The sequence below is a fragment of the Trachurus trachurus genome, assembly GCF_905171665.1.
Source record: "Trachurus trachurus genome assembly, chromosome: 24".
NCBI lineage: Eukaryota > Metazoa > Chordata > Actinopteri > Carangiformes > Carangidae > Trachurus > Trachurus trachurus.
This window is the reverse complement of record NC_139910.1, coordinates 13,542,510-13,665,325: the sequence shown is the minus strand read 5'-3', so window position 1 is coordinate 13,665,325 and position 122,816 is coordinate 13,542,510. Positions and strand designations below refer to the sequence as shown.

General features: G+C 41.9%; 11 protein-coding genes across 13 annotated transcripts in view; 5 read left to right on the top strand and 6 right to left on the bottom strand.

Annotated features, from left to right (window-relative positions):
* Positions 1-3,186: 3,186 nt before the first annotated feature.
* Positions 3,187-4,338, top strand: dynlt1b (dynein light chain Tctex-type 1b). The gene is made up of 5 exons (XM_084001097.1): positions 3,187-3,233; positions 3,421-3,462; positions 3,753-3,876; positions 3,965-4,042; positions 4,151-4,338. Exons 1-5 carry the CDS (start codon positions 3,207-3,209, stop codon positions 4,219-4,221), a joined length of 342 nt encoding a protein of 113 aa, XP_083857223.1. The 5' UTR covers positions 3,187-3,206; the 3' UTR covers positions 4,222-4,338.
* Positions 4,339-11,212, bottom strand: tmem181 (transmembrane protein 181). The gene is made up of 17 exons (XM_084001088.1): positions 11,084-11,212; positions 10,703-10,806; positions 9,766-9,833; positions 9,216-9,306; positions 8,994-9,112; positions 8,652-8,768; positions 8,446-8,526; positions 8,183-8,282; positions 7,173-7,303; positions 6,985-7,076; positions 6,840-6,897; positions 6,619-6,721; positions 6,476-6,527; positions 6,289-6,371; positions 6,084-6,173; positions 5,913-5,979; positions 4,339-5,800 (listed from the first exon to the last, which is right to left on the bottom strand). The coding sequence occupies exons 1-17, from the start codon at positions 11,089-11,091 to the stop codon at positions 5,716-5,718; spliced, it is 1,449 nt and encodes a 482-aa protein (XP_083857214.1). The 5' UTR covers positions 11,092-11,212; the 3' UTR covers positions 4,339-5,715.
* Positions 11,213-13,411: 2,199 nt separating this feature from the next.
* Positions 13,412-48,264, bottom strand: tulp4a (TUB like protein 4a). 3 transcript variants are annotated; one of them, XM_084001068.1, is made up of 14 exons: positions 48,215-48,264; positions 45,826-46,847; positions 31,075-31,203; positions 29,444-29,605; positions 28,679-28,859; positions 24,817-24,924; positions 24,519-24,685; positions 23,773-23,997; positions 23,358-23,592; positions 21,523-21,667; positions 20,731-20,875; positions 20,471-20,564; positions 16,627-20,366; positions 13,412-16,543 (listed from the first exon to the last, which is right to left on the bottom strand). In XM_084001068.1, the coding sequence occupies exons 2-14, from the start codon at positions 46,075-46,077 to the stop codon at positions 16,427-16,429; spliced, it is 5,700 nt and encodes a 1,899-aa protein (XP_083857194.1). In that variant the 5' UTR covers positions 46,078-46,847; positions 48,215-48,264; the 3' UTR covers positions 13,412-16,426. The 3 variants fall into 3 exon arrangements, with proteins under 3 accessions (XP_083857194.1, XP_083857196.1, XP_083857195.1); XM_084001070.1 differs by having other exon boundaries at positions 20,471-20,561; XM_084001069.1 differs by having other exon boundaries at positions 45,826-46,844; positions 48,215-48,257.
* Positions 48,265-49,422: 1,158 nt separating this feature from the next.
* Positions 49,423-51,764, top strand: mrps10 (mitochondrial ribosomal protein S10). Its single transcript, XM_084001095.1, has 7 exons — positions 49,423-49,495; positions 49,703-49,746; positions 50,199-50,268; positions 50,384-50,523; positions 50,605-50,713; positions 51,282-51,371; positions 51,475-51,764. Exons 1-7 carry the CDS (start codon positions 49,424-49,426, stop codon positions 51,541-51,543), a joined length of 594 nt encoding a protein of 197 aa, XP_083857221.1. The 5' UTR covers position 49,423; the 3' UTR covers positions 51,544-51,764.
* A 3,704-nt stretch (positions 51,765-55,468) lies between these two features.
* Positions 55,469-60,049, bottom strand: LOC311007773 (uncharacterized protein). Its single transcript, XM_084001093.1, has 6 exons — positions 59,882-60,049; positions 58,684-58,772; positions 58,113-58,298; positions 57,793-57,933; positions 57,128-57,253; positions 55,469-56,530 (listed from the first exon to the last, which is right to left on the bottom strand). The coding sequence occupies exons 2-6, from the start codon at positions 58,770-58,772 to the stop codon at positions 56,443-56,445; spliced, it is 630 nt and encodes a 209-aa protein (XP_083857219.1). The 5' UTR covers positions 59,882-60,049; the 3' UTR covers positions 55,469-56,442.
* Positions 60,050-60,855: 806 nt separating this feature from the next.
* msgn1 (mesogenin 1) lies at positions 60,856-61,311 on the bottom strand (the record flags this gene model as incomplete). The annotated part of the gene is made up of 1 exon (XM_084000255.1): positions 60,856-61,311. The coding sequence occupies one exon, from the start codon at positions 61,309-61,311 to the stop codon at positions 60,856-60,858; it is 456 nt and encodes a 151-aa protein (XP_083856381.1).
* A 1,721-nt stretch (positions 61,312-63,032) lies between these two features.
* Positions 63,033-69,187, bottom strand: gen1 (GEN1 Holliday junction 5' flap endonuclease; the record flags this gene model as incomplete). The annotated part of the gene is made up of 13 exons (XM_084000254.1): positions 63,033-64,372; positions 64,922-65,071; positions 66,029-66,090; positions 66,175-66,305; positions 66,410-66,490; positions 66,592-66,628; positions 67,061-67,211; positions 67,495-67,580; positions 67,675-67,748; positions 67,835-67,945; positions 68,411-68,587; positions 68,678-68,876; positions 69,027-69,187. 13 exons carry the CDS (start codon positions 69,185-69,187, stop codon positions 63,033-63,035), a joined length of 2,760 nt encoding a protein of 919 aa, XP_083856380.1.
* A 463-nt stretch (positions 69,188-69,650) lies between these two features.
* On the top strand, positions 69,651-71,828 carry ppil6 (peptidylprolyl isomerase (cyclophilin)-like 6; the record flags this gene model as incomplete). Its single annotated transcript, XM_084000253.1, has 8 exons — positions 69,651-69,728; positions 69,834-69,929; positions 70,305-70,493; positions 70,678-70,740; positions 70,884-71,031; positions 71,328-71,387; positions 71,494-71,629; positions 71,717-71,828. The coding sequence occupies 8 exons, from the start codon at positions 69,651-69,653 to the stop codon at positions 71,826-71,828; spliced, it is 882 nt and encodes a 293-aa protein (XP_083856379.1).
* A 1,860-nt stretch (positions 71,829-73,688) lies between these two features.
* cd164 (CD164 molecule, sialomucin) lies at positions 73,689-86,249 on the top strand. The gene is made up of 6 exons (XM_084001096.1): positions 73,689-73,985; positions 74,807-74,875; positions 79,921-79,986; positions 80,412-80,537; positions 81,188-81,253; positions 81,841-86,249. Exons 1-6 carry the CDS (start codon positions 73,913-73,915, stop codon positions 82,014-82,016), a joined length of 576 nt encoding a protein of 191 aa, XP_083857222.1. The 5' UTR covers positions 73,689-73,912; the 3' UTR covers positions 82,017-86,249.
* Positions 86,250-89,715: 3,466 nt separating this feature from the next.
* cep57l1 (centrosomal protein 57, like 1) lies at positions 89,716-93,949 on the bottom strand. The gene is made up of 11 exons (XM_084001087.1): positions 93,756-93,949; positions 92,802-92,973; positions 92,507-92,695; positions 92,250-92,371; positions 91,853-91,966; positions 91,689-91,766; positions 91,449-91,538; positions 90,747-90,821; positions 90,395-90,657; positions 90,149-90,293; positions 89,716-89,995 (listed from the first exon to the last, which is right to left on the bottom strand). The coding sequence occupies exons 1-11, from the start codon at positions 93,777-93,779 to the stop codon at positions 89,789-89,791; spliced, it is 1,479 nt and encodes a 492-aa protein (XP_083857213.1). The 5' UTR covers positions 93,780-93,949; the 3' UTR covers positions 89,716-89,788.
* A 2,200-nt stretch (positions 93,950-96,149) lies between these two features.
* Positions 96,150-122,816, top strand: part of sesn1 (sestrin 1) — a 56,957-nt gene continuing 30,290 nt past the window's right edge. Inside the window, exons 1-2 of the mRNA XM_084001081.1 lie at positions 96,150-96,236; positions 97,853-98,172. Of these exons, the coding sequence (XP_083857207.1) occupies positions 97,894-98,172 (279 nt within the window). The 5' untranslated portion in view covers positions 96,150-96,236; positions 97,853-97,893. The remainder of the gene's footprint in view (positions 96,237-97,852; positions 98,173-122,816) is intronic.

The following is a 122,816-nucleotide window of genomic DNA, read 5'->3' as shown; positions in this document are numbered from 1 at the left end:
AAGCTCCACCGGATTAAGCTCCTATGATACTCACAAGAACTTCATTTTTATTTAACAACATGATCAGGGGTCAGCGCGAACGCAGTCCCCCACTACCATAAATTATGCAGTTGAGATTCCCACATTTGGGGAATTCACAAAGGTCAGACAGCCGGAGTGCAATGGCTGGGCCTCACTTTGGGTGAACCACCTTCTTGATCATGGTGTCTCCCCTGCCAGGTAAGTATGAGTTGGAAGAGTTACACGTGGGAGAGTCTTTCAGGGACACGACACACTGACTGATGGTGCCGCCGCAACTCACACTGACAAGACTGTGAAAAGTCAATGTGAAATCTGTGGTGGAAACTGAACACAGACACAATTGTTTTAACAAAATCTGACAGTTTATCAAATTTATATTAAGGAAATTATGTTTATATTCTATATCTAACAACGTATATTTTACACAGCGCTACCTTTTCCCACTTCTTGTTTCCATACTTTGTTTACCAGTGGTGCGCTACTGCCCCCTACTGTCTTGGAGGGTGAACTACGTGCGTTTGTTACTGGCACTGTTCTGTGTTTCTGTTTACCTCAAAACAAGTAGAAATAATTTAGATAATAAAATAAAATTCACACCGTGTTTACACACCTTTTCAATCAGTTAGCAGAAATTACACAATGGACGCGAATGACTTATACTAATGATTACTTCATTTCAAAACCAGTAATAATAAGAAACCTCTATTATCATTGGCACTGGCCACTTCACTTTGCATTAAAAAAAAAAAGCTACATATTTGCGCATTCGTATTAAAGATTAATTCATATCAACATCTGCACAGTAAAAAACAGTGATACCTATTGCACTACCAGGTCATGTGATCAACTGACTCAAAACCAGTGTTGGATCATGTAACTACACTGGCAGCATGAGATACACCTCTTGTTTTTACATTTTGAATCTCTGCATACTTTTTTTAAATTAATTTTTATATGTAAATATTTAGCATTTTAGCTCAATAGCTTCCAGCTTCCAGGTCATGTGATCAATTGACTCAAAATCGGTTTGGGATCATAGTACTCCACTGGCTGCATGAGATACACCTCAGGTTTTTACATTTTACATCATTCTGTTCATAATTTTTATATCTGCATTTTAGCTCCTCAATAGCTTTAGATAGCAACTCTGCTTATAATATCCCACATTTCCCATAATATGTTTACTGTACAGACTGCAATACAGGTGCACTTAATTTGGAATGGCTTGCGAAGATCTTTCGACTGTCCAAGTCATAAGTAACTTCTTACAAGTCTGACTTATTATGTTATTATTTGACATGGTTAGGGGGGTGCACCGTTCCTGGAGGTACTGCAATACCAGGTCGATGCGTGGAGTGGACGGAGCAAGCCCCTATTCCATCTCCCTGTTCCAAAAATCAATTTAATATATGGTCCCCGGGTAGGGGACGTATCAGATATTAAACTGATAAGAACAGATACTACACTTGATCTTAGCCAAAAGGCCGAGAAGCGATAACTCTGTACAGCAACAAGCAGGGGAGTCATTCTCCGTACTGTGACTCTCACTCAGGGTTCAAAATACTTTCACTGAATGCAAACATATAACCATCACAAAGTGTTCAGCAGATAAAGTCCCATCAACCCGTGAAAGATCAGTTCGATATTTACAGGCTATCTATGCAAAAAACACACAAATTTGTAGAAACATTGGACATTTTGGATAGTGAAACCGGGTTATTGATGTCACGTGACCCACAGCTGTCCAATCAGCGAACACAATTTATATAAAACTTTTGTTTCTCCCTGACAAGGGATCAGATAAGTGCGACCACACTTAAAACCACACTTCACATTACACGTAAGTACATATTTAGCTACCATGTTCACTAAATTATCACAATAATGTCCACTTTAGTACAATGAAACCCCCGAAATGTGCAAAGACCCGCAGCATAAAGCTAACAGCGCGAGTGCTTCAACTTCCGGTACTCTCTTTTCAAAATAAAGGTGAACTGTCTGAAACAGTGAATTCGCGAATCCGCTTTAACGCCGAACCATAGACTGTAAAAAAGAACATGAGAATAATGTGACGCGTCACAACGCACAACTGACTGACTTTTATTCAGTGTAACGTGAATATGAAATGCGTCCCTGAATGCACACACCTGCGTTAACCACTTATAATTTAGGCCAGCCTTGGTTAGCCTAGCGTCTCGGGAGCCCGTGCAAGCTAGCGACGTTCATGTGAGCCCGTCAGTTTGACAATTTAGCAAATGTTTACAAAGTTCTTGGACGTGCATTTAAAGCCCAAAGACCCTGTGGTGAAATATGATGAAACACTGTGCAAAGAGAGTTTAATTGTGGCAGTAGCCTACCTGAAATGTCCGATAAAACACAGAGGACTGTGGCAGTAAGAAGTTCGCGTCTCCATCACCTGAAGTTAGGTAATCCTGTTTTCTAAAATCGACCGACAGGGGGCACTGGCTGCCTCTCATGAGCTGTTTATTTGTGTTTTTACAAAGTAAATGAATGTGAAATTGTTGGTAATACTCATAGGTAATACTCCATGGTACAGAGCTCCTGAAACTGCATTTTATCAACTTTGAACATCTTTATTCATTTCTCCCTGTTCATTTCAAACATTGACAGGATGGATTTTCAGGTGTCTTTGTCGTATGGGCTTTGGATAGACCAGTCAGGATAGATTTGTCCCAAAACCTTTCATTGTTGTTGGCTTTTTTTTTCTTCTGTAGGTCAAAGGTGAACTGCCAGCAGTCTCCTATCCCACGATAAAGGGTGTTACTACCACCGTGCCTTGCTGTAGAGATGGTATTTGCCAGGTGAGTGAATAAAGTTGTAGGAGCTCAATTTTTTTTTTTTGAAACAAACAGCACAAGTTTTTGGTTGCACTAGTTTTGCTACTGCTATGTTCAATAGACCGATGAACACTGTTGAAAACAATTTTATGAACAGTCGCTCCTTGTAAGTTAACATTGTTTATTTAATTAACCAGACACATTTTTCTACGGTTAACAGGGACATTTTTGTTGTTTTGTTGTTTTATCATTAACATTTTCTGAGTAAATTATTTTCATTCGTTGTACGTCCAGTAGTTCCTTCCAAGCCCTTATTTTGAAGAGCCGTAACCGGAAGTCCTATTCCCTAGTTTGCTGGTGTTGTTGATTGTTGAGGCACCAGTGATCATGGACGATTACCAAGCAGAAGAGGAGGTGGGTTGGATGCGTTAAAGAACTTACTGCGCATATTGTTATTTGTCTTATTTGCCATTAACTTATGTATTTCAAAATTATTCACAAGATTGTAAGTAACTGATAGCCAGTCTGACAGGAAGTAGACTGTGAACATCCACGTCGCTAACTTGAACTGCAACATTTCATGTTTTTTTTCACCCAACAGGCAGCGTTCTCCGTTGAGGATGTGAACAAAATCATTAAAGAGGTAATGTATGTCACTACCTTTTTGGCTCATCTGTAAAGTTTGAGTTTATCGGGTTATCGCCTTATTGCCCCCGCTAGCTAGCTAACACCAACTTTGCGTCTGTTGCTAAGGAACGCTTTTACGGTTGCTAGGCACCGACCACGTTCTATTTCTTGAGTATGAGTTATTTGATGTGGTTTATGGATTTCTAACATGTATTAGCTAGCCTAGGACAGCTGAAATCTGTGATATTGTGGGTATTGATCAGTTTAAACGGTTTAAACATAGCTTTGTTTACATTGTCTCTGCAGTCAGTGGAAACAGCCATAGGAGGAAATGCCTACCAGCACAGCAGAGTGAACCAGTGGACCACCAGCGTCGTGGAGCAGTGCCTCAGTCAACTTAGCAAGCTGGGAAAGCCTTACAAATACATTGGTATGTATGTGTTGTGTGCTACTACCTCAGAAATAACATATGCTTTGAGGTTGGTATTAATTGCCAGTATTCGTGGTTTCCCCCTCAGTTACCTGTATCATCATGCAGAAAAATGGAGCAGGTTTACAAACAGCCAGTGCCTGCTTCTGGGATAGTGCTACTGATGGTAAGATAACACACCTATGTGTACACATAAGCTTGATAATGCACAAGAAACTTTCAAATGCTTTTACTTTGTATAGTAAATGTAATGGTCACTGATTTTATCCCACAGAAAACTGCACAGTGCGATGGGAAAACAAGTCCATGTACTGCATCGTCAACGTTTTTGGCTTGGCTATCTGAACCTATACTTCAATGTCCCTGAAGTATTTCAAGTGTGCAGGATTTTGTGTATTTTTGAGAACTCGTGTGCTATTTTTCTATATTTAAAGTATTTGATTAAAACAAAACTATGCTGTATACAGTTTGTTTTATTTACACGTGACATGACAGTGCTACAGATACAACTTTTGAATATGCAAAAAAAAAAAAATGGAGAAAAAAAAGAGCTTCCCATATATCAGGAGTGGACTCACAACAACCTCATTTAACCAATGCGAATCAACATAAGCCAGATTCACACCAAAACAATCAAAGATGTACACTTTATGTCAAAAGCATTTACAATTTTGAGACTGCAGCCCATTTTGAAGAGTAAACTGTGATGTAAGGACAAGGCACCATTTGATTAGAAAACATTTTGTGATATTATCTGTAAAACAGATGCGTGTATTTTGACTGTTTTTGTCCATAAGCTCCAGTTACACCAAACAAAGGAAAATCAATAAAGGCAATATTAGGACAGTTACAGAGAAAAAAAAGTTACAAAGTTACTTGAAATGAAATGGTCTACATAAGGCAAAATACATTTGGCCAATGGTACAACTACCATTATGTTCTGGGATACAAAATGTTTAAAATTATACATCAGTAGTTAACATACCGTCATGTAAAATCCATGCATCCAAGTTATCAGATCATACAGCGTCAAAATGTCTTCACTTTTCAGCAAAATAAATAACATTTTTTAAACAAGTGCAAATTACAAAGCTGCTTTCCAAGGAAATAATTAGTAAGAGAAGTGGTAATTGATCAGTGGTAACTGCAGGTCAAGCTCTCCATCTCTTAAATATGTCTGAGGAAAAAGAGGATTTGTCATCAACCAACACTGTTATGGCACTTTAAATTCCCCACTCATGAGTCACATCAGTGATGGCGAGTTGCAATGTAGTGTTCTACCATCAATACAGTGTCACTCAGCTTTGGCCAGATAATATGCATTCTCATTATTCTCAAATGGTCACAGAGACTGGAAAGGAATGGCAAAATAAAAACACAGTAGAAGTATAGAGACAACAGTGTTTCAACACAAAGCATTAAAAATATCATCGATCTCACACACACAAAAAAATCCCAATTAATATTAGCACTTTTCCCGATCATTATGAATTATGAAGAAATGCTGGTCACAAGTGAAAGAAAATCCTAAACTTGTAAAAAAAAAAATTGTATTGTTTTACATCAGTGATTCTGTTGTTTTCAATCAAACTGAAAGCATTGACGATGGAAAAAAAAAAGTAAGGAGTGGCTTCGTGCCTCAACTTTCAGTAAAATTACAGTACATTCAGTAGACATGGAATTTATCTTTTTAAAAATATATTTATGTACACTTACAGTATCATCCCATAGTACCAATCCCAATATCCCTTATGTACACATAGACATGATACTTTGTTTTTAATGCATTCTCATAGTTTCCAACAGGGACACGGGGGAGGGGGCGCAGTCCGAGATCCGTCAGTCACTGTCAGTCTCGTCCTGGTACTTGGTGGCTGCTTTGATGGCACGTCCGTTTTGTAAAGGCATGTCCTCATAATCACTCCTTTACAAACGAAAACAAAGATATATCAATGGGTTTATGCATGTTTACTGAACTACAATAAAATGGCAGATAAATTGTAGAAGCTGTGAGCCCAATGATATACTGTACTTACCCATATATCACTTCATCATCCGAGTCATTTAGCATGGAGAAAGCAGGATTGTCCTTTAACTGAGAGTCTGGGAAATTAAACAAAATCAGGTGCATTAGCATATTAGTTCACTTTCCAGTGTAGAACTGAAATAAGATGTAAAATTAGTAGTGGCTGCATTGTATTACTTACCATAGAGGGCATTTTTGGAGGGGGAATACACAAATGCTAATGTGTACAAGTAAAAGTTAAGTAGGCCGTAGAAGGATAAAAATTCAGCTGGTATGTCTGGAGTTAAAGAATAATGACGTGCTATTTAATACATGTTATGTTACATCTCATGGTATATTGACAGTGAAACTTTGGTGGGTGGAAAAAACTGAAATAGGAAGGATATAGTTTTGGTAATGAGTGGACAATTCAGCCACAAAGTTGTCTTGAAGAGCCTTGGCACCAAACCTCAGGTAGAGAATGACCATGCTGGAGGAAAAAAGAGAAACAGTGTGATCAAATTAAACAAACCTCTTCCAAAATATCAATGCACAAAGAAGGATTTTTTTTTTACTCCTTTCCAATAAACTCACCTAATAACGAGCACCACAAATGTCAGCGCTGTCAGAAACTTCAGCCGAAGATCTAATATTTGAAATAACACAGAAAACCAATGTTATCATAGTAAAGTTTTAAGGTGAATCTAATCCAAAAGGGGTGTGGTGTGGTGTTTTACCTGAGTAAGGCATGTTCTTCAGTTCAGAACAAGCTCTGACAATCAGGAAAATCAAGTAGAGGATGTAGAGAGCAACAACAATCAGGAAGAAGACCTTCATACCCTGGAGAAATAACATAGGAATTAGTTCGTTTGTATATTCTTTATCCTTTAATCCGGTCCAGCTTCATAAGAATGAATTGACACACTGCTTCAAGTGCCGTTTGTTGAAGTAGTCTCACCTGAAAGTTTGCTATATCAACTTTATACTGATAGGTGGGATCCTGGAGTTCATTAACCCTGCAAATTCAGAAGAAAAAGAGTTTATCTTTGTTGTCTTGTTGCAGCTCAGGCTTTAAAGCAGGCAGCCAGAGGAGTCAGACTTACGTTTGCCAGATGCCCAGTGTAACGGCCGAGAGCCACAGGAGACCGACAATGATCATCTTAGGCAGGTAGAACGTCAGGCATTTCCTCTCACCCTGCGGAAAACAAGACAAAACATATGAAATAACCAATAACAAGCTGAATGGGCGGGGGGGGGCAGCATGGGAGGATGGGAATATTACAGGACCCACCTGAACCCTGATGCCATGATAGACACAGAGCCAGAAGAGCAGCAGAGCACACAGGAACAGAGCCTGAAAGAAAGCATCCAACGTCCCTGGAAACCAGCTGTTCACCAGGAACGACAGCGGGAAGAACGGATCTGAACAGCAAAAAAAAAAAAACACAACAAGCAACACACCTGAATGTCATGTCGTAGTTATTTTAAATTGCACAGGACACACTGACAGATCAGACCAACTCTTCTTTCTATGTCAGTCTACGTCTTTTGTATCACGCCTTAAAACCCACTTTTACAGATTTGCTTTTATGTGATATCATAACCTTCTTATTGTTTTCCTACTGTTTCCTATCCATTTTTATTTTTATTCCCCATTTTAATGTACCCTTAATTTACCTTACTGCCTCATTTTATCCCACAGTTTTACTCAGACGCTCTTAGTTTTACTTTTACTCCCGTCCCATCCCATCTTTTCTTATGTTATCCTATCTCTTTTCATCATGTATAGCCCATTTTCATTTTTTTTTTTTTAAGTATATTTTTTGGGGCTTTTTTGCCTTTATTTGACAGATCAGTAGAGATGGACAGGAAAGGGGGAGGCAGAGAGGGGGGAATGACATGCAGGATAGGTCTGCCCGACGCGGGATCCGAACCAGGGCCACCTGCATTGAGGACTATAGCCTCTACATGGGGCGGCCGCCTTAACCACAGCGCCACGCACCGCCCCCCATTTTCATTTATTTTATCTAATTAACTGCATCATGCATTTTAATTTGAGTCTTCTTGATCTAAATTTGTTGTTGGGGTCTTGTATTGCCTGTGTTGCTGTCATGCTTGGGCGCTCCATCTCCTATGGTTTTATGCCATTTATTCATGACTTGTTTTCTGTGGTCTCTATATGTTGAGTTTGTCGAGCACTTTGTAAACATGTGGAATAGCAAAGTGTACATACAAAAGTTGCTTCATGATCAAATTAAAATATAAAATTTAGCTTTAAGAATGAATGAAACTGAAACTCACCATTGTAGAGTAGAAGCAACGGGAGCAGGATAGACATCCACTTTTGCTCAATGCCCCAGTCCCTCATGGAGAATTTCCTCAGGGAATGAGCAAACAGGCACTGCGACACACAGAGGACGAGATAATTAGTCGTCCTGCATTGTGGATAAGCCAGTTTTTTGCTTTACTTTTGTCATCTGCTCTGCCGTATTTGCTCAAAGATTGGAGGTTATATTGATTTTTTTTAGAAATGAATTTAGACTGGCACCAGTACTCTTTCTTACCGTCACCATGAAGGTCAGCACTACGAAGACGAACCGGAACCAGATTTCCACTTGCGAGAAAGTGGGATTGTACATTTTCCACTGAGGAGGAATTAAAAATAGAGTAAAAAATGTGGTGAGTGACTTGGTAGCTCAAGCAAATAAAATAAAATCCAATTCGCCAATGAAATATTACAGAGTTTGTTTTATGAGACTATGTCACCTACCACAAACTTGACCCTGATTTCATATGTGATGTTTTCAAGGCCCTTGAAGCTGACCACAACCTGGTACTGGGTGTAGTTCAGATAACCCAGATGGAGCACGATGATTTCATCACATTTCTGCAAGAACACAGACAAAAAAAGATGCACCACTGTTGGTTCAGCACAGAATCCAACTGCACGGTAAATCAATGGATTTGAAATAAAAAAAGGACTTTGCTACATGCATTTCACAGACTCGCACACAGCTGCTGAGCTGGTTGCTTCTGTCTGCCTAGATGATTAATGACACCCCAGCATGCCGTGAGAGAGAGAGAGAGAGAGGTGGGTCTGATTGACACTTACAGAGCCGCAGTGTAGCGTTCGTGATTTCTGGTGGACGGGGTTGATGTGCATCACGCTAGCGTCCTGCATCACTCCCTTCAGCTCCACGTTCATATCAAAAGGCTGCTGGAAGTCGCCCACTGACAGGGACAGCAGTGACAACACGTTATTAACCAGCCAAGTGTGTTTACGACACAATAACAGACAAGCTGCAGTCATCTGCAGCTCAGTGTGTGGTCTTACATTTACTGTTTTCAGCCTGCATCACACAGGTGAGCCATAGCTGCTGGTGGTAAGTGGTGAGGGGAGGAGAGACTAGATTGAAGGGCCCAGTCTGAAAAAATGCAATGAATGACATCAGTAATATGTTATTATAAATGATAATTATAGGAATGTAATCCGTCCGTACAACATTACACAATATGTATGACTCAAACCCAAATATCTTCTCTAAACACAAGAATATTCCTTCGATTACAATTACATCAATGAGTTACAAAATTTAGATATTTTGAGTCATTAAACGGAAAAAAAACGCAACATTTCAAACGGGCATAATTTTTTAAAACTATAAATAGACACTATAAACGTTGAAGCACCACATTAAAATCTTACATACACATATGTGCACTTTCTATACGCTACAATATAAAACGCTTCCAGATTCATACTCCTTGAGACTAGTAGTAGTATTTATTTCCAGTAAATCCTCAACATGTCCACACATCTCCCATCATACCAACTCCCAACAATATATGCATGTTGTCAGTCTTCTGCTTCGGAAATGTCTTACCTTCAATGTGGCATTTTTAGCTAGTGACTGATCACCATTGTGTTCTTGCTCAGAAATAATCCTAGGACCTACAGACATGAAGAAAACACACAACAGAAAACAATTTCTTCAATGTGATGTCCAAGAAAAAAGTAAAACCCTCCTTGATTTTACACCAAAAGTTACTAGAAAAATGTAGCGGGACTGAAACATCAATGGATATCTTGAATGATGACTGAAATTAATCTGCATTATATGTAAAAAAAAAAAAAAAAAAAAAACACAACAAAAAAAAAAACACAACAAAAAAAAACTACAGCAAACTTCATCTACGTAATTAAAGCTACTTTCTGTAACAGCAGCTGTATAGTGAAGTCACTACAGTGGTGGTCAAACTCTCTTTTAGAGGCTAATGAATTGCCGCAGGAGACGTGTATGCATAAGGAGAAAAAATAAGAGGCTAAATTGCAGTGCTGAGTTTAAATTAATAATTATTACAAACAATACAACAATGCAAGATACCGTAGATATAATAAAAACTCACTTGTGTTGTGTCTGAAAACTTTGGTGGGGCTGCCAAACATTAACACGTTATTTCTAGAGTAATTACAAGGCTGATATATGTGTCAGGATGAAAGGAAATGTAATGTTTATGTTTGACTTGGGGTAAATTCCATAATATTGCTAATAGGGAGGAAGTATTGATGTTGGTTCTGCCTCTACATGTGTGTATGACAGATAAAAGTTGCACAGTCCAGAAAGGAAAAAGGAGTAGTGGTGGAAGGAGACTGGTGTTTCTTTTCTTATCTAGATCTTGATTACAATAAGTGATGATTAGACACAGTTGAGTCACTCGCCCACTGACTGTTTCTGTCTAAAACCTTTAAGCACTCAGCTCCTGTGTATTTAGCCTAGTGCTGCAGTAATATATATATCTATATTTATATTAGTCATATACCTGCTATACCAATGAAGACAGTGAGGCCGAAGCAGATGAGGAACACCACGAAGACCAAGACAAAATGCCTTTTGGACAGGGTGTAGAGCCGCATGGGGGCCAGCCTGTAACAGGAAGAAACACAAAATGTTAACACACAGTCCAAAACAGGAGATACCCAGTGGGGGTGAAGGCATATTTGCTTTGAGCTTAACTGTGGTCCAGGTGCGGATATTACCGCCAGCCGGTATGTCAACACACTACTGTTAGCTTCCGTGCTACTTCTAACTAGCAGTAACGTTAACAGATGGGGCAGAGCAGCTGCTTTAAACTCGTCTCCTCGCACATTTACGCTTTACTAACTTATCTCGAGTGAGTCCGATGAACGAGCCGCAAACTTACCGCTCCATCTTTTATAGTCGCTCTCAACCGAGTCTCGGCAAGGGACAGGGAAAGAAATACGCTGGTTAAATGTTTTCCCTCTGTGAAGCTACATCCGTGTATTCACATCAGCTGACATCTTTTAGTCTGCGACAACTGGACAGCTACGTCATCGGAAGGGGCGGGGCGGGACACGTGGTGCAGACGGGGAGAGGAGGGAGGGAGTGTCTGCCTCCTCCTCTCTATGTTTGATTAACAATATATCAGTATATTTTATCTATCTATCTATCTATCTATCTATCTATCTGTATTTATTCTAATTGCCTGGCTGCATGTAATTTATGCACTATGATCACTGGTTAAATATATATGTTAAATGGATAAATTGAACATCTGTTTATGATAAGTATGTAGTCAAGGCCAGAAGGTTGTATGTCTTGAAGGTAAATGTGGATTATGAGACAACAGGAACCTGAATATAAAGATACTCTGAGGGTTGTTGATTTTTGCATGTCCTTGTCTCTCTGTTGTCTCTTTTGCTTGTTGTTGTATCTTTCTGGTTGTCTTGCAGCTAGTGGCTGTGTGGTGTTTATTTGCATGGTATGTTGCAGGTGCCCCCCTGCCTGACCCCCGGCTGCCTGTGTCTGGTCGGCCGCTCACTAATCCCTCCATGACTGATAATATACAACAACATACTGTATCTGACGGCTGAATGTTCTTTGGATGAAAGGAAGTTTGGCGCATGCGCAAGCACGAGTATACCGCACATAAATGTCGACTTTTAATTTGCACCAAGCTATCCATGAGATATTTGTCTATTTATTTTATTATTATTTTTAAAGGACATACACTGTATTTCAAGATGAGTCTAATCATCACCATCAAATAGCCTACACAAAATGCACGTCCACAAGACAACACTTGTTGCCTCATAGGCTTTGAGGCCTTTGCCTCATTTTAAACTGAGACTTTATTTTCTAAATAAAATATGAATAGCTACATAATCTGGGGGCGCAGCCATGTATCTATGTATGATTTCCCAATTTTCTTCTTTCCACTTTAATCAATGAAAAGCAGCACAATCATGCAGCACCAAACCAGTATGATTCCCCTTAAAGCTCAGCTCAGTGAACATCTTTGATTGCATCTGCCGTCATAACAATAAAAGGTCATTTTAAAATGCACATTGCTCCATTATAATCCACATAATACAAAACCCTATAGCCTGGACACGTAGACTGCTATACATATATAACGCAGCAGAATAATGCATGATGCTGATGTGACCCACCTGTAAAAGCGATCATCTCGGTAGGGTGTCAGGTCCTCCTTCAGCTCGTTGTAGGCCTCTTGGATCTTCCTACAGAAGTATTTCAACTCGCTGTACAGAGGGTTTTCTAATCCGGACGTGTAGTCGGTGTCCATTATTATTGTCACGCCGAGCCGCGTCTGCTGGCGGCTGAAAATGGCGATGGGAGAAAACAATCCTCGGCCTTTTTTTTCTCCCTCACAACGGGAACACAGCGATGTGTCCGTCCCGTATTGTCACGTCGTTTAATTGAAAGTGCAGCCGAAGCTGTTTTGTTTGTGTCGGTTCAAAGACGGGGGGGAAAAAAAGGTGTTTAAAAAAAAAAGAGAGAGAGAGAAAAGGGGGGAGGTGGAAACACTGAGGAGGGAGGGGTCACGTGATCACAGTTCAGCACCACGGACAGAGGCAGACAGCACAGACACATCACTGCAAACTGCTGCTTCTGCACATAAAGAGCTGTAATTCATCAAAACTGTAAGTGATAAGGAAAAATCTCATTATCATTACCTACATATACTAATTTAAAAGTATGACAAACCTTGACTCGTAATTCAGTTTCTTGGTAATTCAGTTTTTCTTGACTGCTTTTTGATAGGCTAAACCTGACATTTCTCAATATAAATGTGTACATTTTGAGGGGTGGGGAAAAAAACACAAGATGTTTAATCTTGCAAAGTTTTATATTAACATTTAAAAAGTTTTCTTGGGTCATAGTAGAAAAATACATCACTTTATCTGTGCAGGGACTGTTTGATGCATTGTGCTATTTACTGTGGGTGGCAGCTCCAGTGGATGTTGGCTCAATGACACGACTTACAGAAATAAATCTACAGGATAGAGCCATTTATTGTTGAAATTATTAGTTTCCACCTACGCTTTTCCTGCTGCAATTCAAAATCTCTGCCTTTTGAGACTACGAACCCACTGAACTTAAACAATATCATTGGATATATTACACAGAATAGGAGACAAAACTCTTTTTTTTCTGAAACAATGACGTTTTATTCAAAAGATGCGTGACATATACAATTATAAAATAATTTACATGGCATGCCTTACTATCCATTCACTATAAACGTTCAGTCACCAAATCAGACTCAGGTTTTTTTTCCAAGTGTTGTTTTTTTTTCTTTCTTTTTTTTTTCTTTTTAAGTCATTTAACTCTACATCTACAAATACAAAGCACATATCTTTTCTAAAGAAAAGCCAAATCCTACAATATCTACAACAGGTCATCTCGTAAAATCAATTGAATGTGAATCCTTAACCTAAATCCATAGGCAATTTCTGAACATGAACTCAGTGGCTTACACTTGTGAACTTGTGTGAATGATGTGTAAGAAGCCATGACCACCCCGACGCACACACACACACACACACACACACACACATTCACACACACACACACACACACATACGCACATGTTTGAAGATAATAGATTTAACACTGATGGGGATTGGTAGACTGCACATTTGAATACAGACAAACCTTGACTTGACAGTTACACTCTACACAACTAGTCTACCAGCTACACTAAACTGGGCACTGACTCATTCACATCGTTTTCCATCCAATGCAAACTTCACAAAAACACAGATAATTTGCCCCCTTCCCAACCCCTACCCCCCACCCCCACCCCACCCCCACGGTCCAATCTCAAAAATTTGGGCTACACTTTTAACAAACTTTTCAACACAAAGAAATGTTCAGAAAAACTCCACAATATACAGTATGTATAGATACTATATCTCCTTTAGGAAATAATCTCATAAATAAAAAATATACAGACCAGCGACTGAGATGCTGAACTAAAAGGAACGGTATCAAACGGTGGTCAAAAGTGAAGACAAGGATCTTTTTTTTTCAAGAAAAAAGTATTGCACAACTAACACAAAAGGTGGATATTTTCTTTATGCCATGCTCGTGTTCTTCTCTTCTTTTTTTTTTAAGGATCAGTAGAGACCTTTGTTTTGTTTTTTTTTCCAACCTCAATCCCCATCCTCACAACCATCCTCAGACAAACATGCACTTCGTTGCGATTTGAACAAATCACACTAACCAATATAATAATCTCATTGATTCAGAGACCAAAGCAGAGCTGGTCCAAAGTGATACCAAGTATTAAGTTACACTTCCCTCTAGGCCCATTTTTTCCAACTCTAAATTTTAGCAAATGCAGAATTTGGCACAAATGTTTGAGGTTACCCTAATTACACCTTATGTTATTAAGCCTAAATATTACTGCCCTTTTTTTTTTGTTATTTTGGCTCCTATCTTATACAGATAAAACCCACTGCAGATATTTGCAATGTGCCTATTCTTTCCCGCACATCAGCTATCAGCCGGTCCTGCTGTGTGTCCTTAGTTTAACACGAACACAAGCTTCACTGGCTGAAAGAAACAAAATAAAAATAAACCAGCTCTTCAGTGATTTCAGTGTCAGCTTACTAAATGAACAGATTTCAATAGCTTCATCCTTCATTGGAGTTCTGACTTCAAAGATTCAGTGACAATGATTTCAGCTTAACTGTTGATTTTTTGTTGTTGTTGTTTAGTTTTTTTGTGGTTGTAGCTGTTGAGTTGAACAGTACTACTACAGCTTTTTGCTCCACACCTGAAATTACACTTAAAACACAGCGGGGAAACAGGTGGAAACAGACATCTTGTCAAATTCACCCTAGTCTCTTTACAACATTTACATGACTGATATGTATTTACATGACCTGTGGAGAGTATGAAATGGCATAGGTGAAATATACAAAAATATTTCCTGTACCTTGCTTACATGTTTAGTGTGGTCTTTAAGAGCAGGGACAGCACCCCCCAACAAACTACATACTCACTTCACAGAAGTGACGGCTGGTGACTAATCACTTCATGCCACAGGTTAAGTTGTTCCATCAAGGCCATGGCACCTTTTTTTTTTACTCCCCCCCCCCCCCCCCCCCCCCAACCGTGTCACCATATGTAGATATTTCCCTAAGTACAGGATATGTCAGTCAAAGCTGTTCTTTACACCGCTCCCACTTCACTAATCCACAGCATTATTCAAATTCAGTCACCAGTCTCCCAAATAAAGCAGGTTAAGTTGAAATCCACGTCGACAGGGTATGAAGATTGTATATCACAAACAATGGTAATAATGTTAAAATTCATATTTGAATAGATAAAACAACAAAATGTACATATAAATTAATCCGTGTAGCAGAGTAACATTTTCTTCCTCCTTCAAAGTCGAAGGAAACCACGTGGAAAAGACTAACGGTTTCACCTCAGATATATGTACTCCTTGACCTTCCCAGGTTTTCAACAGTGACGCACCTTTTTCACCACATTGAAAAAAGTGTGAACTCTTAGTAGTGCTCCTGAAGGATGCATATATCTAAGCCTCCATTCTGACTGAGCAAAAAGGGAACGGCAGAGAGCTAAAAACAAATAGTCCCTCCTTCCCTCCTCTGTGTTTTTAGTCATTTAATAACATTCTACGTAAAAGCAAAAGCAGTATCATAAAGTGGTAACTGTTTCACTGAAGTTTTGTACAGCAATGGATTTCAGTGCCCAGTAGTACCTGTGCGCTCTGGGGAAAAAAAAACAACAAAAAAAAACTCTTTGATCTCCAGAGTGTGGTTTTCAAGTATTACTGCTGCCTCTTTTTGAAAACTGCACCTCGACTATCCCTCTCTCAGTAAACCGATTGGTTATCATGTCTATAAGCTTCTTCTAGCTAAAGCAGCATTTATTTGCATGACGATTACCAAAGCTCAGCTCTTTGGCCTTACATGCAATTTGCAAGGTGCCGCTGACTTCCTAACAGAGCAAAATCTGAAGGGGGCATCCTTGGCAAATGCAGCCAATGCTGCTTATTGCACCATTTCTAGTGGCAGCATTGTGTAGTGCAGCATGATTGTATCTCTTGTCTGTGACCAGGGCTGATTTGACTCTTCTCTCTCACCGAAATCAAAGTTTATTAATCTCAAATGAAACGACTGTGCCCCTTCGACAGATTTGCATTTAAATCCCAGATATAACTCAGGGTAAGTTGGGATGGGACAAGTCATTTGAGGCGTTGAGTGACGTTGGCTAGAGCAACTGCAAAGGCCTGAACAGCAGAGAAGGGATACTGGAAGTCCAGGATGTAGGCGTTGCCGTCAATCCTGCCAAACTGCATCACCTGTGAAACGACACAAACAAAAAAGTTAGCACAGACTCGTCGGAATATGTGTTTCGAATCGATGCCGACGTAGCTTTTCTTACCTGTCTGCCCTCCAGTTCAATTTGAAAGTTCTTGGCCGACTCCTGTGTGACGCGCCCACCAAAGTCCAGCTGGTAGACCTGCGTGGCCTCGTTCCACAGCGGCTGCTTGTTGGCCATGACGTACACGAACCCCTGGCTGCCCAGCCCTCTGTCCTCCTTCTCGTTGGCTTTTCGACATTTGATCTCGTCCAGTTCGCTGGCGGCCCTCATGTTCCTCTTGCTCTTCCAGCCCTTCTTACCGCTCTGGCACTGATTGAGCAGCTCATCCCCGCTGATGAACAGCTCTGGCTCGCTTTCTGAACTGTCCTGGAACTCGCTGTTGGCGGTGGCCTTACTCAGCTTCTTGGCCTTCAGCTGCTGCTCTTTCTGTCCCTTCAGCTTCTTCTTGTCCCGTCCACCCAGTCGTGGGCTAGAGATGAGCGAGTTAAAATCACCCAGAGCTCTGCCCTCCTTTTTCGACTTGTTCCCTTCGGCCAGCGGCGGCATATTAGCCTCGTCGGCCCGACCGTCTGCGCGCTTGCGGTTCTTTTTACTGAACTTCTCAGACCGCTGTGGCACCGGGCTCTCAGTCAGGGAGAGCACCTCCTGGAAACCTTCTCCAGCCTCTGGCATCGCCTCCTGTAATCCCCCGTGGGTCTGCAGCTCCACTGGTGGCGGTGGAGGCGGCGGAGGCGGCGGGGGAGGAGGGGAGAGGACGTTTTTGTCCACTGCCATGTGGGATGCTTTGGGTGGGAGTGGCACTGCGGGAGTGGGCACAGTGGGGCAAGAGTTATAGGTTCCCCACGGTGTGTGCAGGGCGATGGGAGGAATCGGAAGCCCAGAACAAGAGCTTCCTCCTGGATACATGGGCGGGAGGGGGCAGCAGGCCATGTTAGCCATGTTCGCCAGGTTTGCGGAGTAGCCCGGCGGTAAGACGAGGGTTGCATCCTGCTGGGAGAAGGGCACCGGAGCCACCATCTCCTTTGGCGAGGAGCAGGGGCGCGGCGACCCTGGGATGGGCTGGAGCTGGGCTGCAGAGTAGGCGGTTGCCGGAGGGTACTGGAGAGAGATCTGGTAGCCTGCAGCCGCCGCAGCAGCTTGGAACGACGCGGCGCTGGGGCTGGTGGGCGACTTTGGAGAGAGAACAAAAGGCAGCCTGGACACATCCAGGTGCTGAGCCGGGCTCAGAATGAGTGGGGGGGGTTTGTGGGGTCCGGGGGGGCCGTTGGGGTTCAACGTTGCTGTCCGTTCCTGAGGGACCCACACCTCCTCTGTTGCAGCCGGGTCCCACTGATAAGGAGGCGGCCGTTTGACCACCAGCCCTGATGCATCACTCCCGCCCAGCGCCAGGTGCCTCAGCGTCTGATTCAGTGTTTCGTCCTCAGTAAAAGCTGAATTAACATAATCAGCCCGGTCTCTGTTACTTCCTCCTCCTCCTCCTGCAGACCCAGACCCTTCAAGAGCGCTCAGCAGGTTGTACGAGGACTGGGAGGCCAGAGTAGTGGTGCTGTTGGAGTGAACGATAACTGTGCTGTGTGGCGCCCCGTTCCTCGGAGGGAAATCCTGCCTGATTATGGTTCCTCCTGCGATTCCGTTGGCGCTCCCCGGGGCGGTGCCTCCGACGCCGGATCCACTGCTACACTGGCTGCAGGTGTATAAGGCTGTTGGCACCCTCTGCTGAAACGAGGCTGCTAGTGCACTGTTTTTGGCCTTCGGAGGCAGTGGTCTAGGCGGTTCCAGCATCTGGGAAACTTTGAGAGCGGCCTCGCGGCTGTTCCTCCTGAGAGTGGCGTGGATCAGACTGCTGTCGAGCCTCTGTCCGGGGTTCCTGCTGACGCCGCTGTTCTGGTTGGCCGTGTCGGGGTACGGGGGCGGGTCTCCGCTGGGTATGGAGTAGCGAGGTGCCGTGAGTCTGTTGAGAGTGGCAGAAGCGTAGGGCAGCTGGATCTTTTTGTCTGACGAGGAGGACGATGAAGAGGTGACCCTGAGAGTGGCGGAGCTGCCCGGTCCCTGGAGCGTGTACACATTCTGGTTGCAGACGAGGCGCGTTCGCGGACGACACACTTCCTCCACATTCCCGCTGCTGTCAAACGTTGTTATCCTCTCGTATCCCAGCGGTGTCGGGTACTGCGCCTGCTGCTGCCCCGAAGGATAAAGTTGAAACTCGCCCTTCTTCAAACAGAGTTCCCCAGGAGGAGGAGTCCCACCGGTTCCCCCGCCCGCTCCAGATGCAGCAGCGCTGGCGGCTGCAGCGGAGGCCGACGCTGAGGCGGCAGCAGCTGCTGCAGCGGCGACGGCGGCGGCCACCGTCCCGGGGTAGGGGGGCGGAGGGTTCATCTTGCTGAGCTCCAGAGGGGCGCTGAACACCACCGTGTCACCCTCAGCCAGCTGTGGAGTCGACCGAGTGGTTTTGATTTTCAGCAGGTGCTCGTGTTCGCCCCCCGCCGCTCTCTCCAGCACGAGATCAGCAGGCGGGTGAGGGATCTGGATCTGCAGCGCCCCCGGCTGGAGCTGGTGCACCGCTGCAGCTGAAGGTTGCCCTGATGACAGAGAGGGAACAGGGATTTGAATCTGAAGCTGCTGCTGAAGTTGATGGTGCATTTGCTGCTGCTGCTGCTGCTGTTGTTGTTGTTGTTGTATCTGGTGCTGCTGATGCTGCTGCTGTTGATGGTGCATTTGCTGCTGCTGCTGTTGTTGCATCTGCTGCTGCTGCGCCTGCTGCTGCTGTTGATGATGCATTTGCTGCGCCTGCTGCTGATGCATCTGATGCTGCTGCTGCTGCTGCTGCTGTTGTTGCATCTGATGCTGCTGCGCCTGCTGCTGCTGATGCATTTGCTGCTGCTGCTGTTGTAGCTGCTGCTGAATCTGTTGATGCTGCTGTTGCAGTTGTTGCTGTTGCTGAATGTGCTGCTGGAGCTGCTGCTGATGCTGCTGCTGCTGCTGCATGTGTTGCAGCTGCTGCTGAATGTGCTGTTGCTGAAGCTGCTGCTGTTGCAGGTGTTGTTGGTGCTGAAGCATCTGCTGCTGCTGTTGTTGTTGTTGCAGCTGCTGTTGTTGCTGCTGAAGCTGTTGTTGTTGTTGCTGAAGCTGTTGTTGCTGAAGCTGTTGTTGGTGGTGCTGGATTTGTTGCGGGTGGTGCTGTTGTAGTTGTTGTTGGTGTTGTTGCTGTAGTTGTTGTTGCTGTAGTTGTTGTTGGTGTTGCTGCTGTAGTTGTTGTTGATGTTGCTGCTGCTGCTGCTGTTGTTGTTGTTGTTGATGGTGATTTGTTTGTTGTTGTGATGGATGGTGAGACGGCGGAGGTCCCACCATTAGACGACTCATTTCCAGCCCCCCGAAGATGACCTGACCAGGACTGGAGTACCTGGTGGGGACCGTGTACTGGGCCGTCAGCATGGAGTCCTGACTCTGGTCGGAGCCGCCAGCAGCTGCTCCAGCCGCGGTTGTGGTGGGGTTCGTTAGGACGTCCAGCTGAACGTTTTGATTGGCGAGGAGCGACTGGACCAGCCCGATGCTCTGAGCCGGGGACATGGCCTGGGCGGGACTGTGGATCGGGGCAATAGGGATGTTGACGGTGCAGGGGGGGTTGTTGTCTTCGGCGCCGCCAGCAGGGCCTGTAACCGGCAGGTCGTCTTCATCTTCACTGAAGACGTTGGGGCTGAAGACAGGCAGGTTGATGTAGTCCATGGAGATCTTTCGCACCTCTGGTAGGTAGATGGTCATCTGTCTGGGCTGCAGGTGGAGGAGGCTCGTCTTATAGATCACTAAGGAGACAGGGTCAGGGTTAAATTAGCAAATAGAAAATAAAGGAAAATCACATTCACTTTTAAACTAATTTTTGGACAGACAAAGATGTGGATTTGGTCACCTGCACCCAGATTGGTCGGCAAGAATGTGGCTAACCCCACGATCTTGAACTTTGTTCCCCAAATGTTGGATGTGACCTGAGCAAGGTAGTTCTGCTGCAAGACAGGAAACAAGTGAATCGTATTATTTTCTATGAACACATAGAAAAAAATGTATACAGTATACAGAATGCATTTATTAATGCATGTTTATCATTAAGCAACATTGGCTCCACCCTGGACAAACTGGTCACTTGATCTGGGCCAAAGACTTGACTTTTACCTGAGTGATGTCATCTAGAGGAAATTCCCTCCGTGTTAGACTCGGTGAACCAATTGAAGGTTTCCGTATCGGTAACCGTGGTGACCTGGAGATCTCCTGTGTGGCACGGGACAGTTTGGGCGATTTTCTGGGATCAATGTTGATCCTGTTGGTAAAGGGACAAACTAAGTCTCTACAGAGAAGGTAGCAAATAAAAAAAAGAAAGTTTAGGGCATGCAGTGAGACAAAGACACAACCGAAGATCAGTCCATTAAAACGCATCATTGATGCAAAGGATTAATATAGGAGGGTTAAGGTTTCAATAACAGCTGGGATGCCATGCTCTTTCTAAAATACAGCCCTGAGATACTATGTTGTACCAGAATTATAACTGTATGGGGCAGAAATTTAAATTTAAAAGGACAAAAGGGTAATTTAGTACTCAATAGAAATTTAACATTTATTCTAAGGTTCATTCATAACAGCTGTGTAAAATATCTGCGTTAGTTTATCCCCCCAGAAATATCTATATTCCATAACTTACCTTGAATAACAGACAACACCATAATAAGTGTTAAAATTTACATAAAACATTTTTCTTTTCTTTTTTTGACTTGATGAATTTACTGTGCAACATGTTCAAAAGAGAAAAAAAAACTCCCTTGTCCCAACTTTTTAATACTGGGGAAACTTGCAGACATTGTTCACTGCTGATTGATTGTTGACTGCTATGGGGTCAAAAACACACAAAAACATGAAGTATTAGTTCTGGATGACACGCTTTCAGTGCACACAGGTCAAGTGTCTCGTTACCTGGGCAGTTTGGGGGATTTGCTGCCCCTGGATATCTTTGGAGATTTCTTGCCAATCCAGTCGTCACTCAGCTCGATGTCGCTCGAGTCTGAGCAGTTGCAGCTGTCGATCATGGCAGATATCAGACTGTTGCCGTATATCTCATCTGAGCACAGAAAACAGATCATGGAGAGAATAGAGAGAGTTACTTATTGGTAAATGCAGCTCTTAAAGGTGTACAGAAAAGAAAATTTAATTTAAGCCCACTCTGGGTCATAAAATCAGTGTAATAACTCATCTATCAGATGATGTAGGCCAAACTTTGTGCAAAATTCTATTTTTGAGTAAATCCAGGATGAAAGTGTGTATTTTTTTTTCGCATTGGATAATGCAGGCACATGGATTATACGTCAGCCTGTACACGATTCACCAGCAGCCACTGATATTGGATCCGTCATCCGTCATTCAAACGTCTGAGACACGCACACACACACACATGGAGCTCGGTCTCGCCCCAAGCTTTGAATATGCCGCCCGCTCGATAACGACCAATCAAATTCGTTTTCCTTACTCGGGTAAACTCGTGTTGCAGCTCGTGACAACTCGGCACGACAAACAGGACAAACTGCCATTTCTGTACACCTTTAAGATAAACTTTACTTAAGAGAGCAAATATGTGGCGTTGTTTGTTCTCTCATCTGTCACTGTAAGATGTCTTTGCTGTTTCAAATAGACTAAATCGGCAAGGAAAGACTGGAACAAAAATGAAATGCTCAACAAAACACCAGTCTATTGGAAATCACTACAATAAAGCCGGTATTGTTTCAGTAGTTCTCACTTCCTCTCTGGTCCCTCATTCATATAGAGTTTGTGAACCACTGCTGCTCTAGTTTAGGTCAGGCTAATTTATTTGATGGACATTAAAGTCTGAATGGGCTGGAACCATTTCATGGCTGGCTTCATTTATCACTGTGTGTGTGTGGGAGGGGGTGGCTTGATTTATGAGGAACCCAGGGGCCATCACAGCCCCCATTAAGCAGCTTTTAATTAACATGGGCCCGATCTGCCCTATGTGACTAAAACATACTAACTCACTGAGTGGAAACTCAAGAAACTCAAATGAGTGGAAAAGTACTGGAGCAGGCAAATACTGCATGTCCGGGAGGAATACATTTACAAATGCATTATACATTTTCAGAAATGTGTAGATGAACTTGTATGGATCAATGCACCAAACTATTACTACTGATCAAAGAACAAAATAAAAAAAAAATCAAGTAAACACAAATGACTTAGGTGGTGTGAGATGAGTCCAAATATATTATATTTAAATGCTGAAATGAAGTAGCCTGATGCATCAGCCGCTTATTTCATTACATTTCAAAAAGCGTCTGAACACGAGCCATAGGGATTCGTTTGCTTCCGGGAGGCGGTTGCTTACATTTGCTTCAACTAATCGCTGCTGCTTGGTGGTCACGTGTGCTATACACCGGTTAAGCTCATAGGTTAATCTTGAGCGCTTGAGTTCAACGTCATCGCCTTCACTTACCCGTCTGTTCGCTGATTGGTCCGTCCGCTCTGGCGGACGGAGCAAACCGAAACGCATTGCTAGTGTCCTGACTACATTGTTGAGGCAAATGAAATTTGCCGGAACCAGTAGGCGGCGCTAGCCTGGCTAGAAATGAAGTACCAGCCATACAAAACACTGGACAATAAGTAACTCCTGCATATTGCTCTTAATCGTATTGTGTAAATGGGAGCTCAGTTTTAAAAGTTTATATTTATGATATATCAATTTTTGTTTTTGGTTATTGCATTTAGTCTGGTCGCCAAAATGGAGAGAGACTCAGTTCTACCTGTTTTCCCATCTGTCTTCGGGTCCATAATGACAAACTCTGGACGTAGTTTACTTATTCTTCTGCCCTTGAGGATCGGCACCAGACCTCCCAGGTACTCCAGGTAGAGGGTGTAGCACGGCCCCCCCACCTCCGGGTTATCCTCTGTACGCTTCATGGTGCAGTGCAGACGTTCATTCCCGGATGTTGGGTAGCTCACAAAGTCTCGCATGTTGTTGGGATCCGGGATAGGGGGCTGGAAGAGATATAACAGGTACGAGGTTAAGGGCTTACATTTTTTTATACTACACAAGCTGAAAAGTTAATTAGCGGTGGCTTTTTTTTTTTATAGGGAGGATGCACATCTTAGTCATATCTCAACGTCATTTGTTTTTCATAGCTTTAACAGTTCCACTGCCCTCCTGCCTCGTGTTACCTTGATCGTGGGGATGAAAGCGGCAGTGACGTAAGAGGAGAGGCGGGAAGGCATAGTGAGCTTGGCAACATCTTTTTCCTCCTTCACTGCTGTGGCGATGCCCTGCTGACAGAGTAGCTGCAGGCTGGCGACGCGGTGCTCCACCCGGACAACGTAAAGTGCCGGACCGCACGCCAAAAACAGACGAGAGTCCCGGTGACCCCAGCACAACGTGGTGATTGGGCGCTGCAGGATAATGGGGAAACATACATTAAGAGAGTGCAGCACATTCTTTCACAAGGTTAATGTCAAGCATGAAAGACTGGAAAATGTAATGAGTCCTGACTTTTACAGCTGTGATCAAATTCTCCCTTTAACTTTGAATCTTTACAGGAGCAAATTGCTTTTCAGTGAATTCAGAGAACAGCAAACTTCTTCAACAAGGTGAGTGTAAGTGCGTGTTCGTGTAATAACCTAGTATTTATTTTAATCTTTTTGATGGTTTGACGTAGTGCAACATCCCGAATGTTGGAAAGTACAAAGTGAAAGGTGTCTATGTCTCAAGCAAGTCAAATTATTTCATGTTTCACTGTTTTTCATGTTTACCTTACACACAACTAAATCATTACAATCTTGTTCTCCTAGTACGTATGTCAGCCATTTGGCAGGGTTTATTACTGCTAGTAGACATTTAAGTTTTAATAGAGTAAACCATAAATAAGCAATCTGAATATTGTGGCTCTCTGGTTTGGATTAAAGATGATCACCTGTGCTGGTGTGTCCAGTGTGTAGATGTGTTCACCCTGAACATTGTAAAATTTGACAATGGCATTCCTGGTGGGGGGAGGACAGGACGGGTCGGGGGAGAGGACTGTCCTATCCATCCCTGCCACTGCAAGGAGGTCCCCCTGAGAGCACCATTGGACCACCACATCTGCAGAATCAGATACAGAAGAAAATATTGTTATAAAAATCAAGCTGTGCAGCTGACTTCTTCAACAAAGAAAGAAAAAAAAAAGTTGCTGAAACACTCAGGTATAAATTAATGATAAGTTCCCTACACACCTTTCAGACCGGTGCGAATGAGGGTGGGAGAGAGGTCATCGTAGTTGTTCATCAGGCTGATGTCACCAGAGGTGAAGCTGACTGTCAGCAGTGACTTCTGGCTGTGCACTGAAAGGAGACAAAGGACAACACACGAACATCTTAGAGAGGCAACGTGCCAGAAAACACAGTGAGGTGATAGTTATATGTAAACTAAATGGTATCAACTGCAAACTGTTCATCTATGAACATGAAAGTAAATGTGGCACTGCATCCAGACTAGATGTCAATGAATGTCTATGAAGGGTGGAGACAGAATTACACACACTAGTGCACTCTATTAAGTGCAATAGATTATTCCACAAAAGCGTTATCTAGGGATTTAAATTCATACAGTAAAACATAGAATAACTCAAATTATGGTCAAACAGATTCATGGAATAACTAATGAGGTAAACTAAAAAATATATTTTGACGTGTGATTCACTGATTCTTTTTTCAAGCAACTTCCAGCTTCTCAGTCATGAAAATTTGCTGCTTTTATTTGGTAGTAAACTGGGAGAGTTGGTTGGGCAAACAAGCATTTTGATGGGTTTCCCTTGGGCTTTGGAAAACTCTTTTCCTGACATTTTATAGATGAAATGGGTGATCATAAAAACAATGCGGCAGTTACATTTATAGTGAATGGCACCGTTAGTTGCAGCCATAAAGGAGGCCGCATTCTAGTAACCTACAGAAGATCCGGTGATCAATATACATTTCCAGAGTGGGCCATAAAAACAGACTGGATGCAAGGAAGAGAGTGTGTGTGTGGTCATATATGTGCATGTTTACTGTAGGTCTAATTGAGCACTGTTATAGGACAGTTTCATATCTGTAATAACAACTGTGTTTCATTTTCAGAGACTCTCCGTTGACAGTGACACTCGGCACATCTCACTGTTGTAAAACCAAGTGGCATAAATTACCTTTTCCATCAAAACATCCTCAACTCTGTCCCATTCACACAATCCCAGAATGACCCAAACACCAACACAAATAAAACAACTTAACTGTTTCCTCACAGCGATCAATTTACAATAGGTGTTGGCGTTAAATCATATAAATGACGTTGCTGTAAATGCAGAGCCTTGTGCTGTGCTTTGCAGTGATAATAGGTCATCACCATATATCATGAGAGAGATCCGACAGTCGGAGGAAGAAGCAGCCTGGTGTCTCAGTCAGGTTGTCGACTTGAGAGATAATTTCTATCAGCTCCAATCAATTACTATTGACTGGTTTAATTAGTGAGTTAGAGCATAATCAGTGGTTCAGCTAAGGCAAGCACTTTTCAGCTTTAACACTTGGCCCACGGTGAAGGGAAGGATGACATAAAATAATAGCACAGTGGGATGAGGACAGACCCTCACCAGTTCAACCACAGCAACGGGCAATGACGGTGAAGAGAAAAGGAAAAAACAAAAAGACAGAAACCAATAAAAATGAGTGGTGGTGTACACAGTGAACGCAGCAGGAGGGGTGGGGAAAGTTAGCCTCATGCACCTCTTAAATGCAACTTGACTGTTCTTAAGTTGACAGTACAGAAAGACAAAAAAAAAGCTGAAATGGCATACATTATTAGATGATAATGAAATATCTAAATTACTTGGATGATAATCTATAAATGGAGAATTTGTGTTTTCTTTACAACTATTTTTTCCCATTTTCCTTCTTCAAGTTGTAGCTGTAAAGAGGGCGGCTCGGGGCCAAAACAGGCACAAATGGCTAAAAATAGCACGCGGTCAACTGTACCAGGGCTATATCCTTGACATTGCAGGTAATCTTACTTCATGAGAGTCCTGGGGATTTTGTTAAAGACAGAACAATTGAAAACGCAGTCAGAGGAGATTAACACATGATCGTTTCAACAGAGGGGACTGACGTTACAAATGGCCAGCGATGCACTCACTTGCACTGTGACAGCTGCTGCTGTTATGACAACAGCCTCTGCGCCATAAAGAGCAAACAGGAGTGGCGAGAGCGGCCCAATGGCAGGAGACCTCCCTTCCACTCTGCTCCTCCTTCACCTCCTGCCCTCCATCTTTCACCACAGCCGCCCACCCACCGTCCATTTCACACTTGTTTTAATGCATCTCTCCCCCCCGTCTTCACGACAGGCAGATGATCTTAATGCCTTGGTGAAGGATCCTCTAGTTATACAACCTTCGCAGAATCTTAAATATATGTTACATGTCCACACCTGGGGTACAATAGATACTAATAATATTGTGTAATAATTTGTGTTTCTACCTGGTTCAAGCCTCTAGGTCTAGGAAGTCTTTCCCCTTTTCCCTTTGGACTACGAGTACGCACAAGGATGAATTGATGGAGCAGTAAAATACAGAGGAAAAGAGAGGAAGCTCACAGATGGTCTCACATCTGCTTTCTTGTGCACCGAGCTACCTACGTAAGAAACAGCTGGACAACTCCACCCCTGCACTTTACTACCTATGGGCACATTGCCGGGCTCAGTAAACCTTTCACTGATTGCCTTCCAAATCTGCACCAGATTTTACTCTTACATCATGTTAACACTACACTTATGTCAGTTGCATTATAACAGAGCAGACACATGTCCATAACATTTTAACTGAGACTGGTAAGATCATTTTAGGTTAAGTCTCTACCTCTAAATATACAGCAGAACCGTGGCTGGACTTAAATGGATGTGGCGTAGCTACTGACAGAGAACTGCAGTTGCTGCTAATGCGCTGCTTTCACTGCATGGCTAATGCACACAGTTTTATTGCTGCTTCTGTGTTAACAAGCCAGCCTGCAATGTCTGAACTCCACACAACACTGCAGAAAAGGTTATTACTAAACACAGAAGACAAACAACAAATGAAGCAACATCATCTGGATAAATAAATGCTTTTTAAATAACTTCATGGTAGGGATGCAAATTATCAATTAATTCATTAACTGTTAGTTGATAGACCTTATCGATTGTTTAACAATGAACTGCTAAGCGGCGATTTTCCTGAGAACCTAAATTTAAAGGGAAAATTTAAGATGAACATTCCTTATACAGGGCTCTACACTAGTATTTGTTAGTTTACTTTAAGAGCACAATGAAAATTTTTTAAATAATATGTTATTTAACCTTCAAATAATGTTGAGGGTCCAATGTGACCCATTTTTACATTTGAGAACAGTAAGAACACCTTAAATATTTTTCCTCTGACTCTAAGTTGACTTCTAATTTGACCAAGCATGGGTCATACATTTTTTTAATCAACAGACACAAGCAGTAACTTGTTCTTGACCAACACAATATTTGATTTTGACTCGTTACTCACTGGTCGTCGACGTTTTAGCGGTCGTACACGCCTGAGGCCAGTATAGAACAGCGTTGTTGTCTCTTTTCACTCCCTTGTGTGATCAGTGCGCTGTGCACTCCGCACGCGTTTGAACAGAGATCCCGCTACATTATGTCGGCTTTGTTTGTTTACATTTCACAGAAAAACTTCCATTGAAAAGGATCGATTATCTGCAATTAATTTAATTTAATCGATTAAATTCTTACGGACAACTAACCGATAGTCGATGAATTGTTTACATCCCTACTTCAAGGCTAAAATATCACTCATCAGGATTCGCCGCTAGCTGCAAACTTCATGTTCAATGATAACTGCAGTCAATTTGGGAATGATGCAAAGACACAAGGGTTGTTTTTGTTGTTGTGTTTGTAGCGGAGAGGTAAATAGTGCAGTCAGCAAGAGGTGTGAGACATGTAACAAACCACCAGGAGACTTCTGTAGAGAGACCGGAGGTCATAGTTGAGGGGTTTTGAGCAGGTCACAGTTAAGAGTCTACCATTCAAATCAAACCCTAAGGAGCAAACCTTGAGGTGGGGAGTAGTCGTCAGAGTCCGTGTCGCTCTCACTGCTGTCCTCCACCAGGAAACTGGGGTAGTTCCAGGACATGCTGACAATGCCATCCGACTCATGCAGCAGTATATGTGCCAGCATGCGCCCGTGGCAGTCCATCACTATCACCTGTCCGTCTGCCGTACCAAACAACACCTGAGACAGAAACAGTGAAGCGTCGTTAGGGAGAGGAGCAAAGAGAGACTGAGAAGAAATTAACTTGGACACCGAGACAGGAGAACAAAGATGGAAAAAGAAAAAAAGACACGACAGAGAGAAAAGAAAGAAATGCAAATCGCAAAGGAAAACTTGAAGAAATAAGACATAAATGGGATGAAGGTGATGAACAAAGGCAGAGACATATACACAGACTGAAAGCTTGATGACATCAAACCTGAACTGACAATGTAAGAGCTTGAAAGCAAATACATAGCCTAACAAAACCACAACACATTCAAGACGGAGAATGGTCGCTGTCACTCACAGCCGATCTCCCTCGGGGCCTGTCTCGGCTTTCTGAATGACAAGTCCACAAACTAAACGTGGCAAATGAAAATCTAAAACTCCTGCATCTATTAGCACAGAAAGGCTGGCAAAGTACTTGGGGGGGAAAAAAACAAAAAATCGCTATGCAAATCACATTTCTGTGGGGTGAATGTGTGTGTGTGTGTGTGTGTGTGTGTGTGTGTGTGTGTGTGTGTGTGTGTGTGTGTGTGTGTGTGTGTGTGTGTGTGTGTTACCTGCTGGTCGTCAGGGGTCCAGATACCACAGGTGATCTGGCTTTCCAGGTTGATCTCAGAGGACCAGTGTCTCTGCCCGCTGACCGATCCCACCAGGACGAAGCCGTCGCGGTAGGAGATGAGAGCCTGGGTGCCATCGTGGGACCAGGTGAAGTCACTCACCTACAGAGGACAAAACAAGTGAGTTAAAGCAGATATCAGTGGAATGTTTTTGTTAATATAAGTCCTAAATAGTCCTATTTTCCGTCAGCAATCACTTACATGAAGTATTTCAGCCTAAACACGAGTCTCTCCGTCACTCTGCTCTGCTGTAACCCGAGGAGAAAATTTTCCTTGTGGGATACAAGTGTTATCCAATGAGGAGAGAGAACGGCATGAAGGGCTGTGTGTGCAGCCAAGGGATGCGCGTGAATGTGGTGACGTAGCACGAGGACCAATTGATGCCTGACAAGGGCGGGGGCTGCTAACTCATGGTGCGTTCAAAGAAACTCGTACTTTGTGTTTTTCCTTCCTGTGAAGTCATACCAGTTTGATCTGGTACGAGTTCACGGGTCGGAAGTTACGAGTAGCCGTTATAGGGAACTTTCACAGACAACAGGATGGTAAAAACACGAGCTACGGGTTACCTGGAACGCTACCAAGTCGTAGTTGTGACTTGAAGCTGTAACTTACGGTTTCAAAAACCTGCCTTGAACGCAGCATTAGCCGAAACGGCCGTGAAGCTGATATCTGCTTTAAGAACCAAATGTTGGTAATGACAGATTATTTAATTTAATGAATACAATTTGAGGGATTTGCTGCTTTTCTTCAACTCAGTATTTTTACGGAAATTTGATAAGATGCACCTGTTATTTCGCAAATTAACAAACTAGTCATTATTAATAATGTTCATGTGCCCGAGTGCTCAGAGCTCCATGGATGAAGACGGCTAATTCAGAGGACTTTAAGACGTCAAGAGAACGGCCTCTAGGAGCCACTAGTGAGACATTTACGCTTGTCAGTCCTGTTACTTTGAGATTTATAGTTGTATCCCAGTATTAACAGAGACCAGTGCTGTCAGAAGACCTTAGACATCATGGCCTTCTGCACACTGTTAATAGTGAACGTGTCTGCTTCAACTGAAATGACTCGCATCTGCTCATGTCTGTACAGATTAACACTGTACCTTGGTATGACATAAAACGATACCGTCAGGAGCAGAGGCCATATTTAAAGTGACAGAAGCCGATGTATGAAAAGTTATGTGGTAATTGTTTAGACTGTCATCTACCAAAATTGATCACAAAAGATAAGATGCTGTCAGGAAGTGTCAGACTGAGCTCAGCACATGACATTGATTGATCGATGAGGCCTACGCATCACACGTTTCCTGGGCAGTTTTTTTTTTTTTTTTACTTTTACAAATTAGCACATGACGTTTTCATGGCAAGTTTCCCAGTCAGTCACAATATGGTGAAAATGTGCAAGAACTGAGTGTTATCTTATTCCATTATAGTCATGGATGTATTTGTGTATAAATCACTGCCATTGTTTTACTATATGTTGTTGGTGTTGTGCATTTTGCTCCCTCTTGTAAAAATCTATTCTTTTTTCATTTCAGTGACGTCCTTTTCCTGCATAATGTATCTTACCTGAGCTCCACGGTCGTTGACCAGCTCCACAGACCAGCGTCCCTCGTACTGGATCCAAACAAAGATCCCTCCATCTGTATCACAGGTGGCCAGTTTCTGGAAGGGCTCGTTCCAGCGCACCAACACCACCTTAAAGACACAGAGCAAAAAGAAATAAATGGGACGGAAATTATTCATTATAAAACATAAACAGTTTTGGATTCTCAAAGCAACTCGTGTGTCTGTTCCCGTCGATGTCACCAAGCGAGATAAATTATTTTCAGTCAGATAATGTGGAGTGTGGTTAGGAATTCAGCAGTGACCTTTCTTCCTGTGTGACATGCCTTTGCCTTCTTAACCTACAACAGATAATGTAAGATACTAAACAGCGTAACGCCCTTGGATCAAGACACTGAACTCTTGCCTGCATGTTCAGTGTCAGTTGCGTTAAATGAGAACATCAGCTGAAGGCCTAAAAATGCAGGAAGCAAAAATCCCACATTTCAATGCGCTAAATTTAGCATGAAACCAGATGAAAATATATCACAAAGTGGGTTAACCTCATTTTGAAAAAGTCACACAGGAGCTGCTAATATCCTGAATATTAAAGACAATGAGATTCAATTATTTCATTTCCTGTTCTTCCATTTCCTTCTGTACTTCTTTTTTAGACACGGAAACTCCTGAGTGTCCTCCTGGTTTGGCATTTGATTTGAGCAGGTAGCTGATGGTGTGTATGTTTCTATTTCTCATTTCATGATTCATTTATGTAGTATTTATACATGTATATAAAAACCATGATGAGTTGGAAAGGGGCAGGAATTAAAAAAAAAAAAAAATGTGCATACTTCTTCCTACTCCTTTTTCGAACTTGTGTACATTATGATTTGATGATGTATTTTTTATTTTATATTTTAGACACGTTCAAAATAAAATTCATTCGTTCATATTGAAAGCATTTAATAAAATGAATTTGCAGATGTTTGAATTTAAGGTGAATGTCTAAATTTAAAAAACGAGACGACAGTAATAGAGGAAGAAATGAAAGGAGAAACTGAAGGGAAACTCCGAGAGAACTGATGCATGAACATCCCTACAGAAAATACTACATTGCGGTCTTAACAGTAAACTGCACAACCACTAACAGCAGTGTCTCATAGATGCATGGGTTTCTAAATTTGCCCTGAGGTCAGTGGATAGAAAGATGGATCATCATTACCCTGAGGGATGAGTTGCAGAGGAGGACAGTGCTGAATCTGATCACAAGCAGAGAGCAATATAGATCAAATTGCTCATAACCTCTTTCTTTGTCAGTGTCACCCATCTCAAAAGGCAACCCATTACAAACGCCATTCAGCCCCTCCCTCCCCTCCCCTCCCCTCCCCTTCTCTGTGTCTCTATCTGTCTGGTCTTCTGTAGCGTGACTCAGCCTATTCCCAGAGGAATAATCCTAAACAGGGAGCAGCTCTGCTCTCGCTGAGTGAAGCACGTGGGCTGTACATGCTCACACAACACACAACACAGGACAGGTTTTAGCAGGGCTTACGCTCTCTGAGTTCAAGTCCAACAGATCAGTGGCTGAGTGTTGGATAAGCCAGCCAGTCTTGCTCTTTTCCCCCCCACCAGACAACATCAACATCAACCCCCCTCATCCCGCCATAAAACAAGTTTATTTTCCTCCAAAGTACACAATTGTTCCTTCGGCTGTATACTGTACAACATCCTCTTACACCAAGGCCACCTGATAAGACAGGTTACAGGCTGCAACAACACTTATAAGTATTTAAAAAAATTAGAGGATAATATTTTGTACACTGTTTGAATCTTTTTTTCCTTTATTTTTCTTTGTGTATGCTTGTACATCTCATTTGTGCATGCTTTGATTGACATATACCCACACTCATCTCATGTCTCTGTAATGGATATGCAGCACTGCACATTTGTTAAATTGAGAAAACTTCAATAAAAAAAGATCTTGAATTTTTTTTAAAAGAGGATAAAAAAAACATGTAAAACTGTCCAGCAGCGTTAGAGGTTCTCCACAAGGCTGGAATAAAGAGTGCTTCCCCGGCGTCAGAAAAATGTTTTCCTTTTGAGTAAAATATAATACAAGGCTGATTGCACTTCAGGGACAAAGAGCAGTGGCGCTACATCAAAGGTATAAGGCCACATATGTAACGAGTGAGACCATTGTTTAAATCAACATCTGTAACCACACTGATAACAAGTTAATCTCAGCAAGAGACTGACCAATCACGTCACGATTTTGCTTCACAGTGGGCGGCATGTTGTGTGTACGGAAGTTAGTTTGATAATCTCAGGTGGGTGTATTTGCTGAGGCTACATACGAGGGGGGGATTTTTACAGTACAGTACATGTGATGAGTGTGAAAACATTATTATGATTATATGTAATTACAGAGGCAACATGGAGGTAATCTTATTTATTCACCAGTTTCCCAATAACTCTGTACTTGTGACAGTTCTCCTTTGTGAACATAAAGAGATCTTGTTGTTGTGCAAAAACACGTTCATATGAATACTGTGTGTAGGCTGTGAATGTAATAAGTGAAGAGTTGCATTCACTGATCTCCTGGCTCTGCTCCCTCAGCAGTAAGGTGTCCTGTGAGGCGGACTCACCGTGTTTTCACTCCCACTCCCAGCAGCATAAATCCTAATGTTGTTCTGTCTCAGCTGGCAGACCACAGGGAAGCGGACACAATGGAGACCCGACCTGCTGCAGGACTTCGACCACGGTCTCTATGTCACTCTGACCGAGTTGACTATATGTACAGTCACGGACCGTTAAAAGCACCCTGCCATCTATCATTCAGTCTCCTGATGCAGAAGTGCTCACTGGGCACAAAACCGATCGGCTTCTTGGGCTGTAGTATTGTCAAAGATAACAAATTTCCATGCAGAAGGATTCTCATTGGGGGAATACAAATCTGCGTTGTTACTTCATCCGTGCACTGTCTACAACCTCTGGTGAGCAAAATGGATTTTCCGGATGGTATTATACAACATAATTCAGCTCCAGCCAGTGTAGACATGGGGCTTTAGATTAGGTAGAAGCCTCACTCTGCATAATTCAAACATCATTCATCCACTGTACACGCCTAACAAAGAAGGGACAAAACAGAAATAAAAAAAATACATTGGTTTAGGGAGAACACATGCTGTGTCTTTGCATGTGAGCACACTTATCTACAGCACCATAAAGGTGAGAATAATCTGTGTGTGTGTGTGTGTGTGTGTAAATTTAGCTCACTGTGGAGATTAGTGTGAGCAAGTCAGGCATCCCGCGAGGGGGACAGCTGAGCACCTCACTGTGACGCGGCGATCTGGGAGATCAGACGTCACATGGAGACAGACGGGATAAGAGTGAGAAGCCACAAGACAGCGAGGGGCCGGAGAGATCACGGGCAGAATAGACACATGCACATGCTGCACACATGTAAACACTTAGAGATTACACTAATTGTCATGTGCTGCAAGACCAAAGACAACACAGAACAAGATTAGCACCTACTCAAAGAACCTGCAAAACGATTTAAGTTGTAGGAGGACCACACGTTTTTTCATGCAAGGTTAAGAATTAATCTGGTCTCCATTACATCTGAACCAACACCTATTAAAAGAGTAAGCGAGTACACGTTTCCAATCCCTTTAATTCTGCCCTTTGGCCAGCACATGGCCATTGACAACTTCTGCTTGGGAAGCTGGCACTGTCTTCACTCCTGTGGTGCCATGCTGTTGTCACTGCAGCTCCGGCCTCTTGCTGGGACTTGGAGACTGGGAGCTGAGCTGACCCCAGCAACTTAACTGAGGAGACTAAATCAAATCAAGGGACAGCGTTGGGTTGCAATGGAGTCAGCAGAAGTGAGAGGACAGTGTGACAGAGCAGCGTCATCACGGTGCAGTCGTGAGCTTGTGGGGTCCATCGCAGCACTGGTGTCTTGCACTGAGGAATTTTTTTTTTTTTGCAAGGTTACTAATAAGCAGGCTGTTTTGTTTTTGCTGTCATGCTACAAAGTACATGCACACAACAGACTGACCACGTTGAAAATCAAATTAAAGTAAATCTGAGTTACTTGCATTAAAGAGGAACTATGCAGGATTTGTACCTTAACTATGCTACATTTTTCAATTAAAAAGCTTTGGAGTAATTGTGATGGTTAAATAAATGACTTGTAACTTGTTACAGGGAGAATGGAGGCTCTCTGCCTTCAACGCAGCGTCTCTTGGCCGAAAACCAACCTTGCAAGATCAGAGCCTCCGACCCAGTGCCCTCAATGCAGCGACGCAAACGGGGCCCCGTAACCTGTAATCTCTTGTTTATGACAGATAAGACTACACAAATATACACATCGTTACATCGTATATGATGAATATTGATTGAATTCTCACTGGCTTCGTTGAAAACAAATGCACATGGCCGGGAGGAGGGTTAGCAAAAACAGCGGAAAAGCGACCAGACTTGCAAAGTTCCCCTTTTAAGTAAATGTAGGGTTTAGAAAAAGGCCAGAGAAAGCCGTTAAACAAAAAATTTGTTCAGCTCCTTAATGTCCGGCATGGAAAACCTGAACTGTAACATGGCAACAATAAACACAGCAAAACAAAGTTCCACCAGGGAAACAGTCCGAAGCACATAACAGGACTTATCAAAATAAACTGAAAACGTTGGTCCCATGCAACAAAACTATGACTGAGGAATCACTGGAAAAGTCAAGAGCACCAGACTGACAATAAAATCAGATACAGGGAGTAAAGCAAAGTGAGAAGTAGACTCTCCACTTTCCCTCCACAACCCCCTCACCTCCTAGGATTCTGGGTCTGACATGATATTAAATCAGACGCAAAACTCAATTAAAGAAAAGCACTGTGCTGTGCTGATACAAAGGCAAGGAAGCCAGAATGGACAAAGTGGGGCGGGAGTGATTTGCAGCGTGACAGAAAGAGCAACGGGCCTGGACCTTCAGGGGAGGTAGGATCTGGGATGTTTACAAGTAGAGCAAGCATGTAGTAAAACCTTAATCAATAATAATATCTGATAATAGCATATACATCAGTAAATACTGAGTGTGGTGTCAAGCTTGAATTAAGTGGACACAGAATTGTTTGTGCAGTGAAACGCCTGTAAAAAATAAAAGATTTTTGATAATCTGGTAATTCATTATTTAATGTATGCAAATCATTTGGTTACATTTTCACACATTAACTTCATGTGATCCATAAATGATAAGGTCTGGTGTTTCTAAAGACTTCACTGTATGTTCCTGTACACTGTTCATTTTGTGTTAATGCGAATACATCAGCATGCAGAGACACTGTACACTCACTTAACAATAACACCATGAGGCTGGTAGTGATAGTGAATAGGCGCTCTGTACCAAATATATACAACTGCAATACGTTTCCCCGGGGCTGCCCAACAACTGGTAATGCTGGTAATGCAATATATAGGATATTAGAGAAAAACGTATGGCATGTGATAATAAATCTGTACTGTAGCATCGCAAGATTATAACTTGACTACAGACTCCGTCAAGGTGTATTTTATAGTTGTTTTCCATTTCTTAGATATATTACACTCTGTTAATTAATCAAAATGCCACTGCTACGATGATAAGTAGGGAAAATCTGTAAGTTTGTGCTAAGATAATACTGCACTTCACTGGAACACAATACAATAAAACAATAAAATAAAAAGACAAACATAACAAGAGCAGTCTGGTGCAGGAGTTGAGTTTTTTTTTTTTGCTATGTAGGTTGAAGGAGGAGCTCTTATCTGTAAAAAAGCACAGCTCTGAAACAAAGTGAACCCAGGTGTGCAAAATGTGTCTGTCACATCCATGACTACAAACAATATTTGCAGGGAGGAAAAAAAGAAACTAAACTGCACAAACCACACTGTCCCTCTTGGAAAATATCTTATGATCAGACAAATACACCTGGATATGAGGAAGCAACCGAGCTCGACGAGTGTTATGCAACCATGTCCTCTCCAAGGATGGATTAGCATACTAAAGCCATTTCCACTAAGCACATTTGGTGAGACCATTTTAATGCATCGCAGGGGTCATGTGCTCTTAAATCCTGAGCAGGGCTTGTAATGTCAAGAGATAAGGAGCCAGCAGAAGACGGTAGGCAACAAGCGGGAGAAGTGGAAAGAGAAGGTGGTGACCCCTCGCTGGGGGAGCAGATTGTGATAGGAGGAGGATGGAGAGCATTGGTGCAGAGGAAGGAACTAATTAAACAATATAACAAGGCCAGGGAGCACAGATAGGTGTCTGGATACAGGTAGTGATGGATGTGGAGGTGAGCGACACTGAGGGAAAATTAAAAGCCCATCACTTGACCCAAACTATTGTGTATTTTTTCAGTCTTGCAGTGTCCACTATTGTGTGCCATATACAGTAAGCCCTTCAGAGTCCTTCTCCTCCTGCCTAGTGCCTACCCATTTAAAAAGAGCTGTGCCGGTCGCAAATCAGTGATGGCTCTTGCGCAAGCCCCACTACCAGAGATATAAACTGATTTATTTATGAGGCTTTGCCCGGAAACAACTTTCAATGCACGAAAACGTCACACAGCGCAAAGTGGAAGAAGATGAGAGGAGGAGACATAGTTGTAGGTAGGGTTTTATCTTAGAAAGTGATTCACTTTCCATGACCTACTGGGATCCGTAGCGTCACAGTAGAGGTTCCCACAGACCTCATGAAGTTTAAACTTCAAGCATTTTCAGAAGAGAAAAGCTTGAAAATAGAGGAAGAACAAGTCTTGAATGCTTTTGAGAGAAAGTTTGTACCTGAACATATTCTGAAATGTATAGTTTTAGCCACACTCAAGTGGAATTACATTTAAAAAAAAGTCCATGTTTGATGCCTTATTGCTTTCTCTATTACTATTTATGTATCAAATGAACTAGATCGAAGCATTATCACTGACCTAGTATTAGCGTAAGGAACACAAATCAGTGCTCAGATCAGCATGTAGGCCACAGGAGATGCGCTGTGTGTTCAGCCTACATGGTGAAGTGGTAAACACGAGTTGGTGCCCTGGGGTCACCTCTCTCTGTTGGATTAGGGCTTTAGACGGTTAGTCAGATGTGGCCTCTCAGGGAAACCCAACAGGTGAGAGTGGTGAGGAATCGACCCATCAGACTCGAGGGATCGGTAGCGAGGTGTGTACAGAATAGATGTATGTTTTTTTAACAACCATGTCTGCAGTCACACAAAGCTACTCAACCATCACCATAAAGGGTTGTTCATCACAATAATGAACGCAGTGACATTGTGCTGAGGACTTTATAATGGTGTGTATTTTTAGCAACCAAAGTGAAAATGTCCTCTCTTGGGACTGTCACTTAATGTTCTACTTTCTAGCTGGAGAAGTAAGAGTCTTACTGTGCGCTCTGGCTCGAAGCGACTACTACTAACTGTAGCAAACACAACAAGAGCAAATGATGTTGCAGCAATAGAGTGGCGAAGTCCAGACCTTCTGTTTCTGGTACATGGGTCAAAAATTATCACTGAGATTCAATGGGTGGATAAAGATTATTTTCTGGTCCTGTTTAAATTGTGCCATGCATTTTATTTTGTTTGTGATATTTAAAGATATTTTTCAAGCAAAGAACACTACAATTTAGTGCGAAGAATTTTTTTAACGTTAGGATTTGTGTGAGCCGGCTTTGTGAACTACAGCTCTTCTCTGCTCTCGACGCAAATGATACACGTCACCACCCGCACTTGAACTCTGCAACAGACATGGCGATCGCTCTGCTCCACTTTTTCCAAGGGCAGGATAAGTCGGGGCATGTGGAGAGTTTTACTTGAATCGCTGTGGATGGAGAAGGAAGGGAGGGATGTCACATACGCGACATAACATGTCGTCTTTCTCATTGTGTTTTCTCAACAGCATTTAACTGAACAATGGCACAATAAATGGTAAAACACTTGACATGAAAAAATATCATTTAAGCCTATAAACAACATTTGTATAATCCAAGGCATAACGACTGGGGGACATGGGGTCCAGCGGAAGGGGCCGGACTTCGCCACTCTACAAGAAGGATAACATGGAGAAGTTACTGCATACAAGCTGGAAATAAAATGGTGAAATGCAAAAGTGTATTTATTGTTTTGTCCTTTTTCAACTGTGAGTTATTATTCAAAACAGACAACAACAGATTCAGAGTTTTTCCTTTAAAATGGGGGGGGGGGGGAATAAGTATTGCACCTGGGAGTGGAATGATATTTTCACTGGAAATAAAAATACTCCCCTCACATGATAAAGCATTTATGTATTGTTCTGCCACAAGACAAACAGCACTACAGGATACTGACATTTTTTCCAAACCCTGTGCTGGCAGCCAACACGGTGACAATCATTGTGAAGCCTGTCTTGGATATTCAGCGCTCATGGAGAATGAATGGACTCCTAGTGACTAGCTGCTCGCTCTATTCACCATCTCAACGCAGTGTGATGGGGGGAAAAAAGCACTGGTTTGTCAGAAGAGGCGTTGATCTATTCTGATGCACGTCCCTGAGAGACTATTCTGCAACATCAGAAGTACAGTCACATAAAAGACTCACAACTTGGAGCTTTCATCTATTTTAAATTTGATTTAAGTGTGGTGGAGCAAAATGCACGCCTTCTGCAAAAGGTCAGAAATTCTGTTTAAACAACGACATAAAAATAGTATCAGGACAGGCCAATTTTTTTTACTTGTCTGGTTGATTTATTTTTGGTCCAAAAGAATTGTTACTCGATAAAACAGACTTAAACCTGTGATACTGCCTTGTAATACAAAGCTGCTGCCTATTCTCTTTCATCCTTATCATCAATCCCATCAACCAAATGATTAATCAACTGAAAGACTAGTGCTGAAATAATTAGCTCATTAATAAATTAATAAACAGAAAAATAATCAGCAACTTCTCTGTTATTGGGTTATCGTTACAAGTCCCAGACATTCACTGACTCCAGCTACTGCAATGTGTATATAAGCTGCTTTTGTGGACTGTAAATGAAAGTAACAGCTGCAGCACTGGTTAACGGCAACATTTGTGACTTGTACTTAAACCATACTCCAATTAAAGAGGAACTATGCAAGTCCGGTTGCTTTTCCTGTGTCTTGCTAACCCTCCTCCTAGCCATGTGCATTTGTTTACGACAAAGCCAGCGAGAAATCAATCAATAGAGCGGTATAACTTTATATATCATATAGAATGTTACAATGTATCTGTGTACTCCTATCACGTATCTCCTAGCACGTTTGTGTGTAGACACGAGAGCTGGGACACCGGGGCGGCGGCACTGATCTTGCAATAAGTGACACGCACATGAAAGGCAGAGAGCCAGTTACGCCATTTATTAAACCATCGCAATTTCTCCAAAGCTGTTTAAAGGTGTACAGAAATGGCCGTTTGTCCTGTTTGTCGCGCCGAGTTGTCACGAGCTGCAACACGAGTTTACCCGAGTGAGGAAAACGAATTTGATTGGTCGTTATCGAGCGGGCGGGATATTCAAAGCTTGGGGCGAGACCGAGCTCCGTGTGTGTGTGAGTGTCTCAACGTTTGAATGACGGATTACGGATCCAATATCAGTGGCTGGTGAATTGTGTACAGGCTGACGTATAATCCGTGCGCCTGCATTATCCAATGCGAAAAAAAAAATACACACTTTCATCCCGGATTTACTCAAAAATAGAATTTTGCACAAAGTTTGACCTACATCGTCTGAAAGATGAGTTATTACACTAATTTTATGATCCAGAGTGGGCTCAAATTCAATTTTCTTTTCTGTACACCTTTAATTAAAGTAAAAATGTAGCATTTAGTTAAGCTAAAAATCCTGCATAGTTCATCTTTAAGAAATAAAAATCGAATTGGCTCACACAGCTGTACAAGTAATAATCAAGTTATAGGCACGCCATAATTTAGTTTGCAGATAGCTGGCTATGTTGACATGGATTATGGCAACAAAAATACAATGATTTAACAGTGTAAATAAATATCTGACCATTTCTCCAAACCAACCAAGCTCCATGAAAAACACAGAGAAGAGAATCTAAAGTAGTGTGAGAGCCAGTGTGAAAGGATGACTGTGGGAGAGGAAACAAAAGGAGCAAAGGCACCAAATACATACACCTTGCTCCCTTTGAAGCTGTTACCTTGTAATTATCCTTCACCCTGTCTGACGGGGAATTAAAACACAGGGAGGACAAACCTTCATCAGAGATGTATCACACAGGCCATGAAAAACCATTTAATTATCTGAAGAAGATCATGAGAGCTTTCAGAATAGATGCTGAAGCAGGACAACAGCCGGTCTTTACCACAACATGACATTTTTTTTAATTAAAAGTGCCTTGTAGAAACATGAGTGCCAACTTTCTTTTAATGTGGAGAATTCAAGTGTAAATTTAACTCCTCAACCAGACAGGGGCAGTGCCACACTCTACAAAAACACAGACCTCGACCCGTCTACTCTGTTACAGATGTCTGACAGCTTAAAATCCACCCTTCACTTTACTACATTGCCCGTTTTTTGGGCCAAGTCCAAAAGATACATCCATTCAAACACTTGCTTACATTAGAATGATCATGGGACGCTCGGGTCCATACATCAACAGGAATAATGGCCAAACTTAAGGATGCCAACATGAGTATTGATTTTGGCGTGGAGTGGACTCCTTCAGGATGAGTTAATGTTGCATTTTTGTGTGTGCTCATTCATAACATGACTTCAGCTAATTTACCTGAAAGGACACTCTTCACAACCAACAACAAGTGTTCAATGACAGCGCTGACGTTCAAAGGACACGGGACAAGACTGCCATTACTGCTGAGCAAGGAGCTTTTGAAGACAAGGAGAGGTTACTTAAATGTAATGACATAGATCGTCTCAGCTTGACGAGAGCTTTTGCCTCTTCTAAAACATATTTGAAGAACTGGATGGAGCTGGACACTAAATTCAAAGCTGTTTTTTGTTTTGGTTTTGGTTTATATAGGCAGCTAACAGCCTTCTCTCCTATCCTCATCAAACCTGAGATGGAAAACATTCATGCGAGTGAACAGATCAGTCATGATTTGACAGAATTCATTACGCCGTGTTATTTCCACTACCATCAGAAACCCCAAATTATGCATGGTAGACAGGTGATGGATATTACATTTTCCAAAGCATTTATTTATTGCTTAACATCACATCTAGATGGAAGTAGAGAGGACGTGGTCTGGTCATAATTATTGGCACCCCTTCAATTTAACTGCATAATTTAGAATATCTCCAGAAAATGTACCAATGAACAGATTTTGTATAATCACAATATTTTCAATAACAAATGTCCAAGGTTACTTAAAGCCCCTGTACAGAGCTTTTAACTGGATACGCAAAAGTCTCTGGTTTCTGCTGATCTGTCTCTGTTACCTACAACAGCAAATGAGCCCATCAGTGTGAAGATACGCTATTTCTAAGTAGTCTAATTCTATACCTCTGGAAGGCATGGTCGGGTCGGACCACTGACGAAACGATACGAATAGATACATTACGCTGCCAAGGAAAAAAAAAAGCAAGTCCCGTCTTCTTTCCGACGTTTCCAAAACAAATCTACACAAATGTCTTCATGACAGTGGGAAATGCAGTCTTCATTCCGGCAAAACACCACCGCTTTCGTCCTCAGGAGCCGCCAAATTCAACACTAAATGAAAAGTCTGTACAGGGGCTTTAAAGGTAGAGTTGGACATCCCAGAAAAACAGGTCTAGCGGGCCACATTTTGAAAATTCACACTTCAAAAGTCCAAGCCCCTTTCCTCAGACTTCTCTCCGAAGCCACGCCTTCAGAGCCCGCAACGCTTGTTCAGCGTTGGGTTCACATCAAGGTGAAGCCTCGAAGGTGTCGTCCTCGCAGCGCGATGCAATGTGATCCCAATGTGAGCGACGCTGCTTTCCGCGATACTGTCACGTTCAAGATGAATGGATGCTGTTTTTATGGGATTGTCCGTCCCATTAATTAGCATTTAATTAACTAGTTGCAATCGAAGTGTGAAGAGAATTTCAAACAATTTAGTAAAAAAAAATGCTCCAGAATAGGATCTCCAACCCAACAAAAGTGGAGTTGTCATATAATACTAACACAAAATGCACCCCCAGCACAATTACTGTAGCCCTTTACTAATAGTATCATTGGCAACGATGCCATCTAGAAGCTCCTGAGACCTTTCACTCTAAAGTGCCTTGCTAATCTTCCGGTTTCATCATTCCTCTGATATATATTCAATGCCGGCTGTGCCAGGCTCAGCAAAGCAGCCCCACAGCACGACAAAGCCTACTTTGGTTTCATCTATACGTAAAAAAAAAAAAAAAACATCAAGACCTGGGGACAATAGAAAATGTGTGTAGGACGAAATGAGAGGGATTTCATATGTGGGTTTTTTTCATACATTTATTTTAAACAATTGCATAGCGAAAGACAAACTGAACTGCGTGCTACTGCTGATGGGTGACTACAATGGAGTGCATCTTCTCATGCTGTTACTATGGTTACTATCGCTCAGTGCAAGACCTGAAATGTTCCAGTGCAAAACTCGGCATAACATTGGTCCATCTATGACTAATAAGAGGGCACTGCCATTGCTTCATTGAACTCGAGGAGGCCTGTATATCCTGAGTCTGAGGTAACTTCAGGACAATTTGTAAGGGGATTTATTTTTTATTAGTCAGTGCATCCACCTGCTGCTTGCTAATGTTACTTCCTAGTTAATGTTGCAGCCGCTCCTGTTATCGTCTCAGTTGTCACATTTTGTAAACACTTGTTGTTGTTTATGAACAGTAGGGACTGCAGTTACATCTGTGGATCAGCCGGATTGGCTGTTAAAACTTGACACTGATTAATAACAGATGGGTTGCAGGTGGAGAAATGATACATCATTAATGAGGAAAATATTAATTACATCCTCTAAAATGTGAGCAGAGCAGTGATGTAGTCCACTGCTGCTTCACTATCTGTCAAACAAATTACTGACTCACAACTAAGCAAACCAACAGCAACAGGGATTATAAAGATATTCAGACACTAATAAGGGTTATCAGGAGGAGAAACAGGACCTGGACAGACAGTAATACATCTATCTCATCTAATTATAAAGCAAGAGTCTGTTCTGTGCAAATATTGAGAATCACTCATCCTATTGACTTCACACTTGGCGGGTGGGGTGTACTGTTGGGGACCTAAAGAAAGGGCAGTTGGTTTGAAATAAAAAATAAAAAAGAGAGAGAAGAAACCCAAAACCCATAATTAAGCATGTACTTCTGAAACTATTTTGAATTGCGTAGCTGAAATTCAGGGGTACCAATGATTTTGAATTGTACTTTCATTACTGGTTCTGGATTTAAGGACAAAAGGCAGTGGGCAAATTTCATATTTTTCTCAGAGTAGCCAATGCATTAATTGAGGAAAAAAAAGCATATAAAACCAACGTGAACAGGCGGGTAAATGAAGAGTTGTGTAGGTTAGGTTAAAACCTCCTCTATACTAAATGGCATGGTAGTACACAAAAGGGAGATTTCAGTACTTGGATCACGTTCAAGTGGGCAGAGTTAAATGACATTTCTGCTGCGCTTCAGTCACTCTCTGTAGGGATTCATCCACTCTCCCTTCAGCTGCCTTAGGGAATGCTGACACAGCACCTTGCTCCATCTGACCAAGAGCTACGCCCACTCAAAGAAATAACGCAACCCGTGTGCAATCTTCAATTGTGCCAGTGTGCTGCTATATACTGACTGGAATATTCATATACATGGAGGGCAACACACCGCGGACGTTACTGAGTAAATAAATAACCTCAGTACACTAGTGGCGGGAAACTTTGGAGGGTATAACCATGGTGAGAGATAAAAGTAATGTCAGGAGGTGGAACAGGACAATTATTTTCACTGAGGTGCAGCAGGGCGATCTAATGTAAGGTTGTCAACCACCCATCAACCACTGAGAGCGTATGGGCTCTTACTTTCAACCAAAAGCGATAAAAGTTGATCCCACCAGTTATTCACCCTGTGCTAGTGAAGTCTGTGACATTGCCTATTGTAGAAATACTGGAAAACACTCAACCTGCCAAGGCAGTGAGTTTGACATCCTTGGGTTTAAGTTTTACATGTGTGCTTGTCAACAGTGAGATACTCTGTGGTTAACACTTACAACAAGTGAAAAGCATAGTAGTCTCAAGGACATTGTGTGACTCTGGACTCTGACCAGCCTGGAAAAGGAAATGCTACACTTAAAGATAAATGTGTAAACGCTGAGTACTAGTACTACTAGAATAAAATAATAAAAATCTGGAGTCATGCAGTCATTGCATGACTCATCTGGAGTCATTGCATTCTTACAGCTTTCCTCATGGAAAGATTGTTAGAGATGTTTGTTCTAACGGGATCAGTGATCCATCATTATTAGGCTACTGGTTTGTTGTTTATGGCATAGATTTAATTTGAAGGAGAGCATAGATCTGCCACGCTACAAAAAACAAGGGTTCATGTTGGAGAGGATACTCTGAAAGTTCACACCTCTTTATGTTGTAGCGTTATTGTGATCACCACTCAATAACACCAGAAAAATGAAAAGTACTGGTTGGTAGGTTTATGTTTGTTGAAATAAATATGGTTTAGATGTCTCACTGACTTTTTACTCTTATGTCTTTTGTTCCCAGCTTGTTCTTATCTTTACAAAAACACCGTTGATCTACCATATAATTCCACATTTAACTCCTCTTACCTCGCTGTTGTGTCCTCTGAGGTTGAAGTTTACTCTCTGTGGAGTGGGCCGGTCTCGTCTGCAGTGGCTGGATGTGAACGTGACCCCGACAACTCCTCGCCCGTTCCCGGTGGCGAGCCAGCCCTCCTCGTAATAGCGCTTCCTGCACACCGGCTTCTCCTTCTCGCTCTTGGGCACCCGGCCCTTCCACGATAAGCACAGGATGTTGGAGTCACTGCACAGGACCGGGCCATGCTCCACGGCGGCGAACATCCCTGCAGCTTTCTACACACCTCCGTGGGGTTAAAAACAGTATCAGGCGACAGAGGTTGGGGGTTCTTCAGAGGGGTCGGTACCGTTATGAGTGCCTCTCCTCCACTGAGGTTACTGGTTCGTTGTTGGGTGTGAGACAGCGACAAGGGTGCATAGTACTTTCGCTTTCCCCTGGCTGTCTCTGATTTGCAATACAGATTAAAGGTGATCAGTGAAAACTTATCCAAATGCAGAGATGAGGTCACCGAACTGGGGATTGCTGGACTGGAAACCCAAATGGGCTGCATACACAAAAACAAAAGGCACTCATTCAAGTCATTTTGATGTGTTTGATCAGTGAGCTGCCTCGCTGATGATGTTTCAATGACAAGGCAACAGATTAGAGCATTGAGGGGGAAAAAAATAATAATTAAAAATCCTCTCTGGGAGACTCCAGACTCATGTCAGCTGATCGTAAACACAAAGATCCACAAAAAAGAGCTCGTAACCTCACAAACGGGGAAAAAGCATCCAATCCATTCAACACGTCCCAGTGCTTCCAGTCCAGTCGATGTTGAGCAAAGTTTCTGTCCAGTTCAGCATTTCATGTCCAGTCTCCGGGTCCTCCTCATACGATCCCGACGGTGTGTGAGAGAGGAGGAGGAGGAGGAGGAGGAGGAGCAGGGTCCCCTCTCCATCAGCTGTCAGCCCGCACGACAGCCGCTGCTTCTCCCGGTAACGTCATCACGTCATCACGTCTTTTCACCCCGCCTCGGGAATCCCATGGACTGCTGAATAATGTTTAAAAAAAAAAAGAAGTAAAATGAAATGTGTCGTTATCACTCAGAAATTGTATATTGTATAAATATAAAAGCGTGTGTTATAAAATCGTTTGAATCTTTTTCTAAAACGGTAACGTAAAAAAAAAAAAGCACCGAAAGCTTTCACCTGGCTGCCGCCTACAGACGTTAATTTAAATATTAATGCGCGCTCGCCCTAAAATTACCCCTCACTTACCGTTACTTCTGTCTCCCTGGGCAACCACTTTAGTTCGAGGATTATCCTGTTCAGCGGAAGGATATTTAACTAATTGCTGAATTATTTAAAATGGCCATCATGTATCATTTTAGCAGCTCTCGTTTTTATTAAGCTGAATACATGAGGTTTAACAGTTTGGTAAACGCTAAATATAAAAAAAAAATAAGAAGAAGAAGAAAAAGGGAAAACAGGAAAGACGTAAACAACAGTATGATAGACTGTTAATAAATGGGCACTAACTAACGAGCAGCTATTGACTGTCGTCTGATAATAAAATGACAAACTAGCTACTTTTACATACGAATATAACTGGAGTTTAGATGAAGTTTGTTGTCTACATGATAAAAAAAAAATCTCCATAATAAATTCCAATGAAACTAAACCGACAAGAGTAGCTTACACAAGCACCCCACCTCCAACCCGAAAGAAAACCCCCCAAAAAACAACAGTCTGTTGCAACGTAAACACAAGGAAAGGACCGAGTGACACCCTTATGTTACTGACCGACTAACTAACAGTGTGAAGCCCGTGAGATGGTGATGTGATGCCCGGGCACCCATCACCATGAGCCGCCTGCTGCCTGCCTGCTAGCCACAGTCAGTCAGCTAGCTCGATCCTGGATGTTGGATTCAGCCCAGACAGACAACAACTAAACTCTGTGGGCTCCGCAAATTTAAAACATGTCATCAGTCACACAGGATTAAATTAATCTTTCTTTTCTTTTCTTTTATCTTATCTTCTTCGGTGTGGGCTGCTTTGGGGGAAGAAAGAAAAAAAAACACAGCCACCATCAAGGCTGTCTGTCTGTGTCTGTCTCTCTCCTCTATCTATCTAGCTAACTGACCGAGCTGCTAGCTAGCTGAAGCCGAACCACCACCACCATCAGCGGACAGACTGGCTCCGTCCTCCCGCCGCTGGCAGTCAGTCAGTCGGCGGCGCTAACAAGCTACAGCTAGCACATTAGCTGACTGTGTTTAGACTAATGGGGTTTTTTATATAAATATATATTAGCATGTAGCTATTCAAAATAATTACACGGCGGCGGCGGCGGAAAAAAAAATAACATCAGACCTATCGTCAACAAAGCCAGGGAAACATGAACGGGCAGTGAAGCGCTTACCTCGGCTGCTGCTGCTGCTGCTGCTGCTGCTGCTTCCTCTGCCTGCTGGCTGCTGCCTGCTACTGTAACACTGGACTGGCAGCAGGGCCCAGACCGACCGACAGCTCTGTCACGTGACGGGCACGTGATTCAGCCCAATTAAATTATCACAGCTCACATCAATAAGTGTAGTGTTTTAACTTTAACCTAATCTTCTTAACAAACAAACGGGGATGAATAGATGTGTCACTAATAAGTCTAAACACACATAGCTACCACAGCATATTGTGATTGAGACGATGCGTTCTGTTTTATAAAGTTGATCATCTTCTTTAATAAAGTTTTAATGCCAGGGGCGTTTCTGGACACAGAACAAAACATGTGCAAGATACAGTGAGTAGGGAGGCCGTGCCACTCCCATTTATAAACATACCTTGTTAACTGATACCAGTGCCAATGTCAAAAAATGTCTGTCAATTGCTTACATTTTTATTCTAAACATAAATGTGGAAAATTGTCTAATCAACCAAAAATTACAAACAGCAGCATGTTTAAACATCAATTCATCAGTGGTTACAAATTACTAACAATGTTACTTTTCTGAAAAAGACCTGTTTTACTTTTGTTGCTTTGATTGCAATGTAAAACAGGTAGCTACTTAAACAAAAGCGAGACAGCTAAGAACTTCCTGAAGAGCTTCTATCAGTGTGTCTTTGTTAAATTTACATATATTGTTTGGTTCAGGTGGAGGTTATTTTAAGAACATCATAGAGTAATGCAATTACTCTGGGCACAGCTAACTAGTAATTAAATCACAGGTACGGTAGCCTACATAACAGGTACATATTTCCAAATTAAGTATGGAATTTGCTTTGAAGATGTGGTGACAAACTATTACAACACAGGAAAACAGTTTCCTTTTTTGCATAAGGATAATAATAAAGCCCCCATGTGTAGAAACCATAGGGTAGAAACCAGGACTTGCCTTCCTGAAAATGACATTGAATGGAAATATTTAAGCACATTTCAAAAGAATATAATACATTTGTTTGTGGTGTGGTCAAACACCTGGGATCTATTATAAAAACATTCATTCATTCATTCATTCATTCATTCATTCACCATTCGTTCATATATAGATCCATGATTAACACAAACACCGATCCTCCAGGCCTGATGGGGGCAGTACTGTGCAGTTGTCAGTCCTTAAACTCCTCCCCCTCCAAAAACATGGCTGCCCCCGTGGTGCTCAGGCGAGAGTTATTTTCTTTGGCAAGGATACTCACGGGAATCCCACATTTGGTAACATAACTAACTTATATATTTTTTAAACAAAAACCCCAAATAACTTGACGTTTGTTTCACTTTGGAAAACTGAAGGTAGTTGGTCAGTGAACGTCACAGTTGGCCACTGACGGCAGCAGCAGCAGCAGCAGCATCATGGTGGTTACACAGCTAATGTCACCTGTAAAGGTTTAATAATAATGATCTAACTTTATTTATTCACAGGGGCCGAGAGTTTGTTCAGGCCACAGGAAATATAATCTGATCAGGTAGGTGACCGTTTTCCCTCTCTGCTTTTTTAATGTCTATGTTTGTGCAGCGATGATTTTCCTTGCTGGTTGTCAATGAAACACTACTGCAGCTCTTTCTGCATGGTGTCTGCATTAAATATCTGTTTTGTTTCAGTGTAATATGTTTTACAGTAAGTGAAAAGGCACAGGTGTCAGGTGTAAATTCAGAAGTAAAAAAAAAAATCTGCAAAACAATTATGTATCTGACAGTTAGATTATGTTATGTTATTAGTGCACGATCCTACAAAAACTGCAAACAACAGGGAGGCAGAGATGTGCATTGTATTGTATTTGCAGCATTTATAAAATATATTCAGTTGGTTTCATCATTGATTGTGAAACCAGAAGCAACTTAAAACAGCTGTCTCAAGCATATCCATTTGAAATTAAATTATTAATATGTCTTAAGTGATTGACTTCTGTCTCCATAGGTCCCACCTCCCACTGACATCCAACACTTCCTTCCACACATCTGCAGTGTTTTCATCGACACCTTCAGCTGTAAGTTACCAGTAGAATATATTTATTTACTTCGGACTGCTCAGTATTACAATCATGTCATAATGTGTGGCTTTCACTCATTTTTTTCCCTTCTTACATTTATGTCTCCTTGCAGATCACAGTCACAGAAGAGCCTGATGTACTGTTTCAGAAGGTGTCCCTTTTCGTTAAAGGTCATGAAAAGCCCGTCTTGGACAGCTATGAGTTTTTTGCCACCATGGCTGCTAAAGAGCTGGGCATCACCATCAGCAAAGTGTGAGTCTTGATTACTGTTAACCGCTGTATAATCTTAACTAATGGCATCATCATTTTAACCCAACTGTTCCTCTGCAACAGATATGAACCTCCCAAGGACATAGACAGGCTCACACTCCTGAAGTCCGTACACATCTTCAAAAAGCACAGGGCCCAGTATGAGATGAGGACACACTACCGGTGCATTGAGGTAAGGAGGTTGAATGCTGTTTAATTTACACCTTTAGGGCACAAATATTTTGTTACACCTGTGCTATTCTTTTTAAGTATGACTCCACTCAGTGTTAGTTTGAGCACAAATCTAATTAGATATACGAATACCTGTACAAATGCCTTGAAAATCAACCCACATGTGTGTCAGAAACTTTTATTATTATATTGAGTATTATTCATAACAATATATTAGGTATCTGACATCTATTCTATGTGTTTTGTCTCGTTTTTGTCACAAAAATGTTTTTAATTTGACCCGTCAGATCAGATAACTGATATCTATTATACACTACTGTATGTGATTTGTCATGTTTTTGCAAAACATTGTAGTATGCAGACCCCAGGAAGACTAGCTCCCACCTTAGTGGCAGCTAATGGGGATCCGAATAAAGGATAAAGAATAAAGAATATAGTATTTATTGGCAGCTGTGAGCACCTTGGGTATCTTTAGAAGGCGCTATATAAAACCGATCTATTATTTTTATTCAAGCCTTGTAGGTTCATGATAAGATAATTGGTTTAATTAGTCTCTTTCCATTTTGTAGTTGTCTCATCTAACGGGCTGCACGGCCCAGGTATACCTCGAATACATCCAGAGGAACCTCCCTGAAGGCGTAGCCCTGCAGGTGACAAAGGTGAGACACCACTCGCTGTCTTATTCCGCATAAGGGACGTTGGTTTACTAGACTGATGGAATTTATTTATTTATCCCCTTCTTTGTTGTGTTCATGTTGTCAGACCGCCATGGAGAAGGTTCCAGATCACATCCTTGAGCCGATGTGGGAGGACGACAAGCCCACTCAGTGAACGTAGTGATGAGCAAACTTTAAAATTGAAATCCTGCTCTTCACTTCTCGTCATGACCTCCTGAACTGCTCATCATGTACAATGTAAAAGAGACGTCATCATTGTCACCATGAACCAGTTTCTTTATGCACTCAAAGTTGTTGTTTTGTCTTTTTTGTTTGTTTTCTCTGTGGTAAAACAATGTGGAATTATTTGTATGTTTCTCTTCCCAATAAATGTCACATTCTGCATTTAACAACACAAACATTTTGAGCTGTCATTTAGTCATTGTGACAATTTTATCTTCTTCTATAACTTATAGAAGTGTTTAAAGATGTATATGCACTGCAGGACACAAGACCAGCACACAAGACATTAGTTTCTGCATTTATTGATAAATTGTTATACAGTAATTTGTAATGCAACACATAAAATCAACTGGATTCAACATGTCCCCTCTATTTAACAGTCATTTACATGGTGTTCTTGTCCTGAGTGCCTGATGGCTCATCCTTCCTGTCATTTCCTGAAAGTTTCTTAAAAGTCCCTGTATTTATCATCATCATCATCACAGACACTTGGCTATCTTCACGACTCTAAAAAAAGACTGCGGGGGCTTGCCCTCTCTCCCTCCGTCTTCCTGCATGATAAGGAGCTTCGACATTTATCATATTGCAATTCATGTTCGCAAAGGAAATAGTGGTAGGAAACTTTTCTGCTGCAGAGACCCAATATTTCCAGATTCACAACACAAATCACGATTACCGACATTTTTAGCTCCTGCTAATGGTGTCCCATTTATATAAAGTTTCTCTTCCATCCATATAATACTTAACTAAACCAGACTTTCCTTCAATTATGTTTGAATGTAGCTGGCTTGAGAGCCTCAGTTCAGCTTTCACAGAAATATTTTGTGATCCAATGCCTGAACATAAACCCCCCAAAAAACACTGTACAGTACTACACAAGATTAGCTGGTTAATGTGCACTTTGATGTTTACCCAATATTCAACTATACTCCCTCAAACAAGCTTGTGCAATCATTTTTATTCAGTATTTATATCATGAATCATAACATGAGCATCTCAATACCTTAAAACTCTGACACCACAGCAAAGCTTTTGTCACTTCATCATCATTGACAACAAACTGTTGCTATCTACTGCATATTTAATTTCCCTTTTCTAACAAAGTACTTTAAATTCAAATCAATTCATCAAGATTTGGGGAACTGATATAACTCTGGTGATAAATTGTAAGTTTAAACTCACAAAAAATGTTTTTTGGCTTAAGATTCTCAACTTTCCTGTTAGTTTTGTGGCCAGGAAGTGAAGAATACTCAGTATTTTCTACTGAAACTCAGTCTGCTTAAATATCTCATTCACAAATCAGACATTGTGGCTTCTCATAAGCCGTTTTCCCACTAAAATTAGCGGGTCGACGTGGGTTTTTTAAACGCGGGTCGACCCGCTAACAATCGGCATTTGGCCCCTTTCCCATTGACCAAAATGAGCCGAGTCTGACCCCTCGCTGAGGGATCAGACAGAGCATAAACCAGTCGCCCCGCTCTCATCCGCGGTGCAAGAGACACACACAGTCATGCCACAGCCGCCCGCCGCGGAGTGTCCGTCCGCCGAGGCAGACTCTCTGGCTGGCTGACCTGGAGCACCAGGACCGCGGAGGACAGAGAGTCTGCTGCGGCCGGATGACGGACGTCCGCGGCACAACACGTCAGTTAAACAGACTGTCGCTTCTTTTCTTTTCTTTTTTTCTATCGTTTTTGGTCAGTGTTCTCTGATCTTTTGATCCCAGTCTGAAGTGAGAGCAGAGCGGAGCAGAGCTTTGTTTTGGTAAGTGATATGAGACGCGACCGGCGCGATGACGTAGCGTCACGTAACGTTCAGTGTCATCACGTAAATTAGCGGGTTGACGCGGGTCTGGCGTTCCCACTGCAAGCCGTTCGGAGCCGAGCCGATTAAAGGCGATTTTAACCCGCGTCGCTTGCCGAGTCGTTTGACCCGCGTCGACGCGGGTCGACGCTGCTCGGTGCGCCTTTCCCACTGCCACCAAAAGCCGATTGTTAGCGGGTTTAAACGGGTTTTTTGGCCAGTGGGAAAGGGGTAATAGTAAGAAACACAAGTGTCCCAGTGAGCCTGCACAATAACAACAACCTGACACTGGAGCAGCAAAATGTAATTCAGCCTACATTTATTTGCATCTGTGCATCTCCTACCTACTGTGACATACCAACATTTAAAAAAAAAGGCCTATAGATCACCCTGCATGCTCATGAACTGCACTAGCTATTCTAGTTAACACAGTTTCAGAGCACTTTTGAGTAAAACGATAAACAATCTTTCCAAATTTTGTATGTATTTGTTTGTATTCATCATTAATGAAAAGACAAAGTACCTGTGTGGTATCGGTAGCTGTTTCACCTTCTATCCTGAAAGAGACAATCTCCAGGCATCAGACAGAGAGGGGGGTTTAGGGATTAAGGCACAAGAGGAGGCTCACCTTTACCAAGTGACGTGCTGGCCCTCGGGTGTCACACTGTTGAGGGAGGGGGAGAGATGTGAGGGAGGGCCTGGGGTCCTGGGGCCTGCGAGGTTAACTGTACTGTGTGCCCCCCCTTCAGGAGACAACAACAGTCAAGTCTGTTACAATCAACCAAGAGGAGAGACAAGAGGGGACTGCAGAGACTGAAGAGGCAGCAAAATGGACTGAAAGTGCTGAAGAGATGGAAAAGACAAGACAGAGGAGGGGAGAGTGCAACGGCAGTCTGTGGCTCTTATTTTATTTATTTGGAGTATTCTGCAGCATCTGAGTGTCTCGGTAAATAATGCTCTTTCTTCCACAAATCATGTCAACTCCTTGTTTGTGCCAGCGGCAGACTTCATTCAACAACAGACAAAATGAATTATAAATGCCTCTTCTTCATGTGATTGTTCTCCTGCATTACAACTGGGCTTTTGTGCTAACTTTGTAAAATGTATAATGCCTTAATTATCATATTATGGAAAAGCAGCCACATGCATGAAAAATATTTAGATGGGTTGGTGTCCTCTTTTGGCAATTGGTGCCATTACTTCACAGACTGTAGAGTAATGTGTGTGTTCAAAACATTAATTTAATTTTAAATAGTATTTTCTTCCCTCTACAGGGAAGTCTACAAACTTGTATTTTCATGAAGATTACAAATATATGACAGAGTAGAAGAAAATGATATAAGAAAGTTAAATAAAATATAAGAATAAACACAGGTCAAACTAAACAATAGTAAAATTCTCTAAACCCATTATTTCCCATTTAAGTCAGATTTAAATTATGGACAGTTTCTCATTATAAAATGTGACAGTGCTTGGTCATACTGTATTAAATGCTTTTCCTTGAAGATGATGATGTCCTCCTTTTAGACATGCTACCACTGAACTTTAACTGTGACATGACAGTCATGAGCATTTCAGTATCTCGCAAGTGGAGCGGTTCTGAGTCCTCCAATCAGATTTACATGGGAAAAATATATGGCAACACACCGCTTGGCGTAAATGTAATCAATGTTTTAAATTCTCTGTAAGTAAAGATGAAATCATAGATTATGTCTCCATGGTTATGATCGATTCTGGCCCTCAGCAAGCCTATAGAAAAATCTGGTCTGGTCATTAGGGCTCTTGGTCCTCCACAAACATCCAAAAAAAGGGTCAATATACCTATGATCATCCTTTCAGTGGTCTTTACATATATGAAATATTCATTTTCAAATATGAAACAGTTACTGTGCCATATAGAAGCTCTGACATTGCAGTTCTTTCTGTTTCAGATATTACAGATAGATATGTTGAAAATTGTAATGACAACTCTCAGACTTGTTTGTGAATCAACAAAAAAAAAGAGAAGTTGAGTTTATTTTTAGTTTTATTCTTTTTTTTCTTCACGACTACGTCAAACGTCTTGATGGTTCTCAAAACACATTCACAGGTTCACAAAAGTAATGTTAATTACAGTGAATAAAGAATTTATAACACTTCAAAAAACTAAACACAGTAAAGAGTAATTTCTTATCCTTAACTGCAGCAAATACTAGTGGAATTTGCTTTCATTTATAAAAAGCTACTAGATATATATATATTTCAGTATACTGTTCATTTGTAATTCTTTTTCCTTTTTGTCGTTACACAATAGATTGCTGGAGACAAACATGAATGTTCCAAACAGCAATACTCATAACTTAAAATAGCTGCACATTAACGATATAAAATATAAAATTAAATACTCATGAATAAGTGACAAGTGGAATATTGTCTGATCACTTGAAAACTGTGTAAGTGTTAAACAATATTTGCTTCACTGCTTGTAACAAAAAAGGGAAGGTTAGGGAGGTCCAAGGTGTACTAAACTAGTTAGCAGGGGTGCTGGAGGGCTGTTGTGCACTCTTTCATTAATTTTCCCCTTTCCCCCACCTTTAAACATACATAGTCACCCATATTTTATTCTTTATTAAGAATCAGGAAATTTTCTTAAGGCTCACAGGGTGACGTTAACAAGAACCAAAGAACATTTAATGAACTTTGACAATAATTTTCCTCCATTTGAAAACAGCGCTTTCAACCTTGATCTTTACAGTTTAACAATGTCAAATAGTTCCTACAGTACCAACAGTATTTATAGGTAACAGAATGTAAAAATGCCTTTACATTGTTAAGTACTGAGGCATTTTATATGTCCTCAGTTGAAAGTTAGTCATTTCACATTAATTCTTTGCCAGTAGACAATATCAATAACCAGACATTTGGCCACAGAGTATGTCATAAAGATACTCAGAGACTTTGTGTAACACATAATTCAGGGGGCATTTCATTCACTGCACCACTTAAGGCCCCACTAACAAGTGCTTGGTTATTGTTTTTAGGGCAGGCTGTGTTAAAAGCGTCGGCCACCAGGGGGCCCTGGCCACCTCTGGCCTCTGCCAGGTGGGGGATGAGGCGGAGAGACTGGTCCATTGTGGTAGCTGTGTAAAAGGATAAAATCACACATTGGATTCTCGGCTTTCGCCAATAGGGGGGAGGGGGGCGTACTCTGATAAGAGCAGCCCTGCTGGGGATCTCACCCCCCTTTAAATTACCTGTGCACCTTTGAAAGGCAAAATACAGTGAAATGTCTGTTCCACTTTAATTGTTCCATGCACTAGTGAAGAGTTGGTGTAAGTGTAATTTATATTTACAAACTAACGTAATGCTCTTTAACTCAACAACTGTTGTAGTAAGACTATTTGGGCATTATATCTTCTATTTTGGTAAACAAACTGAGAAAGAAATGCGATAATTAGAGGGCAAGTCAAAGTAAAGAAAGTTAAGTTATAATGAGGCTTAAGAGAGAGAGACAGAAAAGTCTGTGCATCTGTGTCACAACCCTCAGTCTTTTTTCTCGCAGCTTGCTGTGTATTTCCATCGCAAATTTAAAGGAACACAACTGGTATACGCATGTTTCACGTGCTTCCCAGGTGAATTTTACAAATTTGATTGACTTTTTAACGTGTGCAAGCAAAGTGCAGAGAATTGTGACTTGCAAAGCTTAAGCATGGTGTTAATGTTTAAAGAGCTCTTACCCTCTGGGGCCACGGGGGTGGAAGTGGCGTGGGGGTCCAGGAGGTGGCATACCACGTCCTCGAGGGTGAGGGGGACGCCCTCTGAAACCAGGGTGACCTAGAGGAGGAGGTGGAGGGGGTCCATGCCTACAGATACAAACAAACAACACCACCGCAAAACAAACAAACAAACAAAAAAAGTTTCATGCACATTTTGTCAGTAAACGTGTCAAAACCTGACTGATGGACATCCATGTTCACACTTCCACTCAGTGGAAACAAGTAATTTAAAAAGTAAAAAGTGACAAAAATGCAATGAACTTCAATTTCAAAAGGTATGACAAACAATAAAGTGTGTCCAAGCAAATACTGTAGTAATGTTGTGACAGTTTGTATAAATTTAATTTAACCTTTATTCCCACACTGTACAGCCTACCCGTGAGACAATACATAAGTTTAGTCAGTTAATTTCTTACATATGTAATCGTTTTCAATGAAATACTATGTATTCTTCTATGTTAAATCATGATATCCTTGACGGAAATTTGCTTGGACACACTTCAACTCTTTCTATTATAACCTTATAAAACAAGATCATGATGGGACCGAAAAATCTCTAACTTTGGTTGTTCTTCCTTAAAATCTTAAACAGATTTCCCCGTGTATTATTGTGTGAGGTTGGTTACCTTGACATAGGGGGGAAGGGACCTCTGAAGTGCATGGGAGGAGGTGGGGGAGGAGGAAGAGGAGGTGGGCCCATACCCATCGGTCCCCCCCGACCTCGATGACCTCTGAGGTCTGGGTAAGGACGCATCCGCCCCATTCCCCTGCAAGGGAAGCAAAGTGCATGAGGTTGTGAATGTGGGATATAGTGAATGGCACTAAGACTAGAAAAGCGCTGTTTAGGGTGTAATCCATCAATTTATTGATTGCTAAATACAGTACACATCAGTGGCAGTTTCACTTTCAGTAAAAACATTTCAAAGGCGTTTGATTAGTGATGTACCTCATGGGTCCAAATCCATTCATGGCTCCATCTTTCATTCTTCCTCTCCCCGGTCCAGGTGGTCCGAACCCCTTCATCATGCCCCTCCCACCACGCATGCCACCACGCATGCCACCACGCATGCCACCTCGCATGCCACCACGCCCCATCCGACCCCCTCTACCACGGCCTTTGAACCCCCGACCCCTACGGACAAAAAAGTATAAACATATGATGACATAATTTTCAAAAAACTCAAACTCAACACCATAACTGTGTTTTTCTGTTCTTGCTTTTATGATGTGTGATGATACTGTCTATATGCCAGAATATCACTGTGATGGGCAGTTGCAATTTCATTGTATTTTAATGCAGTGACAATAAAGGCCTCTTGTCTTATCTTATCTCTTTCTTTTTTCATCAAGGTCATGATTAATTGGATGTATTGGATTAAATCCTGTGTGGCCTGACAGTTGATATAAGCATGCATTCAAGGAAAATTCAATAAAAAATAATTTTGAAACAAAGTTGTCAACTGCCCCATTTTGCAATATTAAGGAAAGTGAAGAATTTATGATTCAACAGGGCAGACCTGGATTTATTCTCAGTAACAGGTTTCTCAGATTCATCCTTGGAAGTTTTTGAAGTTTCTGTCATCTTCTCTTCTGTGTCTGCATCCATCTGAAATGATTCAGGTCAGTAATAATTACATACAGCTCACTACCACAATGGCAATGTATTTCACATTAGTGGTTGTTAACATCCTTGAATTTCTTAGACGCAGAAACACGACTTGTTAATGCAAAATTACTCTCTGCTTCCGCTTGCGGAAAAAATAGGGCGTTTTACCATCTTTAAAATAAATTCATGCATAAATAAGTTGTGTGAATTCCCTGCAGCTGTAATTTAATCAAGTGTGATGTGAACAAATGGCAGCCTCATTTGCCAAGATTTATTCATTCATTATCAGTAATCATCAGTATGAATTCAATCTTTAAATAAAATAAATTTAAATTGATTTGAGTTATTTCTGTGATTGAAATAAAATATACTGAGGTATTTCTAATACTTCACACTTCCAATGTACACCAATGAGAGTATCTCTGGATATCTAGACTACATGTAACTGTATGAATTTACATATCACATAGGCTATAACATTACTGCACATTATCAAGAGGTTGCCACAGCCATAAAAGGTTTTGTGAATAAGTGCCACTGATTTTTATTCACTATCTCTGATGCATATGGCAGTGACAATACAGTCTGTGAATAAAGACCATGCCATGGCGGACTGACACTTATACATACTTTCTCGGTGTTATTTTTAAGTAAATAAGCCTGCAAAGCCAAAGGCACGACGAGCGTCATGGAAACATATTTATCCTGATCCCGAGAGGCAGTTGGAGCCGAGTGAGCGCTTTAATATTAAGCTAGGAACAGCAAAGATGTCATGTGCAAACAAATGCACTTCGGGTCTCAAATTATACCACTTAACACTGTGAAACACACAGGGGCTAAACGTTGAGCACAGCTGGTTAAATGATAATGCTTGCTGCTTAACGGGGGGTAGTCTAATTCCTGGCATTAACATCGCAGAGCAGCCCTGACATACACAGTAGTGTTCAAATTAGCATTTTACGTTTGGCTAAAGCGTTTTCTGACGAAAATATTTAGTAAATAAACCTAATAATAAACGTGCAGCTAAATGAGAGGGTTAGTAGTGAATGAAAGGGGCGTTCCTGAGGTTTTCTAACGCTTTGGTGAAACACAGAAAGGCAACGACTTACTTCAGTTGGTGCTGCAGGCGAGGTAGATTCAAAACGGGAATATATTTTTTTTCCAACGTGCTAATAAAAATAAAAATATATATTAGAAAAATAAAAAATGTACAAAACAAATCCCTACAGCTTCTGTGGCCCCTTTAGCGCTTTGAAATGGCGGCTTCGTCAGACTGGATTCATCCCCAGGTTGGGATTTCTTTGTGAGAAACACATTGTACGAATGTCCCCGCCCACCTTGAAGAATGCTGGCGTCTGATTGGCTGCTGGTTGCCGTCACTCAACGCTGTTCTGGCATTCTGATTGGCCGAACGGCCTGACGTACATTCTTTACTGTTTACAGCATACAGCCCCTTGCTCCCACCTGAAGACGGTTCATTAAGTAACTGGGCCACAAGTTCAACACAAAACATACATTTATTGTAGATTTTTTACAGATTTGTGGAATTGACCTGCGTTGAAAACGTTGAATTTGTGTGACATTTTTTTTATAAGTGAAAAAATGTGAGAAGAATTTAATATTTTACTTGTCCCATACGAAAAAACAACAGAAGCCTACTAATTATTTCAGACACAAAAGAAAAAAAGATATCACACAGCAACTTTTAAAAGCTCTAAAATATAGCAGAAGTGTTGATATAGTAAGTAAGATGCGTTTTTTTTCTAAATTCTAACACGAACATATGAATATTGGATACATTATTTCACTCACAAACACATACATCTCAACTAACAGCAAACTCTATTTCCAAACATTGAATTCATAACCACGACAAAGATTGCCTCATATACAGAATAATTGCCAAGTGCCCGCTAAAAGATTATTTACAACATGAGAAGGGCAAAAACGAATAGTAAAGTTTTAAATGAAAATATACTGATTAAGTTTAATGTTGGTTTTTCACCAGAGGTATAAAACTAACTCCATCTAATGTCCAGATGTGGATGGACCTGGTGCGTAAAAGTGGTCCATTTCATGTCCGTTACGCGCGGCTCAGGATGTCTGAAAGCTTGTTGATGTATTCAATGGTGTATTTGAGGGTTTGTATCTTGGTCAGAGGCTGGCCTCTTTTGCTGTAGTCCGGCGGCAGGTAGTCTCGGAGCTGGTGCAGCGCCTCTGCAAGACTCCTCATCCGCATCTTCTCCCTCTCGCTGGCCTTCATGCGCCTCTTGGTGGACATCTTGGGCTTGCCGTGCCTCGTCCTGCGCCCCTGCGGAAAACCAAACGAGAAATCCTTGATCTCCGGCTGATGCCCGCTGGAGTAGCACATCTCCGGCGAGGAGCACATGGAGTCCAAGGAGGACTCCGGGGAGGCGGACTGCAGCGAGTCCGGATCTTCTCCAAAACTGCTTTCATGGCTCTTCCATTCAGACAGTATCTTAGTAACTTCCAGGTCCATGTTGTTAGTAGTAATATCCAGAGGTTTCCAGGCGTCCATGTAGCGAGGATGACATCCAGGGAGGGTGACAGGTATAGGAGGCCACGACGACTCTGTGAAGGTGATTTCAACCCAAAGCGTTTTTATATAGAAGCAGATCTCCGGAGGTTTATGGGTTCACAGCTCAGGCGAAAAAAAAAAAAAAAGTTCAAAGAAAACCACAAGTGGCAAAATGCAACCTTCCCCTGAAGGCCGTCGTTCGTTATCACTGGGGTGTGAATAAGGCTAAATAGACGGATAATGTGATAGAAAGAAAAATAATTAGATTCCTTTTGTGGGAAATTACTCTTTAAAGTCTGCACGACGACAATTATCAGTTTGATGTGATCTGTCTAATGAAGAGATGGGAGGATGCGGTTTCACCTGAGATCTTCACACCCCTCCGATAAATCAGGCCTGCGTGTGTCTTCAGTCTGGAGGTTATACGGTCAAAAAACATCATTTTAAACCAATTAAAAGAGGCTTTGGAGATTTTATTTATCTAAAGATTTAATAGTGGAGAATCTGCTCAAGTCATAGTCCTGTCTGCTTAAATATATGCCCTTTTCCCTTTAGATGAGCACAGACTTTGCAGCTTTGCTCCTTTTTCCCCAGTGCAGCTCTAGTTTTGCACAAAAACGTTAAGTCGCTCTGATTCTATAAATGCGAGTTATTGCACTGGGAGTTGAGTTGTTCAGACAACCTGTGAGGGAACTTTCAGGAAAAGTACTGGGATTTAAGAGGCAGCACTAGTGAGTGAGTTGTTATTTGGGCAGCTGTCACCAAGCTCCTGCCAGACCTTTCATGTCTGAAAAGGTGAGTAAGGCCTCACTCATGATCAAGGGGGCCAACACTAGTGGGTTGTAAAAGCCAATGGCTCAGTGTCCCCCTCAGCTTCTCTCTCTCTCTGTGTGAAGTGACATTTAGCTTGTCAGAGACCAGTGGCAGAAAGTCAGCACATGTGGTGCCATAATGTGGTGTTTAATATGGAAAACTGTGCTAATACACAAACTTTTCACCTGATTTACATCATCTGTTAAATCCAGGATCAAAACAACAGACTGTGGTGTTTCTTTACTTCTACAATGTGATGTTTTCCTCACTGCCCATGCAGTCACTTGAGTTTAAAAAAAATGATCCAACACATAACATAAAATACAATGGCACACCTTTAATAAAACTATGTGTATCATAATTAATATGTCCAATGTGTTCCTTATAAACAAACAAACAAAAAAAAACAAGTCTACTGATAACTTTTTCTGGAGCCTCCTCCTAAACACATCTCACTAAAACGGACATTTAATTAAAATTTCCCTTGTTTTACAGAAACATTTCTAATTGGGAGAAGACTGATATTTATTTTCTTTATTAATTGTTTGGTATACAAAACAACTTTCCTAAAGCACTAGATGATTAATCGCTTGTCTGATCAACAGGCCAAAATCCAGAGATAATTTATTACTTCATGGCAAGAAGTTGCAAATTCTCTAATTTGAAAAGCTGAAATCATCAGAGATGTGACGCAATATCCAAACCATTATTAGAATATCAAAAAGAAAGAAAAATGCTGATTCATTTAATATCAATTGGCTACTTGTTGAAGCTCTGTTGTAAAACCTTGAGTTAAGATTTTTACTTCTCTGTCAAAAAAAAAACTGTTCCCTGAATGGTGGATCGACTGTTCACATTCAACATTAAAATAATAATAAGAACTGTCCATTATTTAGTGACACTGCAGTTCATTTCAGAAACTTGAGCCTCAGTCTTTCTGCCAGTGGGAGTGGACTCTCACTACAAATCACTGAATCATCATCACTATCCAACACAACGGCAGGTGAGGCTGGAGTCTGACAGGGCACGTTAACTTCGCCAGTCGCTGCCGGGACATCCTGGCTTTTGCTTTTGCTCGATACAGTTGTTGTGTTTATCTCAACATCTGCGCTGTATGTCTGGAGGCCGTGAGTCGGTTTTGTTGTTTGTTGTTGTGGTTTGATCGTCGGTATCAGGGAGACTTTGCTCCAGGGCTTCACCTTTGCTTTTCTCTGAGGTCCAAACTGCTGGTTCTCTGCATCGCTGTCCTCGCTGGACGAGCACACGCTCAGACACACGCTCTTCTTGGTGGTCTGCGGCACGTCCCTGTCTTTGTCACTTTGACCCGGGTCAGAGTGGCACCTCTGATGTGGGACAGCAGATGAAGAAATGGCCGTCCTGACAAATTTATACTTCGGAGGAGGCTTCTGAGAACCAACAGCTTTGTCCTTCGGCTTACACTGATCTCGTACCGATGATATTAATGACTGTTTTGAAGTTTGCGTCTCTGTTTCTGCTTTATTCTTTACACTCTGGCTTTTATCTGTGAGCGGCACTTTTTTGTTGACATCACTCGTCTTCCCTGTCAATTTACCATCACTGTCGCCTTTACTGCAGATTTGTCCATTTGGTTTTGAGTTGAAGCTGTGAGGATGAATACGTTCCAGGGAGGCCAACTCATAATTTAGTTGTTTTGACACCAGATCATTGTTTACGTCCCTCTGGGTTATAGCTTTGGCTGTATTCCTCATAAGCACCCTGTCTCTTAGGGGGCAATCTGTGTTACTCAGCAGCCCTGGAGCTGATCTGGAGTCTGCTTGTTTGACATCGCCTGAGGTGTTTTCATCCCGTGTTTCCTTCACATTTCTCTTGGGCCCGACAGTGTGGTTTGTAGCTGCTTGTGGAGGTGGAGAGGAAGTGAAGGACGAAGAATCCCAGTCGATATTGCTCAGGTGTAGAGCGTCAATGGCAGCAGAGACAGACGGGGAAGCAGCAGCATCTGATTCTGCATTAGACAGAGGAGTGTTGGGGCAGTTACCCAGACTGCTGTGGGCTTCTTTGGGGTTACTGTGCTGTTTATGGCTCACTGGAGAGTCCAAAATCACCACCACCTCTGGTTTTTCTGTGTTTGAAATCTTCGGGGGCAGCGTTTGTGACTGAGTGGTAGAATTTGCCGAGGAGGAGCTCTGAAGGCTCATCTGGGCCAGGAGATCCGAAATCCCATCAGAGACATCAGATGGCTTCTCCTTTTTACTCTTCGGTTTCTTCTCTGTAAAAGGAAATTTCAAAAGTTTAAAACCTCAGATTGATATCATGGCTACTCTAATTATTCACTCGTATCTCTGCACTGAAGCTATTCCAATCTCTCAGTAGCTACTTGTCCCAAACAACGTGTTAGAACATGGAGGTCTACAGCAGTGATGATAACCAGGAGGAAAAACAGTACAACCTGCATAAAGTGACAGCGAGACCTGCGAGACAGACACCTCTAAGCTGCATCAAAGCCTCTGGTGTGAACTAGCTGAGCTGCCAAACTCTACATTTTCAGGTGTCAGAGCGGCTGTAATAGACAGCTTTGAAAAACAAGTCAAAGCTCCAGGTGCCTTTGATCAGAACAGCCTTGTCAGCCCAGTGTGGGAAGTCTCCTAGCCTGTCACGTCTGTGAAACATTATTTACATGTACTGTCAGACATGGGGTAACTTTCCAAGACCGAAGATCGGAAGAATCCTCGGAGAAAAATAATCAGCAATTGAACATTTACCTCCTGATATGTAATTCTTTTAAAAGAGAGAAAAAGATTACAAAGCACTGTTTTACTTTTGGTCTTGTTTTCTTCAGCGAGGGCTCTGTCCCTCAGGTATCTCTCCACCAGCTCCGGGAACGCCACACGGACGAGAGACTCTTCCTCCACCGTCCTCACCTCATCTTGACCCTCTGCAGGCCGATCCTCAGGAAACACGTAATGTTCTGCAGTAGCAAAATAAAACACATGCATACAGACACACACAAAAAAAAACATCAAGGTCAGGTCAAATTGGCTTACTGTAAATTTGCTCCTGTTTTTGTCTTTGAGTGAGACAAGTTAGAGACAAAATCGTTGCTTTGCTCGATTATAGTAAAACATTACAGAATCAAAGGGAAAAGAATACTTTAATTGGATTTATATACATTTTAAGTTAAATTAATCTTCTATATTGCATGATTTGCATTTGCACAGCAACAAAATGGTAAACTTATAATAGGATTTATAGGTGCAAATAAAGTACTTTGTTTCAACGCATTTATGATTAAAACAAATAAAGATTTTAAATTGCAATGGAAACTACTGCAAAAGCCTCCTCGATAAGGCAAACACATGCAATACACAACATCTATTTAATGACTGCAATCAACTGGCTTACGATTTTGGGGGATTCAGCTGTTAAACATCTACATTTTTCACAAATTCACCAAACTTAGCATTATTTGCCTCTAGATGTAGATAATACTATGTCAACTACATAACCCCAGCATCAAAACATGGTGTAACACAAGCGATGTGGAGCCACGTAAGTTAAAAGCTGATTGAGACTTTCTCAGGCCGCTCATGTCAGGCGGGCTTGTTAGTGAAGTGGACTTTGATATGACGGATTTCCCAGCCTGAAGAGGAAGCCAGTTTAGCACCTAGTGGCTGTTGTGACTGATCTGTCACCTCTCAGCTCCACCTCACAGCCAGTCACTAACAGACAACCCGGTGACGAGCACCCTGCACCCCCAGCCTGCGCCTAATGCAGCAGTCGTGTCACTCAACTCAGAGGATGTTTTGTTAGACATCGAATGTGAAAGAAAGACGACGGCGTGAAATCAGAGAATCACAGATTAAAAGGGATGAGATACCAAGAGAGTAAAAAAAAAAAACAACCTTTCCACAAGGTCTGAACTGACCTGGTGTGCTCCAGATGACTTCGAAGCAAGCAATACCACTCCTCACTCTTGGTTTCAATATCCTTTCGTTGGAGGAAAATAAATAACCATTTATTATAACATGAAAAGACTATTTTTAGAAATTGCAAATAAATATGGAGGACTACCTGAGGGGCTTGATTTGGGATGTCATTTCTCTTCCATATTTCCTGTTCATCAACTCTGCGTAGGTCATCAAGACCAAAACCTTTTCACACGTGTAGTGTTTCGGCCACTCCATCTTGTCATAGGCAAATTTCTGGAAAACACAAACACACATTTTTATTTTATTTTTTTACATGCAACTTTATAAAGAGAAAACAAAACAATGAATTGTACAAGTAATTTAAATAAACCAATTACCTGCATCAGATGCATATTTGGCTGTCTCCTCTTGAAATGTGACACAGGTTTATCTTTGGAAATCAGAAACTCTCTAATGATCTGCAATAAGCAATACATGCATTAAAACCATATACTAAGAGCTATAATAATAGCATATGAAACCATGGCGTGGAAACCTTGGCAAACAGAAACAGCTGTACCTCTGTGAAAGGGAACTGTTGACTTGCCAGTGTCTTCCTGAAAAAGAAATGAAACAGTTTATATATTATAACAGATATAATTGGATGATCAGAATAGAAGTAACATAAAAACAAACCATCCTTTGACAATCCTTTTGAATCTTTATAAAAAAGATTAAATGAAAATGTATAGTTGCAGCTCTTGTTTGCGGTTATTTTTGATTAATTTAGTGATTGTTTAAAGTCAATTAGATAATGAAATAGGCCCATCAGAAGTTCCCAATGTCAATCTTGTATCAGAAAGTTGACACTTGAGTATCATGACTCAAACTTAAAAATGCTGCTTAAAAGCATCTTAATGAATAGGCTAGGCAAAAAAAAAATTAAACAAATCTATGCGGATAATTTTTTGACACTTAGCTAACTGAATAATTGTTAAGTTAAGTAAGTTTGATTTTGAACTGTTGTTTATCTACAGAAAGTCACATACTTCCTGACGTTTGCCTCAAAAGACGCAGCCTGGCGGGTCTGCTCATGTTGGTGCCAGTCACAGGGACACTGGTAATCAAAATCCTGTGGTTGACAGAAATGTTTACTGTCACAAAACACACAGCCGCCACGCTCATGTGCCTTTGCTGAACCTGAAAGTGAAAAGAGGACAAATCAGAGTGAACATGTGATGGAACAGTAGAAACAGGAGGAAAAAGAAGGAGGGAAATGGCGACTAGAGAAACACGTTGCTACGACTAGGAAGTAAAGTCAGAGGCATGTTCAGACATCTCTCACGTACGTGTATGTTTTAACATGATAGGTTAAATGGATTTCAATCAGCCATGTGTGAGATGTGGGACACCCCCACTTTGCTCTCTACTTCTTATCAGGTTCAGACACAGGGGTCAGAGTTCAAAGCAGGGCTCCACTCACCAGGATGTCGACACACGAGGCAGTGAGGAACTTTTTTCACAGCTCTCTCAGACACACCTGCGTTATCCTCCTTCCACTGGGTGAACCTGAAGTGACCAGAAAAGAGTTAGTTCAATATTTAAACATTACTTATCTCAAAACAGGCAGGAGAGAAACTGATCGGTAGATTGTGTCTCCAACCTCTGCAGAAGTGTTTGTCCCTTCAGTGTCTGGATGAGTTTAAGAGCTTGCTCTTTACCAACACCTGTTACACCCTGAGAAAATTCACAGTACAGTTAATATTGGTCACACATGTCATATGTCGATTTCGAGTGGGACAGTTTCAAAGGGTATTCTGTACCTTAGGGATGTAATCACAGCCGAGGAGGATAGCCAGACCAACCATGTTCTCTCTGGACAGATGTAAGTCTGTCTGCACTCGAGAGGTCTGATAACAGTCCACCTGAGGGTCCTGGAGAGCAGAGTGAGGGACAACACAATGCAGATTTTATGATTTTTACAATCTAGGTATTGTTTACTTTGAATAATAAATCATGAAACAAATCAGAAGTAACACATATTTTAATTATTTTTAATAATCTTTACATTTTTGTAATGATGCAAGAGACTAAATCAGTTTTGAAAGTTACCATAACACATCAACTGCTTGGTTTTGACAACATCCAAAGGGATCTATGTGTACTTGCTGTCATAAACTACGCAATGAAACATAAATGAACAAAAATTAAATCAATTTAGTAACTGTCAGTCTGTTAGTTGATTATTTGACTCACGACTTTGCCTTTGAGTGATGAAATCATGTAGTGTAACACTCCTCTCACTGGCTAATTAAAAAGTCTTTCAATTCTACACCATATAATAATAATTTTAAAAAGCCCAGATTTCATACAGTATTTATACGCTTTCACAAACATACTTTGCTGTTCATATTGAAGTTCCTATAGACAGTTCGGGCTCCATACAGAAATGCATCTCCATCATTGGTGATGCAGCCATCCACCAGGCCCTGTGAGTCCAGGTAAGCGCACATGGCCTCGGCCTCCCCTGCAGCTGTTACCCATGGCACACCCAAGGAGTCCAACATCTCTGCACACTAGAGTAAAACAAAGGTGTGATTAATAATAACAATATGAATTTATACTATAATTTAGGGTGCAGGGGAGAGAGAAACAGATCCACCAACCTCTCTGAGTACAGCTTTGAAGCGCCCTCTACTGGTGTTAGTGGACTTACAGGCAGCAGGAGCCTTTTTAAATCCTCCAAATCTTGACTCTGTCCTCTTGTTCATGGTTTCTGCTTTAAGTTTAGGGGCTTCTCCTTCCATGACAAAGACAAGCTTTACCCCCATAAGCGTGAGGGAGGACACCCTGAAAAACAGATTCCTACACACACAAAAGAGCATGGCACTACTGTGGTGACTGAAGACCACCTGATGTGATGTGCAAACATTGTTGTTGGGGGTTTTAAATATTAGAGCTGGAGCTAATGTGAAGAACAATTAATTCGTATGCAGTGTGTAAAGGTGAGTTTACCTCAGGTGGGGCTTAGTGACTCTCCCCATCATCGCCTGGACGTGCTGAGCCTCGCACACCCACAAACTCAGATCAACTGCTAACGTCTTTCCGCTCAAACTGTACAACGGCACCGACTCACAAACCGGCTCCAAAATAGACCACAAATCGTGAACACCCATCACTTAAAACTAGTTTATACACATACAGCGAGATAAAACTGGAGAAAAAACGCGACGTCTAAACAAAACAAACAGGACAACGAGACGGATTTTTCAAACAGCGGCGCCGTTGGGGCCACGTCCCACTTCGTTGAGAGTGTTTCCGCTAAGCTCCCTTGTTACTATATTAATCATTACTTTGGCATTTAAAGCATTGATTGTAGCTGAAATTAAAAACAGAATAAAAAAATTCAATGTTTTTTAGGTCAATTGTGTGCTTATTAACATGTTAAGTTAAAACTAGACAAGGAAGTAAGGGACTACTTTAGCGAAATCGAGCGAAGCCGGACATTTTAACGAGGACGTCATATGAAAGCGCCTCCGGATTCTTGTTGCTATGGATACAAGACTCTTGTTTGCGGACATAGGACTTTTCAGTTTTAATCCTTTTACCTTTTAGGCCTGTTTGTTTTTCTTAATAACCATGGACGCAAAAGTTAATATAGAAATCGTCGGCTTAATTAAAGACCAAAATTTCCATATTGCCAAATGTATCGCAGAGGTGAAAAATATTTTTTTCTCAAAATCTTTAGCTTTATATGATTGATGTGTCCTAAACTGGACTTTCACAACAGCAATAATTTATTTTGACTATGAACAACAACAGGGACTAAAGAAGAAGTTTCCAGAGGCATTTGTGGATCCGAAAATTCAACCTCTACTTGAATATGAGTGGCACACATACCTGTGCAACAAGAAAAGGGTGAGTCACCTGATTATATTTGTTTTCTTATATTTGTTTTTATTCCAATATGTCTGAACAAATATTTATAATGAGCAAATCCGCGGTCCCTTTGTGACTGGAGAGGTGTGAGTACTGTGGGAGTCAATGGTGGAAATTTTAATTCCTATATCTCACTTGAGTGAAGCAGTGAACCTATGTTAGATTCAGTAAAATAAAAAATGTATCCGTTTAGATTCAGTGTTTCCACCTGAAATGTGTGATGCTAATGCTGTTATAAATAATAATAACACCGGTAATTCAAACCCACCTACATGATAAAATACTGCTCTAGTTTAACATTATTCTGAAAATCTTAATCAGCGCTCATCCACTGTTCGACACTTGTGATTCAAGGAGCTGCGTGGTGAAGTGTGGCAGTACTCCAGTGGCCTGATGTGCTTTCTGAACGGCCTTCTACTCGGTAATGAGAAAGATTTTGCCAGCTGGGCCAAGAATGAGTGGAGTTTCACTTTCACTCAGCCACAGGCTTTCTATGTGGCTCTCACTGAGGACTGCTACACCAAACACCTCCAGAAAACTGGGGCAAGTCAGCATCACAGTCACATAATTTTTCATTATTAACTATCTCAGCCAAATATTACTCATTGCAATCTTATTTGTGAGTTTTTACCTGAATAAAAGTGATATAATATGCAGTCTTGTAATTGTATGTAAGACATTTACAAGTATAAATGAAAAATAATGTATGTCTGTCCTTTTATTGTAGCATCAGTTTGTATTCATGGAAATGCATATTGCAGGAGAAGCAGTGGGGAGGCTGTTGTTTGAGGTGAAATACCACTTACACACAAAGTACAGGACACGTTCATGTATATTCACAGTGTTTACTTCCGATGTCATCTCTTCAAAACCGCCTTTATGTGTAAGAGGTGACTGATGTTTTCAAGACACATTGTCTTCCCTCCTCCTCAGCTGTTCTCAGATGTTTGTCCAAAGACATCAAAGAACTTCGAGGCTCTGTGCACAGGAGAGAAAGGACTGTCACAGAGCGGCCTCCCACTCTGCTACCAGGGCTCCCTGTTTCATCGGATAGTGCCCAATGGATGGGTGCAAGGTGGAGGTACTGTAGAGTCCACACCAGTTCTGTAACAAGACTTATCCTAATGTAATTGGTTTCATGTACTCTTGTACTACATGGAAATTTGTGTTGTCTTCTTTGCTCGTTAAGGGCTACAGTGCAGTTAACTGACATATTTTTTGCATTTACGAACATACAGTATACAGACCCAGGCCTTGTTTATTGTTTAAAACACCTAAAGTAAAGTATGTTTTTAAAAAAAGTCTTGATATGTGTGTTTTTGCACCACTATGTCCCAAAACCACACATTCAGACAGTCCTAACCTTCAATTTTCCAGATATTTCCCCTGGATGTAAAGGTAATGGAGGTGAATCGATCTATGGGCCAACATTTGAAGGTAAAAACATCTGTACAATAACAAAAATCTAAAATATTACCATGAGAACAAACTGTGCATGTGCTACCTCCAAATACACCTGAATATGTGTCCTTTCTCCATTCAGATGAGAGTTTTGCTATCTCCCACTCGAAGCGGGGAATCCTAGGAATGGCCAATAAGGGTCCCCACAGCAATGGATCCCAGTTTTACATCACCCTGCAGCCAACACCCTGGATGGACAGAACCTACGTGGCCTTTGGGTTGTATAACACGTACAGTCATTTGCCCATTCTGTATAATCTTGTCACAGTTTTGCTCAAGTTTAATGTCTTTATTTTTCATTTCAGACAAGTGGTTGAAGGAGTCGATATCCTCAAGAGACTGGAAGAGGCCCCAACTTGCAACGAGAGACCCAAATTTGAGTGTAAAGTTAGAAATTGCGGAGTATTAAAGCTATAGCTCAAAATGACTCAGGTAAAATGTGTTTTGTGTTTTTATTAGGATTCTGAAGAAGTTCTACATTAATTGATCAGTGTATGTGAGCAATATTATTATACTTTTATAAATGTTTCGTGTTTAGTTTGATTACATTTCATGATCACTATGATATTCTATATTGAGTGCAGGGTAAACCTGTGTGTAGATACTGAAGTACAAGCAGAATGCTGAAGATAAGGTGGGAGGAACTGAAAATATTTGTCTTACGTAGTTATGTAATGTGCTGTTGGACAACTCAGATTTCTGCTCTGTACATTTGAATATGACTTCAAGAGAGTGATGCAGCCATTACGCAAGCAGCTATGGTCTGTGGCTATAATTTTCATAAAATGTGTAAAATATTTTCCCTTCAAGACAAAAGATGACATGCTCACTAATTCTGTTAGGGTTAGGTATGATTTATGTATTCTTCCATATACCTGTAGCTGTGAGCAAATTAGAGCATATATTACTCTGTGTCCTGAGCATGAACTCACGCCGAAGTCATGCTCAGGCTGCCTCCTTTGCGAAATGTGGTCATAAACCTTCCCTTGTTTCTTCTCAGATCAGGTTCGACCTATGACTTCATGTCAGATGTCTTAAATTGTCCTGCCCTCAGGGGGAGAGACCCTCTGATGGTTGAGATACAGTACTCTCGTGCACTGAGGCCTCTGAGGATAGTGACAGAACTTGAGCTATAGGTAACACAGGGCAGGCTGGTGAGTGTAAATCATGTTTCCCCTTATGTGCAATGAACAAATAAACTCCTAACACATTCCTCCAAAACATAAATATAACTTAATATGGGATGGTTAAAACTCTGTGAATTTGTAAACATGCATAAGCATGCAGCCTTGTGTCCGTTTGAATGTAGAGTAGCTTTGATGTAAGTATAAAGTTTCAGTTGTTTTATATTGTTAATTTAACAGCTATTGCTATTGTGCAGAGTCATCGCCCCCAGCATGACACAACATTATGTGTTGTGCACCACGTAGCATGGTGGCAGGATAAAATAATGACCTAGGACTGCTCCTCAGAATGATGTCAGCAAATGGTAAATTAAATCTGTGTAGAAGAGCCTTGTATCTGCACCTATATCTGTTTTATTTAAAGTCATATAGACACAGCCTGTTATTCACACTGAATTGCTATTGATATTCGATTTTATCCTATATTCATTGATATTGTGTAAGTCTTCTGCTATTGTTTTGATTAAGAGCATTTTTTTTCCTGATATAACTTTGTTTAACAATTGTATTGAAAACTAAAAAAGAACAAACAAAAATAAAAACAGTTGATTTACAATTCACAAAGGCGATATCCTTCTGAATTTTGCCCATTTCTGATCAGAAGTCAAATATAGTTTTAAATCTGCAGCATCTTTGAAAACATGATGACAAAATGTTTTGATTAATATACTTAAAACCTTAGTTTAAGGTACATTTTGAACAAATATAGAATTACTGAGATACATTTAACTATATATTTTTTCTATATTTTGTGAACAGTGGTGAATGAGTATTCACTCATTAGACACAACCAGCATGTGTCCTGGTGTATTTATAGCCCATATAAATATTCAGTGTCCGGTATCACAGTTGTTGTGGGCTACTTTATATCTGTTGTTATTGACCCCCAAGCAGCCGCAACTTCAAAACCAATCAGTTTGGTTAGTGACAAAATGAAAGCACCCCCTCTTTTTTATTTATTTATGTAATTGTATTCCCCCCCCTCCTTTCTCTCTCGCCTTTTGACGTGTCCGGAGCTCACGTCCCCTTCACGTCCCTCTCCCCTCCCAGTAAAAAAGTGCCACATGACCTGTCAAGTAGGAAGTGTCGAGCACCGAGCAGCAGCAGCAGCAGCAGCAGCAGCAGCGACTAGAGACCAGAGACGAGAGACGGAGGGAGGAAGCTGTGAAATCTCGAAAGTGTCTTTCTTTCTTCCCTTCTTTCTCGACGTTTCCGTACAGATACGTTTTGTTTTTTTTCCTCCCTCTCTCCTCGGGTTGAAGAGAGACGAGAAGAGCAGTAAATAACTACGCGGACCAGACCGGACCAGCAGCAGCCATGTACCTGAAGGTGGTGTTTTTCGCCGTGGCCGCGGTGGCTCTCATGGGTGCATCAGCCGCAGCAGACTCAGGTAACTTTGCGACCTCTCTCCGCCGAGCAGAGCTGTGCCGAGCCGGGCTGAGCCGAGTTAGCGGCCGGCTAGCAGCAGCTACACACACGGGGCCCGGGTCCTTAGCTCGGTTATAGAGACACCTCTGGGTAAACACACACACATATTATCTAAACGTGTCCGTTTCAGTAATGTGCCTCCATTTTCACCGACTGTAAAAAGGCCTGGTCTCAGTTTGACACTTGTCAAACACCGACGCCTTTTCATGTTCATAAAAGAATAACAAATATGTCCCCTGGGTTTTTTTTTTTTTTTGGCAACTTGTCAGTTTTATTTCCACGCTGGCCAGTGTGTGGCTTCTCAAGTTATACCAGCTAACATTTTAGCCTGCAAGCCAGAAAGCAAGGCAAACAAACAAGGCAAATAAACAAGCAAAACAAGCTGTCTTGACCTGAAGAAATTAAACTTGAATTGTGCAGCTGTACTGTAATATGTGTGTGTACATTAATGTGTGTACAGAGGAAACAGCAACAAGCCCAGATCCAATTGATCAGGTACCAGAGACCAGATCAGCTCGTTATGTAACAGCCTTACATGACAAACGCCTTTTATTGCGCCTCTGTTGTGCCACATTTGCCCTGCTATGGATGTGCTCTGCTATAAGATTCAACACAGTTTTTATTTTATTTTTTATATATTAGACCACATTTTTTTTCCAGCAACCACATATTATAGGCTAGTAACCCATCCTGGATGTTAACAGTTTCATTTCCCCCCACATGTAGGAAGTCGCATCTATTTACAACAACCATAACTAAAAGTGATTTGTGACTTCTCTGCAGATGGATGTTCCGGCACATCATGTGCTTCATGTACGGCCAACAGTGACTGTGTCTGGCTCAACTGCTCATGTGAGTATCTGTCCCCCCTTTTTTTTCACATAAATGTGGTGGAACCGAGAGGCACAGGTTGGTCTTTGTGTGTCCTTAATTGTCCAGACAGCTGAGGTGATTGGGACGCATGATTCCTGGCTATGGAGGGAGGGAGGGAATAGATGTCATCTTAATTTTACAAAACAAAAAACCTTCAAGGCCCCCAAGCTGTGCCGTAATTCGTCTGGCAAAAGATCATCCGGCTCTGTGGATCCGGACAGGCTGGTTTGGGAGTAAATTACTGTCAGTGTGAGGCGAGGGGCCAAAGTTGGAGTATAGATTCAGTATTATTCCTTATCACAGTAAATTAGTTGTAGATGATTAATAGAGAAGCTAGTTGATAATGTCTTTTTTTGTACATTTAAGTCTCATCTTAGCTGCGATTGTGGTTTTGCTGCCTCCGTCTCTAAATCACCACACTGTGATTTCATTATCTTAATGGAAATATCTGTCTGACTCTGAAGATGTCGAGTGCTCTGAAAATGAGAAATATCCAGAGACTTCTGCGCCGTAGAGGAGATTGTGGGTTGGGGCTGGGGGGGGAAATGTGCTGTGGTGGTGTTTTTCATCTTAATTTGGAGGCAGCTCTGCTGGTTGTGATCAGAAATATGCTGCACCGTTCGGTAAAAATGAGTTGGCCATAACAAAACGGCATGACAGATCGTTTCCTGAGTCAACGGCTCTGCACCCTACCCTACTTGTGTTTTTTAGTAGGTCAGGAGAGGAGCTTGTTGTATTCATGTTGTTACCAGAGTCAGGAGATAAGGTTACAAGTTTTTTACACGTGAAGTCAAAGCAATCTTATCTTAAAATCACAGGGTTTGTCACATAACTGCTCTCAGCATATATGAACAGTCAGCGATAAACCTGTGGATCAGTGGCACACTTCTGCCTCAGTGTTTGGGACCAAAACCTGTAGCTTGTAGCTGGAAATAAAAGACTTCTTTGATGCTAATTATATTTCCCTTCAGGGCCTCACTTCAGTGTTAGCTTGAATTTAATATATGTAGTGAGACACACACACACAGGTCTCTGGTGACTGTGAAGAAGACTGACTGAGGAAGCGAGGGGATGTGTGACAGGAAGCCTGCAATACCATGGCGCTTGGGAACAGAGGGAAGGAGAGGAAAGAGTGTGTGCAGATAAAGGATAGAAGAAGATTAGTTTCATGTGCCTTGTTTTTTCTCATAATTTATGCCTCGGGTGCAGGTCAAGACAAGAGCATACTGTGATCTTGCTCGCTGTATAATTTTCAGATGTCATTACGCGCCTTAAACGGGAGATAATGTAACTTGTGTAATCTTAACCGAGTTACAAGTTGATTAAGTAAATCCAAAATAAGTAAGCCAAGATCCCACCATCAGTAAACTTTTCGCAACACAAGCTCAGGTGATGGGGAAACTTGAATTTCTCTCCATGACAGGTTGTCCAGACATTTGGGTGATGATACCACTCCCTCTTTCTTTCTGCTTTGTCTTCCCGCCTCGTCTCTGAATGATAAAAACCTGTGACGCTACATTACTCAATCATTTATCGAGTGGGTGAACAGGACAGGCAACATGACAATTATTTACATGATCTGTGATCCAAAAGAGATAGGATTGTTCAACTCGGATTTTGTAATTGCGCTAAAAATGATCCGGAGGAGGAAGCGACAACAATCCCCCACCCACAGACGGACCGTAACCGTTTGATAAGTTATGTTTTTTCCCTTGTTTTGATGTGTTAAAGCGAGGTTCACTGAGGTTTGGCAGTGTGTGTCTTTGTTTTTTTTCACACAGGATACAAGCTGTTGACACAGTGCACCAATGCTGACAGCTTACCACACACACTTTTCAAGCAGGCCTACAGCTAAAGTGTTTCACAACCTCAAGAATGGATCACCTATTTGATATAAACTAAACAAAAAAGGTCAGCTCTGGCCAGTTGAGATGGCTGTGCAGAAGCGCAGCGTTCACAACCACACCGCTGCAGCAACCTAACGCCTACCACGCTGTCATTACCAGATTTATCTTTGGTTTAGGGATTTTGTGTAAACAAGCCTTTGGCGTCAGAGGCACATTTCCCGGCAGCCTGGCGTTTAGATGCTCAAAAAACTTCAACAACACGTGTACATGCGAGTTGTGTAGAGCCTCTAAGTACAGGATGTAGTTTTTGACAAAGCTTGTTGAGTCCTCTTAACCCCAGCTGCTGTTTTTCCTGTGGTGAAATGAGCCCTTGAGTTTTTTTTTCACCCACACCTCGAAGCTGTGGATGTACAGTACCTCATGGTGGTTGTGGTGGTGGTGATGATGAAGTCACCACTTTAGAGAGGGGTGAGAACCGGTCCTACCGTTCACAGCTGCCTGCAAGATAACAGACCCCTGACCTAGTGGAAGGTGGAAAAAAAAAACCTCCTCGCACATGCCTCGACGTACGAAGATGTCAGAGTGTCAGATCGCACAAAAGGTGGAAATAAGGCAGCTAACACTTTCAGAAAATACTTGATCTGTTGTTAAATCACAGTTCGAAAGGATGTGAGTCATTCATCTTCCCAGCTATAAAAGGATTCACTAATGTACGAGGCGATTGATTATTTGTGCTCAGTCACTTCCCTTCCTGGACATCTACACCTGCTAAGTCATGCAATGCAGCAGGATGAAGATGGTGAAAGTGTAAACGTGAAAAAACAGAGAGAAACGACAGACAAGGCGGCACTGAAACACCACAACTCCTCTCCCTTAATAATAATAACCACATAATTGAACCAACGGCTGTCCCAACCAAAACTTTCCACCAGGAGCTCCACAAACTAACATTTATGAGTCGACAGACAGTTGGTAGTTGTTTGTATCCGAGGTCAGTTCACAAAGCATCAAAACATGATACAGGGACAATAAAACATATTCCTGTGAGCTGTGGAAAATGTAACACAAGCCCGTGAGTCATGTTGACCCTATTTGAAAGGCAGGCGAAATATGGTTTCACCAATGGCTGCGGCCCTCACTGTTCAAGTTGGTGGTGTATTTGTAATTTATGGGAGGCCATCTGGTTGGAGTCATTAGCTGTGGCTGCTCTGGATAATTGTACGACAAGTACAGAAGGTGTAGGAAGGCGTTTTACAGCACCAGGTGCAGCAGCGCCGGGCGGACTCAGTTCCCTTTACGACGTTCCTGTATTTGAGATAATAATGCCACCGTCTCCCCATTTGCGCATAATATAATCAAATGCGACACAAAGAAGAGGTCAAAGGTTGTTTTTTTACAGCCCCAAATTGAACCATGATCAGAACATTATTGAAATGTTTGTCACTTCTGTTCTGTTTAGTTTAAAGGCTGGTAAAACCACATTCCTGATGGGTGTGAGACAAGCGAAGGCAGAGTGTGGCCAGACTGGATATTTTTACACTGACACTGTTTTCTGATCGACTGGTTCCTAGGTGTGTCAATGTCTAGTAAATACAAGGTTAAATTTGGATACATAAAGGCGTTGCTCAGCTGCTAGTATGTCCTACAATAAGTAAGATTTTAATAGCATAATGGTTGCGATTGTACATAATGCGAATATTAAAGGATATCTAATTAACTGTAAGTAATGACAAGGGAAAAATGTAAAATCCTCAGCTCCGTTCAGCAGAAACCAGCACTTAATTACTTAACAGATGACTGAAATAATCAATTAATTGAATCAAAAAAGGCACCTATTGATTTTCTGTTGATCTATAATTCAAATGATGTCATCCTGTCCTGGATTTCCTCTTACACACACATTCTGGGGGAAAAAACGTGTCAACTCCCTTTGACATATAAGGTATTCAAACCAAATGTGTCGTATGTTTCTTGAATGTGAGTAATGTAAGCATCTGTATTAAAGACTGCGAAGTAGATCTGCTGACAGTCAGGTTTATACAACGTGCGTGTAACTGGGCGTGAAATAATCTATAGTCACAAGGTGCTGACAGTCATGACTCATGGGATCCTCGCTGTGACGCAGGCCGAGTTGCTCTGAACAAAGTGACAAACTCTTGCTCTTGTTGGTTAATGTCTCTTAGAGAATTGAAAGAAGCCAACAATGAAAATCGGCTGAGCCAAAAAAACAGAATCAATACGTGTCTTCTTGCATTCAGGACAGGCAAGACTGCATTACAGGGCAAAGTCCCTTCCTGTCAGGGTTAATTAGTAGTCAGATTATATAATAAAACAGAATCCACCTAGAAGACCAAACTATGACTCAGCTCACTGAACACACACACACACAAAATGTATTTTGTTTAAAGCAGTGCAGTAATGTAAAGTCCAGAGGTTAATGGAGCACAGTTAAGTATTTTATATCGAAGCACTGCTTCTATCGAAGAGTCAGTTCTTTGACAGTCTGACTTGTGTTTTGCACAAAACATTTTATTGGTTTATAAAACACAGTGAGTTGATTAAATTTACTTATAGTGGATAAAGAAGTTAAAATGAAATTTAACTCAACCAGCTTTTTATGGAAGACTAGGGATGTCGCAGGAAAACAGGAGTTGTCAAAGGTTTAATAAATGGATGTTAAATCCATTAATAGGTACTTGAGACTATAAAAATGGATTTACAAAAAGAAGCGTAAAACTGTCAAAAATATATTTATTGATCCATGAATAAAAAGTAGAATTTTAAAATTGAATGTAATATATTAAAGAGTTCCCGCCTCAGTTTCCATTTCCTTTGTCCATCTCCCTTTGCTTGGTTATTCAGCCTTCTTTAGCTGTTCCATTTAACCTTTCTGTGACACTTCTTTATGATTACATACTTTGACAACTCCTATTTGTGATGCTTATTATGATGATATAATAATGAATCAAGGAAATGCTTTATTACTTGACCCCAGGTATCCCCAGATCATCAATAGTTGACACGCATTAGTAATACTACAGTAACATGACTCTGTCAGAGGCCCCTCTCTTGCATGACAAATTCCTTTACGTGTACTCTGCTCTTCATGCTCATGTTGTACATTTAGTTTAGTATTTTGAATACAAAAAAAACTAATGAAACATTTTTCTGTTTCAGCAACTGTGTTGTGTGGCAACGTGACCCAGCTGGGAAATGAGAGCTGCATCAATACTACCTGCTCAGGTAAGTCTTAACAGTAACTATGTATATCAATGTGGGAAATTAACATTTTATGTTTGTTGAGGCTCCAAGCAGACTCCATAATAAATAAAAACACCTTTCTCCATATTTAGGGGAATAAATAATCCTCAGATTCTGCTTGGGTCTAGTCTAGCCACGTTCTAACTAAAGTGTTAAGTGTAATTGGCCACCAGTCCCTCTCTGTACCTTGGGTCTGTCTCTCTCTCTGCTGCCTTCTTCGTTTGTGTCTAAAAGACTTGGCCAGGCATTACTGTACTGTACTCTGCAGTATTTTCACCTGCCCCGGGAGAAATAATGAGGGACTGTTGGTGTAAATGTCTGTACGTACGTAACCTTGTCGTTTGGGTGGTGTCTCTTGCTTTCCCCCCCACCTCACACCCCTGTCTTGGTGTTGGTTCCCTGTCCAGCTGGTGAAAGCACCACACCCGCACCTACAACTGTCCCTACAACTACGGCTGCTTCCCCTACTACAACCCCCACTACCTCTGCGGCCACCACCGCCTCTAACAGCAGCACCCCTCAACCCACCACAGGTAACCACTGCCTTAAAATCCTCTGCTACTCCCTGTCTGTTCTTCAAGTGATCATGTTCGTACCATCTTTTAAAGGTGGTTTTTGATACTTTTGTGCAGTAAGTTTTGCATATATTAGTTGTTTCTGTTAGCAGTTTTTCCCTATTACTGCTGCTGTTGCTGCAGATTCAGAGTGTATAACATGGTGGCTTTTATTGCCATGCTGTTACAGGAAATGCACCACAAATTGTGCTTGGGTACATTTGGCCTCCATCAAATAATTCAAGCAGCAATTTTCAGCATTTTTTTTTGTTTTTTTGACAGCATATCATTTTTAGGTGCACATCTCCCGTTCTGCAAGATGACCAACTTCACTGTACCCTGCTGTTTTTAAGCAGAAGCACTGGTGCCCATGTGCAGCATAAAATCTGATTCTGGTGGCAGCTATTATTGAATATCCATTTGTTTGGCTGCACCATAAATAGATTTACCAGTTCCTCCTCTGTTCAGTGTTCTGCTGTGTGATTAAAACCACAGCTCCTGTTGCATCTGTAATCACGGATGTTGCAAAATTCAATATATGATTAAACCCTTCAAATGAGTCAAACACATTTACTGGTGTAAAAGCCTAATGTGTGTGTGTGTGTGTTCTTGCTGTGACCCTATTACAGGCAACTCATCCACCATTAGCCCCACTCAGCCTAGTAACACCACCAGCCCTTCATCCGCTACTCCAAGTAAGTCGGACATTGTGATGGATAGGGATGTCACGATTATACATTTTCTTGGTACGATTATTGTCAGATAAATAATCACGGTATTACGATTATCACGATTATTATGCATTAATTAATTTCACAACACTATGAATGTGTAAAATCAAATACAGTCAAAATATAATTACATTATTGATAATTTACACAAAATATTTGAAGTATCTATTAATATAGGACCAATTATAACTCCCCCAGGGGAAGTATTTGAAATATTTAAGTCATTAATTGTCATCTATACTTCTTTTGAATTTTATTATTACATATAGCATGCTGACATTTAAATTACTACCAATTCAATGTTATGTTGGGTAAATGGACCAGTATCTGTGCATTTACCTTTACTTTGGCGCACATCTGCCGATTCTGACATAACCTTTTTTTGGAAAGTGATGATATTTAGGAATCTTTACGATAGATTAATTGTGGCGTTTAATACCGAGATTAATTGTGAAAAGTAATCGTGACATCCCTGGTGATAGGACAAATCAGCGCTGTTATGGCATCAACAGAGTTAATTTTAACGCTTCCTTTGCTCTGTTTCGTCATAGCTGGAACCGGCACGAGCACCACACCGATCGCCCCCACCGCCGCCCCTCACAAGAACTCCACCTTTGACGCTGCCAGCTTCATCGGTGGCATAGTGCTGGTCCTGGGCCTGCAGGCCGTCATCTTCTTCCTCTACAAATTCTGCAAGTCCAAGGACCGCAACTACCACACCCTTTGAAGCAGCATCTCTGTTGGACCCGCATCACTCGACCCGTCCCCACTGACTAGAACCTTCCAGAGCAGACTTCCCCGCTCGGCACGCACCCATCACGACAAACTCAAACAGTGTTTTCAAGCAGGTTTTTACTTTTCTTTCTTTTCCTTTTTTAAAAATCTTTGATGTTTGTGCCACTTGTGGTTTACGGCCGGTATTAGTGCTGCAGTTGTAGTCTGTATTAAGGCGCCCACGCATGCCTCTGTGTGTATGATAAATGCACATTGTACCAACTTGTACAATTAAGCAGATCTCTAGTGATATGTCGTTTAAGCCTTGAGCATATGGATTGCGTCATCCGATAGCTGCTCCCACCTCCATCACGCTATTACTCATCTCGCCAAAACCATTTTCTAGGGAATTGAGGGGGCTGGTGTTATTTACAGCCCCCCCTTCCCTCCTCACCACACCAGAGTCGAAGAATTAGTCATGTATAGAGAGTAGCTTTCCTGGAGCTCAGGAGAAGTACAGCTGCAAAGTGTTTGCATTTACAGCTTTTTGTCTTTTTCTTTTTTTTTTTAAATCTCGATTTGGAAACACTGTTTGAGTTAACAGCTATTCATAAAAGTGACGACTGTGATGATTCAGTGTTGCTTTTAGCCTGCAGAGCCGTAGGCACGTTCCCACCCACCCATCCCACCCCTCCATGCAGCTGTATCGTGTATATGTGCTCTTAGATGACGTAAAAGAGGTGGGGTTACTTGTGAGGGGAATAAAAGCAACATCCAATCATCTAATGTCAGACTAAAAAAAACAAACAAACACAAAACAAACAGCAGTAATGCGGGTAAACGGTCTTATTTTGATGGGCGCCTCCCTCTGTGTGAAGGAGTGCTGTGCGGTTTCTGCTGTTGAATTCCCCCGGGGGTAAACCTATAATCCAATAACAAGTTGTTAAAAAAATAAAAAATAAAAAAAATCGTCAAACACCGACTGCTAGTTGAGCAGCTCAATGCAATAAATCATGTATTAAGTTCATTTCCCAACCATTAATCTCCAAACTGCTATTTCTGATCTTTACTGACGTCAAATCTCACCCACACCGATCGCTAATGTGGAGCTGTCCCTTCCTGTCTGCGAAGTCGTCAAAAAAAAAAAAAGGGTGAAAATGAACGATTGTAGAATATTTCAGAAATATGAATAATTCATTTGTTTAAATAATTTATAAAAATAGAGAATAGGGGGGAAGACAAAGAAGATGGCGTGCACCTTTTCGTGATGTGGACAGTGATAGCAGTGAAGTGCCTTTAATGTCCAGTATGACTTAAAGAGAGAGAGAAGTGGATGAGGATGAGTCTTTTTCTTTCCTGGTTGAGGCCCCACGGGTGTTTTGTCGTTAGTTTGTGTTTGCCAGACAGAAACCGTATCGCGGCGCTGATATTGGTGGACGGTGAGACCTGTAGTATTCCAGCTGGACTGTAGAGCCTTTTATTATTGAGAAATAACGGTAGGTAGGTAGTTGTCGTCACTTGAGGGCCTTGATCAGTCGGGAGTGAAGTTTTTTTTCCTTGTGAGTAGAAGAGGACTATATTCGGAGCGTGGCACCTATGGTCTTCTCACTGGTGACCTTGTAGAAATAGATAATTGAAAGGTCCTCTCCTTCTTGTAGCTTCCAATAGTGGCTCTAAACGTCCTCCCATCTCATTATTTCCGTGTTTCTGAAGTTCAAAAGTTTTGTTTTAACATTAATATGAACAATGAGCTGGCAGGAAATTTAAGGTCGCTGTTGGGTGCTATAAATCTGGGAGGGTGCCTTTCTTTCTTTTTTTTTTTTAAGAAATGGCAATTATATTGGGCTTAATTTAAAAGATAAAACTTGAGTACTGGAGAGTGCATTGAGGTTTAAAATGATGATTGTTTTGAGTGCTGTTTTGGTCAAATGAGCATTGCACCTCTAATTTTTTGCCGTGTAAGTGAGGAGGAGATTGCAGAAATGCAACAACTTAAGTGGCCATGCTAGAGTTCATTGTCAAGTTCTCTAATTAGCTTGCTGCTAACTGTGTGATTCGTTTTTATTTCATTTTGTCACTCCTGTACATAGCCACATCCTGTTTTGTTGTTGATCTTTTAGGTTTCAACTTGAGAAAAGGCTCAATGAAGGAGTGTTTATCAGATCATTTTGCTTGTAGCAGCTTCTCAGTGTCAAGAATGTTTTGTTTAGATGCCTTTTTTTGTCATAATTGCATGCTGGATGCTTGGAGTTGTGATTTTTTCCTCCCATTGCATATACTCTTAAGGGTTTAGACACTTAAAAACCACTTGATAAGTTGTGATTAGCCCATATGCTAGTTGAAAGAATGCCTTGAAACAGTGTGCATTAAGCCAAAGTCCTCAGTTTTGGCATGGAAATTGAGCATTGCACTGACAAGCTTTGTTTTGTAACTTTTGTCTTTGTAAATGTTTTCATGGTTCAGCCAAAAGAAAAAAAAAAAAATTATAGAAACAAATCTGATGCTTGTATAAACACTCAGTCTTGAATATTAACTAGAAAATGGATGATTAATCACTTTGTTTTGTATGACCACCAATGGTTAGAAACTCATGAGTGCTGCAGATGTTTGCTTGTTTCTTTTTTCTTCTTCTTCTTTCTGTTCCTGTCTTTTATTTTTGGCTTGTGCAATTTAGGATGACATGTTTTCTGCTGCTCACCATCAACACGCCTTTTAAAACCTACAGTCACCTGGTGGCATTAGGCTACAGCCCAAAGACCCAAGTATGGCGAGTAGGCTCCAGAGTTTTGCCTTAGCTGCACCCATTCGTTCATTCTCTGCATGAGGAGTCCCTTCTTCACCCAAAATTTAGAGACGTGTTTGAGATGAGTTGAGTCGCGCACAGCTGTTGAGTCGGTACGCTGCTGTGTCATCACTAAATCCAGTCAGAGCGCTCTCTGCGTTTTCCACGTGGAGGCTGCATTCCTTAACAACAGCAGCAGCATCACATGTTGACATCGCGATGTGTCTAAAACACGTCTGGTATCCGCCGATTGCCAATAGACGTCCATTGTGTTGCTCTCTCTGCAGCTTCTCCAACAAGTTACTCAGTCCCTGCACCTCTTTTAAGGAAAAGTGCCTTATTCAGTTAATATCCATATATAGTTGTAGTTTGTAAGATGATATGCCACACCTATTAAATATCAACGGGACTCAGCACTTTCAGACCCCTGTGAAGTGTTTTTTTTTTTTCTTTCTGTGTTTTCTGTATTCGGCTTAAATGTCTGTTTTGTCACGCTCAGCCTTAACTTCTCGATCAAATCTACAGAGCGCTGGCTGGTGACGAGCTGCCGGGGCGGTTATCAGGCTGTTTTTTGTGAAAGTGAAAATGTATCAAATGAAAAAAGAGTTAAAGATTTGTTATTTCAGCTTTTTTTTTTGACCTGTCACAACATAAATTAAAGGTCTTGTAATGCCAGTAAAACAACTGACTACACATGGCCTGGTTGTGGCTCGGACAACTCGTCACCAGCTCTATTCTGATAAAATAACTCATCGGTTAAAAAAAACGTTGTAACCACAGCTACAGACCTCAAGGGTTCTTTACTGCAACATTTCCTTCATAATGCAAACATTCACACAATAACTTGAACTCCAGTTTGGTTGGCAATTTTCAATTGTTGCATTCAATGACTTTTTTTTTCTTCCTGCAGGATTTTTTTTTTTTTTTAATATCAAAATCCAAACTTTGCTTGGTCATGGAGAGCTCTCCTATCAGTTTTCAGCCTTGCAGTGTTGAGTTTGAAAAGCGATGAGTAAAGAACTTTTTGATTCCCTCCTTTTTGCCTTGTGGCTTTATTGCAGTGCTAGAGCCATACTTTTACCAGTTGTGTTACAGTCTTGTAGGTACGAGTTTTTGGCTTTGCTGTCACCCCATATTCACACACACACACACACACACACACACACACACACACACACACACACACACACACACACACACACACACACACACACACACACACACACACACACACACAAACAACGACACACACATACTCATACATACACAGCCATATGTATACACTCACAGGTGCCACAATGCCTCCTGAAATGTTTTGTGCTTATTTGTTGCCCCCCTTTTCTTTTCTTTTTTCCAAAACTCCTTTTATTTTGTTTTGTTTTTTATTATTGTTTGCCTTGTTTTCTAGTGTTGCCTTTAGTTTCACAATGTTAAACCAATAAAGTTTGAATATTGTTAAACATTTCTCCGTATTTCCCTTTTTTTTTTCATTTGTCAGCAGCGTCAAACTTTTCTTGGAGCTGGTCACATTTACATGACAAATCACAAGTGGGACAATTTGAGACGTGGCCCGGTCTCAGTGTGAGGCTCAGTTACCATGGTTACAATTGTAAAGGCCAGTTGCCCTGACGACAGAAGGTATCGAGTTCAGGCTTTGCTTTGTCTTGCCCTGTGTCTGTTTACCTAATGCTAGGTCAACAAGTTGTCCTGTTTAAAGACATAAATTGACAATCAAATCAGTATTCACGGCAGTTTATCTCAGAGTAATTAGACATTTATGATCTTGAAGTAGCAATGAATATATTTTCCTGTGTCTTTTGATACTTTTAATCAATTAATAAGCTAAGCTAAGTCCTGAAATGTAAAGTTGGAGGTACTATATTAAATAAACTCGTGCATTGATGTGTCAGCAACATTTTACTGTTGTATTATTTGGGGCTTTTTGGCCTTTAATTGAAAGCACAGTCAAGAGAGAGAGACAGGAAATGGGGAGGCAGAGAGAGGGGGGGGGTGACATGCAGGAAAGGGCCGCTCTATGCAGGATTCGAACCAGTGCTGCCTGCAGTGAGGGCTGTAGCCTCAACACATGGGGCGGCTGCTCTATCAACTGAGCTAAACACCGCCCTTTTACTGTTGTATTTTTGTTAAAGCTATTTTTATATAGAGCTACAATAACAAATTCAACAATAATGGCATAAAAGTTTTTGTGTGTGTCCATAACAAAAAACAACATAACGTTTTGTCTAATTTGATGATAAAATGACATGACAACTACATATGTGTATAGGTGTGTGTGTGTATTTTGAACATTATCTGTTACCCAAATTGTACTTTTGTGTCAGCCTAATGGTCTCGAGTCTGAGCGTGTTGTTCAATATGTTTGGAGTCTCCTGCCCTATAGTTTACAGACATTATCAGATTCCTATTGACATTACTTAGTGATTTTTTTTTTGTATACGCAGGATTCACACAGCCCCATGACCTGCCTGAACCTCTAGTATAATGTGGTGTTGAGGACATTTTAAGGATGATTACAGTGTGTGCCTGTTTTGAAGGCTTTTTTTTTTTTTGATTGCACCTCTTACAAAAATCGAGACGATATTTACTCTTTCTCTATAACAAGTTTTTGGAAAAGGAACCAGGTACAAAGTTTATTGCAGCCATGTGCAAACAAACATCAATGACACTGACATCATTTGCTGATAATGTACCATGACTAGACCAACTTGGTCACAACGATGATGACGCCCAGCAGAGCAAAAGACACCACCCCTTTCCCTTTTGTTTTTCCACACTCTTGAGTCTTTCACTGTGTTGTGCTGCTGCTCCTGACGGGACAAATGGTCAGTTTCCAGGGTCACAGCGAGGTTCTGCTTATGTAGCAAAAACAAATAGCTCTAAAGGAAACGCTCGCGAGCACGTGTGCATCTGCGTGCACACACTCAAGAATCACAGTCTGCACAGTCGACTACATTCTTGAGTGAGGTCTGTGTGTGTGTGTACGTACAGTGTGTGTGTGTGTGTGTTTGTGCGGAGCAGATTGTTATTCTTGCAGTGGCCCAGAGTCCCCAGCTGGCACCGTTTCCCTGAACCAAGAGGAGTTTGAGGAGATGATGTTTTCTGGATAGCCACCGCACTGCAGTTTCTCTCTCATGTGTCCATTAAAAACAATGCAACTGCTCACTTATCTTACACTGCTAATGGACCGTGATGGAAAAACCTTTAACTTTTCACTGACCAATAAAATTGTGTTGGCACACTGTGGTTGCTATTTCTTATCCTCATCCTACTTACTACACTGTAAATACATCTTAAGCTTCACTAGAGGATGGGTCAGCAGCTGTTTGGAGAAGCGATCCTCTCTCACACCCACAGCAAAACGCCTGACACTCACTCAAACTGACCCAATCTTCCTCTTCCCCCTCCTTACGTACAACTGCTCCCTGAACACACCACTGTTATTCCCCCAGCTGACACAAAGAAGGGAAAGCAGTCACAAGGTATCAGCGTTGGACGGACAGGAGGGGCTGGGAGCAGTTTGGTATACTATGTGGGCATGGAAGGGTCTTAACTTGCCTCAGCTAACCTGATTGGTGTGTCCAGTCTTGCTCTGTAATCTAATATGGGGAGCACAGAGAAACAATGCATTAGGTTTAGTGTCTCTCTCTCTCCCTCTCTCTCGTACACCAGCTCAGTCCCTTTAACCATCCAGTGAACTCTGAGTGATGCCAAGAATACCAGAACCAAGCAATGTTCGCTAGATAATGAACTGAAAAGGCTGAATGGAGAGAAAAACAATAACAACCAGCTGTTCCCTTCTCCCATGACCCAGAGACTTTGACAGGGCAGTATGTGATATCCACTGTTTTAATTTTAGCTTTTTTACATCAACAATTTGTGACTAAACAGCTCTTTGCAGAGTTTTTTTCCTGTATGGGCAGTGACTGGGATCAGATTTGAGGTCAAAGAGAGAGGCTCGTTGTGTGTCAAAAAATGTGACCTGATGATACAAGAAAAAAATGTTGACCGTGGCCTGATAGTGAGTAGATAATGCAGGAATGTTATGAGGCAGCTTCACATGTGCTTATTCATCCCATAAAAAAGGTGGGTGACTCAAATAAACAGGGAGTAAATGTATAAAAAAAAAAGTTCCAGTCATGCCAGAAATGTGTCATCTGACTAGGTCATAATTAAGACTGATAAGAGCCATCGTAGTTGAATTTAGGAGAATAGATACGTCGTTTGGGTCTGTGTGAAACTCTGCGGCCGATCGCAGTTCCTCCCACTTTTGGCCAGCGATGATGAAAACCACATCCCCTTTGTCCTGTGGTTAGAGCTACATTTACTCAGCTGTCCGTCCAGCTGCTGCTGTAGGGTTCACGGAGCGCCTCTTCTATGTCGGCAGCTCAAGACGGATGGAGGTTGATGTTCGGAGCAGTATTATAAAGTTATTACTAGTTTAATTATTAGCATCCTTGCAGCTGTATGTGCACCAGGGGTAAAAAAAAAAGAAAAAAAAAGCCTTCACTGTTTGTAAAATAGACACAGGCTGAGCACTGCCACCTAGTGGTTTTCAGTATGAAATCCAAACAACAGTGCTGATGAGTTAGTCAACAAAACAAACATGTCAACAAAAGTAAATGTATTTTATGAAGAAAGAATAATCTTTATTAAAAATTTAAAACTATTTAAAAAAGAAATTGCACTTCATGGAACACGCTAAACTCACATTATTATCTAGGCTGGTTTAAGAGGAAGCTCACAATACTCTTAACTTATGAAGGACTGTGAGATTCGATTTCATGATTTCAAGAGGTTTTATGATCAAACACATCAAGTCCTGTGTGGAAGACTTTATTCCCTCTTTTTATTTGTTTCTAAAAACGGCCCAAAGGCTGTTTAAAGAGAGGGGAAGACAAACTGAGGGGAGCCGAGGGGGAGTCCTGTTGCTCATCCAGCTGTCAGATCAAAAGCCTGCACACAGGACAGTCCTGCAGGGAACCTCATGTTTCCCAGAAGAGGTCGTCCTGTTTGAGGCTGTTCCGGAGCTTCTGGGTCTCTTTGAGAAGATGCAGGTTGTTGTGAGTAGCTCCGCCCTTCTTTCCCTTCTGTTTGGCCTTAACAAGAGAGGGGACAGGTGGCTTGGTCCCACTCGGCCTCTTGGCTGCGTGTTCGTCGGCACATAGCTGGCTCTGGGTCAGTTTATGCACCTGCACAGGAGACGAAGACAGAGCAGATCAGACACATCTATTACAGTTACAAATATAAAATCAGCTGATGCTACAGAGAGACATAGCACAATATACTTTTCCCTTATGACACAAGGAGTTGTACCACTGACTGATTGGCTGTTGTTCACTTACCGTCTGCTGGTGTTTGCGGAGCTTTGTGATCTGAACTCCTTTCTCCTCCATCCTGGCCACCAGCCTCTCCAGGTCTCTCTGCAGCTCCTGTTTCTGCCTCTGATGTGTGGTGTCATCGATCTGCTGCACCAACTCCTGATGCTCGCTGACAAAAACAACAAAGCAAAACAGAGACACAGATTATTAAATGAGTAAAGAAAAACTTGACAATAATCGATTAAAAAAAAAAAAAAAAAGCTTACTCACAAACTCATCTGTCCAAATTCGTCCTGCAGAGCCAGGAGCAGGTCTGACAGAGAGCTCAGTGACTGGTCTACTTTCTTGGACGGGCAGTCAGGCCTCTTGAAAGTCGGGGACGATAGAGAAAAGTCCTTCTGGAGGCTTTTCTTGGCTCCACAGCCGGGCCTGTGCAGGGCGCTCACTCGTTCACACAGCTGGGGCTGATGGTGCTTCATCATGTGAAGGATACTCTGCACGTTGGCATGGACCGAGTGGCTGGGGCTGATCGACTGCGGTAGGTAGGAAGCGATCAAAATCAATTAAAAAGGAGAAACAGTTAACAGCACATGGTTTGAAAATGAATGCTGAACCTGCGTACCGTTCCTGCAACAAAGGGCATTTTCATGCGTCTTGGGCTGCCTGTTGATTCCAGCTCATTCTTTTTAGATGTTTTCTGAGGGGAGAAGAAAGCCGTTACCCTGATGACTATCTTAAAAACAAATATTTATCCATTTAAAGCAGAAGTAAGTGGTCCGGTCGTTTTCGCTAATGCTGCGTTCCAGGCAGGCTTTTGAAATCGTAAATTACAGCTTCAAGTCACAACTTACGACTTTGTAGCGTTCCAGGCAACCCACTCGTGTTTTTCCGACCTGTTTTACCGGTGAAAGTCACTATAACGGCCACTCGTAACTTCCGACCCGTGAACTCGTACCAGATCGAACTGGTACGACTTCACAGGTCGGAAAAACACGAGTTACGAGTTTCCTTGAACGCACCATAACAGTCCTCGTCCCTACGTCACCACATTCACGGCGTCCCTTGGCTGCACACACAGCCCTGCATGCCGTTCTCTCTCCTCATTGGATAAAAACTGTAGGATACGATAAATGTTTTCTCCTCGGCTCAGAGCAGAGCAGAGTGACTGACAGACCCGTGTTTCAGACCAAACACTCTATGTAAGTGATTGCTGTCGGAAGATATAACTATTTAAGACTTATATTAACACAAATATATCACTTACTTCTGCTTTAACTAAATACAAAGAAGAAGTTAAATCAACTTCGTTAGTAAAAAAAAACACCTTGTTGGTCTTTTTTGTTTTCCTCTTTGGCTTTATCTCTTCAGTATTTAGCAGAGACAAGTGAAGGTTTGTTTCCAGCTCCCTCTGCAGCTGTAGACATAGACAGACAAAATCAGGAAAAGCTAATTTATTTTTCTCAGAATCTTTGTTTGACATTTTAATAAATGTTGACAGTTTTACATAACTAAATGTGGTTGAGTAGAGTATATAAGCACAGATTCTTGAGTAACTGTGACTGACCTCATTTGCTTTCTCTTGCACAAGTTTGCGCTCATGTTCTTCTTTCAGTAGTTTTTGCTCCAGAATGGCAAGCTTCATCTGCACCAACATAATAACATTATTCAGTCTGTGATGATTAATGTTAAGACTCATCAATGTGGGGAGGGGAGGATGCTGTGAATTACCTCTGCAGCAGTTTGGGTTCTACTCAACTTGAGACACTCTGATTCAAGTTTCTCCAGCTTCTCCCGCTGAGTTATAGAGTTTGAGCTGCTCGGCCGCTCGTTCTTCAGCGCAGCCTGGTGGGGGAGGTGAACAGAGATTGTATGACAGTTTAGTAACATCTATTTATACCACTAACACTACATCCAGAAATGCTTAGTTGGAAGCAATGGATGAAAGGGATTGCCATATAAAATCACATGTAATCCTATTGTGTTGTTTCGTTTAAGAGATTTAATTTAAACCTACTCTCCAGACTACGAATTCTCTACATAATATAATACTTATAGTTGTAAACCACTTAGATTTGTTATTTAATTTAGTTTGTTTCATTTAAAAAAAAAAAGCTTTTTGAACTACCTGATTTTCCATGAATACATTTCTCTCCTTCTTTGCATTGTCAACCATCTTCCTCATGTAATCCAGCTGCTTCTCAAGCACTTTACATCGAGCTTCTGCAGACTGCAGCTTGGAGTCCAGCTCTGGTATCATAAACACAGACAGTCACACAACTATTAAAAACATTCAGCAATATAGTCTAAAACAGTCTCTAAAAGCATAATTCAAGATCCCTGTCAAGTGCAGTAGCATTTTCCTGTGCACCTTCAATCATTTACCTTCCCTGCCTGTGTTACTGGCCTCGGGCAGCCTGGTCGCTGGTTGACTGGGCATCGTGTGAGACACTGTGACCTGCGGATGTGTCTGAACATCATGGGAGAACTGCTGGAAGCTCCTCTCTGCTTGCTTTCTTTCGAGCTCCAATCGTCTGATTTTCTCCTGGAGGGTCTTGAGTGCATCAACAACAGCTGGAGAGGATTTGACAAGAACACAGAAGCATATAATGTAAGCATGGTCCAGAGGGTAGCCATAACAAAAATACAGCACATGAGCATGATATAATGGCTGCCCTACCTTTGCTGCCAATGTTAGGTTTGGTCTGAGACTCCTGGAGGTTAGTGGTCTTCGGGTCGGTGCTGGTGGATGCTGGCGCTGAGAAATCAAGCTGTCTTGGTAATGGTGCTATCCTGTCTGGAGGCTGGTAATAGCTCCCAATGTAACTGTTTTTGGAGGGTGAGTCTAAAATCTACAGACAGGAGGAGGAGGAGGAGGAGGAGGGAGAGGAAGAGGTCACTTAGGAAACTTTCTAAGGGTTGCAATAAAAATGTTTGACATTAAAAGAATATAAATACACTTAAAGGAGTGTGTGAGTTCGTTTGTTTGACTTTGGTTTGGTTGGTTTGTCTAATTCCCAAAGACATTGGATTAAAAATAATATTGAATGAAACATTTGTGGAGAAGTTCAGCATGTTTTTAGGACAAATTACGTACACAAATAGCTGTTTAACAAAGTTTCTGCTGGTAAATTCTCCAATGATCAGCTAACGTTAACTGATTACTCAATTCATGCATTTCACTGTACTTACAGCGCACCAGGCTGTTTATATAGGCTAATTTTTGACAAATAGTCGCACATGACAATTAAGAAAATTAAAAATACAGACAAAGAATGGGAGGAAGTATATTGTACAGTACTTAACCATAAGTTACCATTGCCATTAAAAATACATTTCATATAAATATAGGCACACCATAAAGCACATATTATGAGACATTTACTTAACAAAGTATGAAGCTGTTTAACAAGCAATATTATCACCGTTAAGCTCCTAAAAAGCTGCAGGAATCACAACCATACGGCCAAAGTTTCGCAAATAACAAGTAATTGGTTATTAATAACGAATGGCGTTATTAAACCTGACTGAAACAGCCGAGTAGCAGCAAACAGCCACTTGAACAAAAGTAAACAAAGCAGAAGCTAACGGGTTAGCCACCGCGGCGGCTAACGGCTGAAGAGCAACGCGTTACCTGGTCGTGATACCACGTCTCCATTTTGTTGCTAAGACGGTCACATCCGATTGAAAACTACACACATGTGTGTGTTTAATGTTCCCGGACGGTCTGTGTGTAAGCTGATAACTAATGTAGCTAGCTGGCTTCTCCGAGCGACCCAGTTTCGCCCCAGTTTTCTGTTGCGTCTGTTGTGTCAACGCCAGGCAGCAGGTCAGTCCGCACTTTTTAAATTTCCCTCCTCTCCGCCGCCTCCTCACTGTGGTTCCGCCTGCGCTGTTTCCTCCTGCAGCGGCCAGAGCCTCCATGGGGGCGGGGCCCTAAGCAAAGTTTTATTTTGGGGCCATCTTTTACTGCCAATAATACTGATTATTATTATTTATTTATTCATTTATTTGCACGTATAAAAAAGAAAAAACAGTAGGAGTAGAAAGGAATACAGTTGAGGTCAGAAACCCAAAGAGGGCTTATGGAGTGACCCAACCCTGGCTGGCATTACCAGTTACCCTACTTCTGTAGATAAAACAATTAAAAATGAACAATGATAACATATACAAAAGGGTAAAAAGAGAAAGAAGTGAAAACAACAACAACAAAGAAACAGAGAGAGAGGCAAACGAGCACAAAAATGTCAGGTGAAAACATAGTCCCACAGTTGCATAGCGAGAAGAAAATTAGCCATAATACTGCATTCATTTCATTGATAGTTTCTTTTTGAATGTTGCTAAGGAGATGGCACTTCCGACCAGTTTATGGTGTTCATTCCACAGTTTGATCCCTCTGTATTTTGATCATGTGTTGTCCTCTATTTGAGTGACAGCGGTGGTAGTAGGCCTATGTGCTCTACCTGTCTATAGAGTGTAAACTGGAGTCAATGCAAATGTACTGCTTATTGATCATTTACATACCTTTACACTTAATTCATTTTTCTAATCTGTCATTACGACTCATCACCATAGCCTGGCATGTTTTTAATTTTAACCTATCTATGGTTATTTATCTGAAACGGTACCAAATTCAGCTAAAAGTATGGCCTGGAGTTGAGGTTAGGGAAACTAAGTGGGATACTGAGTATCATAGGATGACTGACAGGGGTGGGGATGATTGTTACACTTTTTTACCTTTGATGTTTTATCAAGTGTCAACTGTCTTTCCTGGAATTTAACATGGATTATTAGCTGCTTCTGACCTCCTGCTGAAGGTTTCCAGTCACACATGTACACCATTCATTGGTATTATCCTAATGTTAGGATACACACCACTTTCACTGTTTAGCCATCAGTTCTTTTTGTCCATACTGAACCATAGGACGAAGTATTGGAACATGTACTGTAGAATGAACTTACATGGTGCACTATTGCACACGTCTTTATTTATTTTTTATTTTCTTGAATAAAATAAATATGGCATCGTTTACCACCAACAGTTTGCAAATCCTGCCACATCCTCAAAAATACTGTGGACAACACCTTGGTGTCCTAAATGGCCCTGAATCTGAATTACATTTTAAAAAGGAAAGGTGCAGGCTCCATGGGGCTAGTTTGCATTAGGAAAATGATTAGGCCTACCATGTGCTGTGGAAAATGGGAAGCTGTAAAATACAGTGTGAAAACATTCATTTGCAGACCAGTGAAATCTTTGGGGAGTTCTTTCCCTGGTCACTGAGGGTATTGTGGGTTTGTGGAGTATCTTTACCGATTCAATCATTCAATCACCTGGTAAATATTTGCACAGTATTATGCAAATAGCCTGCTGCAGCAAAAGACTGTGTCTGCAGTGTGGCAGGTGTGCTGCGGTTACACTCAGTGAAAGACTGTCTGTCTGTGAAGCTTGTTTTGATGTTAGTCTGTTTTCTAAGCATTTTACAATCAAGTTTTCTTTTTTGTGCCACATGCCTTTGTCCCTCACATAATGGCACATCATCATCACCATCAAAGTTTAGTTTTTGTTATTCAGTGTGACATGTTCAAAAATAACATTCCTGTCTTTAATAATTGGCAATGATCGCTGATTACAGATAAGCAAGGGTCGGTTTAACAATATGCACATAAGGATTCACAAAAAACAAACAAACAATTGGCCTATTCGTTGTTTTTCTTGTTTCACTCTGTCTGTTTTTCTGCTTGCCTGTTTCAGTTATTTCTCTTCTGATAAACAAGAAAAAGGAGGGGGGGGGGGCTGCTGTAGACGAAATGCACGACGGGAGATGCAGTTCTACAGCGCGTCCCTACAAAACACCAAACACACACCGGACGAAGATAATCCAACTCCCATAAACCCATCCCCCGCTCCGTTCTAACCAATCACTGCTCAGTATCCGTCCTAGCACCGCCCTAGAATGTTCACGGGCTGCGCTGATTGGCCAGCCGGTTGTGCCAATCAAATGTTTACCATCAAGTTGTTTGCCTGCCTCCTGAAGCTTGTACCCTAACGTTGGCTGGTCAGCGCTGTGGCAAGGCGTCCCGTAGCAAGAGACCTGCACCAAAGAATGAGGATAAAGTGAGTATTTTTTCACAATGACACTTTTTGCTTTTTGTGCTCAACGACAGGTTTGTGTGTGTGAATGTTGTTTTCACCGCAGTCCCGTTGCACTTTACCGGTGTCTTTTGTTAACGGGCAGCAGCTTGAAAGCGTTGACACTGAAGAAGGCAGGGAGAGATTGAATGGACCTCAATGACTGACTGACAAGCTGCCTCTTTGTACATTTCTAACCAAGACATGTCCAGTATATCGATAAAAAAGAAAAGAAAAAAGTCATTAACCGTTCACCATTGTCGGTTTATAAAGGTTTGCTGAGGCAATAACAGTTTGACGAACAGATTTTGGTTGTTTGTGACATGAAGAAAAAAGAAAAAAAAATCAGGCTCAACCTATTTCTTGGAAGTTTGTGACTGACAAAAACAGCAGCGTGATAAAACTGATAAATTACTGGTAAACGATTTCCAATCAGACCCGTGTTTAAATGGCAGACACAATAGAGTCGGACTTATCATGGCACTTTTTTTTTCTTTCTTTTTTAAATCTAGGTCGATAGCCTACTGATATCAATTATTAAGAGTTAAGAAATCAGATAGCAAATAGCTGTATCGGCCGATATTTTTTTTTGTCTTACATACATGCTAAACATCTAGCCTATATGTAACAACAACAAAAAAATAATCCTATACATTTATTGTTGGGGATATCTGGCTATGATATGTGCTGAAAAAGGCAAGGTTATATAATAACATACTGTATGGCTTACCATGTGATAATAAAGATTTGTCAACCATGAGACTTAAGGCGATATCATTATACTTAAGGCGATATCATTGCAAAGCTCTTTGTTGTTGCATTATTGGGTATTTATTTGGTTTTTGCTTGATAGTGTGAAGGCACATTGATTTGTTGTGTTTCTTTTGCTGGATTATTTAAATAGGTAGGTATCTCTGTCTTCACTTCACTTTCACTTCATGTATATTGACCATTAAAGATTCATGCAGATAATGGCGACGTTTATCAGAGCTAGACATATAAATTGGTTTATTGCAGATAGATCAGTGCTGGTATGTTTACTGATAATAAATATAAAGTAACAAGACAATACACAGTCAAAAGCCAAAGTTAGTTCGAGGTCATTTAGAAAGAGGGTCATCACGAAGACAAGGTAAATTATCTCATTCATGATGCATCTTAGCCACAAATCTAAGGGATCAATATTAAGATTTTTAAAAATGTTTTGTGTTCATGTTGAAAATGATTATTGGCAGCCTGTATATCGCTTCTTAAATGTGTTCAAATACCAATACCAATACCAATATCAGTATCAGCCCAAAATACCCGATTTGATTAATTTCTAACCATTGTTGGCATTTCTGCAGTCTTATATCTTGCTACTTATCACTGTCATACTGTATAGGCTGTGCACATATACCTGTGATAAACTAATATTAGCCAATGACATAGGCTTGGCCAATTGTTGGTGAAGATCTAATTTCAAATTCCTGCAATGCTATGAATGCATGTGCACACCCCCTATCTCTCCTCATTGGCATAATATTCAATAGTTATTTGTTGCACACACTATGTTGTTGCTGCTTTGATGTAAACCTGGACTGTGTTATTCTGTCGTTTAGCCTCTTGTAAGGCAGCACAAACATTAATCCAACGTCAAGTGATGGAAGTGCAGGACCAGGAGTCTCTGGGGAGGTGGGACGGGCTGGGCAGCCGGGATGCCAGCTCCAGGACCGAGGCCATGGAGAACATATGCCAGGACGTCATGAGGAAAGTGGAGGCTATTGGGCCCATCTCAGCGTTGGTCCCCTCGCCCCCGGCCATGGGATTCCTCCCCAACAGTGATCTGAATGACATCCTCGCTCATCTGCTCATGCTCTCCAAACGGTGTCCCTTTGAAGACGTCAAGGCGCGATGCATTCGGCTCCTCCAGGCCGTCCAGGTAAGAGACTGCTTGTATTATCCACAATGAGACCCCGGTGGGCTCTTTGTGCTGTGCCGCAATAAGCTGTGCAACGCTGTCATTACACATCTTCCTATTTTAGTGCTTACGGTATTGTTCTGCTGCCATCTGCTTCTCTCTTCACCTCCTCATAAGCGTTGCAAACACTGTGGTTGAGTCAGAGAGCCTCACTAAGAGCAATGCATGTTTTGTCAAGTGGATTAGAGTCAATGACACGATGGGACACCATGAACTCATTAAGGCTCAAACATCTCAAGAGCCAAGGATTTAGCAATTCAACTGTGTGCACACATGCAAAAAACAGAAAAAGCTAAAGGTTTGTATACCTAAATCTCAGTTAATGATTCTGTGATATCTGAAATAGAAAAACCAACAACAATAGGTTGAAATACTAGTATTGCTTCCATCCTAACGCCTGGACGCATGATGAATTTGAGTGTCCTAAATCATTTCCTTGTTTCTGTCTGAACCTCTGAGTTCAGAGGAACTTATAAAGTTAAAACGATTCCTCAGAATAAAGAAACAATAACATGCTTGACATTGCACCTATGTGGGTTTTCCCAGAATCGTAAGGCGTGTTTACTGAAAATACTCAGTAACACCAGCCTCCATCATCAACATCATGACACACAACATTTCCATTATGATTTCTTTTTGTTTTTCTAGCAGCTCAAGCTATTTCAACACATCTCGTCCGATCATTTATTAATTTCATTGTTGATGGGCTTGACTAGTTGCCATATGATAGGAGTTATAGTTCCCAGGTCAGTTGTTAATTAATGTTAGGGTGTAATATTACAGGGGAGGGAGCTGGATGAAAGGCAGACAATCACTCTCAACCATCTGCTGGCATTAGATCCTCATACCAGTCACAAACAATGCCAGTGCTAAGATTAGTTTATTGTGCAGTTTGTTGTTGCAGATGTGGATTCAGGTCACAGCTCGTGCCTGAATTTGATTTTCTATTCATCTTGATGGCAAATTTTTCCAGATGATCAGCAAGAAGTGGGCAGAACTTCAAATAATTGCAGTTAATATTATCTGTAGTTAATGTTTGTGCGAAGGCGTCTTGGATTAATTATGTTTTCTTTGTTAATTATTTCTCAGTATTTACCTGTAGAGAAACAAACACTGGGTTTACCCCAGCTTTAGTGCGGATTTAGCTGTGGCTTGGTCCATTTAATTAGTCCTCTAATGACAAACAAAAACTAAGCCTGACCAACTTCTGATGGCCTGACATGTTGTTTTTCTGAGGAAATAGACTGGCGGCGGCGGCTGCTGCGGCATTAATTCCTGTTTGTGTGGAAGTGTTTTTGGAAGATGAAGGAGCGGGGCAGGGAGAGATGAGAGAGGGAGAAAGCTGCTTTGCGGGTTTTAGTAGTGCACCACAGTACACACCGTCTGGTATTTTTGAATTATGCTAAGCTGCATTTGTCGAGGACTTGCCAAAGGGTGCATTTATGAGCCCAATGTAGCAGCTCATGTTGTTCTGGTCCCACGGTTGAAGAGCCCCCCCCCCCCATCTCTACCAACACACACACACACACACCTTTCTCACGTTGTCAGAGATGGAAGGGGCTATGAGTGAGCGAGGGAGGGGGCTCGGGCTCAGACAGACCTCTAATTCCAGCAGATCCGCTGATTAAAGACAAAATCTTTGAAAGCACAGACAGTCCTTTCCTCATGGCAACCCCCCTCCTCTAGAAGAGGAAGGCCTCCTGCTTGGTGAGAATAATGTCCCATAATACCCCTGTGGCTTGCAAAGATTTGGGCTGGAACAAATTTCTGCTGGTTGGTTTGGTGGCTCAGTGTGCACATCCACTGTATGTTTTTTTTTTTTTGCATTTTACCAACTGGGAAAGTAGACTTTGTTAAAAAGGAAGAAATGTGCACAGCTCTGTCTTGACAAAAATACCTTCCAACACCCCGAAAACATGTTTGATCATGTGTTTGATTCTTCCATAGAAAAAATGAGGTGCAGAAAATGACACACTTTGGTTTTATGGGGGGTTGGGTAGACAGTCGGGTTAGTCTCTCCCCATTTCAAGGCTTGTGCTAAGCTAAGCCAATAGGCTTTTGGCTGTAGCTTTATTGATGGATAGATCATAGAACATAAGACTGTTTAAAAGCAAGAGACTGTCAAAGAAGTCTTTTAAAACTATATGCATTATAGATATAGATATAAATGATATTTCAGGGGTCCAGACTAATTAATTTTATTAGGAGCACTGTGGCCCATAAATTAAAGTGGAAAATGTATGGCTGCACGCTGTGAATCACCTTAAATACTCAGATTTCTTTTTCATTCATGATCCTTACACACCTTGGCCTGCCACCTGTGATGACAGATTCTATGGTTCACCAGTATTAGAAATAAAAACACCAAATTCACTGGTTGCACATGCACAAGATGTTAAATGTCAAATGTTAGGGGCAAAATGCCCTCATTTAGGGGCAGTTTGGTACTCCATCCAACACCTGTGCGTTAAAATACAGATTCACTAACGTCTCCCATCAGACCTTTCGTAAGTCTGTACTGTACAGTTGCCCTGCTTGACTTTAAAAAAAAAATGTAATCGGAGTCGTTGTTTGTTTTTCGAGGCACCCTGTGAATATGCAGGACAAGCTGTGATCACAGTCAAGAGAACGGGCTTGTGGGCTATAGCGAGTCCCAGGGGTTAAAGGTTATGGGGTCGCAGCCGAAAATAGGGTGTTCTGTGGGTGAGGGGGGGGGGGGGGGGGGGGGGGGGTTGGGTTCCCATAAGGCGTCCTTGGGTTTGGGTTAGGGTCTGTCTGTCGGGGTGAACATACGAGGGTCAAAGTGGCTTATCCTTAGCAACCTGTGAGTGCGTTCAACAGGAGTAGACGCTGTCACGGGGTCATCCTCCGGCTTGTGAAGGCTGTTGACCTCGCTGAGCTTTATTGATCCGATACATATTGGAACACGGGATAACGACGAGTGCGGACAAACACACACACACACACACACACACACACACACACACACACACACACACACATGTATATGCACACAAATCAGGAGAGACAATAGTAAGTGTTTGTTCTGAGTCTATGAAAGGGGTGGGCAGACTCCATCGGCCGGCTCGCTCTCCGGTCACCATGTTCCCTCGCTGGATGAAAGGAGCCCAGTCTTGGGCGGTCGGACGGAGACAGAAAGGGATTCTTTGTGTTACGTAATTACACCATTGTGTTAGCCCTTTTTTTTTTTTTAAAACGCTAACTTGAATCAAGAGCCACTCTCAAAAGATCCACCTGTTCTTCTGATGTGGGCTGGTTGCTGCTGCTCAGATTCCTGACACTTTGCCCACGTCGACAGCCCACAGGGATGAAACGATGCGGTATAAAGAACGCACAGTAAATACCGAGTGGACTTAGTGTCTGTGTGAATTTCACCCCAACCCAGGTCTGAGCATGTGATCCACTGACAACGTAGCCCAATCCATTTTACGGCTGACTTTTCCTATTTGCTTAAAGACTCTGTTACATTAGAAAATTACATAACAGAAGGAGTCATAGCCATTACAAGCCTCAGCATCTTTCTTGCTTGTTGTTGCAGCTTGTTCTACAACCAAGTCTTTCTTTTTCTAATGCCCTGATATACAATTCAGCATTGTGCAGAAGTGCATGGCCCCAGTTTGTGCCTCTCATGTATTATATTATCATTTCATCCAAGTCACAGAGCTAAGCATCTGCTTTCTGAAACATAAATGCCTGCTATTTTACCCAGATGGTCCTTAATGCAGTTTGAATTTAATGTCGGAGTGAATTGAAAATTAGCATTTGCTGTGCAGTAAAGACAGTTGTGACTCTGTTTTCTAATAAGATAAGAACGATTTGTATGATGTTAAACAAAATGAACAAAATGACAGTTATTCTATATGTTAACTCTCGGTATTATATTTTTCCGGTGTTGCACAGAAGCATATGAGTTTGGATTTGGAAGTTAGAGTTAAAATTCTTTTTCACTGTGCTGCAGACAGAATATTTCAACCCAGATTTTGTAGCTTTCACTGCTGAGAAGAAACGAGTGATGAATTTTTCAGTGAATTTTTCAAATTGTGAATTTTGTCAGTGAAGTGACATCTCAGAAAAGACTGGAAGCTTCTGTAATTTCTCCGAGGAGGACGAATGCAGCGGATCTTTCTAGCTTCTGCTGCTCCTCATTTTTTACACATACTTATTTAGCTAATTATGGACATTAAGTGGTGACTCAGCAGCTGCTGTAATAAACACTTATGTGTGATTAATTAAGTGAAATGGCTTCCTGGGTCTTGGCCTGATCCCAGAATAACCCAGGAGACGCCTCTGTCTCCATATGGAAAGCTTAGGAGTGTCCTCGGAGATGACACCGGATATTGATCGTAATGCTTTTTCTGGATTGATGTATTCATAGACGGTGGATGAGGTCTCCTGTCACATGGGTTTTCAAGGGTGTGCACTGACTTTAAATCTGTTTGTCGTGACTGAAATATGTTTGGCTGGACAATTACGGCCATAAAACTCGGTATTAAGTATATGCAGCTGTAGCACCTTGTTGGTTTTGGTAACTTGTGCAATGATTTGATGCTTGGAGATATTTTGGAGATAATTTTGTAAAAGATTGTTCTCAGAAAAGCCTTGTTGTCCAACATAAGCCGGTCTCAGTGGTGGCATGTGTGTGGTGGTGAGGCTGTATAAACAAACTAAACTCGTCAACCTTGACAGGCAGCAGTGTGGACAGAGGCAATATTGCTTTTTCTGAGAAGGCGTAGTCAAAGTCCACTTGTGAACCGTGGCATTAGCAGGCATCGCTGTGACAGGAAGTCGTCTCCTCCTCGTCCTTTTTGATTCAGGACTGATGGATTTGTGCATGAGCGAGTGTGTCTGTATGTAACCGCCTGTTTCTTTGTGGACGTGCGTGATTGAGTGCATGCCTTCAGTCCCACTCAAGGCTACCACTGCTTACTGTGTAAATAGAGTAAGGACCCATGGAGAGAGAAACCTGTGGTCTGGACAGATCTGCTGGATTATGGGTGATCTCTGCTTGAACCAGGTCAGACAAATTGCATGGTGAAGGGGGGGGGAGAAAGCAGCAGCAGCAGCAGCAGCAGCAGCGGCAGCAGGCAGTGACCTTTGGCACAGTAACTGTACAGTGAAATGCTCCCTGGATATGGAGGACGTGATAGAGGAATAAAGCTGTGGATTTACAGCTGCCAGCCAGCTGGACCGAGCAATGGGACAGTGCCAATAGGGGTTGTCAAGGGGTGTGTGTGTGTGTGTGTCGGCTCTGTGTGTCTGTCAGATGTTCAATCTTACTAAAGCTACACAAAGCTCTATGTTGCAGTCGTATCATGGCCACTTAAGGCTTTTCAGCGCTCCCATCAGGCCTCTACTCATATGATTGTTTTTAGCCGATAGGTGATAGCGATCACACCAGTGATGACGGCTGCATAGTGATGCAGCTTCTTCTTCTTCTTCTTTTTCTTCTTTTCTATTGCTTTTCTAAGTTGTGGTGCTAAATAGAGTGTCGCCAATTGCATCAACTTTTTTTTTTTTTTGCAATTATGGTGGACATACCACAGTACCAGGGGTACCAGAGGTACCACAAATATCCATGAATATGAATACCTAATTAAACCCCAGGTCTGTGGTTTTCTCAGCGTACAATAAACCAACAAATAAGCTCCCATTATTCAGGGGTTGTTGGTGTGCTAGCAGGGGACCCTGAATGTGGATGCGTTTGTTTTGTAGATAACATAATGTGGTGTGTGCGATATTGTACCAGTTTGTGTTGCCAGGTGGTTTTTAGCACTAGAAGGAAACACGAAAACCATTTCTTGACTTTCCAACCAAACCTGCTTTCTTGCCAGCTTATTAAAAACCTTTTTCTAACACACTAACACACAACAAGCTCCCACTTTGATCCTACAACACAGACAGACCCCCCCCCCCCCCACAGTCCCTCCCCCCCGCCCCACCACCACCTTCCAGCCAGTGCTGCATGCTGGCGGCTGCAGACTGGAGAAGACTAGAGAGGAGGGGGCATGTGGGAAGTGTGCAACTAGGTCACTGTCAATCCTGTTGTTAGCCTGAATAAATGATAAAATAATCACAATTTGTATTTATTTATTTTCCCCCCCTAGTAACACACTTGAGTACAAATCTTTGAAACATTTTTTTTTCTCTGTCTTTTCTTTTGTTTCCTGCGAGAGCAATAAATCTTCACTGTAACGACTGTTCCCACCGAAACATGTAAAAGCGATATTATCCTGGCACAGAGGGAGGGATGGGTTAGTGCTGGGTGTATGGGCTTTTGCACAGTGCAAGCAGTCGTCATGGTACCAGTGGCATGAGGTGCAATGATGGGGTGGGTGGGTTGGCACTGTTACTTGGGGGATGGGGGTGCTGGCTGGTCTGCGATTATTTCTGGCCGTGCTATTCAGGAACTGAGAGGGAGAGGGAAGAGAGGGAGGGAGGTGGTAAAGAAAGTGGAAAAGAGAAGGTGGCAAAACATGACGCCGATGAGCTGCAGGTCGGAGAGGGTGATGGAGCAAAGTGAAACAGTGAAAGAATAATGTGTGCAGTAGTCTTAATGCTGGGAGTAATGAGGGGAAGGGGTAAAAAGGATGGTGGTGGTAGAGGAGGAGGAGGAGGAGGAGAGGAGGAGGTGGGGTTGGAACAAACACTGTCTTTCTCTGTATTCAGTCAGCAACCTGCAGTGGAAAACTACTAGCACCCCACAACTGCGAGCCCTGCTCTCCAGAGCCGGGGCCCATGCAGCTCGGCCCGGTCCGAAACCTGAATGATTTCCATCCTCTCCGGTACCAGAGCCAACATGGAACATCTTTAGATGATCCCAAACCGGCCTAAAGCAGGAAAATAAAATTAATTCACGATCATTTTCAATGTAATAAGTCAATAATCATGTCAAGAATACTGTTAATAATGACAATAATAATAATAACAACCTTTATTAAACCAGGTTTGTCCCATTGAGATCCAAGATCTCTTTTGCAAGAGAGACCTGGCCAAGAATGGCAGCACATAAAGTTCAATACATAGTCACATTAATCATAGACATAAAAAAACAAAAACAAATAGAATACAAATAACAATTGAATTTACAAGATTAGTCAAAAAGAAAAGATTATAATAAAACATTTGCACTCAAATAAAACATTTACACTCCTGAAGCCTGGATGTAATGGAATTTATCATGGGCTTGACTTGAATACATTCAGAGATACCAGACTATTTTTAATCGGAGCCTATAGCTCTGTGTGATGCACACAGGTTTGCAGTTGTCTCCCGTCTGATCAGACATAACATTGTAAGGCTCGGCTTTGTCTCACACACACACCAAGACTGTAGGAGAAGGAGGACGAGGAGGAGGAGGAGGAGGAGGAGGGGGATAGTCGAGAAAACGAGAGAGAGAGGATGCGAGGCGGCGGACAACAGTAACAAAGTGCTGCAGCAGGAGGTGGGAAAGTCTTTGAAGGAGAGAAATGGCACAAGGGGAAAAGAGCTCTGTGTGTGTGCGTGTGTGTGCGTGTGTGTGCGCGGGCCGACACAGTCCAGTGTGTGTGGAGGAGAATAACGACACCAAGAACCATGTTGTGCTGCTGTACATCCATGTCTCAACCTCAGGCAGACGGATTTACTGTGTTGCTCCTATCAGGAGATTGAAGATAGGGTGATCACATGGCGCTGTTGAGTAAACAAGCCTCTCTCTCTCCCTCTTTTCCCTCTCCCCCTCTCTTTTTTTCTCTCTCTTTCATTGCCATGATGTGATATTTATAACTTGCATATGGAATTACAACTCACAAATAATTTATAAAGTTTTGCCTTCTGCTGCATCGTTAGCGCCATTTTTTTTTCTCTACTCAGCGTCTCTGTGCTGAACTCCTCCTTCACTTGGTTTAACCTGGGCAATGAAAACTGAAGCTTTTGTAACTGTTGAAGTCCTACAGTAAGTCACTCGACTAACATGCCTGAACGCTGCAACCAACGTGTTGTTTCAGCTGTTTTTAAGCACAAACAGGTTCATCCACAGGTGCAAGTTTGATGTTTTTTTTGTTTTTCTTTCAGCTCCTCTCCCAACGGCCTGAGACATGCCTGTGTAATTAGGTCAACTTCTTTTTTATTAGAGAAGATTTTAGTCTTGTAAATTACATTATTATTAGTGAAACACAAACTCCTACTATTCCTGATATCGCATATCAGATATAATATGTTTGTTGATCTTGTACTATCTCGGTAATGTGATGGCCATAAGTCTGTGTGATGACAGCTCACTCAAGTGCTAGATTAACTCCCTGCACATTAGAGCTAATACACTTAAGCCCAAGTTCAGGCAATGCTTAATACATGTGAAGACAGCTCTGATTAGGACCGACTGCCACTGTTGTCTTTTCTCTTTTGCATGAAACCACTCCTTGTCGGCTCTGAAGTGTTTCATGTCTTGTTAACTTTGCCTCACTGATGCAGCATGAGTGAGATGTTTGTGACCAACCATCATGCAGCTGTTACATTTATCTCCAAATCTACATAGTGCCATCATGTATTATGTATCATGACCCCACGGAGATGCTTCACCATGTGAATTTACATTATATTATTAGTAGCACATGTGCTTTTCCTATGGTGAAGTCAAAATACCAGTTGGGGAAAAGGTATTTCGTCTATTTGTGTCGTTATATGAACCTGGTGTTCAAATGCCATGTATGTTTGAAAGGGCCTATAGTTTCTGCTGGGTGGACCGGAGCTTTTATAGTTTATCTTTTATCTCCCTAGTAAAATCTTTCTGACCTTCGTCTGCTTATTGTCCAGTTACCATAACGGACACTGAAGAAATGACTTCATGTGCTCACAGAAATAAGTTTAAAGGTCTCAGTAGAAGTAAGCGATCCAGTCGTTTTGGCTAACTTCCTGTCAGCCGATGGAGTTAGCAGTCCCCGACCTTGTCCCTACGTCACCATGTTCACGCGCATCCCCTGGCTGCACACACAGAGAGGACCGCCCCTTTATGCCGTTCTCTCTCCTCATTGGATAAAGGTTGTAGGATACAAGGAAAGTTTTCTCCTCGGCTTACAGCAGAGCAGAGTGACTGACAGACCCGTGTTTCGGACCAAACACTCTATATAAGTGATTGCTGTCGGAAGATATAACTATTTAAGACTTATATTATCACAAACATTCTGCTTACTTCTGCTTTAAGGAGTGTCATCAGATCATCAAATATCCTCCTCATGCGCCTTTCCGTCATTAGAACTGGGAGAAGCTGCATTTGAACAATTTCTGTGACTTTTTTAAAACTGGCAGGCTGACACAAACACCCACTTCATGCAGTGTTTGGCCAGCTGTCTGGAGGTGAGAAAGAAAGAAAGAGCTGGGTTTGAAAGTCTTTCTCAATCTACAGCTCTTTTTTTTTCTTCTTTTTTTTTTTTTGAAATATACTTATGAACAATTGCAACACCATCAGCGCCTTCCAGGAGAGAGACTATGTTAAATATATATTCCCTCACACACATATTGAAACAGTTATTTTGTCACCCACCTCTCTGTATGATGGCTGGCTTTTCACCTTTGCTTCAAAACAGCTATAATTTGTTCCTCATGTGATGGTTGTGTAACGCATTGCACAAGATTTATGATTTTTCTTTTCCTTTTGTTTTGCATGTCACGCCCCCTTTACATCATCGTTGAGCCTATATTCAGCCTGAGATTAAAAAACAAAACAAAAAACTGAAGGCACAACTCAAGACATATGTAATAGTATATATTTCTGTCAGCTTTTTAGACACCATGAGCGAGTGTTAAGACACACGCACACATGCACACATAGGATCATGCAAAATAAATCTGGCGGACATAAAAGTGACTGCCTACGATAACCCCACTTGCCCTTTCGCTCAGACACTTTCATCTATCGACCTGAATGCCATCTGTTCAGGATTAATTTGATTGAATTCATAAATGAATGATGAAGGTTATTGTCCAGTGGATGAAGTATTTGAGCAAATCAATACATGCCTTTTATCCCCCCCCCACCACCCTCTTACTCTTTAATGCTCCGCCTTTTACTTGATGAAACAGAATGAGCCATTGAGTGGTTTTCATCATTCACACAGCGTATTATTGAGAAGTTGGTGCAGTTCGCTTTAGTGCACAGAAGAGGGCGCTCTGTACCAGTCTTTTATTCTCTTTCTCTCTCTCTTTCTCTCCGTCTCTCTCTCTATCCTCTCAAGTTGCTGGATGGGGAATTTTCCATGCACTGGGCTGAATGCAAGCAATGCTCCATGATTTTAATTTTTTCCTTTTGCCCTGGTCACCGGGCATTCATCCAGTTTGTGTGTGTGAGACTTCTTCTATGTGTTTATATTTATCTGCATGCGTCTATATGTGTCCATCTGTCTGTCTGTCTGTCTTTTGATATATAAATTCCTTTATCTGCATCTGTGTGTTGAGACGTGTGTGTTTGTGTGTTTATTCGTCTTGAGTGATTTATAGCTGTGAGCATGCAGGATTTAGAGGCATCCGCGGATCAGGTCACAAAGCATGAATAGCCCCCGGTGGCTGCGGTCCAGGCCTCGGTCTGAGGTAGCCCCCTATTAGGATACAAACCACACAGGCTCAACACCAGGCTTAACCAGCAGGATACACAAACAAAATATTAGCGACGCTTGCTCCCTGTTCCCGTCAGAAAACATTGTGTGACCGCTACAATGGAGCTTGAAAATGAGACCAACTGGAGGCTGCTGCTATTTATTGATATAAGTCACAATAACTTTTTTTTTCTTATTGTTGTGGTGAAGGTTTTATTTATTTAAACTAGCAATCAGTGTCGGCGGATTTCAGTCTGTGCTTTGCTCAGTCTCACACACACACACACACACACACACACACACACACACACACACACACACACACACACACACACACACACACACACACACACACACACACACACACACACACACACACACTGCTTTCTAGGTCTGGCTCACCCAAGTCTTGCAAAGACCCCACACTTAGAGACATGAACTTAGCTGTGTCAGCACCTGACAGATTGTTTCCCTCACAGCGACCGGTTGCGTTGCTCACCAAATGGTGTTGCTCCAAGCTTTGCCCAGTGCCATGTTGGCTTAGGCCCTGGCTCTGGTGTTGTTTCAGCGTGGGTGATATTGTTTCAGGCCCCAGCGTGGAGTGGCGGAGGGTATTGTGCTCTCTTTCTCGGGGGGCATTGTCCCAGGCTGATGTATGTGCGCCTGTTTATGTTACAGGCCAGTTTGTCAGGACAGTGACAGTTTCACGCTACGGGGACCTCTGCGTTCCCACAGTCGTTCACCTCTGACCTCAGCTTTTACTCCGAAGCTCAGGCTGAAGTGTGTGTGTGTGTGTGTGTGTGTGGTAGAGAAGTGTAAAGTGAGAGTGTGTGTGTGATTGACGTGCAGTGTTTGTAAAATCTGCACAAGTTGGTTTGCTTCACACTGTTTACTTAAGGTGGGAAAACACACTCCTTCACATTGACCAGTGTCTCTTCAGACACACTCACACTCACACACAAACACGTGTATGATACAATGTGTAGTGAGAACGAACAACTGGCTGCGAGGTTAAAGTGCTGACTCTGGGATGAGCAACGTAAGACTCATAGATCTTTTTATACATAGTTCCCACTTTCAAGAGACCGTGGTGGTGACGGGCTGCCGGAGGGGAACTTGTCTTCACCGAGTGAGACGCACACACGTTCACTTCACTGACATTAGAAATATTCTACATTTTGATTGCGTTGCATCATGTTCAGTTAATTTCAATTCAACACATTAATACTTTATTTTTCCTTCAAAGTGCAGTTTGTTGCAGATGAGTGTTCAGACACAGATTAAAAAGACTTTGTCCAGCTTGACCTGCTGCAGGTAACATAGAGCTGCTGTTATAACATTCTTTCAATTATTCAGCAAAAATTAAAGTTTATATGATATTGTAACACTTATACACACATGGGATGATATCAGCTATAAACACACAACTAGTGGTTGTGCGACCAGCTGTTTTGTAAGTTGCGACCAGCTGTTCTGTAAGTGTAACCTGATATTGTGGAAAGATACTGATGTTATTGATTAATGGCAGATTTGCTAAGACTTGATGATATCAGTGCTGATTGTGCTGATTGAACAGTAAGATTATCTCAAAACAAAACAACAACAAAAAACATGTCACCTGACCTGACATTTGAGATCAAGTGGACTCACATTTCATGGTCTGGTAATGAATGATGTCATGATAACACGATGATATCATTACAACATCTGTACAGCAGAGACGTCCAAAGCTGATCTGGACAAAGTGACGGTCGCAAAATATGATCCTTATCACATACAGTATCATCTCAAAAAACATAAATATATGTGTTGGAGATGTTAATCTATAGGTGGTGGACTGTGAGCACGTATTTCACACTCTGCCCTGCCTCCCTGTGTGCATTTATCACACTTGGCTATATCTGCCTGTCTGTATTTCTGTGTCTGTGGTTGGTGAAACTCAAAGGTATGTGTGTGTGTGTGGTTGATGCGTGCATGTTGATTTGGTCACTCTTGTGTCTTGTGTCTTGACTAAAGGAAGACTCACGTGTCAAAGAGGAAATGCTGATGTTCCCTTTTTTTTTTTTTTTTGTTGAACAGTTAAACGGTTTTAAAGTTCATTACTGTATCAAGAACGGAAACTTCAGCTCAAAGGTGCAAAGCGAGTCCACAGAGTTGTTTACCCTCCTAATGCTCACACACTTGTACTGCATGTCCTAACGCACACTGAGAGAAGAGATATCGTTACATCATTATGTCATCCATCACACCTTTTGCATTTATTAGACCCCAGGGTCTGTCAACACACACATGCACACACTAATATCCACATGCACACATTCCCGCTACACTAAGTGCCCCTGGAACGCTCCAACAGCACGTCACCTAATGTCTCCACAACTTTATAGCAGCTTCTTCTGTCAGTGAACTTCAAGTGAGCATTTCTGTCATACTTAACTGACTTGTTTTGCAGGAATTAGGGAGGTAGTACTCTGGAGGCTGGTCACTGAACACATCGTGTTACTAACAGACTTGTCAGGCTAAAGGGTCTGTAAGCTGAGCCCCCTCTGACTCATAAGCCTCGTAGGAGAAAGCCAGTGTTTGCCTTGTTGTTTGCACCAATAATCAAGGCTGTCCCCGCATTTTAAATTATTCCAGATGTTGGCTTAAGCCACTTCGATAACATAATAAACTCATCAGCGTATGGACGATACATCAATACATGTTCTCCTGGTTGAGTCAAGACGAGAAAGGAGAAGTTTAAGTAACAAGGGAAAGAACAGCTACTCATTTACATTTCATTTAATCATTTCGCAGATGCTTTTTAACTGATCGTCACAGTGAAGCAATTTGGTTGCTATTTATTGAGATTTAAACACTGAGTCATACTTGCAATCCGTGTAAAATACTTTAACCATCACCAAACTGTGGAATATTGCAAAACTCACTGGATGACTCAGTTTCTCTCTCTCATGGAAATTCAGCCAGCTGGACTAGTAATATTTCACTCTCAGTTACTCACTATTCTCTGTAGCCAGTTTGAGTCTGAGAGATGCAATATGGTCAAAGTTAAATGCATTTGGAGAAATCAGAGCTAGTTAGAGGACATTTCAGAAATGATGCACATTTATAAAGTTGTACGTTGCTGTGTGTTTAACGCTTTAAATCAATACATCCTTTCTGTGGCCTATAGGAAGTATTTCAGGCTCTTTTATTTTGGTGGGTGGAGCTGCAAGTCGTACCTGTCTCTTAAGTTAACTAAATAGCTGGTGTGCATATACGCAGTCCTTTGTGTTTATGGGGTTTCATAACATGTTTTGCTACCTGCTAAAAAATGAAGGAGTCATGAACGCTAATGGGTTGAATTATGAGACTCCCAAGGGTCCTTCAGGGGGTTGCAGAGAGTCTCTGGGAAAACAGAAACAGTATACTGTAATTCAGCAGAAATTATCCCAATTACAGGATGATTAAAAATAACTGTTGGACTAATAGGCCAAAAACAGGGGGAAATGACCTTTTATTTACTTTTAAAGGATTAATCTTTACCTCATGGGGGCCTGTGGTGGTGTAGCACAAAAATATTTGGACGCCCAGTAAACAAAAACGTAGACATGCATAGAAACTCTTTATGTGGCCTTACAGGTTTCCTATACATCAGATAATGCATAGCGAGGCACAAAGCCTTCACCGGAGCATTTCAACAAGGGCTTTACAGTGCGTCTCTGTGCTGATGATGGTGATTAAAGGGAAGTATTAGCCCCATGTTGAAAATACCAAGTGTAATCTCTGAGGCCAAAGAGCACATTAGACAGAGATCTAAACAGAAATATTTGGAAACAATGCAATCCATTGTTAAATGAGCAGAAGAGAGGGAGAAAATGAGTGGGTGGATTGAAGGTAGATGAATGAGCAAGTACAGTGAGGTTAGGTATGTATAGCAAAGAGCACGCTTAAAGCTAAAAGTAAATACAGGAAAGGACTGAGGAGGAAAAGGGCAGCTAGACCGTAAAAAAGAATCTCGTCAAAACAAAGAAATATCCTGGACGTGAATGAAACGACAAAGGTTTGTTTGAGGGAAACGCTTAGAACAAAAGACCAGAACGAGACATTTTTTAAAGATTTTGTCTGACTTCTACCGAGCCCCAGAAGTACGAGAATAGCAGGGGGTCGAGGTTGGCTAAACTCTCGAGAGAAGACGAGTATCTAGGCCACGGGGAGATCGATGTTTAAAGACAAAAACAACTTCTCCATCTGGTTCCTGAATGCTCTTGTTGGCAGATTGCCACACCTTCTCTGTCCCTCCGTAGGTTTCTTGGCATCCAGTGATGTTGCGCTAAACACTCCGAGGCCCCGAGGAAACCAGGCATGTAGAGGTTGGCAGCCAACCAACACAAAATATACACAAACCCTCGAGTCAGTCATTCGCCCCCCTGCTTTTTTTTCTCTTCCACTCCCCCTCTTTCTTTTTTTTTTCACTGATCAGTATAAGGTATTGGTAAATAAATATCTGTACGCCCTGAACTAACGTCAGCTCAGATTTCATTCTCAGAAAACGGAGAGAAGTCGTCCGTCCACTTCTACTGTGAGAGCGGATCCCCTCATGACCCGCGTGCGCTTATTCAGACGAGAGCTGCCCCTCGGGACATCAATCAACGACCTGCCCTCGGGCGTTCATTGGCCTGTTTTGAGGGAGTGTCAGTGGCCCCGTGGCTCACTTCTTGTCACTTGACGTCAGGAAAGAAAGAGGGGGGGTTGAGGAAGGAACTCTATTAGGATCGCTTGTCATAAATCTTACACAGCACAGGGCATGATGTGATGTCAGGAGAGAAGGCAAACAGGCGATGTTTGGTAGCTTATGTAACTCATTTCCTTTGTGCTGATGTCCAGCCAGTGAGAAAAGCAGAGAAATCAAGTTAAAAGTCAAGTTTTTGGTCTGAAGCAGCAGCAGCAGATTTTTATCTTGAGGTTAAACGCTGCAGCTGCTCCCTGATGTTTCAGTCTGCCCGAAGTTGACCTTCAACAAAGCGTTAGATTAAGCTGAGTGGGCAGATAGGTTGGTGTCTAGATAACCCAGTTCCTTCCCATGCCTTAAATATCACTTTGTGTGTGTATATTAGCATTTATAACAACACAACAATAACTCTCTCAGCGGCTGCATTGCCCATCTGTCAGTGGTACTGTATGTGTTTGCTCGTCTTCATATGGACACAAAATCCTTGCCACACTGTTTGTTTGCCCAGTATATCTTGTGTGCTTTGCTACATAAACTATGCCAACTGGTGTCTCGTGGTCATGTGCTATGTCACATGTGCTTCTTTCTGCCTGCATGTATTTTTAATGCCCGCTTCTAATTTGATGGAGAAGGCTGTCATGCAAATAGATTGTTTGTTTTTGTAGCCACCTCATGCACAGTTATAGTAATGTTTTTTAACACCTTTTTAAAGTACAGTTTTTAGACAAATAAACTAAAAAAAAAATGAGTCTAAAACCTCCTAAAATAGATGATGGGATACTTGAGTGGTGAAGGGATTGACATTTTGGTTTTTGAATTAATGTTCGGCTATGGATAAATAAGGTCTAATTCAACACAGATTTAGATGCACTGACTGTGCCAAACATATGGATCCGCTGAGGTCACATTGGGCTCTTGGAAACTACATTTAACATTTATCATTATTTTCTAAAGATGTTAGAAATTTAACACTTAAAACTGGCCAGTTGATTTCTTAGCACATGAATCAAGATCCCGCAGATATGTCTGCCATTGAGAACAGGCATGTTAGAGAATATAGATGCGTGATGTAAATTCGTAGTCTGGATTGTCTTAAACACGACTCATGCTCTTGTGAACAAAACGTGGATTAAGAGGTGCCAGCGAAGGTATTTTACAAGAGTATGAAGCTGCAGAGATGTTGCATTGTTTTGATGCCGTGCCGATGCGAGAGTTTATTTTCCCACCTGGTGTATTACTCTACAATAGACCTTTAGCACTACATTATGTTTGCTTTGTCCCCAGATCATTGAGTCGCTAAATGTGTGTTTTGTCTATTGTTGTATGTGGGTGATGTGTTAATGTGGGTATGTTGCATCTTGAGGATGTCTTGTATGGGTTGGTGAAAACAAGTTTCCTGCAAAGGGCAAATAAAACTGAATCTGAATTGGATTATGTTAATTTATCAATACTGCCTTAAAAGTGGGGCATCAGTCAAGTTTTACTAAAGAGAAAAAGGTGAAGCAGTTGATTTATGCTGTGGTGTAATGTGATGTGTTCCTGGCAAGATGCTGATCCATGATAGTCTTTTTGGGCGACAGGCTGTTTCTCATAGATACCTTGGATCAAACCACCACATCCCCTCCGGTAAAAAATGAGGTCTCCATTGGGAAAAACAACGCATGAAAATACATCCCTCACACGCCGTGCATCATTAACGCTTCTTATTCTGGGTCAAAGCTTGTTTTGTGTTCTCTGTTCAGACAACGACTTGGCTCGTCTTTCCTCACAGAGGAATATGGGTCAGCAGGGCTCGGTTATACTGTATATATGGGTGAAGATGGAGCAGGGAAGAAAGAAAAAAAAGAAGAAAAAAGATCAGTGGGTGCTGTTTAACCAATGCACCTCTGTGAAATATCACATGTGCCTGCGTGTTTCTGAATGCAGGTGTGTGAAGGTGACCATTCAGCCGAGACGTTCATCCACACACGCTGTCATCACTCCCTTGTCTCAGGAGGAGAGAGAGGGAGAAAAAAAGTTGGTGGCCTGTTCATGCTGTATCTTTAACCACACAAGCTTGTTTTCTCATCTCTGATTGGATGCGGTTACAGCCACGGTGATACTTTTTGATAACTGTACGCAGCTATTATCAATGGTTGCACTTGTCTCAATAAAGTTCGTGTTTGCTCAAGGTTTTTTTCCCCCCTTTTTTTTTTTTGAGACGTTACAGTTTAGCAGTTGCAAACAGCGCTCTGGTTAGCACATTGTGCAATACAACCCCATTGCATAAATTTGGCTATAAGAGGGAGGAAGAGAAAAACAAGTAATGAATATACAGATTGTTTTAGACTTTGTGAGTAAAGCTTCTGCTGCATATTTTTATCTCTTGTTTTGTTTGAGAACACAAAAATAACTTTCCAGGTACTTTTTTTTTTTTACACACACATATAACAAAAATGGGAACTGCCGACTTATTTATTGCGAGCTTCTGTTTTGTGCTGATGTTGATAGGGGAAGTGCAGAATCATCCATGTCTGTGCTGTGATGTGTTGTTGACTGGTTTGACAGGTGTCCTGTTTGTACTGGGCAGAAAGTCTTTCCCCTATTGCCAGCTCTCCACACCCTGCTGCTGACTAGATATAACCAGTAACTGTGGGCTGTGTGTAAATGTGTGTGTGTGTGTGTGTGTGTGGAAGGGAGAGAGAGAGAGAGGATGTGAATGATGTTTATGTACAAGAAACAAAGTCTGGTCTGTGTGTGTTTGACGGAGGGAGAGGGCGGGAGAGAGATAGCAAGAGATAAGTGAATGCTGTGTATGTTCGAGGGTAAAACAAAATGTCAGTGTGTGTGTATGTGCATGCACTGCACACACACACACACACACACACACACACACACACACACACACACACACACACACACACACACACACACACACACACACACACACACACACACACACACATACACATGTACTTGTGAATTTGAGATCAGCCCCCCCCCCCCACCGCCGCCTAATTGTGGCCAAGCACTCGGACTGAGCCTATTAATGCCTGGCCCGACCTCCTCTTTCTCTTTATTCCCTCCATCCATCACTCTGAAGACTCGCAGAAAACACAGAGCAGCAAAACAACAACTGCCGTTAACAGAAGGAGACGGCTGCTCTCAGCAGAGCGCTCCGATTGGCCCAGGCGCGCAGCCCTTGAACAGCCGCTATTGGCTCAGAGCAGACACACCTCTAGAATCTGTTTATGTGCAGAAAGAGAAGAGGGAAGAGGAGGAGGAGGAGGAGGAGGGGGGAAAGGGGAAGGGGACATTGAGGTGGGGTGTGACTGACTGCGATGGGTTTGGCAGCCGGAGTTGAGTTTGATTGTGCGGAGGGGAAGAGATTTGGGAGCAGGGAGGGGTCACATGAAAACTCTGGAAAACATCCATTGGAGCACGTTCAAAAACTTCTAGGAAACTAGGATGTTTGTTTGCTCTTCTGGTGTGTGTGTGTGTGTGTGTGTGTGTGTTTGTGTGTTTGTGCTGAGCCCCCTTTAAATCACAACCACACCAAGCTAATTTAGTCAGCACTGTTTATGAGACGGTGCAGCAGAAAGCCGACCCCATGCTTAGTTATACGACTGTATGTGTTGTGAGTTGAGTTGTGTTGTGTTGCGATGGAGGGGAAAATGGACATCTTTATCTTTATCTGTGGTAATCACATCTACAGTACATGTTTCCGCGGTCGGACCTGTCCGTACATGCTACAAAAAGTCACCAGTTTATCATTCAACGGCGACTCAAGTCACTCATGTTTTTCATATTTGACACACGCGAGCGCCGTCTCGTCGCGAGTATAACATACATGTCGTTTGTCATATATGTGACACAGGCCCAGCAGGGGAGAGCGTATTACATGACTGTGGAGCTGCTCCGCTCCGCTCTGCTCTGCTCTGCATGAGGAGAGCTGTTGTTTTCTAATCAGATGCCAAGGAGGGAGGAGGAGCTTGTGATGTTTGTGTCACAGTTAAGTTTTCCACTGTTTTTTCTTGGAGGGGAAAGGTCAGTCGTAGGTAAATAGGACGACATGTTGTTAACGCTGACCAAGACGGTGAGTGGTGGTTTCCATCTCTATAGGGCAGTGGCTTTATGATATGGAAAGGTTTATGGAAATTCACAAATGAAAAACAACACAAAAAGCAACTTAACAAGATATAACTGAGATTAAGTTGTACGTGTGTGTATAACTTACTAAACCTACAAAACACATAAAAACAAAAGCTTTGTTCTTATCTGTCATGATACACATCAACAAGAAATAGAAAAGTGCTTGTTCCCAATGGGACATACTTGTTAGATAAGTGCTGTTGTGGAATTTTTTTTTTTTTTTTGTGCACACACGTTTTTATCTAAACTGGTGAGCAGGCAAAAAAAAAAAGAAGTGATAAGTCATCCCCTTCACATGTGAGTGTAGGTGGGTCATGCACTTCAGGCTATCCAGATTACCGCCCTTTGACTGTAGTTCCCAGGGCCGACTGGGGTCAAAAGTACTGTAGGATGTCATAGTTTCTGTTTGAAGAGTTAAAGTCTGAATAAAGTCTGAGTGTGTGTGTATATATGTGTATATACATTGTACATAGAGTGTGTTTATTAGCCGGTGAAAAGGCCAGGAATTTGTGCTTGTTATGAAAGCTGAGAGCGTTGCAGCGTCACCCCCTCCTTGTTTACCATCTCACTGTGCATGTGTGTATGTTTGAGGAAGAGTGTCTGGGGCTGCTCAGAGGCATTAGTAGTGAGCGACCCCCCCGCCGGCTGGCCTGAGGAAAAGACTGGGGTTACTTTAGTGCATATTCTCCTGGGGCATCATGTGACAAAATCAGGCGGGGGGGCTGGGGGAGTCCAGGAACGAGCACTACACTACCCTCCATATAATGCATGTCGTTACATCACCACCAGACCTCCACCTCGACCCTCTTCTTATGTCACATCTGTTTGTCTGCACCTCCTTCAGGTTGATGTTTTTCTTTTTATCTGCTCTCCTTTGCACAAACGACACAGGAGCCAGCGACAGACCGAAAACAACATGGAAGGAAAGAGAAGAAAAACGCTGATATGTCCAAGAAATAGACCGTTTATATTCAAAACAGTGACAAAGCTTTGCTTACAGAATACAGTACACTGCGGTAGGTTACTATTGTTGGTGCTGCTGTTGCACGCCGTCTAATCCTCTTCTTATACTTAAACTCTTGTTGTTTTTTTAAGGTTTTGAACAGGCAAAACAATGACACCACCTTTCAAAAGTCAGTTCATGGAGTTCACCGAGTATCTGACTCTGACTGTTGATGGAAAACACTCCCGAGCGCGACAGACCTGTGTGTCGTTTTGTTTGTCGCCTCCTTGGACCAATTCTGACACCTTAGATTGATTATTTGCCCCAGTTTCGTCAACACAACGCACAAATGGGTAAACAAGTTGTATAATCTGTCATATAAATGGGAATGCGTGTGTCTTTTGTGCGCATGAGTGGCAACCGGCACGTGTTATGAATATTTCACTCAACCGCTCGTCGTCACCCCCCGCAGCAGATTGCTAAGGGCTGTTTTTTGCTGAGAGTTACATGTTCAGGCATGTTGTGCCCAGATATTGTATAGCTATGTCTCTCAGTTTCCTCTCACATGGCAACAAAGTCAATATAAACACAAGTTCAGAATAGATGGATTGTTTAGCGATGTGAAGGGGCATCAGCCTCAATCTTTATGTCCCTTCCACAAGGATAGTCGCACAGCCAGCAACTGCATGTGGAGGAACATAAATCATCTCCTGAACTCATATGTGCAACTCTGGGTTTAATTTTTTTGAACATTGACCATATACAGCCTCTTGTTTTTTTTATGGGTACAGAAAGTACATGAACATTTCTCGCCCCTCCTCTTTACTGGATGTTTTTCCCGTCTCCAGGTCGGTTTACTCAGAGTTGAAAGGTCACGGCACTTAACGGGCCGGTGTGTACGCGCAAGTCGCCGTTATAGGCGCATAAAAAGCACGTATGCAAACACACACACACACACACACACACACACACACACACACACACACACACACACACACACACACACAGAGTCGTACGCTTGTGTAAGCCTAAACTGACTGGTGAGCCATTCATGAAGCTGTTGTGCAGCGGACTCGTGTGAAATGTTCAGTCGTTTGTCCAAATTGCTCCCGTATGTGTGCGCGTGTGCAACGGCCTCTGTGATGGAAGGAGTTATTTACATCACAGCAACACAACACAACACAACACAACACGGAGTGCGTGTACAAGCAGTACATTTGTGTGCTTGTGCATGCCTGTGTGTGTGTGTGTGTGTGTGTGTATACGAGAGAGAGATTTGTTTGTACTGTATGAGGTCTATGGGGTGTGTGGTGTCTACTGGCCGGAGCCCGCAGTCCTCACTGGTTCAAACTAGTTTATGTGTCATTGTGGGGTATGTGGCTGTGCCTCGCCGCACAAAGCCACTTGTAATAACAGAGGGGTTTTCCTCTTCATGAAGGCTGGTGGTTGATGAAGTGAGATGCTGTGATACGCACGAAAACCAGTTCGGTTCTCAGCTCGCCGCCACGGCTGCTTTCCAGCGTCACTGCTTCGCTGTGCAGAGGGGCGAGGCAGGAGGAGAATAAAAGAGCCGCGAACAAGTGGTTAGACAATTACACAGAAGTGACAGCTGCACGAGTGGGAGAGGAGAAGAAGAAGAAGATAACATTGATTTAAAGGAGAAGACTGATACTGAAAAAAGGTTGTGAAGGAAAGTTTTTCTGTATATTTCACAGGAAGTGAGGCTTGACAGTGCGCTACCCAGCACAGGAAGTAGAAGAACAGTGGGTAAGAGGTCGTCTGAGCCCACAGGGGGAAATTTCTCCCAAGGTTTCAACAGCTGTGTGCGATATCTACTGCAGCCTCCGCTCTCATGCTCGCAGTTTAACTGAATGGAAATATACCCAACTTGACAGACGTGCAGAGGAAGGCCTTAGAATAAAGTTAATCTGGTTTGATAGGACAGAAAAACAATACCATACAAACATAATGCTGCACTGTAATGCCCTATTAGCACTATTATCAATTTGCTATTAGCTTAACCAGAGTGTGGACAGAGGATAGATTTTATAAGTATCTCTTTTCTGTTTGTTGCTGGTTGACTAGTTGTTATTGGCCTTTTAATTTTTATTGCACCACAGGAAATTGCAGCAGCCCTCAACAGCCTATTATCAGGGTATTGTTGTATTGAACTGATTTTAAAAAAAAATCCTTTTTCTGTGGCCTGGTACTGGATTTGTACTGGTACATGACCTGGAGGCTCAAGCCCTTCGTCTTAGAGGAACAAGCACGACATGTTTCTGGGAGACAAAGTGCAACCTGGACTGACTTCAGCATTTTCATCATAAAACCTACCAACATAAGTCCATAATTTTTAGGAAGTTAGGCCAACAGTGTTGTCCAATGGTTTAAAGCAATAAAGACTTAAAGGGATAGTTCAACATTTTGGCAAATTGGCCCATTGCCATCATCCGTATAGTTTTAGGAGTAGGTTTGTTACCTTTAATTGTCGGTGCAAGCTATTTTTACGGCGGAGCTCAGAGCTACGCTACGGAGGCTAATGGGATTTCTTAGTTTCCCTCAGCAAACTCATCAAATACAAAATCCAACAACTCCAAAACGCTCTGGTGGACAAGTTGTGACCTGCAGTTGTTTTCGAGTCAAATACAGAGACTTCTTGCCGAAGAACTGCCCCCGACGGGAACGCGCATCAGCGGTTTTTCATGAATTTACCTCGAAAACCACTCTGTCTCGTAACGTTCTGTTATTATCTGATGAGTTTGATGAGGGAAACCAAGAAATCTCATTAGCCTCCGTAGTGTAGCTCTGAGCAGCTTGGGGCTCTGCTCCGCCGTTCTAAAAATAGCTTGCACCGACAATTGAAGGTAATGAACCTACTGCTATGACTATGGGGATGATGGCAATGGGTCAATTTGCCAAAAAGTTGAACTATACCTTTAAGAGTAAAATATATTTACTGTATTCTCCATCTCTGCATCACTTCCTGTTAAGTTTGATCGTTATCTGGACCAGTCTCACTTTCTCTCCCTCAGATCGTTGCACTTAATCTACAGTATCACTGTATTACTTTCACTCTTGCTTCATCTTTTTCACACCTTCCTCTCCATGATACTTTTATTTTTGTCCTTTCTCTCATATACACATGCACAACTTTTTCGGAGCCACACACACACATACGCTGACAGTGACTAAGGTCAGCTTGTTATTGTAGGCAGCTGGCGGAGAGGGCTTTCCTGTCCAAACAGGCCAAACGCTGAGGTGGCAAAGCTGTGAGGGACAGGGAGAGACACACAGAGGAGAGAGAATAGGCAGAGTGGGGTGACCACCGGCTAATCCTCTGGCCGGCGGGTTGTGGTGCTCTGTGTGTGTCTGTGTGTGTGAGGGTTTGGACAGGAAACATGGGGCATGGGAGATGGGCGAGGGCCAAAGAGTTCTTCCTCCCACATCCCTGAATGGTTGACACGTCTAAGATGTATACACGCAGAAAGCCACGTGCATGAGACATATGCACAAACACATAAACACACACATGCTGGGAGTTATTTTACACCCAGCCGAACCTGACCTGCTCCACCACCCACCGAGTGTGTCAGATGAGAGTTACGATCTCGCTCGCCCCTGAACTTCCTTCTTGTGCTCTTTCTTCCTCGTTGATAACTTGCGGGGGCTGAAGACTCAACCGAGCTGCTTCAGCAATCACTTTAATTTAATCCGAACACGTCCCCCCGACAAACGTAGACTCTGTTCTGCGAAATGTCAAGTGATTCTGCGAGGTGATTTCAGCTGGCACGAAGCCGGGAAAAAAAAAAAAAAATCCTCAAAGCCACTTAATCATGACACGCCACAATTAAACAAACTGCACAGGTGTCTCAAACACTGAGCTGTGCCACAGGTAATATTAGAAGATGAGTCATGCGATTTAATAAGCCATCGCTGTGCTGTCAGTGATCTCTGGTGCTCCGGTGCAAAATCAGAGGAAATAAGAACAGGCTTGCCAAAAACAATAAAAAATGTTGAAGCTGCAGCTCTGCATGCAAGTTCACGTGCAAGCTTTTATAAAAGCATAAAACCGGTGTAGTCCCTTCATTTACATCCTCTGAGGCGCTGTAAGAAGAGGAAACACAGCTGAGTAACATTTAGACACGTCTGTTTTTCATGGTATTAAATTATTTGCAGTGGGCGAAAGCTGTATTCAATGTATAATTATTGTCTTTGGCAAAATATCATATGTCTT

What these genes read in the sequence shown, in the direction of transcription:
- tulp4a (XM_084001068.1), bottom strand. Translation starts at nt 46,077, where the DNA reads ATGTTCGCCGCCGTGGAGCATGGCCCGGTCCTGTGCAGTGACTCCAAC. An exon ending in GCCGACCAATCTGGGTGCAG is followed by an intron (nt 20,367 to 20,470) that starts GTGACCAAATCC and finishes CTGTCTCCTTAG; the next exon opens with TGATCTATAAGACGAGCCTC. An exon ending in TTGAACTGGAGGGCAGACAG is followed by an intron (nt 16,544 to 16,626) that starts GTAAGAAAAGCT and finishes GTCGTTTCACAG; the next exon opens with GTGATGCAGTTTGGCAGGAT.
- dynlt1b (XM_084001097.1), top strand. Translation starts at nt 3,207, where the DNA reads ATGGACGATTACCAAGCAGAAGAGGAG. An exon ending in ATTACCAAGCAGAAGAGGAG is followed by an intron (nt 3,234 to 3,420) that starts GTGGGTTGGATG and finishes TTCACCCAACAG; the next exon opens with GCAGCGTTCTCCGTTGAGGA. An exon ending in AAAGCCTTACAAATACATTG is followed by an intron (nt 3,877 to 3,964) that starts GTATGTATGTGT and finishes TTTCCCCCTCAG; the next exon opens with TTACCTGTATCATCATGCAG.
- cd164 (XM_084001096.1), top strand. Translation starts at nt 73,913, where the DNA reads ATGTACCTGAAGGTGGTGTTTTTCGCCGTGGCCGCGGTGGCTCTCATG. An exon ending in ATCAGCCGCAGCAGACTCAG is followed by an intron (nt 73,986 to 74,806) that starts GTAACTTTGCGA and finishes ACTTCTCTGCAG; the next exon opens with ATGGATGTTCCGGCACATCA. An exon ending in TGTCTGGCTCAACTGCTCAT is followed by an intron (nt 74,876 to 79,920) that starts GTGAGTATCTGT and finishes TTTCTGTTTCAG; the next exon opens with CAACTGTGTTGTGTGGCAAC.
- mrps10 (XM_084001095.1), top strand. Translation starts at nt 49,424, where the DNA reads ATGGCTGCCCCCGTGGTGCTCAGGCGAGAGTTATTTTCTTTGGCAAGG. An exon ending in TCACGGGAATCCCACATTTG is followed by an intron (nt 49,496 to 49,702) that starts GTAACATAACTA and finishes ATTTATTCACAG; the next exon opens with GGGCCGAGAGTTTGTTCAGG. An exon ending in TTTCATCGACACCTTCAGCT is followed by an intron (nt 50,269 to 50,383) that starts GTAAGTTACCAG and finishes GTCTCCTTGCAG; the next exon opens with ATCACAGTCACAGAAGAGCC.
- tmem181 (XM_084001088.1), bottom strand. An exon ending in GAACGCTACACTGCGGCTCT is followed by an intron (nt 8,769 to 8,993) that starts GTAAGTGTCAAT and finishes GTGTTCTTGCAG; the next exon opens with AAATGTGATGAAATCATCGT. An exon ending in GTCCACTCATTACCAAAACT is followed by an intron (nt 6,174 to 6,288) that starts ATATCCTTCCTA and finishes CTCCAGACATAC; the next exon opens with CAGCTGAATTTTTATCCTTC.
- cep57l1 (XM_084001087.1), bottom strand. Translation starts at nt 93,779, where the DNA reads ATGGAGACGTGGTATCACGACCAG. An exon ending in ACCTAACATTGGCAGCAAAG is followed by an intron (nt 92,696 to 92,801) that starts GTAGGGCAGCCA and finishes AATCCTCTCCAG; the next exon opens with CTGTTGTTGATGCACTCAAG. An exon ending in GAATTTGGACAGATGAGTTT is followed by an intron (nt 90,294 to 90,394) that starts GTGAGTAAGCTT and finishes TGTTTTTGTCAG; the next exon opens with CGAGCATCAGGAGTTGGTGC.
- LOC311007773 (XM_084001093.1), bottom strand. Translation starts at nt 58,772, where the DNA reads ATGGATGCAGACACAGAAGAGAAGATGACAGAAACTTCAAAAACTTCC. An exon ending in AATGGATTTGGACCCATGAG is followed by an intron (nt 57,934 to 58,112) that starts GTACATCACTAA and finishes CTTCCCTTGCAG; the next exon opens with GGGAATGGGGCGGATGCGTC. An exon ending in CCCTTCCCCCCTATGTCAAG is followed by an intron (nt 57,254 to 57,792) that starts GTAACCAACCTC and finishes TTGTATCTGTAG; the next exon opens with GCATGGACCCCCTCCACCTC.